This window comes from Arachis ipaensis, chromosome B4 (assembly GCF_059453495.1).
Source record: "Arachis ipaensis isolate K30076 ecotype BB chromosome B4, ASM5945349v1, whole genome shotgun sequence".
NCBI classification, from domain to species: domain Eukaryota; kingdom Viridiplantae; phylum Streptophyta; class Magnoliopsida; order Fabales; family Fabaceae; genus Arachis; species Arachis ipaensis.
In genome coordinates, this window is record NC_142439.1 from 654,971 (window position 1) to 794,671 (window position 139,701).

Genomic DNA, 139,701 nt, shown 5'->3' on the forward strand with positions numbered 1-139,701 from the left:
ATTGAAGGATTCACAAGTGTTGTTGCAAATGTTGTCCACCTTTGGCCCTTCACTGAAATGGGCTTTGCTCCAAGCTTCCTTCGGCCACTTGGCTAAGTACTCCCAAGCTTTTTGATTGATCCTTTTGACTCTATTCATATTCCTCTCGAACTCAACCGGGGTCCTCGATCTTGCACACTCCCAGACCAAGTCCTTAAGTTCGACGCTGCCCCACTGTTTCGAGAAGTTCCTCCACAAATGCCACACACAAAATCTGTGTGGAATAGCTGGGACGAGTTCCTTGACTGCTGGTATTAACCCCTGGAAAAAAAATTCAAGCCCGACAAGATATACAGTCATAACAGTCCTCAAAGAAGCATCATTAAATCAAAAGAGTCCTTAAAAATCAAATCGTGATTCAAATTAGTCCTCACCTTCTGCATGTCTGATATGAAACACAAGTTTTTGGCCTCATATTCTCCCAGGTCTGATAGGAGCAGCTCCAAGAACCATTTCCAGTTCTCTTTGTTCTCAACATCAACAATTGCGTACGCAATCACAAAAATGTGATTGTTTGCATCATGTCCGCATGCAGTGAGAAGCTGTCCTCCGTGTAAAGTTTTCAGGAATGCACCATCTAGACCTATCAATGGCCTACAGCCTGCTTTGAAACCCTTCTTACAAGCATCTAGACAGACATAAAATCTCTCGAACTGTGGTGGATTATCAGTTATGGGAATCACACCCACCTGTACTGTGGATCCTGGGTTGGCAGTGAGCAATTCATGTGCATAATCCCATATCAACCCGTACTGAGCAATCTCATCCCCTTCAACTATCTTCCTAGATGCCTTAAGGGCTCGGGTTATGCATGAACTATTCAGCTTCACATTGCACTTCCTAACAAACCACTCATACACCTCCCTATGCTTCATCTTAGGGTGCTTCCTAAGTTTTGGGTATAACTTGTTCACAGTCCATTCTAATGTTGCAGCTCTGTTTTTTCGCTTTCTTGCGCAAGTGTGATTGTCAACTAGTGTTTTTATCTGCCAGGAACCATCACTGGGGTTGTGTCTACAATATACTACCCATGGACAGTCTTCACACTTACAAACCGCCCTCACTCTAACCTTGTCATTCTTACAAAACCTAATATTCCTACCCCATTGTATAGTGTAATCTCTAGTGGCAGCCATAAAATGTTGCTTGGATTTGAAAACCATACTTACCTCAAACTTCAGATCACCAAATTTGGCCTTGTCATTATAATGTGGATACACAGCTGGCCCTTCATCTTCAGAGTCTAACTCATGGGCAGAATCTTCTGACTTCCACTCATCTCCATCTGATGAATCTTCCCAACCAAATTCGTCATCTGAATCTGAAATTACATGAAAATACCATCAGATTTGTGTAGAAAAACTACATTAGTGGAATCAGATCTGTTAAATAAGTAAATTCAATAACAGACACACAATTAATCACTATATACCTCCATCAGAGCATTCATCAGATTCGATGTCCTCATAGCTCGAGTCATCAGTGTCAATAGCTTTCTCCCTTCTTCTGTCAGCAGCAGGCCTATGTTTCTCTCTGTGATCTACTTTCCTGGCCCAAGAAGACTCTACTCCATCAACTCCACTATCACTCTCACTGCTGTCTATGGAATCTCCTGCACCTTTTGCAGGCTTGTACAAACTGTCTTCAGCACTATCATATGAATCTGAATCATCAGATTGACTATCAACTGCAACTGGAGTTGCCTTAACCTGCCTTCCAGATCTTGTAGTGGTTGTGGCTTTCACCTTCTTGCTGATCTTCTCGGCTGCTGTAGCCTTGCTACTCCCTTTAGCAGCCTGGGGTTTAGTCCAAGGTTTGGGTTGCTGGACGGGCTTTTGCATGGGCTTGGGTTTGGGCTTTGGAGTGGGCTTAGGTGTGGGCGTACATGTGGGTTGGGGGTTAGGCTTAGGTGTGGGCTCAAGAGTGGGCTGAGGTGTGGGCTCAGGTGTGGCTTTAGGTGTGGGCTTATTTGTGGGCTGAGGAGTGGGCTTAGGTGTGGGCTGAGGAGTTACCTTAGGTGTGGGCTGAGGAGTAGCCTTAGGAGTGGGCTGAGTTTTGGCTCTTTTTGGCTGAGGTGATTTTTTTGTTGTCTTACAGTAATCTTGGAACATTGCATCACTGTGGTCCTTCTTCGGTTTCTCTGCTTCTTCAGGGATGGTTGGCAAACAAAGTGTTTCATCATCATCCTCACTCATGCAGTCAACTACGTGTGGCTTAGACACAACATGCTCAAAATAGATGTTGATAAGGTGATGATTCCTCCTGCAATCCTTAACCAATTTCAACAGATCCGTGTCATTTTCTAGCTTCCTCAACCCATTTTCCAGCAGCGTTCCAGGAACTTTCCACAGGCAGTTGTTCATCTCAGCATATCCCAGCTCCTTGTAGTATCCTTTCACAAAGAAAACGTCTAGAGTGTCTGCATCTACACCCATTAATACTTCAGTATTATCTGGTTCATAACACAGATAGCCTGACTCATCTGTTTGGAACTTCCCGCCATGGTGAAATACAAAGGTCATTGGGGGACCTTCCATCTGAAACCAAAACAGCAACAACTCATGCAAATTTATTTCATGGAGATGCAAAGCATATTCAACATCAACTCCCAAAATGTATCTAACACACACACATGCAAATACACATAGCACAAACAACGTTATCAACAATCTAAAAACAGGGTCATATCATGGCTAATCACCAAAGCCCTAAGCCTGAACACATTCTCCTAAACCCTAACATTGCAAACAGTAAAAATGGAAGTCCAACAATAACACAACCACATTGATCAGGAGATAAAACCAGAATCACTCTCACAAAATAAGAAAAGCTAGCTAACCTCTCACGCAAGGCGATGGAGTGCCCTTTTCGGTTGACCAACGTCGTCGCAAACTGCTCACCAACAACTCCAGCACACTGTCGTCGTCGGTCAAGCCTGGTCGTCGCCGTTCAATGCTTCGTCTTCCTGGAGGAAACAACTTGAGAGATGAAGGGACTGCAGGGGTTCTTTCTTTTCGGGAGAAGGATGCAACTTCAGAGAGAATACGAAACAGGGATGAAAACCAAGCGTTGTAAAGGAGCCCCTAAGAAAACGACGCCGTTTCACCCTTAGCCTACGTGTCACACTAACGGCCAGGTCAGCATATCTTCACGCCGTTACTGAAACATTTGACGGAAGGACTAACGTTACCAATTTTAAAACTTTCGGGGACAAATTTTATTATCTTTTTCTTACGGGGACTCGTTTGCAGAATGGGCTATCTTTCGGGGACCAATTTGGCTATTTACTCACTAAAGATAAGATAAGATAAAATAATAAAGACTAAAATTGTTGAGTTGAATTTGTGGACCATATAGACTAAGATGTAAGAGTAGTTTAATACATGTGAACAAAAAAGATTTTTTATTAAAATTCATTTTTGATACAATGACATTACATTATTTTTAATAAAAAAAACTTTATTTAACTATCCTTATGTTAATTATAATACAATATTACCTTTCAAAAAACATTAATGAATGTAGTATCTCTTGGTTAAAGAAATTGGCTCCTTAACGACATTTAAAAAGAAAACGAAAAACCTAATATATCTATCAGATCTTCATCGTAATTTAAGTCAAATAATGCTAGTCAAATAATGCTAGAAGACCATCAGTGAAGTATATTGTTAGATTATTATACTAAAAAAATTAAATTAAAAACATTGAATTAATAATTAAATGATAATAAAAAATAATAAATTTTGATAGTTATTAACATTTCTCGTTTAAGCCAGCTATGAGCTACCTGATAAGTTAAAACTGAAATGATTGAAAATTAATCAATATTTATCCGTCTACTATTTCTTTAACTGATTTATAGTTTAAAAAAATATCAATTCCCTGCTAAAACCGATCGATTTATGGGCGGGGCAAATACAGGTGGCGAAAGTTATACGCAACACGAAAGAGTAGATTGGTCATTGGTATATATGAAAGACGCAGCTAAAGGCGAAAAAAAGTCACACCGATTGCCTACAAAATCTGCTTCAATAATAATAATTACTTGATTAGTTCCAAGTCCTAAACTTTCTATCATAACAAGACAACCAACATCATCTCATCCAAGGCAAAACCGCAAAAGGTTCCACACTTGATTCATAACCATACTTCAGTACACGCCAGGAATGATTCTGTATGGGACCTTGTCGCAATATAGTTTCCAGTACTTGCCATACCTGCGCACAACATGAAATTCATCAACTTTACACCCAGATTTACAGATTTTTCCTAAATCTTTGGTAGTGAAAGTTTCCTCCAGCCATGCTTTTGTGTTAACATAAAATAAATAAATAAATAAAAATAAAAGTTTCTTTCTAGTTATGATGCAGTTATTTTTTATCCCAACACGTAAACATCAGATGTTCTCAAATCTATTTGCTTTTCTCAATTTATGTTTATATGAAGTAAATATGGTATACGTGTGTGGGTAAAAGAAAAATTTAGAGACAACACTAACAAATAGATCTTAATGCTTACTTGGATCTGCATCGATCATCATCCCTTTTTGCTCGGTCAAAGAGAAGGATGGTAAGAAATATCACATAGAAGTAGGGCAGAAACTGCATGGAAAAGAAAAAGAAGCCAAGTTCAACAATCTTCCAATTTTTAACATGTATACGAAAAAAGACACCCTTACATGATGGAATAGAGCCGGCACTGTCCAGAAGAAAGCAGATAGTATTTCCGGGACATAATGAAAATGACGAGCTAATCCCCACCTGCAGGTTCCACAAAAAAAGGTGTATTGTTTTAATTTAAGGATAGAAGACATGTACTCGAAGAAATTAATTCTGTGGCACATGCCAAATATCAGAAACAAGTCCTACCATAAGATTAAAACGAAAAATAACAACATTCGTATCTGGAAGAAAGCAAAAGTATTAATGTATCATCTTGTGGGATGATAATATATTTTATATCAACTGTCTGGGACCCCAATGGTAACAACAAAATGACGAACATAAACTACTCAATAATGGCGGGAAAGTAAAGTTTCAGCTCTCCAATACCTTGTTACTCCAGCAATCATTATCACAACTGTGTTTACATAATTTTAAGTTAAAACTTACCATCCAGACGTTAAAAGAAGGCTTCTTTTAGTTTCCCCGCTGGAAGTAGTATATGTGGCTTCTATCTGCAAAAACACAGTCATTATGACCAGATTATGAAAGTCTACTGGCAAGTAATTATACAAGTATTTAAAACATAAATACATTATATATCAAATAAAAATCCAACTGAAAATTACAAGATACATGAAAATTATCTATTACACCTTTGATGGAGCTCTTCCCCAGACCAAGCATTTTCCGTTTGTCCTACGAAATTCTTGCCTTTGCCTGTCACAATCATAGTTGATGTATATGCAAAGAATGCCGGCCACTAAAATAAACAGTGCTAGCTGGAAGATAAGGAGGGAAATTTTCAGAAACAAAGAGGAAAGCGAGAGGAAAATTAAATATAAGAATAAGGAAATCTAGTTGACAACACCACTTGAACAACTCAGAAAGATACAGGATGAGGATAATACCTGTGTGCCAAGAGTTACCGGATGGTTGACAAGATACATTCCGGGAGATGTATAGACAGATGGAACCCAAACTAAGCATCCCCAACAAATATAAAATCCAGCTGGCAGATTTAAGTGTTATAAGATTTAGTGAGACAATAAGTTTAAATACAATGGATACAAGAAATTTAGCAATAATAAGATTTCAAAAGACCATTATGGTAGAACAAAGTGAAACAAGGAGGATGTCTAACAAAAACAAGATTAGAGTGTATGTTAACCTCGATCATGAGCAATATCCATTGTGTTCCAGTATCCAGCTTCCCACCAGAAAAACTTGGTAACATAAACCAGCATTAACGTAGTATTTACAAGCATTGAGTCAGCTACTTTCCCATTTTCCTCATACTAGTTACACAAGAAATAAATACAAAAAAATTAGAAAATTATCCAACGAAGGAAATATCACAAGATGAAATTATCAATCAGTTGTTTCAGATTTATTGAGTACATGATCCCATCATATCCCACTCATGCTCCTGATAAGTCAGTAACAGTTGGGTCCATGGCAACCAAGTTTTACCAAATAAAGATAAAATTTATTCAAATCCATATCATAAATTAAATCCTATTACAAGACAAAGCAATCCAAAAGCTTCATCATAGCTTTTTATAAATCAGCTAACTTCCAACACCCCCAGGCTCAACTCGAGCTGCTGCTATGATGACGTATTAACAGCTAGAAATAAATACATAATCCAAAGGATCACTCCTGTGTATGTCAACTAAATTTTGGACAGTTAAACTTGCAGCTGATATTAGCAAGCACTCATTGGTTTAGTTGGCTTTATTCATATGATTGAAATATGAGACTCAACCTGCTTTATGCAATAGGTCAATGCAAGCACAGCCCATGACATCATTCCAAATCTGCAGTTTGTGAAAACTTTTATGTCAAAATGTTTTCCAATGCGCGGATAGAGCTCCATACCCTGCCACAATTGCATGACATTAGATTAGCATTATTTCAAAACTGTGAAATTAAAATCCATGTCTTGAGGTATTTTTCACATAGAAGCATTAAATCCAAAGTGGTTTCTTCTTATGTTGTGAAACCATGAAAGTGGAAAGTCAATTCTCATTGTACCATTAAAGATGCAACTTTTTTGAAACTAGAGGGGGGGGGGGGGGGGGAATAAAGGGACATTTGGTTTGCTTTTTCATTTTCTGTTTCCAGTCTTTCATAAAGGAAAAAGAAAAAACAAAGGAAACAACAAAATCTTGTTTTCACTTTTTACTTCACAAAATCCTAAAAACTGATAACACTAAAAATGAAAACAGAAAATGAAAACAAAGCAAACACACTCTAATAATTTCAAGTCTTTTATATTCACAACTAATGTCTTATTCAATAAGAATAATACAGCAAGTAATTTTTAACATTGATTCTTTGCACCTGACCCTCAGAAGGCAACATGAAACCAAGTGACAAAGAACAGAATAAGGAGTAAGGACACCTCTCATGCTACTCACTTTTGTTTTTTATTTATCTTTACATATAATTTTTTCCCCCACATTCACTTTCTCTTTCTGCAGCCCTTGCATTTCAACGCAAAAGGTAGATATCTAATAAGTTAATCTTTTTTAAACTCTTAATTCAAAATCAAAGCAGAGACTAATTTACCCAGTAAAAATCAATGATTATGTTCCCTGATGAGCCAGAATCAGTAGATGATGGTGCCAAATGACCCTGGCCAATATAACAATTCAGTCAGAAATTTCTATGTAGTGAACTTTTTATTAAACAAATAACATTTTTCAGCTATTCAGTCTCACTTTTATGTATAAGAAAATACAAAAGACAAAGCTCCCAAAGATGAGTGCTGAATATATCTCTCCCAAATGATCGTAAACAATTGTTGGGTTGAATATCCCAAACCTGAAAATTAAATGCAAAAAATTAAGTGTCAATTGTCCCTGGAAAAAGCATAAAAAGCAAAACATCTTGCTTCGCAGGAAAAGAGTTATAGACAATTTTCTTATAGAACACTTAGTAACTTCAACTCATTAGCTTATAGTATTTATGACCCTAAATAACACGAAAACGTACATCCGTTTGACATATCCCACAGAACTAAATTTCTATGTGATGTGAGCTCATATCTTGATAATTCCTGTCCTCTCAATTGAACAAATAAAACTAAAAGAAGTTTGCAACTTTCCAAAGCCTTGCACAGAATGGATGCAAACATAAAGAATCAAGTTAAATAAGCAGAAACGGTATATCATGGAGATGCAAAGAAAGGATAGTCATTCTGAGCGAAGAAGTAATTAAAGAAGGAAACGAATTCCAAGTTGTGGATCTTAAATGAGGCAGCAAGTGGATGAAGAAGAAAGGCTCACCACCAGAGAGCAAGATAAGTAAGCAATGTGACTAGATATGCGGCGACGCCATTGGCCTGTAGAATGAGCAAGGAAGGCGAAATCAGGTGACGTAATAATGAGAGGCATGTTATGTTATGATAATGTTGGTAACCTTGTAGAGAGGTCGGTTGCCAGCTGGAGAAATTGGGCCCTGAACGGACTTGCCGGGTAGAAGAAGCTGCAGGGCGGCCTCGAAGGCGGCATAGACGGCAATGATTTTGCATGCGGTGGCAGAGGGTTTAGGCCATATACTTATGAAGCCTTGGAGACCATGGTGTTTGAGATAAGAAAAAGCCTGTAAAATGGATCCATCGGCATGAGTCATTGTGTACCATCTGCATCGTCAGTAAGTAGATCGAATCTGAGATGAGATGCGGAAAGAGTGAAAGAGAAAGTGCGCAATGAATAATAACTCACAGGAGAATGACGAAGGGAGGACAGAGTGTGAGAAGGGAGATCATGGAGAAATAGGTGAGCAGAGGTGAGTGTACGGTCTCCATGGTCTTCGTCTTCGTCTTCGTCTTCGTCTTCGACTGCTCCGCCATCTTGGAGAAGTGGTGACTGCTGAGGCGTTTGGAAAGGAAAGTGAAGACCACGACTCAGTCCGGGATGACCTGCAACTGACCCAAGCCTTGTGCTGCCTGATGCTTTCCTTCCCAGCCCACCACCCAATAACTACACCTTCTTTCTACTCTTACTCCTTATTTAACACTCTTAATTACTATTTTATTTTAGAGTATTTATTCATTTTGGTCTCAACAAATTTTAGATCAGACATTCTAATCTCTAATTAAAATTAATTACTCAGATCTTAACAAATCGGGTCTTAAAAATTGAACTTACGGTCTAGATTCATGAAATCTATCAAAGACGACAAATAGTTAAAAGATATAGTCATTAGCTTTTGAGTATAAATTGATTAAAAATAAGTTGAGAAATTTTTTTCTTCTGAATATTAAAATTTCAGAGTGTGCATTGTATAATTTGAAATTGCAGTATTACATTGTTAATATTAGAGTTATACGAGATATGATGGAAATTGAGGGAGAATGGTGTTATTTTTAAATAGAGGAAGTCAAGGACTATTTTATCCCTGTTTTTAGAGACCATTTTATCGTCGGTTAGAATTGACAGAGTAAAAAATCTAAGTGACTGACGAAATTAATTATTAAAAATCAATCGAATAATTAATTTTAGTTAGAGATTAAAATGTCTAATTCAAACTTTTTTAAGACTAAAATAGGTGAATACTCTTTTATTTTATTTCAATTTACCTAGCATATCAACTAAAGTAAATATTCAAATTATTAATTCAAAAAGCTTTCATAAAAAATATAAAATTTAATTTCTAATACATTTTATTGACTAAACCCATTTTATTGACGAAAAATCAATCAATTATTTATATAAAATTTATATTAAAAATAAATTAAATAATATATATTTATATACAAATATTATTTTATGTGCAAATGTCAATTTTGATCACTCAAATAAATCAATAGTGCAACCAAATTTCTCATATTCTTCTGTTTACCTTTTAATGATTATTCAAATATTTAAATTTCATTTGCTAACAATTTAAAATAACTATACACCTTACTAATTTGAGTCTAAATTCTATATATTTCATATTATATATTGAATACAAGATAGTTACTTTCACGTGATAAAATATAAAACCAAAAAAAATGACATAAGCATTTATATTATTGCATATTTTATACTTTAAATTAAGGGTGCCCTTAAATTAACTAATATTTATTTAAATATAAAAAATGTTAATCACCTAGTGATTGAGAAAACAAATTTTGTTAACGGGAAATATAAAAAAAATTGGAGAGATTTAGAGAAGATCCTTTGAGAACCCCCAAGTACCCAAATCTGAACTATATATTTTATAATACGACTATGTTACGTATACACAAAAATTAATTATTAAAATTAATTATTAATTTAAAATATATATTAAAAAATTTTATTATATGACTATGTTATATATACACAAAAATTAATTATTAAAATTAATTATCAATTTAAAATATATATTAAAAAATTTTACTATCATATATTCTGAAAACATAAACTAAACATATCATAAAAAATATTTTAAAATTATTTATTAAAAAATAAAATTTTTTATATTTTTAATACATAATAATAATAAATAATATTAAAACATTTTTTTGTAATATACTTAACATATATCTTTAAAACATAGAAAATAAATTTTATATTAAAATATAAATATATATTAAAACTAAATTAATTCACATCAGTTAATCAAAATTTAAATATTAGTAATTAATTTTAATAGTTAATTTTAATTTACAAATAATATTTTTATTTATAATATTATATTAATATCTACAGATCACATCTTGGGCCACAGAAAAAGAGGGGTGAAACTACAGAGTACAGAACTACAGATCACGTGTGAGAGGGTTCAGTGGTCCACGAGACCACAGCACAATACACTTATACACACTTATCTGGGATGGACGTGAAAGTGAAATGACAAAAATAGACATGAAGGTGGAGCTCTTTCTAATATTCTGTTTGACTATTATTTGTGCTTTGCCTCCATTCCATGATCGCTAGTGACTAATGAGGAGCCGGTTTTCTTTTTTATGTTTCCAAAAGGAATCTTCCAGCACACTGCCGTTACATTAATATTGTGCATGAATAATTTTCGTCGAAGAAGAATCAGAGCTCGTTCCTTTTATGATCTTGATCATCAGTATCTAAAGCGGAGAAGGTACTCTTGACCTTTTCTGCAGCTGACTTGGCAGCATCTTCCACTGCGTCTTTGCTGCTTCCTAAGCTCTTTGCCACCGCTTCTTTCACCTTCTCACCTGCTCCCTCTCCCTCCTTATCTCCCACTCCTCCTCCGCTTCTAAAACTGTATTTTTTTTCATCAATCCATCATCATCATCACTTTCCATACATCACATCATTAGTCCACAATAAATATTCTTAATAATTACGCATACATGAGAGCAACAAAGAAACATGCAGGACGTTACAAAATAATATTATTTTAAGAGGAGTATTATTTTTAAAAAAAATGTTAGAAGACGAACAAATTTTATAATTTATAGTCATTAATTAATTATTATTAATATTTTTAATAATATAAAATTAAATTTAATGATGTAAAATTATATATTTTTTACTAATTAAATACTGAACAAATTTTAATAATAATATTTGCCCTAGACTTTCTCTTATTTCATTTCTCCTCTAGGCCTCTAGTGTAGCTTTTTTTTTTTTGGTTTCTCATGGTATCCCTAAGGACTAATCCGTCGCAGATCTGAGCTCCATTTAAGAGTCTGTCACTGGTCAATAAATTGCTGTATGTACAATGCAGAATTCAAACCCCGACACTTGCTTAAGCGGACGAGTGAACTGACCACTCGACCAACCCAAGTTGGTTAGGTGTCTAGTGTAGCTAGTTGATTGATAATCTAATGTGAAGAGAACCAGCTATACAATATCCCATCCTAACCTTTGTTAAAATAAAATATGTGGCTGATACTTTGAAATAAATGAAGAAAATGTTACTTACTCAATGTTGGGAGGAAATAAACGCGTATATGCATCGTTAGCAAGGGCCTTGAAGAAGCCCCAATACTGGGTAACGCTTGTAGTGAAGAATGCAGAATAGATATTGTAGGCGTCTCTAGGTCTCTGCCACTTCCACAAACATTGTTTTTGCTTCTTATTATGCTCTTCGTTATTGGCCAAACAAGTAGAGCACAAAAATACCAAGATGCACACTAACCGCACTTTAATTTTAATATCCATAGTGATCCAATTCGCTGCAAACAGAAATTAAAGGCCATTGCCATTTAAATTTAGTAAAACAGAAAGTAAGTGCTTCACGTACTTACTTCCTTTCCTTGACACGTTTGTGATTTGCACCAACACGACGCCGTTCGGTGCCTAAACGTGGCTTTTCCGCGTTGTTGACGCTTCTATGCACCAACACGTTTCACTCTTCTTTATATTAATAGTGTACACTTCATTATGCACCAACATGTTATATTTATCTGATTTTTTCTAAAATAATATATAGTTTATTATCTATGATGTGTTAATTTTAGTGGAATAATAATTTAATTAATTATCTAATTAAAAATTAACATGTCATATAAAATAAATTACATATTATTTTAAAAAGAATTGGATAAAATTCACCATATACATTTTCAGCGACTTGTCACGGCCTTGGACACACTCCAACGCTACCGTGCCGGCACTCGGACTTACTCAACCTCTTGAGCTAAGACCAAGTCAGCCTAACCCTCAATACTTAGCAAGAAAGCTAAGAACACAAGAGAAAGGAAGCTTTGGTGGAAAGAACACTTTATTACTCAAGTGTTGGTTACAAATGATTCACACCCAAACTCTAACTCTCATCCCTATTTATAGCCATCCACCTCCTCAATGGATGGTTAGGATTAAATCTAATCAACGGTCCAGATTAATCATCCAGAACCTTCTTTACAAATATCTATCCTACCACAACTCTCTAAATGTTTCTAGATTATTCCATATCACTCTTTATACTTCTATATACATCTACACTCTTCTAGAATACTCTATGACCTTCCAGAGTCTTCTAGAACCTTCTAGGGTATTCCGGGACCTTCTAGGACATTCTAGAACGTTCCGGAACCATCTAGAGTATTCTCAAACACTCCAGAAAACTATTCAAACACTGTTAAATCTAACCTTCTAAAATTTTCCGTGACATTCTCCCCCACCTAATGCGCAGACGTCCTCGTCGCGTTCTGTTCATGATAGCGCTCTAGGTGTTCTTGAAATTGCCACAGATCTTCGCGAGTTTCCCAGCTAGCTTCAGTTATCGGGAGCCCTTTCCACTTGATCAAGTATTGGATACTTGGTGGTACTCCTCTTCGTCGCACGATGCGATTAGCTAGGATCTCTTCGATTTCTTTGTCAAAAGATCTAATCACCACAGGCGGAGCACGACTCGAGTTGCCTCTACTCGGTTCGTCTTGGTCCTCATGATATGGTTTAAGCATACTCACATGGAAGACCGGGTGGATCTTCATAGAGGGAGGGAGTTGTACTTTATAAGCAACCTCCCCAACACGTCCAATGATCTCAAATGGTCCTTCGTATTTGCGGATTAAACCCTTATGAACCTTGCGAAAGGCTTTGAATTGTTGTGGAAGAAGTTTGATCATTACCTTGTCTCCCACTTGATAACTTGCATGCCTCCTCTTCTTATCTGCCCATTTCTTCATCCTCTTGGCAGCTTTGTCGAGGTAAGAACGAGTGACATCTACTTGTTCTTCCCATGACTTAATCATATGATAAGCTCCAGGGCTCTTCTCTGAGTAAGAGGAAGAAAGAGAGTGAGGCGTAAGCGGCTGTTGTCCAGTCACAATCTCGAACGGACTCTTCCCTGTAGACTCACTCCTTTGCAAATTGTATGAGAACTGAACAATGTCGAGGAGTTTTGTCCAATCCTTCTGATTAGCGCTCACAAAATGCCTTAAGTAACACTCGAGTAAGGCATTCACTCTCTCAGTCTGCCCATCGGTTTGAGGATGGAAGCTTGTTGAGAAATGAAGCTCCGACCCAAGGAGTTTGAACAACTCTGTCCATAGTCGTCCTGTGAAGCGTGGATCTCGATCACTAATGATGCTCTTAGGCAATCCCCAGTACTTCACCACATTCTTGAAGAATAGTCGTGCTGCTTCCTCTGCAGTGCAGTCAGTAGGGGTAGGTATAAAGGTAGCATACTTCGAAAATCGATCCACTACCACGAGAATAGATCCAAACCCCTCGGACTTTGGTAAGGCAGAGATGAAATCTAGAGAGACACTTTCCCACGGTCGCTCCGAAGGAGGCAGAGGTTCCAACAACCCACTTGGTGTCTTATTTTCAATCTTATCTTGTTGGCACACAAGACAAGTCTTCACATAGCTCTCCACTTCATCTCTCATTTGGGGCCAATAATAAGAAGATTCAATGAGTGCCAAGGTCCTTCGCTGACCTTGGTGACCAGCCCACTTGGTGTCGTGGCATTCTCTCACTAATTTTCTTCTTAGATTTTCCCATTTAGGGACGTATAGTCTTCTCCCTTTTGTGTAGAGAATGTCGTTTTCTAACCAAAATCTTTTGGTCTTACCTTCTCTAGCCAACTCCACCAACTTCTTGGCTAGTGGGTCGTGATGCAACCCTTCCTTGATGGTATGCACAATATCTCCTTCAACCATAGAAATGGCCGACATCCTGTATGGTTTTGAGATAGGCGGTTTCGCTCCTAACTCCAATTCAATGTTGTCATCCCTCTTTCTTCTAGGTGGTAACTGCTTTGACAACTCGAGAGGTATCACATCCTTATTTTCTTCAAGGACTTCTTTGATTTTAGGGGGAACATCTTCTCCTTTGGCTGTTGACTCCTCTTGTAGTAAAGCCAAAGACATCATCTCCTCCTTCTTGAAACCTTTCTTGAGTTGCATGGTCGAGAGCATCGGAATTCCTCCAGCCTTTGAGATTGTAGGGACCATGCATGGAGACCCTTTCTCCATGACGCATACTATATTGTAGTATGGCATAGGTATTATATTTGCCTTCCTTTGCAAATCGAGCCCGATGACTATTTTAAAATCGTCCATGGGTGCTACTGAGAAATCCACAAGGCCCTTCCAAGAACCAAGAGTCATCTCAACCCCTTTTGCTACTCCCTTAAGGGGTTCACCCTTGGTATTCACGGGTTTGAACCAGCCATTCTTTTTGGTGATCTTCAACCCAAGCCTCCTTGCTTCATCAGGCGTGATGAAGTTGTGTGTAGCACCAGTGTCGATCATAGCCATGACAGGTTTTTCATTGATAAAGGCTTTGACATACATCAAGCCTTTCTTTTCTGCAGTACTTGCCTCTTTGGTCTTCACAGCATTTATGTGTTGGATAGATCCAACACACTCAGTTACTTGAGTTTGAGCTTCTCGTTCCTCAGCGATAGATGCCAAAGTCCCTAGCTTGGGACAATCCTTCATTTGGTGCGGTCCCTTGCACACGAAGCATCCTCCTTTGGGCACGAAAGCCTTCTTCTTTTCTTCGTACTCTTTCTTTGAAGAGTATTTTCCTTCCTTCTTGGTTGAGAAGCTCTTCCCCTTGTCTCCCCCACCTTTAGCAGAACTAGGCTTGGAGGAAGACTTGGGTTTAGAGTCTCCCCTATGATACTCAGTGAGTGATTCGGCCACCACGATGGCCTCATCGACATCCTTAACATTCCTTCTTTGTAGTTCTTGCTTTGCCCAAGGTTGGAGTCCATCAATGAAGAAGAACAATGCATCCTCTGATGCTAAGTTGGGGATTTGAAGCGTAAGAGTAGTAAAGTCCTTTACGTAGTCGCTAACCGTACTCTTGTGCTTCAACTCCCTTAACTTCTTCCTTGCTTCATAAACCACATTCTCAGGGAAGAATTGTCTTTTCAATTCCCTTTTGAAATCTTCCCATGTGGCTATGTTGCAAGTACCCTTTTCCATATCTACGCACTTTCTTCTCCACCACAAAGTAGCATTATCAGAAAGGTAGAGAGCTGCAGTGCGTACCTTTATTGCTTCTTCGACCACCCCTTGGCCTTCGAAGTACCTCTCCATTTGCCATAGGAAGTTCTCCACCTCGCGAGCGTCCCTTACGCCCTTGAACTCCTTTGGCTTGGGGAGATCAATCTTTGTCGTCTCCCTTATAATGGTTGGTCGAGATTTCGCCTCCTCGAACTAAACTCGAACTTCCTCAAATAGCTTTAAGGAATTCTCAAGCTTCTCTTCAATTTGGAGCATGCTTTCTTTGAAAGCATCTAGTTCTCCTAATACGTGAGCCTCGAGGGTCTCCTTGTCATGTTCTATCCTTTGGAAGCGCTCATCCATAGAGGATAGAACATTTTCCAACATAGAAACTCTTTCTTCTAAGAAGTTAGAGTCCTTACCTCTAGGCTCACTTGAAGAACGGACCTTCTTGCCTCCCCATTGAGAAAGAATAGTATCCCTTCCCCTTTGAGACTCAACATGCTCCATGGTGATACTAGAAGCCATTCCCACAAGCGACTTGTGCTCCCTCTCGAACCTTGCTCGGATACCAAATTGTCACGGCCTTGGACACACTCCAACGCTACCGTGCCGGCACTCGGACTTACTCAACCTCTTGAGCTAAGACCAAGTCAGCCTAACCCTCAATACTTAGCAAGAAAGCTAAGAACACAAGAGAAAGGAAGCTTTGGTGGAAAGAACACTTTATTACTCAAGTGTTGGTTACAAATGATTCACACCCAAACTCTAACTCTCATCCCTATTTATAGCCATCCACCTCCTCAATGGATGGTTAGGATTAAATCTAATCAACGGTCCAGATTAATCATCCAGAACCTTCTTTACAAATATCTATCCTACCACAACTCTCTAAATGTTTCTAGATTATTCCATATCACTCTTTATACTTCTATATACATCTACACTCTTCTAGAATACTCTATGACCTTCCAGAGTCTTCTAGAACCTTCTAGGGTATTCCGGGACCTTCTAGGACATTCTAGAACGTTCCGGAACCATCTAGAGTATTCTCAAACACTCCAGAAAACTATTCAAACACTGTTAAATCTAACCTTCTAAAATTTTCCGTGACAGACTTCATTCTAACAAATTCATTTGAAAAGAAAAATACAAAGGATAGATAGCAAAACCATAGATTTTTTTTCAATGAGACAATGACTTCTCTGACATCTGTCCTGATAAACTCGTTTGGAAAAAGAACAAAAACAAAATTGCAAAATACAAAGGATAGCTAGCATTGGGTGGCGGAAAATAAAGCCGGTTGGTTATACTCATTCTTTCATCATTCAGTTCATCACCTACCTACTTGACAAATAGAGCCTTCAATGTTTAAGACAGCAAAGTCCATCTGAATACAACCTCTCACTATATAAAGCAACATCCATTAAAAGGGTATAGAATCCCTTAAGGAAAAATAAACGAATAAGAATTTTCCATTAGCTATACAGCAAACTAAAGAAAAGTTTTGCGGGTGGATCAAAAGGGGTAAAAGATCATCACACTTAACCAACAACACTGCTTACAAAAATACAAACAACATCAATCACCACCACCACCTTCAATTTCCTGACATGGGAAGAAATGTTTTCTTTAGAGAAGAATACCTATAAGGTTACTGGAGAGGATAAGATAGACATAACTACACTGGAATAACATCAATCTTGGAGGTATCTTCACATCTCAAAACAATACCCTCAAGGCTTGCCGGAAATATACATTTCGCCCATTGGCACCCGGTCGTCAAAGGCTCAGGCGGTGGCACAATCATAAGCACATTGTCGTTTCTTTGAACTACGCCCATTACACTAACTGTGCTACCTTCTTTGATGTACCTGTAAAAAAGATCAATGACAGTTTCATCAGAAAATGAAAATCCATCCCCATCTCGGGATATCCCAGCTTCAACATCTTAATGCGTTTTGCTGCCATACAATGATTATTATCATGAGCATATAATGCTTAACATGAATGGTATTTTCAAAATCAGATGATTATTGGCCAACTCACGGCATTACTAGCAACAATTAATGGTATCACTAGAAAAAAGAATGCCTAGCTTCCATTCTCAACAACAAATGCAGCAGGATTAAGTGTTTCATTTTACACCAATTTTACCCGGAAAATATCAACTCTTCAATAAGATAAAGTACATTACCCTTCTTTTAACTGCATTATACGATCATCACTAGAAAGCTTTCTCTCCCCTAACCATCGAAGAAACTCAGGGGACATGTCTTTATTGGCTGGATTGACATCAATTACAATAGAATCATCGACATAAGGCGTCACCCTAGCACCATAGCCTGTTTTAACCAAAGCTCTCAATCCAGATTGGAAATCAGATATGTAAAAGTCCACCACATGCCTCTGCATTGAATAAAAGGCAAGGTAATAATATTAATGGCTTTATCACAATCATTGAATATTAGATGGGAAAAAAGTTGAAAAGAAATAACCATTTAATATGTATAATGAACCAAAGATCTTCACTGAAGATTATAAGGAAACAGAAGACATTATAAAACTGTTCACAGGCAAAGTATTTTCTGTCAGAAAGCATAGTATCTAATTCACTTCCATGGCCAATGCACATCAATAAGTGCTCAATAGTTATCAAACTTAGAATTTAGCAATCTGAAGAAAATGTTACACACACCAAAATAAAGACAATTACCTCTGCCGATCTGAGTCCCCATGTAAAACGGCGATGTTTTGGATTAGCCGCTTTTGAATCCCATCCTCGATATTCATATAAACTTGTAGATGTATATACACATCTGGGAACTTTTTGGAAAGAAGACTCCAGTGGCACATTACCGCAAGTAACCACCTTCAAAAGGCTCAATATATCATTGGTCTATTCCGTCAGTAATGCACATTTAACAACATAAACAAGAACCGGAAAGATAGATTTCTCGATATTCTTTACATGTATATCACTTATCAGGCAACCCCAATGGGAAATGAAGAAATGGATATTAGAACATGCGCTTAATGTGTGTGTGTATGCGTGCCTGTTTTCTCGAGTCTATATATATGCTGCATTAATTGTATTATATATGCATATTTAAATACTGTAATACATACCCCGGAGACCTTCACAAATTGCCCATTCTTGGCAGTTCTAAGCTCTGCATCTGGATAGCGAGAAATGAAACCAACAATGGCTTTCCTCCCGCAACAACTGTTCCAAGTAAACAATGCAGCGACAGCAGCAAAAAGAACAACTACAACAATGAGGAGAATGGCATTGTGAACAGCTCCAAGAATGAAACCTCCGGCTATGAATCCCATGACAAAAATCAGAATCACAGACCACAATATCGGCTTGGGGAAGTTCCTCCTGAAAGAATACTCATCATCAAGGCTGAGAGTGGTCACAGCTGGATTGTGAGCTATAGAGGAAGTATGTGACTTCATAGATCCTGTAGACTCTAATGGACCAGACACCTTCCTTGGAGCCCCAGATGAATTCAGTGGACCAGATGTAATTAGACCAGTTGTAGGAAGAACAGGTGGAATTGGACCAGAGTTTTGGCGTGTAACTCCACCAGATTGAGGGCCAGATGACTTCTTAACCGGTTCCCCATGTTTGTTCAGTGGACCAGAATTGGTCTTCTTCATTGATGCTGAAGCAGACATGCCTCCAGCAGATAAGTTGCCTGATGTAACATAAGCAGAACGAGCTGCTGCATTTTGCATGATAGGTCCAGAATGTGAAGCGGCACCTCCAAATGATCCAGTTCTTGAAGGAGCACTATTTAGCGGACCGGATTTTCGAGATTTAGAACCATCCATGGGGATATCAAACATTTTCCCCAATTCTCCGGACTTCTTGATGTCACCACCAGTATAAGGCATGGCAACTGAGCTCATCGTTGGAGTCCTTTCTTTCGGCTGCTCAGGCCGGCCCGATACATATAAGCCATTGCTGAGCTGATGAGATGGGAATCTGGAACCCATCGATCTCTCTTAAAAGCAGCCCAAAAGAGGCAACTATCTAAAGAACCGAACCGTTATGCTGATAGGATGTTTAAAGTAATACTGCAAAACAGTCAAGACAATCAAAAGTGATCCTTAGCAATAATTCCAGACTTCAAAGTATCCTATTATTCTTCAGGTGTTCCCAAAACCTATGAAATAAGCCATATTTTTCCTAAAATGATAATTGTCATATTCAGTTTCAGAAACCAGAATTAAAACTCGGAATAAAAGGCAGTAGAATCACAATGCTGGGTATACTAGTACAAGTTGGCCGTATTAGTTCCATTTTCGAAAGTTATTTAATTTCGATGTAATAATAGAGTTTGCTAAAACGATTACTAAGAAGAATTACTGAAGACAAAATGAGTCAAGGAAACAGGAAAAACAAGATTGAAGTCGTTTGCTTGAATCCCAGGAGTTAAACCTACACAATAGAACACGCGATAACTCTATATATATGAGCAATCAAATAAAATCCACTCATCGAAGCTCACTTCTAGGTTCTGTCTAATCCGTCCAAATAAATAAGGAAAAACGAATGTAGAAACTTGTTCATCAGCTCAAATTAAAATATTTCAATTCAAAGCAATCTATATGCAAAGGAAGAAAAAATAACTAAAAAATGATGGCTTAAATAAAATAAAGAAAATATTTGAAGAGAATTAAAGGGTAATGTTAGTGGATCTGAAGAAAAGGGGAATGTGGATCTCTGGATCTGGGAAGGAATGGCGAAATGGATAAGCCTCATTCGAATAAGATCTATACGATTTGTAGCAGCTGGCTTACCTAAAGAGTAAGATTGCACAAGAACAAGAATCAGCGAAGATGAGATCCCATCTTCTTCACTGGAGTCGCCATATCTCTCTCTCTCTCTATCTCTCTGTGTTTCTCTCTCTAAGCAGCAGGCATTGGCAATGGCAAACCAACAACTTAACTCAGCTCACTAATTAAATTAAATCAAATATCAAAAACACAAAGGGAGGTTAAAACTTAAAAGTGTTGAGTGAATACAGTCTCTCTCTCTCTCTCTTGAAACAGCCGCAACAACTGGTAGGTTGTCTCGTCCCGCAAAAACCACCAAACCAAGCAACATAATATAATTTCCTTTTATTATTTATTTATTTACTTTCCATGTTTCATTATTATTAAATAAATATTTACTCAACCAAACACATACACACAACACAAGACACAACCAACCAACTTCTTTTTCTTTTCATACATTAATAAATAATAGGAAAAGTCTAGGGCCAGCAATTTTATTGAATTTTAGTCGCATGTAACCAACAGAAAAAAGTGAATCATTAGATGAAATTTCACACTAATCTCACACCATTAAATCATTATTGATGACTATTGGATAGCTACCAATCACAAAAGTTGTTGGTGCTCTAGTATTGCTCTAAATAATAACCATCTCAATTCTCAACCAATAATTTCATCCTTCAAAACTAGTATTTTTATTTTTTGGTTTCACTAGCTTCAAACAGCTAAAATGATACTCATAGAGTCATAGTTTCTTTGCATTGTTTTAATTTGCTTACGATTTTGAACAGAAGCAAAAACAGAAGCTTCTACGTCTATCACAACCATTAGTTTAACACTAACTATTTTTATATTATAGCACGCACAATCTTCTGTATCAATCTATACAAATTAACATAATTCTCTGAAATATAGGAGTTTAACGCACCAGATTATACTAAAATTTAGTCACAAATGCGCTAAACTTTCGTAGAACTCGTCACGTTTTTTTTATTAAAATTGTCTGATTACAAAATATTGTAAGAATAGTTAACAAATTAGAAATAGCTTTTTTTTTTTTAATTGAAAAGGGAGATTTTATAATTAGAAGTATCCTAATTCAAATTTTTTCAAAAGTTAGAAGGAAAAGAAAGGATTTTTATGTTTTACTTTGTTAAAATAGAGAAAGAGATAATTAATAAGGAATAGTGTAGTTGTAGCTAACGATTTTAAAATAGCAAGTAAATCCGCTCATAGTTCCATTCTCATATAACCGAAAGGGCAACTTTAAATGGAAAAATGAAGAGATGATGTTAACCGGTTAACCCACAAACAAATCAATTTTCCCAGCGTAATGTGCTTCCAATAATGCAATATGCATGGGGTACACTTCCATGTTTGATTTACTTTACATCTTTTCTCTTTTTGATATATAGATTTACTTCGCATATTTATTTCATATTTGCTAGAGCAATATGCATTTTTGGCTATTCCAAGTCGTTTAATTACTCATGTGATGTACGTTTATGGGTTTTTTTATTTAAATTAAAAAAATATAATATTTATCGATTTAAATAAATGTATAAGTATTTACTATTTACTAAAATATATTTAGAGTCATATCTTGGATGCAATGGAGAAAACCGAAAATCAAATGTATCTCGGATGCAATGACCCCGTTATGTGTAACAGGACTCGCTGGTCCCGAGATATGCTTATATTCTGACATGGGGCACTACGTCCAAGATACGTGTAAGGAAGCAAAACAGGGACACTGCATCCGAGATATAGTCAAGATTATAATTAGGGTCTGAGCACCCAAGATATGTTGTACAATAAGTCTATTTATAAAAACCATCCCAATATCTCTCCTCACACAATTCACAAACCATTCTTTTCTTTGTCTTTTTTCAATTTTGCTCTGATGGAGAACAATCAATATTTTTTTGTGGTGGTTTATCCGAATGGGATAGTCAGACACGGTAATGGAGTGATATTTGAGTCTGACAATACTGTGATGCTGCGCACTTACCAGGTTGATACCCTGGATGCCCTAAAGACGATCATGTTGCGTAATATGGGAGGAGTAGGAACAAAGGACGTTGGGAGGATTGCATATAAATTTCTATATACGCTTCCGAACGGCGGATTTACGAACCGGTTATTCTAGATAGGTGGGGATCAGCATGTGAGGGTCATGTTCGACGTACATGCACGACTGATGCCCCAGCATGTGATGGAGTTGTATGCTGTGGTCCGAGATGTAGTTGCTGGGGATGGGCTGTCTCCTCCGAGTCCTGAAGTCGTGCCACTCGAGGCGACACCAATCCACTATGCACAGCCTCATGATAGTGCCGATGATTCCGACAGTGAGGGTGATTCCACCTATGTTGCCGGGTCTGAGTCGTCGAGTGATACAGTGTCAGAGGATGAGTTCGTGCGTAGAGGACACGAAGCACATGCTCAGTTATAGGGTGGACAGATCCACTCGCAGCGGCTGTTGGCAGCTATAGATAAGAACAGAGAGAGTTTGTCGATGTTGCGAGTCACCCATTGTTATCGTAGGGCATCCATTTTTAGCGTGGAAGAGATGGAGCCAGTAGATGGTTGGTCACAGACATCATATCGGGTTCTTTCCAAGCGTACATGTGATTGTGGCTTGTTTCAATCATTGCATTACCCATGTCGACACGCCCTGGCGGCATGTGCAGCTGCGAGTATTGAGTGGGGTCATTTGTGGATCCTGTGTATACGATGACCTTTGTATTCAAGGTATACGAGAAGGAGTTTCTGCCGATACCAGATGAAAAGATGTGGCCTCTACGGTGCACGTCTGAAGCCCGACCCAGCCATGAGGAGGAAGGCATCGGGTAGGCCGGTATCCACTCGGATTCGGAATGAGATAGATGCCATTGAGCGTGCGGAGAAAAGATGTAGGTTCTGCCACGGAGAGGGCCACACCAGACGTGGGTGTCCCAATGCGCCCCACTCGGATCCATGACGACACATGTAGTTTAGGGTTTAGGTCTTTTTGTTCCAATTTTGTCACTTTGATGTACTGATTGTTATTAAATGTGTTTAATGTGTAATGAAACATAATTTCTATATAACTAGTTACCTTCGATTGTTATGGGACCATTTTTCATCTATAACATTACAATATTTTCATCAAAAAAGCATACAATATATTTATGACATCAGATTTTGACTATATCTCAGATGCAGTGTCCCATGTCAAAATATGAGCATATCTCAGATGCAATGTATTCGAAATGCTCTTTTGTTCATATCTCGGGTGCACCCGAAATATGACTAGCGCGTCCCGTATCACAAATCAAGGTTACTGCATCTAAGATACGCGTGTTTTTCGGTTTCTCCCACTGTATCCGAGATATGACTCCAAATGTAATTTGGTAAATACTTATACGTTTATTTAAATCGGTAAATATTATTTTTTTAATTTAAATAAAAAAAATCCACGTTTATGATGTATATTTATATGTTTTTTTTTTTCTTTTTATACAGCTAGAAAATAAGGATTTTTCTTTTGCATAAAAGATATCAAACGTTACTTAACTAAAATATATTGGATTTAGATTTAATACAGAAGTTTTATATTTTCTATATTAAACTAAAGATTGAGGGTGAGTAATTTTTTTTTATTAAAACAATTTAAACAAAAAAAGAGAGATGTAAGCCTCTTTAGTTTATAAATCCTCACAGAAAATATTACAAAACATCAATGTTAGAAAACTAATACCATTCGGTCAATAATTTAGCTAATAAATATTAGGCTACCTACTAAGAAATCCAATAAAATATAAAAAAAAAATCATTCATTAATAACTATTTTTTAAATTATTTTTTATTTTTTTCCACATCTTTTCCTTCTCCCCACCATTATAATTTCATCCACCACCATCACCTATCACGCTTGCTATCATCGACCACCCTAAATCTTAAATTATAAACTTCTTAAATCTTAAATTCTTTAAAACTTTAAAGTCCTGTTTTTTCTTAATCGTTTTTATGTTATCTTCCAAGAAACGTTTTATTGATTCATTTTTAAAAAAAGTTGTGTTATTTTCTCAGAATTTTTATGTTAGTTTTAAGAAATTTTGTATTGGGTAAATATTAAAAATATGAAAAAAGAAAAACAATAACCATTTTTTGGAGATTTTATTAGGAACTTTATTACAAAAACACTAATATTGATAATTATTTGAAAACAATGTAAATTAAATGGGGCGAAACCCAGAAGAGAGAGATTGCGGAGAGAAACACCTCTCACACATGGGACTTTTTTTGAGTATAGTGAGAAGTGAGAAGTGAAGCAATTCTTCTAGTGATATTAAAATATAGAAGAATAATATTATTGCCACTTCCTTCATTCAATACCAACTGTAATGTAAGTATATATGATCTGGACGACATTACACGTGGGAGCAAATAGTCAATTTTGGTGAATATAATACATATGTACAAATACAATCTACTTGTATTGGCTTATCTCAGTCTCAGGTCAAGCCATGTAAATAAACAAATAAATAAACAAGAGAATAATATACTAGTTGCTTGCAATGCAACAAGAGAAGCAGGGTATGTAAGTGGTTGATGTAATTATTGATGGGCATAAGAAAGAAAATAAGAGGGATGAGATATGTAGTATGTGTAATTTGTATATGAATGAATGAGTAGAGGCAAGTTTGCGTATCTCCGGGGGAAGGTAATTACCGTCGGGGAAGCTAAGTATCGAAGACAGTTTTAGATGGGTGGCACAGTGCGGAAGGAAATAACAAGTCCCAATGGCGGTGAAGCAGTGGATTCTTATCAGGGGAATGGGGTGGCTGCGGCCAAAGCTATGAAGGAACAGCCAGTGCGAGACCATAAGAATGCCACAGAGGGGAATGGACCTGTGAAAAGAATTGATGTGCCGGTAGTCGAAGCAAATATGGAATGGTTGGCGAGGAGTTTAGTGGGGCACACGTTACACCCAGTGGACCTCAGATCAGTGAAGACGGTGGTGTCTAAAAATCTGCCCAACATTGTGGATGTTAGGGAGATCGGGCCGTGCAAAGTGCTGGTAATATTTGATACTGTGCAGCATGCGGAGGGAGTGTTTACATTCAAGATGGATAATTTGTTGCAAGTATTCCATAGGATCTCGTGTTGGGAGGAATCGGAACGGTGTATTACTCGACGAGCGTGGCTGGAGTGCTACGGAATTCCTTTACATGCATGGGCGCCGGAAACGTTCAAGAGAATAGGAGGGCAGTGGGGCAACGTGGTCCAGTGTGATGTAATGACGGGGGAAGGAGCATCGTTTGAAGCAGGGAGGATTCAAGTTGAGACGGGGGTATTCGATGTAATCCGAGAATGGATGCAAATTGTTGTTGGGAAGACGGTGTTTGAGATCTTTGTGAAGGAGGTAGAACCACAGGAGGGCGGTGCGGTCAGCATGGGGAGAAGCAGAAGTGTCTATGCGAAGAATGAAGTTTCTGGCACCGCTGGCACGGCCATGAAGAAGGGGGAGGGTAGTTGGGACCCGGCGGCGGAACTGGTTACTGGTAGGCCTACGGAGGCTGAGCACGGTGAGGACAGAATAGTAATCTCTGATGTGTTATTGAATGATGTGGACGTTGCCTTTTTGAAATTCAAAAAGGATACGGTTGTACCGGATTCAGCTAGTACCAAGGACGGTGAAGTAGCGGGTTTGAAGGGATGTGAGATAGTTCATGAGGGGGAGTCGGAGAATACAGTCACGCAAGTATGGGGAGGGGAAGCTGGGACACGGTTGAAGTATTGTAACAGTATGGGCTCGCATTCAATTGGCCCAACACCAACTAAGAATGGAGGGGGGAGGCTGACCGTAAGGGACATGAGTATTGAGAAGGAGCCTGTTGTTGGGCTGGGCCAGGATGGCCTCCTAACTGAAACTGCGTATGGTTTTCTTTCCATTGGAGGCCACGACGGGTCGGGCGGCCTGAGGATCCGGAGGGATCCACGGGAGCTGTTTGAAGCGGCGCCGATGGAAGGTTTGCGAGGGCTGGGGTGCTCACCAGCGGAGAAGGATCCTGAGGCGAGAGGGTTGCCGCTTAAACTCGGGGATCCGTCGGTGGATAAGAACCCGGAACTAGAGGAGATGGTGGGGGGCGGAGGACCGATCGATGGGGTGGGAGTTGAGCTTGATGGGGGAAGGGTTGCGCAGGAGGGGACGGGAATCAGGGCGGCAGTCCACCGGCAGGAGCAAGGGGCGCAGGATGGGATAAGTGAGGCCGGCTTGCACGATGAGGGATCCCAAGCGGGATTGAGCTGCCTAATGGGGAAGGATGGTACCTCGGGAGCACAGGGAAACGCAGTGAGGGACGTCCCGGAGGTGGCTGCCTGTGGCAATGCCCGGGGGGCAGGAGCAGGGGCTAGGCTGGGCACAGTTAGCCATTTAGAAGGCGAGGGGACACAGGAAGAGCAGCGCCAGGAGAATCAAGCAACCTGGGCATTGGCTGTGGAATCAGGAGCGGTTTTATGCGATGAGGAAGAAGATATTATGGCGATTTTGCAAGCACAAAATGAAGAAATAGCAGCTAAGAGAAAACTGGCGAAGCAAAAGGAAAAGGCGAGAAGGAGTCGACCAAAAAATAAAAATAAGGTGAGCAAATCTTTATTTAAATGATTGTGAGCTGTTGGAATATTAGGGGGGTGGAGGGGGGACGGTAAATTAAGCATGCTGAAATCTTTGAAAAATAAATATAATTTGAACATGTTGGGATTGCTTGAAACAAAAAAAGAAGTGATTACTAAATATGAGGTCGCAAGGCTTTGGGGATCTAGTACTGCTGGTTGGGATTTTGTGGAATCTGCAGGAATGGCGGGGGGTCTGCTATTAATTTGGGATGAAGGAGTGTTTCAAGTAGATCAAAGGTATAAAGGTGAGAGGTGGCTGTGTGTTGAAGGCGTTTTAACAAAGACCAACTTCCGATGTGCTTTCTGTTTGGTGTACGGGGCGCATGGGAGGGAGGCAAAGAGGAGGGTGTGGGAGGAACTGAGCTATGTGGCGGGGTTGTGTCAGATTCCTTTCTGTTTTCTCGGAGACTTTAATGAAATTTTACAAGTAGAGGATCGTAAAGGAGCTACTAGCTTGATGGCGTCATCGGAGGAATTTAAGGAATGGGTGCGAGACATGCAGTTGATAGATTTGCCTCTTACTGATAGGAAGTATACATGGTTTAGGGGGCGTTCCTGTAGTCGGATTGATAGGGTGATGGTTAATGTTGAATGGACTGAGGTGTTTCCGGATATTAGGATTAAGGGTGGCCCAAGGGGATTGTCTGATCACTGCCCAGTGATCATGGAACTAACAAGAGTAACGGGGCCCCCTAGACCATTCAGAAGTTTAGACGCCTGGTTTACGCATGAGGGATTTCTGAGAATGGTGAAGGATGAGTGGCGAAGCCTCGGAGAAACGCAGTTCCCGTGCAAGCTGAGGGCTCTAGCAATACAACTGCGGCAATGGCACAAGGATAACTTCCGGGACATGGATAAGAGACTCATGAGGTTTGAGGAGGAGCTCACCAAGCTGGACAATTCAGTCAGTGATGGAGTTTATGATGGTACAACGGAGGCTAGAAGGAAGGCGCTTGTGAGCTTTTGTTCAAAATGGTATATTAGAAAGGAAATGCACTGGAAACAGATGTCTCGGTCTAAGCATGCTGCAAACATGGATAGGAATACCAGATACTTTCATAACATTGCTTCGGCCAGAAGACGGAATAACAGGATTGATGCTCTGATGTTACATGGAAGACTTGTGCGGAATCAGGCGAGAATAAAAGGTGCGATTAGAGGGTTCTACAAGGATTTATATCGACAGGAATATGTTCCGAGGATTGGAATCAGAGATGGGTTAGTAAAGTGTATCCATAGGGATGAGGCTGAAGCTTTAGAAGTGATGCCGACGGATGAGGAAATTAAGGAGGCTGTGTGGGACTGCGAATCTTCCAAGGCCCCAGGGAGTGATGGGTTTAACATGAACTTCATAAAGAAATGCTGGGATGACATTGGGCCGGAATTCACTGCTGCGGTAATGGGGTTCTTTCAAAGTGCGAAATTGCCAAAGGATGTCAATGTAACGTGGGTGACACTAGCTCCAAAGTTTGAAGGTGCAAAGGAGGTGAAGGATTTTAGGCCGATTAGTATGGTGGGGTGTGTGTACAAAGTGATTTCGAAAGTGTTGGTGCACAGGATGCGATCTGTGATGTCGGGACTGGTTGGAGAGACTCAGACTGCATTTGTAAAGGGAAGAAAAATTCATGATAGTGCACTCATAGCCTGCGAGACGGTTCATTGGCTGAAGACTCGGAAAAAGTCAGCAGTCATTATCAAACTGGATTTTCAGAAGGCCTATGACAGAGTGAGATGGGATTTTGTTGACATTGTGCTACAGAAAATGGGCTTCGGCCAAAAATGGAGGAGCTGGGTGAAGGAGTGTGTTACTACGGCCACCATGGCAGTCTTGGTAAACGGGGCACCTTCCAAGCCATTCAAGATGGAGAGGGGACTAAGACAAGGGGACCCACTTTCTCCATTGCTATTCGTATTAGTTGTAGATGTGTTGCATAGGATGTTGGGGGAGGCTGTGAGGAATGGCCGCATTGCTCCACTGCTGGTAGGGGGAGATCTTATTGAACTGTCACACCTACAATTTGCAGATGACACTATTTTATTCTGCCCGCCGGAGACTGAAACAATTGTAAACTATAAGAGACTGTTACGGTGCTTTGAGTTGATGTCTGGGCTGAGCATTAACTTTGATAAATCGAATCTGATATCGGTGAACTGTAAGCAAGGATGGATTGATCAGGCATGTGGACTGCTGGGATGCCAACAAGCTTCTCTACCGGTTAGATACTTGGGAGTTTCTCTAGGTGCGAATCCGCGCTTGGTGAAGACTTGGAAACCAATCATTGATAAGGTGGAACAGAAGCTGAGTTTGTGGAAAGCCAAGGTTTTGAATAAATCAGGTAAGCTGGTCCTTATCAAATCGGTGCTGAATAGTCTCCCCATCTACTACCTTAGTCTATACAAGATGCCGAAGGCGGTAGCGGACAAGCTGATTGCTTTACAACGGAACTTTATGTGGTGCAGGGAGAACGGGAACTATGGTATACCTATGGTAAAGTGGGAGATAGTTCAGGCTCCAAAAAAGGTTGGGGGATTGGGGGTTGGTGATGCAGTGCTGAGAAACACAGCGCTTCTGTTTAAGTGGTGGTGGAGGTTTTCAAAGGAGGATTGCCCGCTGTGGAAGAAGATTGTGTGTTCGTGTAATAAGTTGAACCCGGATGTCATGTTAGCAACTCAGCCTTTACCAGTAAAGGGTGGCCCTTGGAAGGACATATGTCAGCTGAATATAAAAGAACCGCGGATTCGTGATAAAGTGGTAAGTGGACTGGCAATGGAAGTAGGCAATGGTATGCAGACTCGATTTTGGGAAGATAACTGGGTTCAAGGTGGTACTCTGAAAGGAAGTCATCCGAGACTCTACTCTATTTCCAGTCAGCAAGGACTTGTCATCGGGGAGTGTGGTTTTTGGGATGGGCTTGATTGGATTTGGAATTTTCAATGGAGGAGGGCACTGTTCCAATGGGAGCTGGAGCTTGTCAATCAACTGCATGAGAGGTTAAGGCCAGTGAGGTTGTCATCAGGTAGGGAGGACAATGTGGTGTGGAAGTTTGAAAATAAAGGTATTTTCTCTACTAGTTCTGTGATCCAGGCTATACAAGCGGAGACATTATCAGCTGAGATAACGAGTTATAGCTTCACGAGTTCCATTTGGAAAGGTTTCGTTCCTCCGAGAATTGAGCTCTTTGGGTGGTTTGTGCTAGTGGGTAGAGTTAACACCAAGGAGCGGCTGACTAAACTAGGAGTCAACATTCTGGGGGATAGTATGTGTGTACTGTGTACCAAGGAATTAGAATCTGTTGAGCATTTATTCCTTAGGTGTGAGGTAACATGGCAGGTGTGGTGCAAGTGGCTGAGGTTACTAGGAAGGGAGTGGGTGATTCCCAGAACTGTTAAAGAAATGTTTGAGAGTTGGCATGGAATGCATAATAGACAACAGGGGAAGAAGATGTGGATGTCAGTGTTCTTTGCAGTGATTTGGAACATCTGGTTGGAACGGAATGCACGAATCTTCAAGAATGCAAGAGCAAGCCTGGAGGTCATACACACAAGGACGTTGATGAGCTACACGGAATGGAGTGGTGGTGATCCTGGGGGAGGATGAGAGTACTGGGGATAGTAGGGGTTGGTTTATTTGTTGGTAGCTAGTTATGTGTCTTCTTTTTTCTTTTATTTGCTCCACTTTAATGTGTTGATCTTCCTTTGTTTCAAAAAAAAAAAGTTTGCGTATCTCTAAAGACATATAATTGCTGTATGTGTAGTTGTTTTTACTGTCGGAGTAGTCATACTATTGTGGGTGTGTTTGGGAAACTGTTGGAAGGGAAGAAGCACGTTTAAATTTCTTGAAAGTTTCAACTTTTGGTTTGGCAAATTTTTTTCTTATGAACGCAGAAGTGATTCTGCTGCCAAAACCAGCGTTTACAAGAAGCAACTATTTTTAGCTTATGCGTTTTCTTAACGGGCTTTTAGCCATAGATAGTAACATTTTATTTACTTTTTACCAACTTTATCCTTTGTATATGTTATTGTATTATTTATAAAATTCTTGTTATTTCTATTTATATGAGCTCTAATTTTCTATTATTTATTTTTTTTATTTTTTTTAACTATTTGTTTGACATTATACACTTTTATAATCGTGATTTTTGTGTATTATGTTTGTTATTATCTTTTTATAATATGATTTATTAATTCTATTAAGTAAAGTAAATTAAATAAAAAAATTAACTGTAAATAATAATAATAGTAAAAAATTATAACATACTAAAAAAAGAGTACTAAAAATACTAAAAATATATTATATAAAAAGATCATTAAGAACTTTTAGATTTGTTTCAATCACTGTAAAGTAAATATTTAATTTTTTTTTATTATTTTCAGTACTATCTTTTATAATTGTAATTCTCCTATACTATATTTTAGTGTAATTTTTTATAATATAGATTATGATTCCATTAAAAAAGATATATTAAATAAAAAATTAATCATATATAATAATAAAATCATAAATGTTGGATTTCAAATTAATATTAAGAATAAAATTATTGAGAGTACTAGAATAAGAGTACGATGTAAAAAAATACTAAAGTAACATTTAATACTTAAAAAATGTAACATATTTGATTAAATATTCTTATATATATATATATATATATATATATATATATATATAAATCTAAAATATATAATTTTTATTTTTATTTAAAAAAATATTTTGTCTATTTTTATATGTTATTTTTATTTTAGTAAGTAAATATTAATTTTATTATAAAATAAACTAATAAAATCTATTTAAATATCTAAATTAAAATAATAGGATAATATAAAAAAAATCTAAGTTGATGTCTATTTTAGTAATTTTTTATTTAAAAGTGATTTTGAATGGTATAAGCCAAACAACATTTATTTTACTATAATCCATTTTGATACAAAAATTACCAAACATAAATCACTTTAACACAAACCTACTTTTGACCAAAATCAAGTTTGCAAAATCAATTTTATACAAACTCCCGTTTACAAACTGTAATCCAAACACACACTGTATTGTGTGCTTCAATTTCATTTATGTCCCACTTGCCAATAAAAACATGAAAAATGAATAAATCAATCTTGACTTTTTGATAAGCAGACATTTAAATTCTTGAAGACTTGATACATTTAAGTTTATGATGCTTTTAAAATTTGAACATATCGATCCTTAAGTCTAATTTGTCCAATTTTAAAAACTTTTTCACGTGTATATCCGTATCAATTAAGTTTGAACATGAGGGATTGATAAGTCTAGATTTTGAAAAAATTAGAAACTTAAATTTATTTTTAAATTTTTGAGAATTTAAATATCTGTGAATTAAATAATCAAAGACCTATTTATCATTTTCTCTACAAACATTATTGCTTATTTTATTTTAATCTATTTACCAATTTGAAGAAAACAACCAATAATTACTAACATATAGTCCGCTGCATATCTGCATATGGACATGGTATAAAACTATAAATAATGAAAGTGTGAGGCACGCTGTCTATATCCTTTCTCGAAAGTTTTTTTGTTTTTTATTTTTATCAAAACTGAAAATGAATTAATAATTTTATCTCATATATTGTCACAAACTGGATTTATATATGTATTGTCTTTATTTATTTATTTATTTATGCAAATAACTATAGGCGTTGGAATTATAAAATTTGCTCATAAAATTAAAAATGTATTTTTGTACTAAAAAAAATGCATGTAATGTAAATGGGTTCGGCCCAATACCTGAACATTTATTTATGTAAAAAAAAATCCGTAATTATTTTATTGTGTTGTCCTATCCCGCATCAGCGCGTTACACTTCAGTTGTCTCCTAATTGTTCAATTTGTCTCCCTGCTTATGTTGGAGGAGAGGAGAGGCAGTGAATTGTTTAAATAGACCAAAACTAGAACTAATGATACACAAATTAATTTTCGAATGGAAAAATTTGTTATATCTCAATTCTCAATTATACAAGAAAGGAGGAAGATATATTTGTCTAGTTGTGGGAATGCGGAGGAAAATATATTTGTCTAGTTACAGTTTACATGCAACCTGATTATATATATCTCAAGGTAATCACTAATCAGCCAAAAAATAAAAAATGATATTATACTAGATAGTTAGTTAGATAAGATTAACTAGAAGCTGTTGTTATGGAGTTAGCTAGAGGACATTATCAGATTAGTTGGGGATGTAACACCATAATTGAATTTGAATCATTGCGAGAGATCTTGCGGAGTTTGTTCTGGGTTTGAATAAGAAAAACGCATAATAACTAGAATCCATTATATATATATATATATATATATATATCCATCCTGCTTGATATATCATAAGCAAGATTGAGCTGGACTACTATTAAAGGATACCTCCATTAAGATTGCAATAACTCTAGCTAACCCAAAATATACAATCTGATAATAAAACATGGTGACCTAATTAACAAGACAACTACCCAACTTCACCCATTTGAAAATTGAAACTTAGATTGTTGCATATAGATATCAAACTTCAACATTAACATATAGTAGAACAAACATGGTTATTCTTTATTAATAATAGTAAGGATATTGTGGTTGATGATCTTTTGCTTACTTTTCCCTCCTACTATGAAATAAAATTAATGGACTGGTATTAAATAAGAGTTTCATTTTGATGTATTAACAGTGTGAAACATTTTATATAGTTGTCCAATCGCATCCGTTCTTTTTTATTACCATTCACATGGTCAAAGCAATTGTGACAAAGGTAATTGCTTAATTTCTAAACTAATTCTAACACATTCAGTTTTTAAGGATGAAAATAGAGGCAACAAGTGCTATAGCATAGCTATAACAAACCAACCCTTCACATATGCTCATAGCTAAAATTGCTCAGGATTTTCACTTTGTTATGCTTGCCCTGCATTAACAATCATGTTCTTCGTTTTATTCAATACTTTATAGATCAAGGAAATATATTATATGTCAAAAGTACATTAAGTATTGGAGTATTAATAAATTGTAAAATTGTTATGGATTGGGTCATTAGCCTTATATCATGTTATTAACAAGTTTTATCCAAGTGAAGCTTTGCACGAGCACATAAATGGATTGACTTGACACATAGTCTTTGTCTCTGTGATCAAATAGCAAATATGTGTTAGCTAATTTTCTTTTTTCCATTTCTTTTGTTCTTGGTGATCTGAGAGGCAGTTCCATACTAAATATAGAAGCATGAAGCTCATTTCCTAAGTATTGCAAAAGGAGAAATAAACCAAGAAGAATGTGGGAACTGGCAAACATAATCACTTGACTTCAAAATCAAGTTTAAGTAAACCAACTGTCTACAACAGTAGCAAATGGCATAACAGAACAAAATACCTGAACCCTGTATCTATGTAGCAAGCGAGTGGGACTTCCATACACATACTTGCACCATCAACAGAATCATCTAAGCGACGGCGGTGTTGAGAATGGAGCCGAGGGTGCCCAAGACGGCGAAGGCGAGGAGGGGGCTGACGTCGAGGGTGTCGAAAACAGGGGGAATGATGTTGCGGAACAGGTTCAGGTACGGGTCGCACAGGTCTCTGATGGCGGACAGTGGCTGCTTTTCCCACGGGATGTTCGGGAACCAACTCAGTAGAACCCTAACCATCAGAACTCCGCTGTATATGTCCAGCCACTTCCCCAGCCCCGCCGCCACCACTGTCAGCGGCGTGTTCAGGGACCCGCTAGGTCTGTCCCGCAGCGACGCGAAGAACAGAGGCCCTACCGAAGACATGGACATGGACATCGGAAGAAGCTGATGGCAGAAGGTTCTGAGGGCGAGTAGGGCCATCCCGAAGACTGTGGTGAGGGTGCGGGTGGAACCTTCCAGAAGGTCGCTTTGCGTGGATGTGGCGGCGACAATTTGGGGATTGAAGTTGCGGCGGAGAGGAGTGAGAGAGAGTGAGGGTTGTGTGTATCTGTGTCGGTATTGACGCAGGGGTGGGTGCGTGAGGCAGACCATGTGAGTCTTGGAAGCCATTGTTGCTGGGGAGAACGCCATCGTCATCGTCATCGCCATCGCCATCTGCGAATTAGGGATTAGGGGATTGCCACCAAAAACCCAAACGCTACCTTCTTCCTCTTCCTCCAATTACTAAACTTTTTTTTATCTCTTGCAGCCGCCGCGCTACTTCGAGTTTTATTAAGGTCAGCTATCAACTTCTCATAGCCATCTAACATTTTTGGGTGACAATAATTTTTATTTAGAAAAAGACATTAAAAGATATAAATTAGATAAAATTATTAGAAAGAACTAAATAGATAAATATCAAAAGAAAATACCACATAATTTTCATTTGTTCAATATTACTCAATGTTACAGTTTCCTCTCTTCCAATTAAACCCATAGGTCTTATCAATATTCTGAAGAATTTTACTACTTTTTAAAAATCCACAAGTAGAAAAACTTTTAAAGGTTGATACATTTGATGGATTGCTTAATTTTCTATGCAAAACATTCCACTCTTAACTACTTAAAAGCCAATCGCTAGCAAAATCTTTAATTTAAATACCAGAATTTATACATGAGATATGGATTTTTCGGTTTCAAAACTAAATTCAACTCCAACCACCTGAACATCTTGTTATTGTTATTAGGGATACTATACCAAAAATTAATAGGTAATGGCAATGGATAGTGAAACTAGAGAAATTAAAAATAGAAGAAAACTGGAAACACCTTGAGCAGAGTTGATCCCCATGCATGTAAAACTAGTGTTGCTTAAAAAATTGATAGTACCAAACTACCAATACCAATAAAATAAACTTACAATTAGACGGACCTTTGCTAATTCCTCAGGTGCTGTCATACACAAATATAAAATGAATAGTAATAGTCTAATTTTCTTAGCGATGTTTTGTCATCCCAAATCCAATTCCAGTTCAAAATCCAAACCCTACCCAAGTAAATTTCCCCAGAAAAGCACATTAAGTTTTTTCTAGAAAGGGAGACCCAAAAAAATAATTAAAAGAGCGAGCCCGAACAAAACTAGGAGTCAACGTAAGTTAGTAATTTAATCCTCAAAATCTCCAGCATTCTCCAATAAGTAATTCGCTGCCAATTGTTCATCCCGGTCACATGCCAAAAACGCCTCTATGACCGAGGCTCTATCAAATCCCAATGCCTCAAGCTGCAAACCATAGGTTAAAGAAACCAATCATTAATCAATACATACTAAGTGTGAACACAAGCGATACAAAAATCTTTTTAGACCTGTTTCTGCATCCTCAGTTTCAAAATATGGATAATTTTCAAATGGATTAAATACCTTGGAAACATAAAAAACACTCGGTATATTCTTTGCTTAGAAATTAGGAAGATGTTTAACGAGTATACATCATTTCTTATATCATAATACAGTAAGGAGAAAGACATACCCTTGCAATTGCCTCCTGCTCAGCTGGAGTCACATTGATGGCATGAGGCATGTCCTGCTCAGGCTGGTCAAATATATCACTGATGGAGAGAAAGACGGTTAAATTCTAAATTCAAATATTGTGTGTAATCAAGGAAAGGGAATAAACTCTTGGATAACATTCTACACTATCAGATATCAAGTTGACAAATAGAACCTTACTTTCTTGTTAGATACGTGGGCAAAAATAACCAACAATTGAAATAATATATCAAGAACAACGATGATGATGATATGAAGTAATGATAGTTGTAAGATGTAAAATAATGCAACAAGTTGATATGCTCACCCTTCAGAGCCCTCAACAGGTTCGTTTATCAACTGTAGAAACTCAGCATGATGTTCTTGAATGAGTCTTAAAAGATTGGGATTCTGCTTTCCAAGTTCTTGAAGTACAGGCTGCAATAGAAAGTTGATTGATCTTTTAGACACCAATCAACGAATTAACAGAAGTGAGGAAGGCAACGGAGAAAGTAAATACCTGTAAAATTTGTGGATTTGATTGCACCATTGAACGCAATGCTTGAAACTGAAAAAAATAAATAAGAAAGTTGCTTGAGAGTGATCAAAATAAAGCTTGAAGCTAGATGCAGATTAACAAGCAACTTATTTGCTAAGTCCACTCAGCAACATGGAAAAACTTGAAACTATATATGAACAACAAAAGTTTTGAAGAGCATTGTCTGGGCAATGCTTGTCAATCAAGACATATTTGAAATCATGCTGCATCCTGAGTAGCTATAATGATGTGCAAATAACAAAATAATTGCAACTGCTAAAAGAAAGCTTCACAAATACAGTAAGATAAAAGAGTATAATTAAAACGAAATTCAAAACATTAATTATTTGAGTAAATGCATGCAATGACCAAAAGGTTCAATGTGTAGACATGGCACAGCACACAAGTCAAGTTACATCAATACATCAAATTAAATATTGTACTTTAAGTTAGTGCAACTTGGGTATGTGGAACAACTATGCCTTCTAACATCAAGAACAAAAAATTGATGGAACAGCAAGCTCACCTGGGGATTGTTTCTGAGGAAGTCAAGAGATCCTAGTCCAGGACCAGCACCAGAAATTGTCTCCTGAAAATTTCAGATTGAAGTAAGGTATGGAGTAACAGAAAATTACTTTTGATGATCTGTTACTGCAAAATAACTTTTACCTGTGGAAACATATTTAAGGGAGATGAGTTAGGTAGTCCAGGAACTGCTCCAGCAGTGACCCCAGCTGTTTCAGTTGTCTGACTACCTGGAAATTGAGGAACTGGTACAGCAACTTCTGCTGCTTCGGGGATACCCTGCCCAGAGAAGCAAGGAAAGAAAGGTTGCTAAATCCAACAATGTGAACATAAATTTTAGCAGTCAAGATATCCAACAATGTGGACATACAGAGTACAAATAGTCTATAGCACGCTCTGGATTATTGTAAGCTGCCCGAAGAGCACGAGTAACTGTATCTCTGTCCCAGTTGCCACCTCCCATGTCCATAATTTGTTGAATAGTCTGCTCAAGATTACTACCACCAACTAAATTTGAAGCAGCCTGACCATAAGTATCTGCAGACACGCTGCAAAAAATGACATAGGAAAGCTTGTGAGTAGGCTTTATAAACAAGAAAGTGGAAAATGACAAATGTCCGAATTCCACAATGTTCAGCATCCAAAAATGCAGCATTATGCTTACTATATGCAGCCACAATAAACCGAACAACAAAACTATGATCAGCCAACGTAAATGTCTCGTTAGATGAATTGAAAATAACACTATAGATCTTCCTCAGAAAGACATTTAATAAAAGTATTTGAATTAAAACCTGTGCTGCTTTCAGTATTATAACATCAACTTCATAACCAAATTCGTAAGAATTATAATTATCATGAAACTCACAAGGTAAAGACAACCAACACAGTGAACATTAAAATTCAAATTAGAACAAAGACATTTTTACTTGAATGTAATATGTTACTAAATTACTAAAGATTGAAAAAGGATAGTTCTTGTCATCAATGCTCAGTCAACAACTATTTTGTGGTACATTGGAATTAACTAATAGTATCTTTGAAAAATTCTAGAAAGGAGAAACCATACTTTGTATTTGTAGTTGTGACAGCTGGGCCAGATGTACTGTTATTTGCAGCCCTACAATACCAAATAAAATACTATAGGAAGAGAGACTGACGTTATTAAAACGGACAAATTATCAATTTATTTTTTTAAAGACTCACTGAGTTTGTGCAGGAGGTTCAGGAGCAGGCGTGGAATTTGAGGTTGATACAGCTGCAGGTGGATTGCTGGCAGGCTGTCACACGCATGCACAACCACTAGCTAATACAAAGAGGCAAGGGCAGAAAAGAAAGGGAAAAAACCTCCGAAAAGCAATAAGATTGAGAAAGTAATATACCTGGGCAGATGAAGTCCCTGCTGAACCCAATGTTTTACTCTGTAGAGAAGTAAAATGCCACATGAAGGTTAATGGAGGTAACAGATGCCTAAATAAACAAAACATGAAGGTATAACAATAAAATTGAAAGAAATATTTCTAGCTGACTTCATCAAATTGAAACAGACGGCATTATGGAATATGACAAGATCTAATACTTGGCATAGCATCTAGATAATTTTTTGGACCGCGATAGAACTTCAGTAAAAGCTTCCTATCCTTTTCTTTATAAAAAAAAAAGGTAAAAAGAACCGAAGCATAAAAATAGATCTCGATATTTAAAAGAATAAAAATATGAGAGCTGAAATCACAGTCTCAGATAACTTGTGAGGAAGGAAGGGTGTTATAATTTGAAAAAGTTTTCATGAAGGAATAAACTACCTTGCTAAGCATAACAACAAGAAAACCATCCTCAGAGACCTTGTTCTCTGCTAATGTTGTTTCATCTTTCAAAACCTTGCCATTGTGAATAAGCAACTGTTGTCCACATGGGTAATTATCTTTGCCTTGCACATCTTCTATATTCTTCTTGACAGCCATAATCTAAGGCAAAAATAGCAAGGAAATTATAGCTACTAAAATTCAAAAATTAACCCTCTTATAATCTACCAAACACCACATAAAGCCTGATAAGAAATCCAATTTCTAATGATATTAGAATCAACAGGCATATCCTCGGTGTCATGAAAAGATGGGAATAAAACATCTCAAAGCCATTCAATAATAAATAAATAACGTCAGCACCTGAGTATCACATCAAATCTGAAACAAAATCCTCAACAACAACAACAACAATAGTGTTGGCGAAAACATTAAAATGAAGGCATGCAATGCAAACAGAAACAAAAATGAAGTAAATTTACCTGAATTTTGAATAAAAACTATTTCGACAACGACAGTGATTTGAATTAAAAATTAAATAAAACAAAATAAAGGAGTAGACTTAGAAAATCTGAAAACAAAATAATTCAATCAACAAATCAAACACACATTTTCGTAACTGACAATGGAAGATTGGGAAATGAAAAGGGAAATATTGATAGCGAATATTGTAACCAAAAAAGCATAGAGATAAAGAGAGAGCTGACAGTGTCGGATGGCTGAACCCTAATTTCGAAATGGCTGCCTTTCAAAGTCTTAACAGTGAGTTTCATGGCGGCGACTTATGGGAATGACGCCGGCGACCGGCAACGATCCGGCTCAAGTACGGTGGTGAGAGAGTGAGTGAAACCCTAGAGAGAGAAAACACCTTCGTCCGTTGCTGTTGCTGCTGCTGTTGCACGGAATGAACGTGTCAACGGCACATGTAACACGCTCTTTTTCTATTTTCTTACTTTTTTTTTAAACTGTTTTCCTTTTTCAGTTTAAATTCGCAAGGTGGCATCTCAATGCACGTGAATTAAAAACGGAGATAAGTATGTGTTAATTTGTAAAGTACTTTTTTTTTTTTTTTAAAATTAATTTGTACAGTATTATGCATGTGTTATCATATTACCGTATGAATAAAAGTAACTGTGTTTTACAAATTTAATTTACATAGTTATAGTTATCATATTACCGTATGAATCAAATGAACATCACCTATACCAGAATAACCATCCGGATACCAGGGATAATAAACATCTCATGTTATAAAAAGCTAATTTTAAATTCACCAAGGTTCTAACCCTTAACCTTCCGGATCTGGAATTCTTATACCATGTCCTGAAACCACTCATCCCAAAAGCGTAACTTGACAAGACAATGTAACACTAATAATAATATCTCTAATACTTTCCAAACCTTCATTGTACACATTATACGCTTAGGTCATTAGCTCCCTATACTTTCTCATAATTATAATATTATTGCATTAAAATTATTCTTAACATTGATAGCAAAGCAGAGATCAGGGAATCACCCTTTTGTCATGTGAATTTTCTATCATCATTACGGACATATGCCATATTTTTCAACAACAAAGCTAGCTCTATAAACAATTGAATTGGACAATTATACTTCACCTTATAACTCGATTTTTATTGTGCATTATAAGTTATAACTCTACCTTAATTATCATTCATTCTATAATGAACACGTTTATTACCGACTTAATGACCATTATTCTAACTTAATAATCAACGGTCATACCATCAATTCTATTCATCAACTCTATGCCTATAAAAGACACTAATTTCTATATACACGGGAGATTCTAGATATATTCTATATACATTCTATATTCATAGAATTATTATAATATACAACACATGATAACTTCCTTAGGTTCATAAAATTTGATTTACATTCAAATTTTTGGACCAATCTCAACAATCTTATTTAAGATTTTATTTAATACCTCTTATCAAATTTTAATCTATCGTAACTTTTTATAAAGTATATACTTATACATTCAAATTGCTTCATTTTTACGTATCATAATATTTCACATCTCATAATCGATCAATGAACCAATCCAAAAACAAACTTGGCTTTCAATCAATCCGAGAACAAACTCGGTTTCAATCAATCCGAGCACAAACTCACTTATCAATTTTGCTTACTTTTTCAAAGTTCTCTATTTATACAAGTAAAATTATATATTTTATTCAACATACTTTTGCATTTATATTTTGTGTAACTAATATTTACTGATTTATTAGTTATATTCAAATCTCAATATATGTTCTATATAATAATGACATATAACAACCATGTCAATTGCATTTTTATTTCATTATGTATTATATTCTTATTGCTTAATGATTTCATTTATACAATTAAATGACGGTAATGATGAGTTCAAATCTTAAAATTGGATTTCATCAAAAATTAATTGTATATCAATTATATATAACTGTTACATTATTCATTTTATGTAATTAACTTTTATGTTATTATTTGTTTAATACAAAAAGTTAAGCAAAAACACATGCAAACATTCAAAATTTACTATTATTGCATGAGGAATTAGGATGCTTGAGAAAAATAATAAAAAAAGATGGACATAATCGCATTAACATTAATATAGACAAAATTATAATCAATTTGTATTGGTCGAGTGGTCGACTCATTTGTCTCTTTAAAATTTAAATAAGTATTGAGATTCGAATTTTTGTATATGTAACAATTCATTAACTAATGACAGATTCTTAAATAAAGTTTAAATTCACAATAAATTAGTTTTTGATGTCGAGGAAGACCAAACCAAAAAGCATCGACGAAATTGCTTTCTGATTTTAGTCAACCACATCCTCCAAATGATGACAATGAAAGTTGTTAAAGGAAGAACAACGCTCTCCTTCAAGACTAGTCTCTTTAGTTTTGAGTGAAAAATTCATTAGCTAATATTTTCAATATATTTACAAATTTCCACAGTGCTACTGAATGGAGACAAGCTGCTAGCTACGTAGTATATATTACTGTCTGGAAGGCTTTTGAATATCAATCTCACTGGAAAAAAGTGTTAGATTTTTTAATCCTATAAATTGGTGTTCCTTGGTGATTGTGAGATTGCAAATGTATTTATTTTTGGGTGGAAATTCAGGTGTAGTCGACTTCAGGTGAAATTGATACCTGAGAGCCGTTAGATAAAAATTCAGTCAAATCAGTCAAATCATCTAATGGCTCTCGGTATCAACTTCACGTGAAGTCGACTTTACTTTAGTTTTCACTTTTTTTTTTTTTTTTTTTTGCCATTTTTGCGACTTCTACATAGCCTTTAGTTTGCTTGCGGAACTTTGGGGGCATTTTGCCATTTTCTATGGCCTCCCAACTGTTTCTTTAATAAGGCTTTATGAATGTCATGGTAGAATCAGATTCCCCAGGCAGCCATTCATCTTTGCCAAGAGCTTAGGGAGTTGGCTCATGTTGCTTACCCATTTGTTGCAAACTAATTTTAATTATAAAAGAACAATTCCATTCAGTTTTTTAAAAATACATAGTATATTTTTTTATGTTTTTGAGTTTATAGATGTGAAAAAGAACAATTAAAATTATCTTTTGGTCAAGCTTTTCAACTTACAACAAGAAGGTACAAGAACAAAAATGGATTAATTTGGAACAAGATAGAATCATGTAGAAATTAGTTACAACTTGAACTTGATAAAAAGTTGATGTTGTGCAAACTGTACGCGTAGAACCTAACAATGATGTTGATAAACATATTGTGGCTAAGTGATATTATCATGTGCTAAAATGTTTGAAGAAACCTTAACTAGTTAAATTGATCAACACAAGTTCAAAGTGAAGCTTGCCAACTTTCCCATTGCCCCCTTGAAAATATAAATATGGGGTTTGGCTTCGTCATACACTCATACTCATATATCTTAGTTTTTTACTCCATTAGTAAGTGAACTAAAAAGAAAAAAAATTAATAAATTTTGTTTATATGAGTATAATTTTATTTTAGTTATATTTTTATATTATTATCCAAATTATTTAGTTTGATTTTGTTCATTTATTGTCCATAAATTTTAATTATATTATTCTGTCTCGTTAATTCTTATACCAAACAATCGACACATGGTTAAAATCTCAATTATGTCCACTTTCTCTATTTATACATCTCACTGTATCTAATTACCAATTTTTTAAATAGTAATATTTGAAAAATAATAAAAAATTAATTCAAACTTGCTAAAATTATTTAATTTAATATTCATTAATTATCGTTGGAATAATCATGTAATTTTCGAAGTAAGATATTATTTTTAGCATGATCTTTTTTTAAATTAATTCTTAAGTTACAATAAATTAAAACTCTAGATTAAATTATAGCAGGTGTTAAATTTAGAATATATTGATTGATTGATTCCTTTTTAAACCAGAGCAAATAATTAAACATTTTAGGAAAAGTCTAGGGGGCCACCAATTTTATCAAATTATGGCCAGTATGTAACCATTAAAGAAGAGTGAGCCATTGGATAAAATTTCACATTAATCTCATATCATTAAAAGCTTCATTGATGACTATTTGATGGCTATAAAGCCCCTAGCATTCCTCAACATTTTATTATAAGATTTTAATTTGTTTGCATGGTTTTTTTTGTTTAAAGAGTGAGAAAACAAGGGAGCGAAAGAAAAGGGCGAAAGGGGTGAAAGAGAAGCAAGAGGAGCGAGCACGTGGGAATCACGTGAGAGTTAGTTGCGAAACAGAAAATAGAAACAAGAGGTGGCGGGAGAGAAGAGTTTTAGCTGAGCTGGGATCTTCTTTCTTTCCATAATCCACATACACACACTCTCTCTCTCTCTCTCTCTCTGCGGCCATACCAATGAATGAATATAGATAGGGTCCGAACAATTCGAAAATGAAACGAAAGCCCCAACCCAGCCCATTCCCCATTAGTTTCACGAGAAAGCTGCGCAACCTAACGCGACCTCTCTCTATCTCTCCGTCTAACTGACTAGTATTCTCATCTTCACTCTTGTTCATTTTCATCATACTCAATTTTAAATTCAAATTCGAAAGCATAGGATTCTTCAACCGGAGAATAGAATGAAGGACAAGGACAAGGACAAGGAAAAAGAGGCGGAGAAGAAGAAGTACCCTATCGGCGCCGAGCATTACGATCTCTACGAGGAGATTGGACACGGCGTCAGTGCCGCCGTCCACCGCGCGCTTTGCATCCCCTTAAACGAGATCGTCGCCATCAAGATCCTCGACTTCGAACGCGACAACTGCGATCTGGTTCGCCCTTTACCTTTAATTAATTTCGATCCGTTTCAATTTGATCGTCATCGCCTAAGCTATATACGATATATGTATGTATTATATGATGTGTGATTATTGCGCGCGGCAGAACAATGTTTCACGCGAAGCACAGACGATGGTGCTGGTGGACCACCCTAACGTGCTGAAATCGCACTGCTCCTTCGTGAACGAGCACAGCCTGTGGGTTGTGATGCCGTACATGGCGGGCGGATCGTGCCTCCATATCCTCAAGGCCGCGCACCCCGACGGATTCGAGGAGGTTGTGATTGCTACCATCCTTCGCGAGGTCCTCAAGGGTTTAGAGTACCTTCACCACCACGGACACATCCACAGGGACGTCAAGTCCGGCAACATTCTCATCGATTCCCGCGGCGCCATCAAGCTCGGCGACTTCGGTGTCTCCGCCTGTCTCTTTGATTCCGGTGATAGGCAGCGCACCAGGAATACTTTTGTTGGAACACCTTGTTGGTATAACAATTATTATCTCTCTCTACCTTATTCCATACTATGAATGAATAATTGAATATCCAACTAAGCACAAAACACTTTTTATATATGTGCTTGTGAAAATGTCTTCTGAAACTACACACTGCATGCTAACAGGATGGGACAGATATCACTTATGATCGTATTTCATGATCATTCAATAGACAATTGTGTGTTCAATAACGTCATTAAGGGTCCGAGATTCAGTTGACCTTTGGCTTCTTTTTTTTCTTTTTACGTTTGTAGGATGGCACCCGAAGTAATGGAGCAGTTACATGGTTATAATTTCAAGTATGTCTATCGTTTTACCACAATTTTGTGTTGTCCATTTTCTTTCTAGTCATCATTGCGTTAGTATTCATTTCTAAGTGTTCCTTTCTTTCTTCCAGAGCTGACATTTGGTCATTTGGCATAACTGCACTGGAGCTTGCCCACGGTCATGCTCCTTTCTCAAAGTTTCCCCCAATGAAGGTGCGCTTATTAGTTTTAGATACACAAAATATTATTTATTTCAACCAACCATCTTCCACCTCATTTTAATGATTTAACTCTTCTACATGGCCAGGTACTGCTTATGACTTTGCAAAATGCACCCCCCGGCCTTGACTACGAGAGGGATCGAAAGTTCTCTAAGGTCAGCTCATGGTGAATACACTTTCAACATTAATTCATTGTTTCTTTAGTTCCTTTATTCTTACAATATTATTTTTCCTTTTTCAGTCATTTAAGCAGATGATTGCTAGTTGCTTAGTGAAAGATCCTTCAAAACGACCCTCTGCAAGCAAGTTGTTGAAGCATTCCTTCTTCAAGCAGGCTCGCTCCAATGATTATATTGCACGAACACTTTTGGAGGGGCTGCCTGCTTTAGGTGACCGCATGGAGGCCCTAAAGGTTCCATATTATTACCACTAATTTCCCCACTCCTGTTTTGTTATGAAATATATTTACAGTGCGATCTTTTCTGTTGCAGAGAAAAGATGAAGATATGCTTGCACAAAAGAAAATGCCCGATGGCGAGATGGAGGAATTATCACAGGTAGGAAATACAATTACTAACTGTTTACAGAAACTGTTACCATTTGCGCCAGAAATTTAGGCCACTTGTTCTGCAAAATCTTATTCTTTTCTCACAATATGTACTGATAAATCCAACTTGTGCTCCTTGTTGATATTATTACATCAATAAAACAGATATCTGTTCTCATTCCCATGAAAATAAACTAGTATCCACTTTCCTCTGCACATAGATGACAAGCACCTCAGTATGTTCCTTATGAATTCTTTTAGAATTATACCCAATTGTTGGTCAACATCAGGAAAACAGAAGCTGAGTAAGAAAATCTTGCTGTTCGTATATTTCATTTTGTCAAAATATGCTGTATTGCCTAACTGAAGAATGATGTGATAGATATTCTTTTATTTTATTTGCTCATAGAATGATTTATGGTTTTTTTAGTTGTTTGAGATAGTGGTTTCACAGTGTAACAAGCTTATAACATTAAGGGTGTTAATCTTCTTTAGAACGAATACAAACGGGGAATTAGTGGCTGGAACTTCAATCTTGATGATATGAAGGCTCAGGCTTCATTGGTAAACATGATGCCCGATCTTTTCTTCTTCCAATGAAGACAAGACTCTTGAAGTTAAGAAATTACTGATTAGATTTCTCATTTCTTCTAGATCCATGATTTTGATGATGCTATATCAGATATCAATCATGTAGCAAGTTCAGCTTCTTTATCTTCCCTTGATGTACAAGATAAGCCGAGTGCAAGTCATAATCCCTCTCGAAGTGTTGATCTGGTAACTATAGACATATTTTTTCTGTCTCATGATGATATTTGCAGTCTATTAGTAATATCTGCTATTTTCTCCATTCTCCCTGTTAACAAATTTCTTTTAATTGGTAGTTCTAATGGGTAATACTTCACAGGAAGATATTGATGAGCTACAAAATCAATCAGCTTCTGTTCCAGCAATTGATTACACAGTAAATGATGCCAAGTACGTTTCTGTCATTTATCTGATGTCAGACAAGTAAAACCATTTTTCTTGACATATTCAAACTGTTAAAGTTGGGATTAAAATCTTATAAAATTGTGGACCAATAGTTTTATCTAAATGGCTTGAGAAATATTTTAAATAAAGGATAGCTGTCCCTAAAATCCATAAAGGTAGTATCAAGTTAATTAAATTTACTATCATGTTTTTCCATTCTAGGATCAAGTTTGAAAAATCTGACGATGACTCTAGCATTACCAGTTCAAGCCATGAACAAAGCATTTCACTAGCTTCTCCGTCCTGTCTTGATGATCGTGTGGACCATAATGTGGGAGAAAAATCTGATGTGGAAAATGGTATGGCTATCCATTCTTTTCATAGAAGAGGATCTTCATCAAGCATTTTACCTGAAGTAACTCTTCCACAAATTCGACCAGAAAGGTGAACGCTAAACAATGCAGCGAGTTTAATTATTTTTTTTTTTGTGGTGATTTCATTATGAATATTCCATGTTATAGTATTGTATTTATTTTCCAGTTCATTTAGTTAAATTGTTTGGAAAAACAAAATGTTCGCTTGACCATTTTTCTTTTTAAATCTGGGTGAAATACTTTTGTGTTTGATGATTGTAAATAATATGCATATTATGATGGATATTCACTGTGAAACAAGTTAATTCCAACTTTCTCCGAGGAAGCACAGAAATCATAATTATATTCACTCATCCTTCATATTTTATTCAGGAGTCTTATAAATATGCAATTTTTTTTAAATGAAATGTCCTGAAATTCTGAAGGGAGAAGGATAACATAGGTAGTGCACCTTTCTGTGTTTTACTATACCATTTCTTCTCCTCTTCAATTACCAGAACTTATATATAGATTTAAAAAAACGGTTATTTATCCTATCTAGATGTACTCTGCTATAATGCCCTTATTTCCTTCATTCAACCACTTCATTATCTCATTCCATGTCCAATCAGCATTTATATTTACTTATTTAGCAATATGAGTGACAGTGAGAAGCCACCCAATCTGCCCCAGAGCACCTCAAGTGGCAACGCAAATTCACAGACAGGAGAGGACGTGCTTACTGAACTTCCTTCTAAAATCTCAAAATCATCAGGTACTTGTCTATACACATGTTCAAGGGAGCAGCAAATATTTTTGTGCTAAAACAGAAAACAAATGATATAGAGTTGCCAATATCTTGAAGCATGCAATGGTTACTTCTGCATTTCATAATAGTTGTCATTGTTCTTGCAGCTAATGCTGAAGAGACTGATGAGAAAGCAAAGATACCAGTTGTTCAGCAGAGAGGACGTTTTAAGGTTACATCTGAGAATGTTGACCCAGAAAAGGTGAGTAATAACTCTCTTATTTATCATTTTGGAAAATTTTCAAGTGTACTGGTATACCGGTGTTTCAGTGATTTTTAACCGTTGATTTTAATTATAAAAAATATATATAATATATATAACGGTTAAAAATTACTGAAACACCGATATACCGGTATACTTGAAAACTTTCCTATCATTTTATGTTCACAAAGACTGAATACTAAGTGAAGTCCTCTTATTCAGGTGGCCCCTACTCCTGTACTGCAAAAGAGTCACAGTATGCAGGTTGGTGGGTTTTTTATAATTTTTTTCTCCCGGTAGATAGGTTGGTGGCTTTGAGGTTTCGTAAATAAGTGCATAACCCTCCCGTTTTCATTCCTCAGGTGGGGAAGATCCCCAAAGGATATTATGTTCTGGGCTAGTCCTTTTCTCCAAACAAATATGTTTTTCCTCTTTTACATTGATTCTGAATTTATTTGAATGTATGCAAACTAAGCAAATTTCACTAGGTAGGGTGGAATAGATAGATCAAAAAACGTAATGACATGCTGACATAAATTACGATTAATAATTAAGTCTTGTATAATACTTTCATCTATAGTTTTTCTTAGATCAAACAGTGTTCAAGTGTATACTACAATTTTCAAAATAATTGGCCTCCATCCAAATTGACATTTTATTTCTCTTCCACTTTATAGAGGAGACACCAGAGTCTGGATTTGCATTTAGTTTGTGAAATAATGGTGTTTGATTTGCAACTATATTTATCCAAAAGTGTTACTACCATTTTGTTATAGAAAAATGTGGCTTTAGATTTTGTAGTATTAACTTTGTTAATTAGATTAGTACTAAGTGTTGTTCTACCATATAAATCTGCTACTATATCATATGCCCTTAACATGCAAATATAATTCTTAATTTGGCATCATCTTTTTCTAAACCGTGGGTTATGTAGATTATTAGCCAGCATAGTGCTCCTGCTCCTCTGCCTTCACCATTACCGTTACTGTCAGCATCTGATGCTACTATATCATCAAATCTTTCTGGCTGTTCACTTTTCCCTTTGTTGCACTCTGTGCTGCAGACAAATATTCTTCAAAGGGTATGTTCAGCCTTATGGTGATGTCTCCTTCAGTTAATATCCAAGTGTAACCGGTTTTTTCTTTTTTCTTTTTTTTCATGATCTTTTAACAGGAGAGCATTTTAAGTTTAATGAAGCAAATCAGTGCAAATGACACCACAGGTTAACCATCAAAGCTTTATGTTTTGTTTTAAACCCATTTCCGCTGTTTTCTTTACTCCTCCTTTTGCACATTTTTAAATTCTTATTTGTCAACCATGCAGCTGATGCCACGTGTATCCCAGCACAAATAGCAGCTACTGAGAAATCTTTGGTATGTAAATACGGCTCACTTTTTTTGTTGTTGCAACTCAATAATAATCTATTTGCAGATTTGTCCATCTGAGAACTTGTGTATTTGCTGCATTGCACGAAAATTGGCCTCAATAATGGATAAAAAATAATGCTAAAGTGGGGTGTTTTCAAATTTAATTTTGTAACTATGAAAAAGTTCACAAAGCTTAGGAGGTTAGCTTAATTACAAATTATAACTGCAGCAAATTTCCTATATAGATGTTTGACAAAGTTCTTAGGGTGCTAATCTAGTCCCATCTGGTCGGAAAAAAGAATAATTAAAACATAAAGTAGAGCCAATATTAAGGTCAATTACCTATATGTGACAATGGTAATCTAGAGGTCATTTGCTGCAAATCCTGTACGCTTGTAAGATACATGGAACCTCTTTTTTTTTTTTTCCTTCCTCCTATAAAGGGTCTTTTTGTGAGTTGGGGTCTTGAAAAGGAAGAGAGAGAATGGCAGAGTGTAAAGAGTAAAATGAATTCGATCTTATTCTTTAAGTCCTCCTGTTTTCTTTATTCCCCTCCAAACACTAACTCATAAACACTTCCTGGCAAGATATACCCCAGTAGTTAGATAGGAAATAATCTGAATTGCTGAGTTTTCTTGCTGTCTTACCTTTGTATTTCTTGCTTTTGTATTTACCCCAAGATTATTTTTTTTTAAAAAAAATATTTCTTACATGAATGCCTGTATAGAAGCTTTCCCTTTTTCTTTTATTGCTTAAGGAAAACATTGTTTATGCATTAATGCAGCTTGAAGCAGCTCACGATAGGGAGAAAGAGTTACTCCATGAGATAACCGAGTTGCAGTGGAGGTATTATATTTATTTATTTATATAATATAGTTGTTGCATTATCGCATGCATTATATGGTTAATTATCGGCGTGTTAAACCTTGCTTTGTGACATGTAGGCTGATATGCACCCAAGAGGAGCTTCAAAAATTGAAGACAGATAACGCTCAGGTTAGCAACATATGTTGTTCACCATATTTAAACTATGTTTTAGATTATGTATTTGACATTTTCTAACTTTCTTGTATGTCTTAGGTATGAATTCCTTCTCGAAATGCATACTTGGATTTGGAATCCAGTAGTGATTCCGTTGTTTGAGTGGATGCTTGGATTTATAAGCTATTCTTGGACACTTAAAACAAAGGTGCCAGAAGGCACTGGAATTATGACGAATACGAACTGTGTAGACGATATATCGACTGATCTATTAACTTCTAGGTCTTTTTAATTATGTAGGTGATATAACCTTTTATCGTAGTTCTCTTTTTAGTGCAGATCGTTGTTTATAATTGTTTCTGTAAATGATTTTAGCGTTATTTCCTGCTTGTAAATTATGATCCACACGGAAATGTCGGAACCCCCAACTAATATCTCAAAGGAAAACATAGGTTAATGCAACATCCAACTCCACTCTTCAGAATATGCTTTAAAACTTCTCAGTCTTCAATGTGTACTAATCTACGCTATAGCAAAACACAAAGAGGAATGCTAGGGGGCCAGCAACATTTAGGATTTATAGCCATCAAATAGCCATCAATGAGGTTTTTAATGGTGTGAGATTTCATCCAATGGCTCACTCTTCTTTGATGGTTACATGCTGGCCAGAATTTGATAAAATTGCTGGCCCCCTAGACTTTTCCAAACAGAAATATGACACAATCAAATTCTACTTTAATGACGGGGTCTTTTTTTTTTTTTTTGAATAAAAAAACAAATATTACATACACATCACATCACATATTATATGTACTATTATCTAGTTACAACTAATACCACTGAATACTCTCTTTCCAATATATAGATCTCACATCGTAATAGATGAGATCATGTGCTTGGTACCAGTGAGCTTGGACGATCGTGATGATTTATTTGTATTGGTTTCTTTATATCATGGACTCATGGTGACAACTGACAAGTTCATGTGAATAGCAGTATAGCACCATCAAATATACACTAAATCATTCTTTATACATGCTAGATATATAAGAAATAAAGTTTTAATCTCGTAAAAAAAAAAGCAGAGAATTAACTTTTAATTAAATCGTATCATATATCAAAGCATGCCTTTTTTTTATTAATTGTATTGGGACAATGTCACACACATACGCCATCTATATTGAACTAAAAAAGGATCCAATGATGGTCAAATTTAACGCGGAAACAATTGTAAACTGGAAAGCAAAGAAACAGCGGACACCCTAAAATAAAGGCAAGTTAGGCAACTTCATTTTCAAATTCCAAGATTGCTTCATGCACTTGCTCATCCGTTTTTTACTTTCCCGGATTTTCCTATTTAATTATAAATTAATAATTCAGCTACGCATATAATGTGGTATTCACGTCAATATAACGTATTCCAAAACTTGAAGTTAACATGTCGAATAGGTCTGTGTGTGAGGAACTGAGGATCAACAAATTAGTAGCAATAATTCATTACAGGATCCGTGGCTTTTGAGGACTATGTCGCCTTTTACTTTCAGGATCTGAGTCTGTGTCGCTATGCGTGGCCTTGTTATCATCATATAAAAAACATTATTATTTTGAACTTTGTATTCTATCTATTATTATTGGATAAAATATAAACTTCATTTAAATATTTATATCTTATTTAGTAAAAGTATAAATTTGTATAGTGTTTCATATCATGTATTGTATGCATACGTAATAAAATTATATCCTACATCCTATACCCTACGGGGAATGCTAGGGGAACAATGGCTATTTTGAACAACATGAACAATCATCAATCAAATAAAAACACACTACATCTCTAAATTAATCATCTAAATTTTAATATTAAAATAACCATCCGTACACTAGTAAAATGAACATCCGATATATCTATTATTTACATTGTTTAATATTTTCATTGTCTACATATACTTTTCCATACCCTATAGTCAAAATTTTCAATTTTGTAGATTTTGATGCCTTCTTTCCTGTTGTTGCTTCCGTTCGCCGTTATCATATGTAGTATATGATTTATTTGACAGCTGCAAATGATGTGCTATAGCACTTTGATCTGAACTTAGCTAGCTCATTTCTCGATCGATAATGAGACATTGTGATTAAGAAGTGATGTTTCCTTCTTTAAATGGTGATAAAGACAGTTCTATGATTCTACACAATTTGGAAGAAATCTAATATGAATTTTGGACTGTCCGGACTCATGAATGAATCTCATCATCAAGATGTAATTAAAAAGCTTATATATATTTTAATTAATTAGGAAAATATATGTGACTTATCCGATGATCCTCTTATATTTTGAGAATCCTGCTGACGATCGAGTACCTCAAAAATTCATATTTTGATCAAACAAATGCTGAAATTAAAATAAAGGTAGCTGCAGATTTTTCTGGTGACAAAGTAGTGCATGCGTGTTTGGCATCTATTGTAAGGTAATATGCGGGGTTAGTTATTGGTGTTGTCTTATCTTGTTGCCAACTTCACAATCCACATTACATTAATCTTGCAACTTTATTATTTAGAAAATCTACTCCGATCCAACAAAATACACTCGGATTAGAAAAATAGCAGCTCAATTTATTTAATTAAAATTTTTCATTGACGGAACATCTTTTCCTTCACCTTTCCTTTTAACTATTTTATTTGATAAAATGATATGGGAAAAACGGGAAAGGTGTATCTCCCTTAGCTTAGCTTGTTTCATAATTTGACTTACCTATGTCTCCTTTTTTTTTTTTTTTTTCCTTTCTTAAAGGGGGAAAAATATATATTTTTAACATAACATAGATGTCTTTTTTTTTGTTACCGAAGATATGGAGACTCAAACCCACAACCTCTTAATTAAGTATGGAGAGACTATGCCATTTGAACTATTGCTTCTTGGCACATAACATAGATGTCTTGCCCTTTGCACTAAGAGTGATTTTATGATTATAAGAACTGAAAGTGGAATTTTAATTAAATTAGTTGAACAATGTTATCAAGTGTACAGACAAATGAGTAATAAAGTAAGACAAAAATTGCACGAAAGAAGAATGCAACATATGTATGTTAGGGAAAAGAGAAGAGAATGGCGGATTTTATTAATGATCTGTAATGTGTAATTTGTTTTTCTTTTACCAAATATATGAAGACTCGAACCCGCAACCTCTTAAATGAGTACGGGAAGATTATGCCGCCATTTGAGCTATTACTTGGCGTGTAATTTGTTTATTATAATTGAAGGTTTTATACGATATATACATGTCCGCTGAAAAAATGATAATATTATATAATATATAGTAAGAGAGAGTGTGTGTGTGATTGTTTGAAGAGGTAGCTATATATATAAAGCTGAGGAAGCTGCATTGTGCGGTGACCCCATTCATCGGAGATTATTGTTAGTTCTTCCTGAATCTGAGAGAGAAGGAAAGAAAGAAAGAAAGAAAGATGTCACAGTCACGGCCAAAAGAAACGGTGTACGTGGAGCAGTGTATGGGCGTTAATGGCCTCGAGAAGATCGTTCTCAGAGAAGTTCGTGGCTTCTCCGCGGAGGTCATCATTCATTCATTCATTCATTCAATTCATTCTCATCAATACAATCCATTCTCACATGCATTGTGTGTGTTTTTCTTAATATAATACAATATGGATCTTGATGATGATGCAGGTATATTTGTACGGAGGTCAGGTTACATCTTGGAAGAATGAACTTGGGGAAGAATTGCTCTTTGTCAGTAGTAAGGTGCGTCAATTCTCCATATTATTTTATTATTATTGCTTGCAAACAATTATTTGCATTTCCTTTTCTGTGATATTCAACAAATCATTATTATCATATTATTATTAGAAATTCAAAATGCATGCTGGACATTTTCGGTGCTTGTATGCAATTTTTCATGCTAGATCTTGCTAGACATGGCTGTTGTGGTTCATAAGTTCTGTTAATAATTCAAGTTGAGTTCAAATTGTTACTTAAACCCTGCATTATCTTTCTTCTTAACATGAATCGTTGCAGGCTACTTTTACGCCTCCAAAATCTATCCGTGGAGGTATTCCGTTATGCTTTCCTCAAGTACGTGTATCTTCTTCAGCTTCAACATTTCAATTCCTCTTGCTTTTGTTTCGTCAAGTTTATCTTCTCCATATGCAGGTTTCAAATCATGGCCCTCTTGAACTACATGGATTTGCAAGGAACAGGTTTTGGACCTTAGATCCTAATCCCCCTCCATTTCCAACAAACAGCACAACCAGAGCTTTTATTGATTTGATTCTTAAGAACTCTGAAGAGGATATAAGGACTTGGCCTCACAGGTATGTGGCTTAACTTTAATAATCACTCCATGTAACTTTCAAAAATGGCCCTTAATATTGTCATACCCTTGTAGTATTTCTTGAACTTCCTTTTTCTTCACTTTCATCTTTTGGTTCAGTAAATTGGATTAAGGGACTATCTTTATAATAATTGCTTGCAGATATGAGTTTCGCCTGAGGGTAGCTTTGGCACCTACGGGAGATTTGATGATGACATCCCGCATTCGAAACACAAATACGGATGGAAAATCCTTTACTTTCACATTTGCCTATCAGACATACCTCTATGTTACTGACATCAGGTTTTACCATGGCATTGGATACTTTTTTGGTTTAATCTAATATTTCCCTCCTAGTTTATGACATCTAGCTGTTGACCCTTCTCAATTCCATTTGTGTTTCTGCAATAGCTGCAGAGTATGCACTCATGTACAAAATCACATCACATATTCTAGTCATTTGAATTGTGCATAATATGGCTCATTGTTTATAGACTTACTGCAGACATGATACTTGTAGGGTGTCTAAGATCAATATTAACATTTTATTTTGAAGCTAAATGTGCTTATATATGTTATCTTTTATGAAGCTTTTGGGACTAGTAGTCTTACTTGAGGATTGACTACAAATACAAGATGCTTAACCTGTTCTTACTTTATGCTTATTTTTAGCTTTGTAAATTTTTGGCCTTGTCTGATGTGGGAACAGAATTACATTGTTCTCTGGTATTTGTGACTTGCGCTATTTGCTAGCTAACTGTCATCATGCTGATGTACAGTGAAGTACGAATAGAAGGATTAGAAACACTGGATTACCTGGACAACTTGAAGGAAAAAGTGCGATTTACTGAACAAGGGGATGCCATAACATTTGAATCCGAGGTTCTGTGATCACCAGAGTAGTTCTTGAGTTGTTAATATTTCATCAGTTCAAATATTTAACTGTTGCGTTTTGGTGTATATGATGCTAAAGGTACACAAAGTATACCTAAGTACCCCCACAAAAATTGCCATCATTGACCATGAAAGGAAAAGAACTTTTGTATTGCGGAAAGATGGGCTTCCTGATGCTGGTATGTCTAGCAGTGTTAATATCCTTCCTTATTGGGAAGAATGATGAAATTTGACACAAGATGGTAAATGTTTGAAGTAGAAGAGCAATAAATATGAATAGGTTGCTTGCGTGTATACTATATTACTATTCAATCATTCACTTGATGCATGCATGGTCCCCTAGTCTAAAATAAACAAAATGCTTTAGCAAATCTAATTTCATTGAAGTTGTAATTTGGGATAGATTTTCATGAAGTTACATGCTTGCTTGCTTTGTTTGTATTTTGTACTAAGATAGTGAAAACATATATAAGCAAAGTGGAGTTATTTGAAACTTTGAGATAAGAAGCTGATTCTGTCTTGTATCTGCAATATGGCATTCAAAAGTTGTTTATCCGGTGGCTGATAGCAACATCATGTCTGGTTGCAGTGGTATGGAATCCATGGGACAAAAAAGCAAAGACCATAGCAGATTTAGGGGATGATGAATATAAAAATATGCTGTGTGTCCAGTCTGCTTGTGTAGAAAAAGCAATTACTCTCAAACCTGGTGAAGAGTGGAAAGGAAGGCAGGAATTATGTGCGGTGCCTTCCAGTTATTGCAGTGGCCAACTTGATCCAAAGAGAGTACTTTTGAGCTATTAGATCAATGGGATTGCCTTCGTCTTTGTACAGGTTTTTCACCAATTTTTTTATGGAATACAAAAGTTTTCAGTTTTGTATTGATTTTATCAGGCGTGATATGTGGCATAAAGCTGGAAATTTTGTTCCAGATTTTATGTGAAGCTTATCTTTATGGAATCTAATAAGTGGTGTAATTTCTCTCTTGGTTTACATCTATGTAAATCAAACCTGGATACATTCTATCCAAAAACCAAACACCAACAACAACAACAACAACACACGCACACACACACACACACGAGTTTCCCCTGCATTCTCAGAGGTAGTGGTTCATGAAACTTTTCAGTGTGTTGCAATCTGCTTCCTATCACCTAATCCATTTTTTACTGAATTAGGTATGATGCAGTTAGGTGTATTTCCTGAAGGAACTTTTGTTGTGTTAGCGGTGCTGCCAGAAAATTGTTGCTTGGATTCACTACTACCGAAATTGTGTATATGGTTTTAGCCTTGAGTGTCTTCTGCAGCTTGAGCCGGAGATGAACTAAGTTGGTGGAAAGAATTTAGTATACTTGTAGATCTACGCAGCATTTTCCATTGGAAGATTAGAACAACGCACTTGATGCATGTCTTCTTTTCTAAACATCCCTCTCCTTAATAGATAATAATAGATTTATTGCACTATTTCTTCTCTGTCTTGGTTTCATCTGCCTCGAATGCAACTAGTTTACTATTTAATCGTGCTTGCTTTCTCTGCCCTACAATTAATTCCTCATAAGGTTCCATGATAAGTGTTTTGTATTTTCTATTTTGGTCCAACCAGCATCAGCACCAATTCGACTGCCTTTGGCAAATAACTAACCAAAGGGCTGCTATATTTTCTGATGCTGCAATCCCAATTCAAGACTTACAGTAACAGCCGCGATTGATGGAAGAGACTGGGTAGGCAGCTATGAGAGTTCACATTTAATCACTTGTTATGTTGGAGAAAGAGAAGCACAAAACAACAACTTGTTATTTGCTTAATTGCTATGAAAAAAGTGAGATTTGAGACAAGATTGGTATATTTACAATAATGAGTACATTTTGAGTTACGGCTTACAAGAGACGGTTTTGTGATCCTGTAATTGTAAGATGCAGAACTCAGGAAGAAGAGTCTTATTATGATTAGTTAAAGCATGAAAGATTGTAAAAGAAGTGGAGTTGGGTTAATTGTGAAGAAGGTTCAATACGGTTTGAGGACCCTCCAGAAAGGCTGTTGCTGTTGCTGTTGCTTGCGCTTGTGTATACTCACATCACTCTCTGTTCTTCTTAGCATTTCCCACATCACTTGTATGTCCTCATACTCACATGTCTGTACATCATCCTCCAGCTTCAACAGCCCTGCCCCTGCACCAAACTTGCTTGATTAATTCAATTTCTTTGGTGTTTGTGTTGCAATTTCGATAGCATAAAGAGAAAGATAGAGAGAAGAACGAACCGTTTTTGGTGGAGTTGAGGCGTGCATAGAGTGCTCGCCATACTCGCCTCACAGGAAGAATAATCATCTTCCTCCAAATATCCATGCTCTGCTTTCTAGAAAACCACACTCTCACACACACACCAACTACAACTTCATCTCTTCTTTCACACATGAACCACCACCTTAATTAGCTCTCTGAGCACTCTTGAGATGACTTCTCAATGCTGATGCTTCTCTCTCTCTCTCTCTCTCCCTCTCTCCCTCGTTTCTGTTATAAAACCACACACATCACCGACGCCTTTTATCATATTATTATTATATTGTTGCTCCACAAATTATTTAAATATATACATGTATGATGTATGTCATTTCACTCATTCACCCTCCGATAATACATGTATTCATGGGAATAAATTCTACCACTCAACCATATGTATACTATTCATTCATGCTTTATTCGCATAGTGGAACCCTTTCCCTTTGACCTCTCTTAATCCCCAAATTTATTATTATAAAAAATCCATGGCCAAAACTTTGTGGTCCTCCTCGATATCCTTTTCGGATTTTAGCGACTAAATCTTGCTGCCCAAAACTTATCACTTTCGCACTTGTCTCACCACCATAAAAACATTTTTATCTAAATCTATGTAACACAACATAAATTTTCAAGTTGAAAAAAACACTAACAAATATTTTATGTTATAGCTATGAATTAGTAATTAAGGGGGCATGGTGTCGGCCAAACTGCCAAGTGCCAAAGTTGGTTGGCGTGGAAAGCAGACATGCAATCTTGAATCATATGATTTGATGTGATTTAAATGTTAAACAGGAATTGGTGCATTCCTCAATGTTCTTCTCTATCTCAAATACACAAACCGGAGAAGCTTCTGCTCTAACATTGTCAAACCCAACGCACCATAAACACTTTCACCTAATCTTGTAACATCATCGCCACGTATATGTTCATTTCTTTATATATTAAATTTGATATTCTTCTTCTTACTTTATTTCATTCTTTAAATATTCTCTGTTGTTATCTTATTCTTTAAATAAATATTCTTCTTCTTCTTCTTTTCTTTTTCTATAAAAAAATTTATTCTTCTTACTAGCTAATCCAAAAATGGATGATATCCATTATTTTGAGATATAAATACAAATAGAACGGAATTTCAATTTTGAAATTAGGTTTCTTTAATTTGTTGGTTAAATACTTAAATTTAGGAATGCTGAATGAATTGAATTGGTTTCCACACGTCAAATTCTGGTTCATTCTTTCCTTGGTGATGACAACTTGACAAGGCACCAAACTAGAGTACACTACTATAGCAAACGATGTACGCAATTTGAAAACTGCACCAACACAAGAGTCTTTATATAATAACACATACATCATTACATCGTATTGGATTGGACCTAAACTATGCAATTTTCAGCCAATAATTATGTGGAATAGTGATGGATTTTTCTAAACATCTTAATTATATTATTGGAGAAAGTATAGGTAACCCGGGCTGATAATGCGCGGGTAGAGATGAATTTTGGGTTAATACTCAAATTCGTCCTAAAAGATTATTTATTCTTTAAAATTAGTTTTTAAAAGATTTTTTTAGTTATATTAGTTCTTGAAAGATAAAATAAAAGTTAAATTGATCTTTTTGTTAGTTAGATAATGACGTATCACGTGGCATAATGACGTAGTAGGTTAATGCCACGTGTCACAAAATGATTGGTTGACGTGTCACTTAACATTTAAAAAAGTTATTTATAATCAAAATAGTCCCTAAAACTCCAAACGTAAGTCATTTTCATCCCTAAAATTTTTAAAATTAATCAAATTAGTCCTTATATAAATTTTTTTTTCATAATATTAAATTTAAAGTATTTTTTTATAGTACTAATTTTAATATTATTTTTTAGACCTTAATAAACAAAAATTTTTTTTATATAAAATAATAAAAATAATTAAATTATTATAAAATTATTTTGTCATTTGTAGTTTAAAATTTTATATTTTCAAATTATAATTTTTATAGTAAATTTTTTTTATTTAAACGAATTTATTAAATTATTATTGTTTATATATTTAAAAATTTAATATTTTAAATCTTACTACATAATATAATAGTTATTTTAAAATTTAAATATTTTAAAATTATTATTTTTATTATTGTTTAATATATATAGTAAAATTCAATAATTGAAAAACCAATTTGTGGAATCACTTGCTGAATCTTAATATTTTAATATATTTTTTAAAAATAACTACTATATTTATTTAGTGAGATCTAAAAGATTAAAATATTTAAAATAACTACTATATTTATTTAGTGAAATCCAAAATATTAAAACTAGTTATATACTAAAAGTTTTAATATTTTAGATTTCACTAAATAAATATAATAGTTATTTTGAATGTTTTAATATTTTAGATCTCACTAAATAAATATAGTAGTTATTTTAAAAATTATAAATTTAAAATATTAAATTTTTAAATATATAATCAACAATAAGTTGATAAATTCGTTTAAATAAAAAAATTATAATTTATAATATAGAATTTTAAAATACAAATGATAAAATAACTTTATAATAATTTAATTATTTTTATTATTTTATGTAAAGAAAATTTTATTTATTAAGGTCTAAAAATAATATTAAAATTAGTACTATAAAAAAATATTTTAAATTTAATATTATGAAAAAATAAAAAAATTATATAATGACTAATTTGATTAATTTTTAAAATTTTAGAGATAAAAATGACTTATGTCTGGACTTCCAAGGACTATTTTAATTATAAATAATTTTTTTACATGTCAAGTGACACGTGGCATGCTAGGTGTTACTGATCTGACACGTTAATCAATCATCTTGTGACACATGGCATTAACTTACTACGTCATCATGCCATGTGGTACTTAACGTAACACATCATCATTTAACTAACGGAAGGACCAATTTGACTTATATATGTTTTATCTTTTAAAGACTAATATGACTAAAAAAAATTTTTAAAGACTAATTTAAAAAATTAATAATCTTTCAAAGACGAATTTAGCTATTAATTCGACGAATTTTTGTCCTATCCAACATTGTTCTGTAAAAAAAATTTTATGAAGATTATTTAGAAGGATATATCATATAATAAGATAAACAAAAAGCGTTAATCTGCACATAGCTAGGCTTAATTACTTAGCTTGATTACAAAGAGCCACTTGAGTTTTTTAATTGGTCAACTTCCAAATGTGACAAACACATAGATGGTGGTGGTTGGGCAATGGTGGGTGAGTCACTTTGGTCATGCTTTTCAAGTCTCGAAGTCTCTTTGCACCTAATAAATCCTAACAAAATCGTCGGTTTTGCAGAGTCAATATTCAATAGAATGAATTATAGTCTATAGACCTGTGGAATGTAGATAATAACTTACATATATATACACACGACCGTATGCTTTTTAACTTATAGATGTTGTTGTCTTATTGTTCAGTCCAACGTGGGCCACTTACTTATATATCATCATGCATATCCTTGTTTTATCATCTGTTGTTGAAAAATTACTCTATTTTTTCATCTGAAGATGAGTTCGACCTTTTGGATAAAAATAGGTAGATATCTATAATGAATATTCTAACATTTAATAAGTCAGGATAAAAAGAATATTAGAATAGTAAAATAATTCAGAATTTTAAAAAAGAAAAAAATATTTATATATAGACATTAGGTAAATGATATTAATATCATACGTATTTGTATTAGTCATTAAGCCGATAATAATAATAATTATTAATTTGATGAATTATATATAAGACTGGCAATTCATATCCTATCCGCGAGTATTCAATTCGACTACTCGATCTATTCGGGTAGGTAGACTATCCGATCTATTGCGGGTAAGATAGAGATCGATTTTAATATGCTTGAGGGTAGGATAAGATACGGATTTAGAGTGTACCCTACCCTACTCTGACTTATCCTACCTTACCTGCATCTCATATATAACACATATTTTATAAAAATTAGATATATAATAAACGAGGTGAGAGTTAAACTCATAAGCTCCCTCGTGTAATGACTTATAATAAATAAGCAACTATTAAACTAGTTAGTTAATTTAGTAAATTAGAACATTAGTTTTTTATTTTTTATTTTATTAATATGTATGAAATTTAAAATGATTGAATTTTATATTTATTTTAAAAAATTTGATATTTCTGCAAGTAGGGTAGAGTAAGGTAGGGTTTAGAACTTTAAGGTGCGGGTAAGATTAGAATTGAGAGATTCTCAACTCGCGAGTAGGATAAAATAGAATTTTAATAAAATTTTCAACCCATGAAGATTAGGATAAGGTCCAAAACCCTACCCTACTCTACCTATTGACAACTCTAATTACATATTCAAAAATAAGATAAAATAAAATTAAATTATGATTTATAATATACAATAAAAATCGAACTATAAGTTAATAGAACATTAGAACATTATCGAATTTGAATTTTATATAATATAGTAATATGTACGCTTTCTAAACTGATTTTATTTCCAAGTTTATTATAGTGTATTTTTAAACAGTTAAGTAAGAAACTTACCAGGAAAATAACTCTCATTATGTAGTTTTTAACATATATACAAAGGATGAGAAAGGAACCGTAAGTATATATATATATATATATTAATATATATATATATATATATATATATATATATATATATATATATATATATATATATATATCGAAATTTTAGGCCAATGTCTCCTTTCTAATAATTAAAGTGATAAACAATTACTATGCATGGATTTGGTGTGCGTGGGTTCACATACATAATCATTGGGATGAAGAAGATTCATAGGAATGTCAGAGCACTATGGAAGATTGGCATCAGCCCCTCACCTTCCATCATTAAGCACTCAAACAAGTAGTAGGTGTTGTCTAAGCTAAGAAACTTGGAATAATCTCGCTTATTATTTTTTTTTCCTTCAAAAATATATATATAATAATCTCGCTTATTAATTTACCAATTGTACACATATACATAAAGGTTTGAATTGTCAACTTAATTATTGTTTTCTTTTCCGAAATATTCTTCTAAAGAAAATGAATTATTGGCCACTTCTTGGGCAATAACTTTTCCTTCACTGTTAAGATATAAATCGTTGGTACATGAATTGATAATATAGCAACAAAGAAGCAAAAAGATGACGACACTAACACATCATAGCAAACATTAAATTCTTCATCAGCAACTAATTTGAGTTGGTCGAATGATCAGCGCTTTCGTCCACTTAAGCAAGTATTAGAAATTCGAATCTATGACGGATTAGTCGTTGACCTATCAGATTGAAGAATATTCGTAGGCAACCAAAAAAAAAATTCTTTCTTCTTTTTTTTTCCTTATAAAAGTCATAAGAATATAAAGAATATATTAAAATGCATTGACAAAAAAAAAAATATATTAGACCCTCAACTATTTTTTATCCAGGATCTTCACATTCTTGATGATAGTAAGAGTGTATATGTGAACCTATTATATGAAAGAATCCAGAAATTAATTCCTTAATATATATAGCAGTAAGCTTAGAAGCATCAAATGAAATTCAAACCATCTAGATCAGATCTGTGTGACGATATGACCAAATAAGTCATCAATGCCCATTATATATATATTTAATTACATTAATCACGTGTTGTGTGGCTGATTTACCTTTCATTGACGTGTGAAGCTAAAGTACCATGAGCTAAGTTACTTCAACTACTAAAGAATTTTAGAGTTGGTGGCCATCAATAGCTAACTTCATCATCCTACTACTTCAATTATCTCACTTGCATCACACTTTAAATTTTGATTAAGTTTGTTTTATTCCATAATAAGCAAAAGCAGGTATGCAATTATCTCTTCTTTAGTTCTTTTCCTTTTTTTTTTTTTTGGAACTTGCAATTATCTCATTTGATTGTAACTGCTTCAACAGAATCAAATCGAAAGAATTGAAGATGGCTAAGTGGGCTCCAACACGAAAGAGAAACAAGTTACAGTCCAGTAAAGGCCTAGTAAGGAAATGATTCATGAGAAGCTTAGTGGGTAAGAGTGATTTGTGGGCCTGTTTAATGTTGAATGGGCTGAAGTTCATAAAGCCTTCTTTGTTTTTGGTGCAATACATTCAAAACCATGTTAAATAATTGATGATATCGTCATAGTGAGGTAGCTTCCACATGGCCAATAATGTTGGGGTGCGGTAGGTTCATATGCCAAAAAGAAATAAAAAAAAAATAAAGAAACAAAAAATGATGGGTGTGGTAGGTGAATGGGAGTTGACAATTGACAGTCTAAAGTGGGAGAAATTGGGACTCCAATCCATTTTATGGTCATCCTAGCAAATCATGTTGTATGAGAACTGAGAAGAGAAAATGTGGTATAAGGACATCCTATCTTAAATTTGGTCCAAAAAAGAAATAAATGATGCTCGTTCAATTAAAAAGGTAGCACAGACCAAAATGAGGCATTAATTCAAGACTCAAGTGTAAGAGAAAACACTGGCCATAGATTTCATTAAAAATGAAAACAATTGTGGTAATAAAATAGTAAGAAAAGATATGAAGAGGAGTGTAGGGCAAAGAGAAAAGGACTAATCTCACCAACCCCTCGTTTACTTGCACACAGCACAGCGCAACAACCAAACGGTAGGAATTATTTGTCGTTTCAATTTTATTTTGTTTTTCCCCCCTTAATCTCCATTTTATCCCTTCACCAACCCCCGCCCTTTAACCAATCCATCATCATCATTATTTTTAATTAATCACTGTCATGTTTGGTGCATCTTATTACAAATAAATACACTCATCAGCCTCCCCATTCTGCTCAGCCTCAGGGCACACAACACCATTCCTATCTTTCTCTGCCTTTAATAATCAAATCTTATTATTATGGCTATTGGCAAAGAAACGATGCAACAACAACACAAGAAAGAAGAGGAGGAATTCATCTTCAAGTCCAGCCTTCCAGACATCTACATCCCCAACCACCTTCCCCTCCATTCCTACATCTTCCAGAACCTTCCGGAGTTCGCCACGCATCCCTGCCTCATCAACGCCCCAACCGGACAAGTTTTCACCTACTCCGACGTCGAGCTCAAGGCCAGAAGAGTGGCCTCAGGCCTCCACAAACACGGAATCCGCCAAGGTGACGTCATCATGATCCTGCTCCCAAACTGCCCTCAATTCGTGTTCTCCTTCCTGGGCGCATCGTTCCGCGGCGCCATCGCCACCGCCGCCAACCCGTTCTTCACGGGCGCCGAGATAGCCAAGCAGGCCAAGGCCTCCAACGCCAGGCTGCTGGTGACGCAGTCCAGTTACTACGAGAAGGTGAAGGACCTCCATGGCCAGCTCATCCTGGTGTTCGTGGACACACCCCCGGAGGGGCACCTACATTTCTCGGAGCTGGAAGAGGCCGAGGAGGGAGACATCCCGGAGGTGAAGATCAGCCCGGAGGACGTGGTGGCGCTGCCGTACTCGTCGGGAACAACGGGACTGCCGAAAGGTGTGATGCTGAGTCACAGGGGGTTGGTGACGAGCGTGGGGCAGCAAGTGGACGGAGAGAACCCAAACCTTTACTATCACAGCGAGGATGTGATCATGTGCGTGCTCCCCATGTTCCACATATACTCCCTCAACTCCGTGCTGCTCTGCGGCCTCAGGGCCAAGGCGGCCATCGTCTTGATGCCCAAATTCGAGATCACTGCCTTCCTCGCCTTGGTGCAGAAGCATCGGGTCACCATATGCCCCGTCGTGCCCCCCATCATTCTCGCCATTGCAAAGTGCCCGGATCTCCACAACTACGATCTTTCTTCCATCCGAGTCCTTAAATCCGGCGGCGCTCCCCTCGCCAAGGACCTTGAAGACACCGTCCGCCTCAAATTCCCCAATGCCAAGCTTGGACAGGTATTCTTTTTATTTTCATTAAAAATATATTTCATTTGTTTTTTTTTTTTTTTTACCAATTTGTAAAGATATGTGACTCGAACCCGCGACTTCTTAATTGAGTATGGGGAATTTATGCTATTTGAGCTATAACTCATTAGCATATTTTATTTGTTATTATGGAGCATGGACACAAAGCAATCACGCAATTTTATACCATTAGAAATATCATTGATGAATAAAAATTACAAAATCTGACCCTAAACTTTCTTTTCTTAATCTCCATATATTATTCAGATCTGACCCTCAATTGCCCCACTACAACAAATACTTCTTTAACCTTATATTTGGGAAGGGATATTCCTTCCATAACTCGTAATAATTTTTCTATTTACTGGACCCGGCTCCTGGACACACAAATATATATTACGCACATAATATTGTATTTTCTGTTTTCTTAAATTTTTTTTAATGTATAAATAACTTTGATTTCAAATATATCTGCTAAATAATGTCATTCCTATTTATTTTTAAATCAATTAGAAAATGTTAGTTCAAAACGAAAAAGGTCATTAAATTTGCCATAAATAAATATGAATGGTACTAAATTATGTGGCTAGGAAAAATCAAACATATATTCTGTCTTGTTTCGGAAACACTGGTTCAGGTTGGGTGTTGTCTGTTTTACTCTCACTGCATCCCCATTTAGCTAAACCGTACGGTTGACATGTGTCACTTAATTTAAAGCATTAAAGAAAACGTGTTTGTTCGAATTCGAAAATGAAACAGGGATATGGGATGACAGAGGCTGGTCCAGTATTAACAATGTGCTTAACATTCGCGAAAGAAGCCATAGATGGAAAACCAGGTGCATGTGGCACCGTCGTCAGAAACGCTGAGTTGAAGATTGTTGATCCTGAAACCGAAAAATCTCTCCCGAGAAATCAACCGGGTGAAATTTGTATTAGGGGCCACCAGATCATGAAAGGTACTTGCTACCTAATTGATGCTTTTCTATATACCACACTTTCTTCGTGGTATCAATACATTTTTGGAATAATGTTAGTACAAAGAAAAAGAAAACAATAAAATATGCAATACGTGGTGGTGGTTGGTGGGTTGACATTTGAGTGAGAGATGTGAATTTGTGTATGTGTAGGTTATCTAAACGATCCAGAGGCAACAGAGAGAACAATAGACAAGGATGGGTGGTTGCACACGGGTGACATCGGTTACATCGACGATGATGATGAGCTGTTCATCGTTGATAGGCTCAAAGAATTGATCAAATACAAAGGTTTCCAAGTTGCTCCTGCTGAACTGGAAGCCCTCCTTCTCTCCCATCCTAAAATTTCTGATGTTGCTGTAGTCCCGTAAGTAGTCACTCATGTTTCTATTTTTTCAACTTGGAATTCTCATCGGAAAAGTCTAGGAGACCAGCAATTTTATTAAATTCTGGTCAGCATGTAACCAACAAAGAAAAGTGAGTCATTTCATGAAATTTCATACTAATCTCACACCATTGAAATCATCATTGATGGCTATTTGATGGCTACAATTCACAAAAATTAATGTCCCCTAGCACTCATCATTTTCATTTTCAATAACATAATGTATGTTGCGGCGCATTGCAGGATGAAAGATGAAGCGGCCGGTGAGGTGCCAGTTGCATTTGTAGTGAGAGCAAATGGTCACAGTGACACAACTGAGGATGAGATTAAGCAATTCGTTTCCAAACAGGTCAAATATCTATCAATCATTTTCATTTACATTTAGGACACAGAAATTGCAATCCCTCTTAATTAGTGTCACTTATCGCACCGACCCTTGACAAAATTAGATGTAAACCATATATTTATATATGTACATAATCTCAAGATATTGATTTTGGTGGCAGGTGGTGTTTTACAAGAGAATTAACCGAGTATTCTTCGTTGATGCCATTCCCAAGTCACCATCCGGCAAAATATTACGAAAGGATCTAAGGGCAAGGCTCGCACTACCTCTTCCCAATTGAATTCGTTAATATTACCATTTCCATAATACAATAAATATTACAAAAATTTGTATTATATTCCATATTTACATACCATGGCTCCCCGCTTAAGCTTCAATTATCTTCTAACTGAAGAAAACAGCAGACGCCAGGCTTCAGCCTTTAGACCAAACATTAGGATACGTGTGGTATCATATCAGCCATCTATAACTAATTAGTGTGCGGTGAGATGTGTTTTTTTATGTCCAATACTTTTTAGAACAATCAAGCGCAATGTTTTTATTCAATCAAAGGCTTTCTCTTCCATTTTTTTTTAAAAAAAAAATATAAAACCTGGCTTTACATATTATATCTTAATGGTATCAACTATGATAGCTTTAAAAAAAACACGCACGAAACAAAAAACAAAACTAAGAGTTGTCTCTGCATTTCGTTGTTGAACATTTTGTTTCTACTGAGTACTGATATCTTTAAGAATGTTGATGTCTTCAGAAAAATAACCCGTCAAGAACTTCGTTTAACAATTGCATACATTCCGACCAAAAACCAGTTGTATGTGAAGCCTTATGTTCAATTGGATCTTGTCATTAGGGGAATCCAGTGGGCATTTGTTATTTGAAATTTTGTCAACGCTAATCACCTAAAAGATTTCAATAGTGAGCCAACGAATCGTTGAAACCCACAAGGACAAAGGCCGAAGAGCCTGTGTAAAATAAAAAGTTAAAAACACAAGATCTGGAAAAGGGTCTTGACAAAAAAAAACTAAAATAAACCAAGACGAATGCCAAGACAAGACACTGATAATAAGACACAAAAGATAGAGATATAAAATTTTATGTTTTTGTATTCTATTTGGCATAGTTATCAGACCCGGCTCGACCCGGCCGGTTCGACCGGAAACCCGGTCACCCGGTCACCTGCCCGGGCCGAGCCATACGTTGAACCGGACTTGCAATTAACCCGGTGGAACCCGGTTCAACCCGGCGGGTTTTGATGAAAACCGGTGACCCGGCCGGGTGACGTGACCCGGTCCGGGTTGGGAATTTTTTTTTTTTTTTTTTATTCCTAAGCAAAACGGCGTCGTTCTAATGCATATTTCCCCCCTCCCCAAACTGAACTGAAACCTCAAACCCTAATGGCTATCCCCCCCTTCCCCCATTGCCTCGCCCTCACGCCCTCACCTCACATCTCCTGATCTCTCTAATGGCGTCTGAGAAGAGTTCTCACTTCTCACTTCTCTGACTCTCTGAGACTTTGAGAGTCTAACTTCATCAACCTCGTCGTCACTCTCAGTCTCGCGTCGTCCTCGTCGTCACCCCCCTGCCAACCTCGTCGTCGTCACTCTCAGTCTCGCGTGGTCCTCGTCGGCTCTGTTCATCAAGTCGCGGCCTCACCTCTCGTCGGCGCTGTTCATCAAGTCGCGGCCTCACCTCTCGTCGGCGCTGTTCATCAAGTCGCGGCCTCACCTCTCGTCGTCACTCTCAGTCTCGGGTGGTCCTCATCAGCGCTGTTCATCAACTAGCTCAGAAAGCTCAGAACGCTTCTGCGGCCTCACCTCTCCGTCACTCACAGTCTCTGCCTCAGTTCCTCTGCTCCCTCAGGTCAGTGCCTCTGCTATTGACCTATTGTTATGGAATCTGTTGATAAATTTGATTTTTTAGAGTAGTTCTTGAATTGTATTGTTGCTGGATTCTGGTGGGTAATTTGGTATCTGTTGAATTGAATTATATTGTTGCTGGTTGGTAATTTGGTCTCTGCTTCGGATCCTTGGCATTTGTCAAAAAATTTCTTCATTTTGCTCTCTAGTCCTTTGATTCTTGTCTTGAATCTGCCTTTCCGATCTTTCTCAGTTGAGAGGCACTTCAATTCTGTTGCATTGTTCTTGTCTTCTTGAATTGTATTTTCCCTGTTTGTTGCTGGTTGCTGCTGTTGCTAGTTGCTGTGTTGGTAATTTGGTATATAGTTTTTTAGTTGCTGGTTGTTTAGAGTTGCTGTTAGTTGAATCAGAAAACTTTGGTGTTGTTGTTTACTGCTGGTTTGTTTAGACTTTAGACTTTGGAGTTGTTGTTAGTTGAATCAGGATTCAGGAAACTTTGGTGAAATGGTGGTGGTGGTTGTTGGGTTGCTTAAAAACTGATTTAAGCAAATCCTGTTGCTGAAAATATTTTTGGTTTTTTTGCTAGAATTTTAAAAATGGCTTCATCTCAAACACCATCAGAAACGCCACCATCTCAAGAACAAGCATCATCAGCAACTCCTACCCCTGATCTTACCACTAAAAGAGTTTATAACAATAGAGGAAAGACTGATCCAGCTTGGGGTCATTGTAAACAAATTGTGGAAAAAACAGGGAAAATTACTATGATGTGCATATATTGTGACAAACCTGTTAGGGGAGGTGGGATTAATCGATTTAAGTATCACTTGGCTGGAAAAGGAGGAGATGTTGAGAAGTGCAAAAAGGTTCCACCTGCTGTTGCTCATCAATTTGGGCAAAGTATTGAAGAATTTATGAATAAGAAAAGGAAAACTCAAGAAAATTATGCAGAAAGTTATGGAGCATGTGATGATGTTGAAAGAGAATTTGATAGAATGGAAGAGGTTGAAGCACGACAGCAACAACTCCAACATTCAAGGACAAGGTTGCCACCACCTGCAGCTAGGAAAGGGAAAAAGACTACTGGAATAGAGACTTTTTTCCCATCTTCAACAACACCTGGAGCCCAACCAACGATAAAAAGTGTATTGCAAAGTAAAGAAATTGTGGAAAAATGTGACATTGCCATTGCAAAGTGGATGGTTGATGCTTCTGTGCCATTTAATGCAGTTAATTCAGCATATTACCAACCAATGATTGATGCTATTGCAAACATGGGTGCAGGATATAAAGGTCCAAACTTTGGTAGAGTTCGTGGGTATTTGTTGAGTAAGTTGGTGGAGGATGTGAAAAAGATGATTGAACAGTATCGTGAAATTTGGAAGCGAACTGGATGTACTATAATGGCTGATGGATGGACTGATCGTTGTAGGCGCACTTTAATTAACTTCTTGGTTTATTGTCCTAAAGGAACTATCTTCCTAAAGTCTGTTGATGCTTCTCATGCCTCCAAGACTGCTGAATTATTGTTTAGGCTTTTTAAGGATGTTGTCAACTTTGTCGGTCCTGAAAATGTTGTTCATATAGTGACGGATAATGCTGCAAATTATGTTGCTGCTGGAAGGTTGTTGGAAGCTGAATTCCCTAAGTTGTATTGGTCTCCTTGTGCTGCGCATTGTATTAATTTGATGTTGCAAGATATTGGAAAGTTGAATGAAGTCAGTGAGACAGTTTCACATGCTTCAAAGATTACTAAATACATATATAATCATTGTCATCCACTGTATCTTATGAGGAAGTTTACCGGTGGACGAGAAATACTTCGTCCAGCTCCAACTCGCTTTGCTACCAATTTCATAGCTTTGCAGAGTATTCTGGCTCAAAAAGATGCATTAAGAGCTATGGTAACTTCTAAAGAATGGACAATCTCAGCCTACTCCAAAGAAGCTAAAGCTAAAACATTTGTGGATCAAGTTTTAGACTCTAAGTTTTGGAATCAATGTACAGATGTTGTCAAGCTTACTGAGCCACTTGTTCGTGTGCTTCGTATTGTGGATAGTGAAGATAAAGCTGCAATGGGTTTTCTTTATCAAGCTTTTAATATGGCTAGAGAAGAGATGGTGAAGAGGTTTCGACGAAGAAAGAAGATTGTGGAGCCTTACTTGAAGATTTTGGATACTCGTTGGGATTCACAACTTAAAAGAAATCTTCATGCTGCTGGCTATTGGTTAAACCCTGCTTTTCGATTCAATGCTGCTGAATTTGAAAAACATATGCAAACCACTTCTGGCCTACTAGATGTAATTGAGAAATATTCATATGATGATCCAGAATTGAATACTAAGTTGACAAGTGAGAAGAGAATATATTCTAATGCTGAAGATGATTTTGGAAGACAATCTGCACTGCGTGAACGAAGTACAGTGATGCCAGGTAAATATTTTATTTAGTTTTATCTTTCTTTATTCGTTAATTTATTTAGAAAAGCTATTTGTAATGCATTGCCTCTTTTGATTTTAAGACCAATGGTGGGAATCTTATGGAACTGGAGCACCAAATTTACAAAAGTTAGCCATTCGTGTTTTAAGTCAAACTTGTAGTTCTTCTGGTTGTGAGCGAAATTGGAGTATTTTTGAACACATCCACACAAAGAAGAGGAATCGGTTAGAACACCAAAAGCTTAATGATCTTGTTTTCGTTCATTATAACTTGAGGCTACAACAAAGGTATCTTCTATAATTATTTATCTAATTTTAAAAAGTATTGTTCATTAAAATTTAATCTTTAGTTTAGTAATTACATAACTTGATAACATAGGAATCTAATGAGAAAGCAAAGCTATGATCCAATTTGTCTTGATACATTTAATGAGCATTCGGATTGGATATTGGAAGATTCACCGCCGTTTTTAACTCCTGAAGAGGTTGATGCTCTACGAAATGATTTGGCAAATATGTCCATTCAACCAACTTTGGATGATCTAGGTAAATTCTTCAATTGCTTGAATATTTTAATCGTCAGTTGCTATTATGAATTATTCTTGATATTGATTTGTCAAAAATACACAAATGTAGATCAATTAAATTTGGAAGATGACCAAGATAATGATGGACCAAGTAACAATGCTATGGAAGATATGGATACAAATCAAAATGAGGGAAATGTTGATCAAGCTCCTAATTTGCCCTATGAAGATGTTGATGCCGACTTTGAGCTCACCCCTTGGACTTGATTTAATGATTGTGTTATCTTTAACTTGCTCTAGTTGATTTAAACTGAGAACATATTTTGTACTAAAAACTAGTTTATTAACTCTTCCTTTAGATTATTAGTTATGTTTAAGACTTGATATTTGATTATTAATGTTTGTAAGACTCGCATTTTAAGTTTTAAGACATTATTTCAATTTTATTAATATAATTTTATATTTTTTTAGTTATGACCGGGTTAACCGGGTGAATTAGTGACCCACCGGTTGAACCAGTAACCCGATGACCCGGTCATATGACCGGGTTGATTACCGGTTCGGTTCTGATAACTATGCTATTTGGTAATAAATTAAAACAAATTATAAAAATCTAATTTATTCTCATTTTTTTCATTTAAAAAACTTGAGATAAAAAATACAATTAAAAAAATTTTATTATGAAAAATTAACAAGAGTAATGAAAGAAAAAATAAAAAATAAGTTGTATTCTTTGTTAGTATCTCAGTGTCCTTCCTGTCAAATCTGTCAAATACGATTTTGTGTCTCTGTATCCATGTCTTTATATCTCTATAAACAAACACATCCTAACTGTTCTGGGGCTTACCTAGAACCGAATGATTGGGTTTCGAAGGGAAGGCCCAAACGTTAAAGGAGGGTGGTCTCCGACTTGTTCGAGTCTGGGAGCCGCCGTCCAAGTTGTGTGTTGTGAAGAATGGGGGTGGTACCTGCAAAGACACTCTGATGCCTAAGTCAGCAAAGGGATAAGCAGATTTTGAATGAATTGGAACTCTATTTTACCTGAGTCTGTCAGTGTATTTATAGGTGATGATCCAATAACCACCATTGAAGTAGTTCCACTTCCGAAGGTGTATAACTGTCCCTTTATCTTAGGGTTGTTGGGATATCTCTTCTAGAAGTGGTTGAAAGATTTTTAGATAAGTGTTGGCTGCCTTCCGGCGTTGACTCTGACCTCTTTAAGGAGTTCGGACAAACAATGAAGGTTAACCTTTTGGATTGGGCCTCTTAGCTTAGTTTGGGCTTGGCTTATTACTTGGTCAGGGTATGAACACTAACCATCCAAAACTAAAAACAAAAAGCAATTCAAGTATTCAGCACTAAGGGTTGGACTGTGGTTTGAGCTATCCCATAGACCCATCCCCCCCTACACCCCAACAAACAAAAACCCAAAAAAATAAACAAAATTAAAACCTAAATAGTAAATAGTTCACTTTGTGTTGAGTAGCAAATAGACTGCCTCTAATAACCAGACTGTTAGAGCGTTTCTGGCAAATTTAGGTCCAGAATGTTGGGTGTATGTCTATGGCTAAAGTGTTGAGCGCATTTTAACTCATATACCTTCACACTTTTCTTTCAGCTTTGAGAAGTAAGGTGTGATGCTTAAGTCACCTTTTGCTATCTCAAAAAGGGCACATATCTCTGGTAATTGATAGAATCAAGTATCTATGCTCTAAAGTCTATTTCATTTCATTACGCATTCAAAATTTGGTGTAACAAATGGAAAGTACATGTGTGTTGGCAAATGTAGGATTCCCTCTTCTCTATTCTGGGAAAGGATCCATAAATGAGTTGCAACTTATTCTTGGATTTAAGGAGAGCCACAATTCGATTGAGAGTTACACAAAATAAGTGTATCCATACAATAACTTTTTTAAAAATGGTGAAAGCATATAACACTATTAACACTTCAAACTCTATTAACAATTCACAATTTAGCAACTCAATAATTCGTTCTTTCGTTTAGGAGCTAAAATTCTTTAACAGCATTCATCAATTAATAAAGAGCTGAAAACAACATCTACTTAATGGGCAAATTTCTTGAACACCAGATCCTATTTATTAAGTAGCTCTTCCTAGCGACACCCTGCATAAATTTCTGCAACATTTTTTGAGTAAATTTAGCTAGTTATATATCTTCCCATGCATGATACCGATACACCATCGTTATAATTGATGATTAGCGAAAAATCAAAAGCATATGCACGTACAAACATTTTTCAGCAATATCAGCTACTTACACATAGAATATAGTTAACTGTCTGGCAAAATTGTCAAAGCACCTTATGCTCTCTACAGACCACAGCTACAAGATAAATGTAATTCTTTTGTACTAACAGAAAAGGATCTGGATTCTCTAAAGTTGTATTGCCACTTTAAAAAAAATATATATACTATTAATCACCATTGAATTAAGATAGTGGAGCTCACAGATAATAAATATTACAAATTTAAATATGATTAAAACATCACTTTATTACTTTACTAACATTGTCACTTTAGAGGATTTTTTTTCCGCTGGAAAAAATGCTAATTTATTCTTTGCATCTATCTGGGTATAGTTAATTGGTTGGCAAAATAGTAAAAGCACCTCATGCTGCCTACATGCCCTCATTAATAACCACAATATCTCAAATTTATGTCACTGCAAAGTGACTTCTCCAGAGTCCTGATATTCAACTCACTGACCTAGTGTGATAATTTGAATGAGATTCGAATAATACTTTATGAGGCAACCGAGTGTAATTTTGGGGGTTGGGTGTTGTGCTGACTTACGAGGTTGACCGTAAAAAAGTTTATCCTTTTGGTGGGTGAAGTTCTCACCTTATTAACAAGACAGGTTTGACCGCTTTGGGACAATATGAAGCAGGGTGATGGTCGTATGATACGGGGCCATGAAAGTCACTTTGGTTCAAATGTCATATGAAAGAAAGATATAACGTTATATTTTTCCCCTTTTATAGAGGTTGAATAATGGAAATGAAGCCCCTGCCTTCCACGGTTCCACCCACCCACTCCTCACCCGCAAACGGTTCCTCCATTTTGAGCAATTACCGGATATAGATAATACTGTAATCGCCATCCTTTAGAATTACAATACCCATAATTGAATGCAAATGGCGAGTCTCATACTCCTACAACTTAATATTCCAGTCACCAAACCTTTCACCTTTTAACCCACTAATCATATATTCCATGAGAGTAATGAATACCAAGTACTCTAATGAGTAAATGAAATTTTGTTCCTTCTCTAGTTCGATAACAGGACCAGAATGAGAATAGTACTACCACAAATTTCCAATATCAGAATTCCACCTTTCCACCACACAAAAATGAGTGCAGGTAATGTGTTTGAGACTGAGACCAAGATAGACATCCAAAAAATGCATGAAAGGGAGCAATCAAAATGGTGCATCTCCAACTCCACAAGAAGCATAAACAAAATCAAAGTCGAAAACGAAGGAAATGCAAATAGTGTAGCTAAGCGTGCTAAGTGCTAACACAGAAAAGACGATGAGAATTGAATATATGGATTCTTCGATTAATGCGAAGGCATTCCCATATTGTCATCCAAAAAATACAGAAAAGAAAAGTCATTGATTGATATGATATGACAGAAAGAGAAATACAAAAGAGAAAAGGGGGAAGGGGATTAAGATTACTAGGAAGGGAGGGGTCTGGGGGGAGGAGGGAGCAGCTGATGGAGATTGTGAGAAATCTGAGTCTGCTGAGGGACGCCATGCGTAATGAAGGGGTGTGAGAGCAGCCTCGAAGCAGTCCACCTTCTAGAAGGATCCCTCTGCAGACACCGCGACACGAAATCCCTAAAATCAGGCGACGCCGTGTGCGGCGCCTCCGGTGGCTGAGACATACAAATCGCGCACATCAAGCTGGCCCAGTCCCCCTGCCTCCCAACCGCGAAGGGGAACCTCCCCATGTAGAACTCCAAAATGCTCACCCCCAGGCTCCATATGTCTCCGGCGTAGGCGTCGTACTGTCCGTCATTGATGTCCGTGTTGATCCTCTCCGGTGACATGTACGCGATCGTCCCCACCGACGAGTTGCAGGGATCCATCGTCTGGTTCAGGATCCTCCCAACGCCAAAGTCAGCGATCTTCACCTGCCTCCGTGAGTTGACCAGCAGGTTCGACGGCTTGATGTCGCGGTGCACGATGTGGCGGCGGTGCAGGTAGGCCAGACCCCTCAAGATCTGGCGAGCCAGATCCGCCAGGTGATTCTCCTGAGGGATGTGTTTCCCTTCCAAGGAGCCTTCGTCCATGAACTCCAGAAGCACCTGGATCTCACCGTTGTGGTCGTACATGTCGTGGCACTTCACCACGTTCTGATCGTCCACATCCCGCAGGATCTGGATCTCGCGGTGGATCTGCCGACGCACCGAATCCTCGTGGTGACCGTAGATCACCTTCAGGGCATAAACGCGGTTCGTCGTGCGGTGGAGGACCTTGTAGACGGTGCCGCCGCTGCCGCTCCCGATGCGATTCAGGCGCTCCAGCTCGGAGAAGGGGATGATCTGGTGGCCGCTAGGTCCGGAGCTGGGGGCGGAGGTAGGAGGGAGTGGGAGGGGCACGGCGAGGTTGGTGTCCCGCTGCGGAAGCGGCAGGGTGAGGTCCTTGCGGCGGCGGCGGTCCCTGCTGTTGTTGTTGTTGATTTGGTGGTGGTGATGGTTGTTGATGGCGTTGGGCGGTGGAGATTGACTGGGCCTCATCTCAGATATCATATATGAATCAATTGATTTTTTTCCTTTTGTTCTGCGTATTTATCTCTTCGGGCTACCAACAAGATCACAAGTTATCATAGCGTCTTCATGTTGTTGTCAAATCCATCCCATGAACACAACTCCTCGAAGACTATTATTAGAGGAGAAGCTTCTAGGAACTGGATGAACAAGGGGATTTGATTTGCAATTGTTTGCTGGAAAGAAAGAAATAAAGTAAACTATTAAAATATAAGAAAAATTAAAAGGGCGGAAGAAAATAGGATTTTATTTTTTGTTTGTGTGGAAAATTATATAGACGACGACGAAGAGGGGAAAAAAAAAAAAAGGAAAAGGGAATGTGTATTGGGGTCGAGAGAAAGAGAAATGAGATTGATATGAAGGAGAGAAAAGGGGGAATAGGGTGAGGTTGGTATCGAAAGAGAGGAGAGAATCGAGAATTTAAAAGAGAATGGGGTCCACGCGCCACCAGGGCCCGTGTGTAACGTGGACCAATCAGCACTCAGCACCATTCTCGTGGGCCTCAATGCGCGTACAAATGGGAGAGAGAAATATAGAGTTATAGACACTACATTTAACCTGGCTGCTCTCAAGTCTCAACATTTCATTAAAACTTCTCTCTTTCTTCATTTATTTATGTTTTCTATTTTAAGATAAACTATCAAATTCTATCCAATTTTTTAAAATAAAAATAACTTTTATTTAAAAAAGTATTTATACATTTAATTAAAAATTTTATAAAAATATTTAAATAAATATTTCAAAAATACATACAAAATATCAAATTAAAATTTAATGTCTACAATTTTTAATTATTTTTTAAATGTATTTTTATCTATTGACAATAAAAATTTTAAAAGAATCTATTTCGTATAAAATTATTAAAATTTAAAAGTAAAATTATTTTATTTTCTAATTATACTTAAAAAGAATCCTATTAAATTTTATTTTTAAAATATATATTTAATATTAATATTTTTACTATATTTTAAAATATTTTGTAAATATTTTTGTCTTTAAAAAAAGTATAATATATTTTTGTGAGCGTATAAAATAATTCGGAGATAGTTTTTTTAATTTATCTATTATTTTATTTTATATGCTTTGATAACCCCGAATATGTCATTTTCTCTTTTGTATTAAATTAATTATCACATCAAAATTCAAACCACCAAACACAATTCTCTTCTCTCTCTACACCACCTCCAAGGCTAATCCTAGGGTTCATGATGTGTCTACTTCAACTGCATGCCTTCTTCCGCCCCAATCCATGTATATGCAGCAATGAGAAAATATATGTAGGTTATTATTTATATTTGCATCTAAGTGTCTAATCTAAATATATTACTATTTTATAATGGATCTAAAACAATAAAAGTAATAAATATTAGAAAAAATAATACTTATATCATTTTTAAGGGGCCCATTTTTAGTATAACTTTCGGTATAAAACTATTTTAAGATAATATACATTCTTTTTTTTTAATTTTCATTGTATTTATTTATATTTAAGAATAAAAGGTGTATTAAAAAAAGCAGTATAAATAACATAACTCCAAACAAACAGGATTTGGATTCTCTAAAGTTTGAATTTTACTTTAGAGAGTAAAGTGTGATCTTCTACCCTTGAATAGTTTCTCTTTCATATTTATTATTAGTCCCACCTATGAAATCAATAGTAAGAGATCACACTTTACTCTCTAAAGTGAAATTCAAACTTTAGAAAATCCAAATCCAAACATTATACGATCACTTAAAAACAAAGTAGATGGTTGGCGTAAATATCAATAACGTGAGGACATAATAATACAGATTAATCTTTTCTTTGGTAATGGACAATGATTGAATGAAGACAGGCTCCAAAAAAAAAAATGGAAAGAAGAAAATAATAGGCAAGTAATTAAGTGAGGTAACCTATGAATAAGTAATTTTTTATTAAGATAATAATTCATGAATTTAGATATCCTCTTAAAATTTTGTTACAATTTGAAATAATAGCAATTAATTAACTTCTCTTAAATGATATTAGATTTTAATAGTTATTATTTCATTCCCTTCATTTTCAAATAATCATTCATAATTTTAAAAATCATATATAAACAAAAAAAAACCAGTTATTCATATAAAATATATGTTAAAATTTAAAATATAAAATTTATATTAAAAAATTAAATAATATATGTATTTCTATATATAAATATATAATAGATCATTTTTTATGTGCACATATAAAATTCTTTTTAAGTTTAAATATGAACTTTGGTACTTGTTTAAAAGATCTTTAAAAAAATTTATTAAAATTAAAAATGATCGTCTGCATAAATGTAAAGAATCTATGGAAAACATTATCATGAGTAATAATACATTCTCCTAATCTACTCTATTAATAATTCTCCTAATATTTGACAAAATACAATTGAATGAAAATGTCAATTCATTAAATCCGATATCTTGGAAAAATAAAATTCATTCACAATTTTCTATAGTGATTAAGACCAATATTAGAAAGATATGTATGAAGGATTTATATTATTTTATACATTTATGTATTTAATTTTTTATACATTTTTAATATATTATATTTTAACATATAATTTATTTAGGTGATTAATTTTTTTTCACATCTAACATAATTATTTTTTAATGGTTAAAAGATGATCCATTAACTTTAATAGAATTTGATATGTATCTTATATTTCGGTCAGGAAATTAAACAGTAACAAATTGTACAACTCGAAAGAATTAAAATAAACTCGGTTACAAGATACAGTTAGTCAAATATTATCATAAAAACGTTATTATAAAAAATAGTATTTATGACCTAACTTAAAATATCGAAACAAACTCCAACAACCAATAAGCCAATCATTTATAAAAAACGAGAGTCTAAATTCGGCGAAGACAGGTTTCATAACCTTTATTCTTGATATTCTTTATCTTACTTAAAAGACTTCCTCTTACTTGAGCGTCGGAATATCTTTAGCAGGTATTTCCGTCGCAGAGTTCGAGCCAAGCCGTCATATAGCTCTCCTTCACAAGTTGCACATTGCTCGGAGGGACCGCTATAGCTCGGTGATTCTCAGACGGACGAATCATTTGGCGCCCACCGCGGGGCCAAACATAGAAACCCCACTGAATTTAAATCTCTTTTTTTAGCTTCACACTTTGTTTTTGCAGGTTTACTAATCCTCAAGTATGGCTGATAACGGGATCCATCAACCCACGCAAGCCGAACTCCTAGCTCAGATTGCCAAACTTCAAGCGGAAGTTCGAAAGATAGCCGAACTATCATCTAAAAGCCAAAACAAAAAAATATGGCGAGGGAGACCCCAAGACCTCAAACACGGGCAATGCGCAATCACGAGAAGCCGAACCACAAAAGACCATATCACCAAAAGAAAAGCTGACAATAGACAATCCTTTCTCAAAGGATATTGTCAAATTTCAAATGTCGAAGAACTTTGTTCTACCAACCGCTATCAAGTCAGACGAGGGATTCAGTGACCCCCATGTCCACATCAAAAATTTCAATCTATGATGTTTTTTAGTGGTGCCTCTGAACCTATTCTTTGCCAAGCTTTTCTTACTTTTCTAGATGGTGCTGCATTACTTTTAGTTTTCTAAGTTACCTGCAGGTTCAATTTCTTCTTTTGAAGAACTGGCGAGATCTTTCATTGATTCTTTTGTCGCGTCAAGAATATATGTACATAGGTCAGGCTACCTAAGCACCATCAAACAGGGGCAGCATGAGAGTTTAAAGGACTATATGACGCGATTTGCCAACGCAACCATGGAAATCCCCGATTTAAGCCCAAAGGTCCACTTGCATGCCCTCAAAAGCGGCCTCCAACCTGGCAAGTTCCAAGAGACGATTGCAGTCACAAAACCGAAGATATTGGCTGAGTTCCAAGAAAAAAACTGCCAGACAAATGGAAATCGAAGAGCTCTGTGAAGCTCGAAGGTCGGACGAGCAACAACCCAGAAGGGAGGAAGAAAAAACCTTTAGACCACCAAACAACAAAGAGCCAAAGAAATCATTTAAGCTCACCCCGAAGTTCGACACTTACACAAGGTTCAACACCAAGAGAGAGAACGTAATAAAAGAAATCCTCCACGCAAAAATAATAAAGCCACCTAACCGAGCAGGAAACTACCAAGATCAGAGGTTTGTTGACAAATCAAAACATTGTGCCTTCCACCAGAAGTTTGGTCACATCACAGACGAATGTATGATAGCCAAAGACCTACTCGAGAGATTAGCACGACAAGGTCTTCTGGACAAGTATGTTGAGGGAAGGAAGAACAGGGAAAGCAACCAAGAACGAGAAGAGCGCCAACAAAGCCCAGAAGAAAAGGACAAGGGCAAGTGGACTAACCCCAATCCGCCAAGAGGAGTTATAAACTGTATATCCGGGGGGATTCGCAGGAGGGGGTGAAACGAACACGGCCCGTAAGCGGAGTTATCGGGTGATGTTAGCAATCGAGGGAACAACACCCCCAAGTAAGGGGGACACAACAGATATGGAGATAACTTTCACTCAGTTCGATCTCGCTTCATCAAGTCCAAACCTCGATGATCTAGTGGTAATTTCTATCCAAACAGAAGAATTATTGGTAATAAAAGTCTTATTAGACCCAGGTAGTAGTGCAGATGTATTATTTTATTCAACTTTTCAAAAAATGAAACTATCTGAAAAGGCTATACAACCTTCATCTGGAGAACTGGTCGGGTTCTCCGGGAAGAGAGTCCCAATACAGGGCCACATATGGTTAAAAACAACAATGAGCAAGAGCCCATTATCAAAGACGATTGACGTTCAGTACCTCATAGTTGACTGCCTCAGTCTTTATAATATTATTCTCGGAAGACCTGCTCTGAATGCCTTCAAAGTAGTAGTATCTACTTTACATTTGTGTGTTAAATTTCAGGTACAGAAAAACAAGATAGCAACGGTACACGCCGACTACCAAGAAGCTCGGCAATGCTGCAATACGAGTGATGAAGGCCAAACGTGGGTTTGGAATTTCACAAAATATAGTTTCGTTGAAAGTATAGTTCCAAACCAACAATTGACTCTCAATCAAAGTTTAAATAAAGATAAGTCACAATTCAAATCAAATTGACCAGGAGTTTTAAGTCTCGGGTCATTCTCTCTAAGAATTGCAATGAAGTGCTCAATTATTGGCTATGAAGTAATGGGGTTTTTTGGATCACAATTGACAAGAAATGTAAATGATAATAAAATAAAGATGCACGCAAGGAATTGCTCATCTTTAGGAAAACGACAAACATCATTGATCATTTTGACATCTTCAGGAAAACGACACATCTCATCGGCAAGAGTCATATACGGGAACAATTTAGACCACAAAGTCTTTATGTGATCATCGTCATGGTATCCATGAAGCCTCTTATGAGATTCGGAAGCCGATTCCACTAGTTGCAGATCAACAGAATCTTCACCCTTGGCCTCAACAACCTCAGTAGTCTTACCCCCTAGGCTGTCCCCTTCTCCATTTTCGAGCTGGATTCACCTCGGATTGCACAGCAACAGCACCACCATCCTTATCAACATTAGTAGTTGACCCTTCCTTCTCATTTTTTCTTCTCTGACTAAAGAACGATTTCAACCCAGCAGTCATTATCGTAGGAACCTTCTCAGTTACACAAAAACAACAAACCAAACCATCATAAGCAACCAAATGGGTATACGAAAAGCACATTACCAAGCCAAATTACCTATGTAATCCAACACAGCTTCTTTATCTGACTCCCACTTCAATAATTCTGCAACAGATAATAATTCTTTTGACTCCAACATTTCTAATAAAAACCCCATGACAACGTTATCGTCAGGAAACCTATCGTCGACATCCAAAACCTGAACAGGTTTCGAGGACCATGAAACAGGAAACCTCTCCGCTAGAAATTCATTCACATAGAACGGAAACTCCTCCTCTACACTTCTAACCTTTACAAACATAGTTTTAAAATCCTTAAAGGACGATTTGTACAGGGCAAATATGGACCGACTTGGGTGACTACTTAAGTTCACCCACAAACCACGCCTAACCCCCTTGGCCTGAAAGAGAGAAAAGAAAAGCTTGAGTGACGGAGGATGCTCTAATATCTCCATCAGGATTTCAAATGCCCGAATGAACCCCAAGGAGTTAGGTTACAAGTGAGAAGGAGCACAATTCAACCAATACAATACCCCACGCTCAAAATCTGTAAAAGGGAACCTAACACCTAATTTTGTAAACAAACAGCTATACAAATAAAAATACGACCAGTCGTTTACCCTCTCACACACACGATCGTCTTCCCCGCAAGGCAACACTTCTATTCCCACCTGACTACCATGCCTAACCTATACATTAGATCCCAGTACCTTAACCGACTCGACATCATTAAACCGAGACACACAACTTTTCACTTTTTCATTAACCCAACTACAAGGGTCATCCTCCTGAATAGCAACTTCAGTTTTTTCCATTTCTCAAAATAAAGAAACAAAACAGAAGCAAAAGACACTAGAATAATTTTTTCAACACCAACCTTTGCTACTCATCCTCTGAAAAAAGAAGAAACAATGTACTCTTTCTATCCAATAGCCAAACGAAACAGGGCACTAACTTAGCATATCCAAGGTAATAAAGTATGCAGAAACGAAACGGTTTTTTTTCTCTTGATAACGGTTTCCAGATCTCAACCATTCAATCAACCACCCCCCATCCAATAGCCAGGGGCACATCGAAACTCGTGCCATATTTTCCATCATATTCATACACCTGGCGCAGAAAACTAAGCGTGCATTAATTACAAAACCATTTCTATTATGGGAGAAACTAAGGCAAGTTCGGGGGCTACATGCACACGACATAATATCCACAGCCGAAGTATATGAGTAATCTAAAAGCTCGCATTTGTTTTACCCGAAATACAAGGCAAGCTTGGGGGCTATGATAGGTACTCCATACCTCAGTCAGGGAATCAAATAGTAACAATTCGTACAACTCAAAAGAATAAAAACAAACTCGGTTACAAGACACAACTAGTCAAACATTATCATCAAAACATTACCATAAGAAACGACATTTACGACCCAATCTAAAATATCGAAACAAACTCCAACAACCAGTAAGCCAATCATCTATAAAAAAACGAGAACCCAAACCCGGGGAAGACAAGTTCCACAAGCTTCACTCTTGATATTCTTTATCTTACTTAAAAGACTTCCTCTTACTTGAATGTCAGAGTATCTTTTGCAGATATTTCCGTCGCGGTGTTTGAGCCTGATTGACGTATAACTCTCCTTCGCAAGTTGCACATTGCTCGGAGGAACCGTTATAGCTCGGCGATTCTCAAACGGACAAATCAATGTTTGGCTCTTTAATTGAAATAGATTTTTAGATTAGGTTAGACTTCTAAAAAGGTTATTAGGCAAGTTTATATAATGTAAAAAACCTAGACAGAGAAATAAGCCAAAACTAGGGTTCTCGAAAGATAAAAATAAAAAGAGGAAGTATAGGGAGCCAATGGAGTATCTGTACAATGTGTACAATAGCCTATATTGTGTTCGATTCAGTAGGATATCAGATGTTTATTATCCCTGATACCCGGATGGTTATTCTATATAGTATGAGTGTATTCTGTTTGATAAATTAATAGTATTTTACCCTGAATGTTCATTTTTAATTCATATTGGGGCAAATAAACAGCCAATTGTACATATTGTACAAATACTCCATTGGCTCCTTAGCGGAATTCAAATAAAAAAATATATAATAAAAAATTAATTGATATTAATTACTTAAAAGTTGGTCTCTATATTTTCTTTTAAAAATGGCATCATTCAATTATTTTACTAACTTATTTATATTTAATATTAACTGGCTTCTGATATAGTAGTCCTCCTATTTCTTGATAGTAACAGTTACTTTCACTCGTAGGTACATTAAAAAAATAGTAATTGTATCTTGACATATTTATAGTTGTTTTTGTAAAGAATATACTAATTATTATTGATAAGACAAAAGGTGGCGGGGTTGACTAATAACATACAGTCAACTTAATTACATATATAATAGCATATATAGTCGGATTGTGGTGCTGAAATCCGAAGCAATATTAGTTTTGTTGTAAACGCTTTTCATATAATCATAATTGTCATCAGTTTCTCATTATATATAAAACAATACTAAAATTTATTGTTTAGTATGAGCTCGTGTGTATTTTCCTCTTTAATTTTTGGTTGAAAACTTGAACTTAATAATAATAATATAAATGCACATTCTTAACGAGTGTAACTTAACTAATCCATTTTACTATTTCCTCTCATTTTATCAAATCCACAAGAGTTTTTAAGAATAAAAAAGGAGTTGTGACGTTGAAATTTAGAGACAGAGTTGGGTGTTTTTTTATGAAGTCAACGGAAGCAATAAGGTTTGAAGCAGCATGTGTTTGTCTTGCGTGGCACAAAACGAACCTTTAATTAATTTCTTCTTGTTATGCCTATCATATTCATATGAAGTAGTAGCCTAGTATAAATGGTGTGTTTGCTGGTATCTTGGGAAATAGATTCTCTCAATTTTTTTTAATAATTGAGGGAATAAAGTGACAAAAAATAAATATGAGAGAGAACAATAAAGAATTAAAGATCATATTTTATACTCAATTTCTTTTAACAATTGAGAGGATCCACTCCTCACTTTGGACATATAACAATAAGACACATGAATGGATGATCAAACATTGCCCCGTCTTAGAAGCAAGCCTTGCTGAATGCTCAGAGTTAACTTCCTTTTTGGACATGTATATGCATCAATCAAAATTCTTGTTGCTACCTATCTTGTTACCCAGTATACCGTGAAGAAGGGAAAATAAGTGGATGACTCCAATTAATAGTGAAATATTTAGGAGGACCCGATCACCCTTATTAATTAGTTATCTACACTTCTTGAAAATGTAATTGACCTCTTCCGGTCACCCAAAAGAGAAAATAATTAGTCAAAACTTGAATATTTCAACGGCAACCAAGGTCCAAGGGACAATTTAGAACTTGTAATAACTAGACACTAAAATAACCATTTCGGAAACACTTTCCGTAGTGTCTGAATGATCTAGATGAGTAGCTGAAGATAATTTTGTTAAACTATAGACATATGAGAGATTATAAATATATTATCAAATTTGAGAATTTTTGGAGGTTAAACTAGTCATGTTTTTAAGGCCTGTGAGAGTGCAATTTAACCAAAATTCATAACTAGTGATTGGGTGGCACAAAGAGAAAATTCAATCTAGCCTGGAAGTCTGGAACATGTTTCATGTGAGAAGAAGTCTCCTTGCAATTGAGTTGCCTCTTTCCATGGAAATTGGAAAAAAAATTCTAGACCTACATACGGAAAAGTCTACTTATGAGTTGTGACCCAAAACTTGTTTTGACTATTGGGTCGAAACAATTCAATTCACGTAAAAGCCCAACAGGTCCAACCCATGCAGTAGAATGAATATAAGGAGATACGGTGCGTTTTATAAGTGCTTAGTTGGCGCGTTAAGGCGGGAAAAAAAAGAGATAGACTTAGTTGGCGTTTTGTGTCTTGTTTGGCCAGTGACTCACTCGCTTCTCTCTACTCCAAGAAGCTAAGCAAGAACGTCTCCGAGAAAATGAGGGAAACCATCTTCGTCATCTTCATGTTATGCTTCTTTCTCATCGTTTCTGCTGCTGATCCTTCATCTTCATCTCACTCTCATCATGACCACCAACAACAAGGTACTACGCATCTCATCAAATTCATGCACTCTTTCCTTCACCTTTTCATTCATTTCTGATCTTCTTTCTTCATTATTCAATTATTCAGAACCAACTTACACCAAGTTCGTCGTAAACGCCACCGACCTTCCCTTGGAAGACTACTACGACTACATCATCGTCGGAGGAGGCACCGCCGGCTGCCCCCTCGCAGCCACAATTTCACACTCCGCCCGCGTCCTCCTCCTCGAGCGGGGCGGCCTCCCCCACCGCCACCCCAACCTCATGTCCCAAGAAGGCTTCTTGGCCACTATCCTCGCCGCCAATGCGCACGACCCCTACTCACCAGCACAGTCCTTCACCTCCGACGACGGCGTCCCCAACGCCCGCGGCCGCGTCCTCGGCGGCAGCAGCGCCATCAACGCTGGATTCTACAGCCGCGCCGACCCAGACTTCTTCACCCGCTCCGGCCTCCAATGGGACCTCAACCTCGTCAACGAGTCCTACGAGTGGGTCGAACGCGAAATCGTCTTCCGGCCACACCTCCGCACCTGGCAATCCGCCGTTCGCGACGGTTTGCTGGAGGCCGGAGTCGCACCGTACAACGGTTTCACTCTGGAGCACGCTAAGGGAACCAAGATCGGAGGATCCACCTTCGACGAGCGCGGCACGAGGCACAGCTCCGCCGATCTCCTCCGGTACGCAAGAACGTCGAACATAAAGGTGGGAATCTACGCGAGCGTGGAGCGCGTGCTGCTGGCTTCTTCTTCGCCAAAGTCATCATCAAGGGTTTCCGCCATTGGCGTTCTGTACCGTGACCTGACGGGAAGGTACCACCACGCGATGGTACACAAGGAGGGAGAGGTTATCCTGTCAGCGGGAGCAATCGGAAGCCCTCAGCTGCTTCTACTGAGTGGAATGGGTCCTCGACCGTATCTTTCTTCGTGGGGGATTCCGGTGGCGCATCACCTTCCGTATGTGGGGCATTTCTTGTATGATAACCCTCGCAATGGGATCACCATTGTTCCGTCAGTTCCTCTGGAGCATTCCCTCATACAGGTGGTGGGCATCACCGACTCTGGTGCTTACGTGGAGGCTGCCTCCAATGTGATCCCATTCGCGTCTCCTCCTTACAGCGTCTTCATTCGTACTCCTTCTTCCCCTCTGTACCTCACAGTGGCCACCCTCATCGCCAAGATCTCTGGTCCCCTCTCCAGCGGCTTCCTCAGGCTAGGCTCAACGGACGTGCGGTTCAACCCAGTGGTTCGGTTCAACTACTTCAACAACCCCGTGGATGTGGAGAGGTGCGTGAATGGCAGCAGGAAGATAGGAGCTGTTCTTAAGAGCAGGGCGCTGAATGATTTCAAGTTCAGGAACTGGCTTGGAGCCCAAGACTTCAGGTTTGTGGGCCCTGCCCTGCCTCCTGACCAGGACGACTTCCTCCAGATGGCTGACTTCTGCCGCCGCACTGTCAGCACCATATGGCACTACCATGGCGGCTGCGTCGTCGGCCGGGTTGTGGACCCCGATCTCAAGGTCATCGGTGTAGACTCCCTCCGCATTGTGGATGGCTCTGTGTTCAGTGTCTCCCCTGGGACCAACCCTCAGGCCACCCTCATGATGCTTGGACGGTAAGTTACCTTTGCTTTCAACTCCTCTTGTCTTCATTATTATACATACACTTGCGCTCATTATTATTCATATTCATTTATGTCTGCCTACAGGTATATTGGACTCAAGATAATTAGAGATAGGGAGAAAAACAAATAAGATTTTGTGTGTATTCATTGATTCTTTATGTTCATATGTTAGGACTTGCAACTGTATTATAGTCATTTAGATTCTTTTTGGTGAATAAATAATGTTTGAATCAAGCCTTATTTTTCTTCTCTCTCTCGTTGAATTGTTGTATTCAAGCTGTGATAGTGCATTTGAGCACAAACTTGTTGATATCATTGCGCTCTATACTATTTAGAGGTTAAGCTGGAAATTATTACTATGTATAAACGGCTGGGGTAGGAATTTACCATAAAAGAGAAATTGTAAGAGAATTCACATGGTAGAGGCGTGTTCATGAAAAAGTTGCTACTTGCCACTTTGCCAGTGAGAAGCATTACAGCAAGCTTCTGCATACTGGTGGTAAAAAATGTAAACGCCAATACCATGCTGTTTGCATCTTCTGAGTGCCAGTTTCGACCTAAGGACCTTATGTTAAGAGCAATGCTAATACCCCTTAAGTTACATGGGAAACTAGTAATATAGATCTAAATATCTAATACCATGCTGTTAGCCTGCCACTGTTTTTTATTTTCTTTTGGTCGTTGTCATGGGCTAGGCCCCTGCCACTGTTTATTAAGTATTAACATATCAATTGGGCCCAAACCCTATTACCAAGTAATAGAGGCCGTGAAAAATATTGACAAATAACTTGAAGCCCATAAAAAAAACTATACAAACAAGAAACCACTGCCCCAACCAAACGGGAAAAAAAAAAAGAATACTAGCAAAGTAGCAATATCAAGATTTTTTTTTGTCATTTTTATACATCTGAAATATCCTAACAAGTAAGACTCCATCAAAGATGAGTTTCCAGGTACACTAATAGTTTAATATTCAGTATTAGTTTGTCCGAATGAATTTTCAATTAAGATGGGAGATAGTAATAAAATTTGAATTCTCCACATGTCCCTCAACACTAAACAGCTGAATGAAATATATGATTCACTTGAAGCCAAGTTCTAAGTTTCTATCTGCTTTCACCTACCACCACCACGGATATCATTATGGATGGAAAGTCCAATTAGGAGGCTTGTCAATTTTGTGATTTCTGTCCCACCATTTTTGGATCCTTTCTATTCACTCTCAAATAACTTTCATTGAATCAGCAACTCTCTACTCTCTCTCTCTCTCATAGTCTAATAGTAAATACAAAATCGGAATTTTGCTCCCTCTCGGTTAACACTGTTGTTTTGTTACCATCGTTCTCATTCAAAGTTCACTGTATCTAATATCAATAGTCAGATGTCATTACTGACTTTAATGTGAGTTTAATATGATGTAGCACTCGTATGCCTCTTCCTCGTGCTTTCCTCTGTAACATACTTGGGACCATTCATTCTCTTTCTAACCCAAAATCCCTTCTACATACATTTTCAGACATAATAATAACAATGGAAAGTTCTTTGGTGGCTTTAGTCTTGGTGAGTAAAGATCACATGAATTTGATTTATAAGTAAAATATTGACACATGACAAAAAAAATCAAATCTAACTAGTTCTCTCTTTCTCTTATAATTTCTTATAATTATTTTTATTAAAATAATTTTAAAAAAATAACACCAAAATAATTTTTTAACTATATTTATAATTATTATTTTATTTTTAAAAATAATTTCTTATAATTATTTTTACCAAAATAATATTTTCTCTCTCTTATCACTTTTTATAATTATTTTTTATAAAATAATTTAAAAAAACTAACACCAAAATTATTTTCTCTCTCATAATTATTTTTATGCTTTTCATTTGTCTAATATTAACGATGGGTGTAATTTTATAAATTTGTCTCCATGATTTGTCATTTTGAGTATAAGATTGGAAATGTTTAGACAAATTTGTGAAATCCTAACCTTCGTCAAAATTGGACAAGTGAGAAACATAAAAATTATTTTGATATAAATAATTATAAAAAATTAAGAGAGAGAGAATCATTTTGGCGTTAGTTTCTTAAAATTATTTTATAAAAATAATTATAAGAAATTATTTTAATAAAAATAATCATAAGAAATTATAAGAGAGAAAGAATCATTTTGGTGTTAGTTTTTCGAAATTGCAAAAAAATCATTATAAAAAAAATCATTTTGATAAAAATAATAATAAAAATACTTATAAAAACTTATTTTTTTAAAATAAAAATAATTAAAAAATAATTTTTATTTTATTTTTAGAAATTATTTAAAATAATAATAATAAAAAATAATTATAAAAAATTATTTTAATAAAAATAATCATAAAAATAATTATAAGATTTTTTTAAATAAAAATAATAATAAAATAATAATTATAAATAGGTTTAATTATTCTGTTGGTCCCTATAGTTTTGCGAAATTTTTAATTAGGTTTTTATACTTTTTTTTCTTTTAATTGGTCCCTGCACTAAATTTTTTTTCAATTAGGTCCCTCTTGATAGTAATTGACTTAATTTTATAAAGAGCCAACAAAAAAAAAATTGGAGCAGAGACCCAAATAAAAGGAAAAAAAAGTGTAGGGACTAATTAAAAAAAATTTAGTGCAAGGACTCAATTAAAAGAAAAAAAAAAAGTACAGAGACCTAATTAAAAATTTTGTAAAACTATAGGGACCAATAGAATAATTAAACATTATAAATATGATTAAAAAATTATAAAAGAAGGAAAGAATCATTTTGGTATTAGATTTGATTTTCTTGCCATGTATCAATATTTTACTTGTAAATCAAATTCATGCTATCATTAGTCACCAAAACTAAAACCACCAAAAAACACTTTACTAATAACAACAACAACAACATCTTAAACTCTTTCTAAAATTAAAATGATAATATAAAGTTACACAGTATGAATACTGATTATTAACTGAAAGTATTTGATTCTTTCTTCATTTAATTTGTACAATTTATATATTAAGTGATTTCTGTCTGGAAAACCATCTTTATTACTTTAATAGAGTCTTGCAAAATTCACTGAAAGTATTTGACTTATGGCATTAACATTGATTATATGAAGAGAAAAGAGTTATTATGTTGCCCTTTTTAACTTATACATACCGTCTAATGAGTCTTTTTGCACTCACCAAAAGTACAAACGACATGACATGACTATTTGAAGAATCATGTATTTCATATGAATTTAATTTTAATAAATGCATATGGTAACATGGGCTTAACTCCAAACATACAGCACTAGTCTTGTTTTGATTAATTATTTGGGACCTCTGTGGTTTAGCGCAGCCGCCAGCCTGATATATGATATCTATGATCGACAAAGAGGTAGACAAAGACAAACATGGATCATGATATAGTTAGTATAAATATAAAACAAGATGGAGTATCAATGTATCATGCAATAAGAGCACAATGCACGCACTCACTCACCATTTCATGTGGTGGAGCTGGACCCTCTCGCCACCAACCTCGTCCTTTTTTAATTATTAAAATTAATTAAAGGACACCTTCTTATTTGTAGCTACTAGTGCTAAGATTCGTATATGCTGTTACTTTTCACTCTAGTCCAACATCAGTTTACCAGATTTTGTTTTTGATATTGGACGGTGTTTTTTCAAAATGTGGGTTGATAGGGTATTATTCTCAAATGTGAAATTGTTTAATTAGATAAACAAAAATTGAATTGTCCGATTTGTAAGAAGTATAAAAATCGAACCGTCGAATTTGTGAGAATACAGAAATCGGACTGAGAGATTTGTAAAATCAGACGGAGAGATTTGTGAGAGAACAGAAATCGAACTGAAAGATTTCAATTAAAAAAATTAAAAAATTTGAAGTATAGAAATCGGACCTTCCGATCTGTTAAGATATATCACCACTTTTACTTCCATATATAAAAAAAAAAGCCTCCGTTTACAACTTGTCAAAAAATAAATCAGACTATCAAACTATTTTTTGTATATAGTTGGATACATTTAACATCATTGATTTTAGTCATTTTATTATATCATCATTATAATCTCGTCAAAGTATTGTGACAATTGCATCAAGAAAATGAACCCAAGCGCACATGTGCGAAACTATAAATAATGAATTACGACCCTACCAAACAAAAAATGTAAGAAAACCAATCAAGATATTTTGATAAGTTCATGGCCCCCGTGAAAAGATAAAAAATATTCGCATAGTTTTTTTTTTTTTTTTTTTCCATGTGCTTTTCTTTGTGCTCACTGATTACCGTATTTATCAATAATTTATTCTTCTCACCAAAACAATCAATAATTTAGCAATAAACAAATAAAAAAAAGGTATCCGATCCAATAACCATGTATAATAGTAGTGATTAGATTATTAGATAATTATATACTTCTGGTTCATGCTTAATGACTTAAAGAAGGTTCGATTTTGAAATCAATTCAATAGTTAGGAATGGCAACAAATCTTCATAAGATGGTTCTTCATTTTTATTTAGTAAAATATTTTTGGTTTTTGTTTCCGTTTTATTTTTGTCATGGACCTTAGTTTATTATTCTCACTTGATGAAAGAAGCGGTATGTCACGGTAAATTTTATAAGGTTAGATTTAACAGTGTTTGTATAGTTTTTTGGAGTGTTTGAGAATACTCTAGATGGTTCCGGAACGTTCTAGAATGTCCTAGAAGGTCCCGAAATACCCTAGAAGGTTCTAGAAGACTCTGGAAGGTCATAGAGTATTCTAGAAGAGTGTAGATGTATATAGAAGTATAAAGAGTGGTATGGAATAATCTAGAAACATTTAGAGAGTTGTGGTAGGATAGATATTTGTAAAGAAGGTTCTGGATGATTAATCTGGACCGTTGATTAGATTTAATCATAACCATCCATTGAGGAGGTGGATGGCTATAAATAGGGGTGAGAGTTAGAGTTTGGGTGTGTGTGAATCATTTGTAACCACACTTGAGCAATAAAGTGTTCTTCCACCAAAGCTTCCTTTCTCTTGTGTTCTCTTGTATTCTTAGCTTTCTTGTTAAGTATTGAGGGTTAGGCTGACTTGGTCTTAACTCAAGAGGTTGAGTAAGTTCGAGTGCTAGCACGGTAGCGTTAGAGTGTGTCAAAGGCCGTGACAATTTGGTATCAGAGCAAGGTTCGAGAGGGAGCACAAGTCGCTTGTGGGTATGGCTTCTAGTATCACCATGGAGCATGTTGAGTCTCAAAGGGGAAGGAATGCTATTCCTTCTCAATGGGGAGGCAAGAAGATCCGTTCTTTAGGTGAGCCTAGAGGTAAGGACTCTAACTTCTTAGAAGAAAGAGTTTCTGTGTTGGAGAATGTTCTATCCTCTATGGATGAGCGTTTCCAAATGATAGAACATGATAAGAAGACCCTCGAGACTCACGTGTTAGGAGAACTAGATGCTTTCAAAGAAAGCATGCTCCAAATCGAAGAGAAGCTTGAGAATTCCTTAAAGCTATTTGAGGAAGTTCGAGTTTGGTTCGAGGAGGCAAAATCTCGACCAACCATTATAAGGGAGACGACAAAGATTGATCTCCCCAAGCCAAAGGAGTTCAAGGGCGTAAGGGACGCTCGCGAGGTGGAGAACTTCCTATGGCAAATGGAGAGGTACTTTGAAGGCCAAGGGGTGGTCGAAGAAGCAATAAAGGAACGCACTGCAGCTCTCTACCTTTCTGATAATGCTACTTTGTGGTGGAGGAGAAAGTGCGTAGATATGGAAAAGGGTACTTGCAACATAGCCACATGGGAAGATTTCAAAAGGGAGTTGAAAAGACAATTCTTCCCTGAGAATGTGGTTTATGAAGCAAGGAAGAAGTTGAGGGAGTTGAAGCACAAGAGTACGATTAGCGACTACGTAAAGGAGTTCACTACTCTCACGCTTCAAATCCCCAACTTAGCATCAGAGGATGCATTGTTCTTCTTCATTGATGGACTCCAACCTTGGGCAAGAACTACAAAGAAAGAATGTTAAGGATGTCGATGAGGCCATTTTGGTGGCCGAATCACTCACTGAGTATCATAGGGGAGACTCTAAACCCAAGTCTTCCTCCAAGCCTAGTTCTGCTAAAGGTGGGGGAGACAAGGGGAAGATTTTCTCAACCAAGAAAGAAGGAAAATACTCTTCAAAAAAGGAGTACGAAGAAAAGAAAAAGGTTTTCGTGCCCAAAGGAGGATGCTTCGTGTACAAGGGACCACACCAAATGAAGGATTGTCCCATGCTAGGGACTTTGGCATCTATCGTTGAGGAACAAGAAGCTCAAACTCAAGTAACTGAGTGTGTTGGATCTATCCAACACATAAATGCTGTGAAGGGCAAAGAGACAACCACTGCAGAAAAGAAAAGCTTGATGTATGTCAAAGCCTTTATCAATGAAAAACCTGTCATGGCTATGATTGACACTGGTGCTACACACAACTTCATCACGCCTGATGAAGCAATGAGGCTTGGGTTGAAGATCACAGAAAAGAATGGTTGGTTCAAACCCGTGAATACCAAGGGTGAACCCCTTAAGGGGGTGGCAAAAGGGGTTGAGATGACTCTTGGTTCTTGGAAGGGCCTTGTGGATTTCTCAGTAGCACCCATGGACGATTTTAAAATAGTCATCGGGCTCGATTTGCAAAGGAAGGCAAATATAATACATATGCCATACTACGACGTAATATGCGTCATGGAGAAAGGGTCTCCATGCATGGTCCCTACAGTCTCTAAAGTTGGTAGACCACCGATACTTTCTGCTATGCAACTCAAGAAAGGGTTCAAGAAGAGAGAGATTACATACTTGACTCTATTATAAGAAGAGTCAACATCCAAAAGAGAAGACGTCCCTCCCAAAATCAAGGAAGTCCTTGAAGAAAATAAGGATGTGATGCCTCCCGAGTTTCCAAAACAACTACCACCTAGGAGGAAGGTGGACCACAAGATTGAATTGGAGTCAGGAGCAAAGCTGCCCTCCTTAACACCTTATAGGATGGTACCGCCAGAACTCGAGGAGTTGAAGAAGCAACTCAAAGATTTGCTAGATGCTGGGTTCATCCGTCCATTGAAGGCACCTTATGGCGCACCACTCTTGCTCCAAAAGAAGCATGATGGTTCATTGAGACTATGCATCGACTATCGAGCACTTAACAAGGTAACCATCAAGAACAAATACCCTGTTCCTTTGATAGCCGATTTGTTTGATCAACTTGGTAGAGCCAAGTGGTTCTCAAAGCTAGATTTGAGGTCAGGATATCACCAAGTGAGAATTGCCGATGGTGATGAGCCTAAGACCACGTGTGTCACGAGGTATGGATCGTATGAGTGGTTGGTGATGCCTTTTGGCTTGACCAATGCTCTTGCAACCTTCTGTACCCTGATGAATGAGATCTTTCAACCTTACCTTGATCGGTTTGTAGTGGTCTACTTGGATGACATTGTTGTCTATAGCAATACTTTGGAGGAACATGTAGAACACTTACGAACCGTGTTCAAGATCTTGCGAGAGAATAACCTATATGTGAAGAAGGAAAAGTGTTCCTTTGCAAGGGACGAAGTCCACTTCTTGGGACACATCATTAAAGGTGGAACTCTCTGCATGGATCAAGGAAATGTGAAGGCTATCAAAGAGTCGGAGCCGCCAAACAAGGTATCTGAATTGAGGTCATTCCTTGGGTTGGCTAATTACTATCGGAGGTTTATCAAGGGATACATCGCCAAGGCTGCACCATTAACTGATCTTCTCAAGAAGAATCACCCTTGGGAATGGTCAAAGGAGTGTCAAAAGGCCTTTGATGAGTTGAAGGCTGCTATCACAGAAGGACCAGTACTAGCACTACCCGACTACTCAAAGGTATTTGAAGTTTACACTGATGCTTCTGACTATGCTATTGGAGGAGTTCTGATGCAAGAAGGACATCCGATTGCCTTTGAGAGTCGCAAGTTGAATGATATAGAGAGGCGATACACCGTCCAAGAGAAGGAGATGACCGCGGTGGTGCATTGTCTGAGAACTTGGCGTCACTACTTGCTTGGTTCACACTTCATCGTCAAGATAGACAATGTGGCTACAAGCTACTTCCAAACTCAGAAGAAGTTAAGCCCTAAACAAGCTAGGTGGCAAGATTTCTTAGCTGAGTTTGATTTCGAATTTGAATACAAGTCAGGCAAGACTAATGTGGTAGCAGATGCGCTGAGTCGCAAGGCTGAGTTGGTGGCCATTTCTATGGTAAAAGGAGATATTATGCATATCATCAAGGAAGGGTTGCATCACGATCCATTAGCCAAAAAGTTGGTGGAGTTGGCTAGAGAAGGTAAGACCAAAAGATTTTGGTTAGAAAACGACCTTCTCTACACTAAAGGGAGAAGACTATACGTCCCTAAATGGGAAAATCTAAGAAGAAAATTAGTGAGGGAATGCCACGACACCAAGTGGGCTGGTCACCAAGGTCAGCGAAGGACCTTGGCACTCATTGAATCTTCTTATTATTGGCCTCAAATGAGAGATGAAGTGGAGAGCTATGTGAAGACTTGTCTTGTGTGCCAACAAGATAAGATTGAAAACAAGACACCAAGCGGGTTGTTGGAACCTCTGCCTCCATCAGAGCAACCGTGGGAAAGTATCTCTCTAGATTTCATCTCTGCCTTACCGAAGTCCGAGGGGTTTGGATCTATTCTTGTGGTAGTGGATCGATTTTTGAAGTATGCTACCTTTATACCTGCCCCTACTGACTGCACTGCAGAGGAAGCAGCACGACTATTCTTCAAGAATGTGGTGAAGTACTGGGGATTGCCTAAGAGCATCATTAGTGATCGAGATCCACGCTTCACAAGACGACTATGGACAGAGCTGTTCAAACTCCTTGGGTTGGAGCTTCATTTCTCAACAAGCTTCCATCCTCAAACCGATGGACAGATTGAGAGAGTGAATGCCTTACTTGAGTGTTACTTGAGGCATTTTGTAAGCGCTAATCAGAAGGATTGGACAAAACTCCTAGACATTGCTCAATTCTCATACAATCTGCAAAGGAGTGAGTCTACAGGGAAGAGCCCATTCGAGATTGTGACTGGACAATAGCCGCTTACACCTCACTCTCTTTCTTCCTCTTACTCAGGGAAGAGCCCTGGAGCTTATCATATGATTAAGTCATGGGAAGAACAAGCAGATGTCACTCGTTCTTACCTCGACAAAGCTGTCAAGAGGATGAAGAAATGGGCAGATAAGAAGAGGAGGCATGCAAGCTATCAAGTGGGAGACAAGGTAATGATCAAACTTCTTCCACAGCAATTCAAAGCCTTTCGCAAGGTTCATAAGGGCTTAATCTGCAAATACGAAGGGCCATTTGAGATCATTGGACGTGTTGGAGAGGTTGCTTACAAAGTACAACTCCCTCCCTCTATGAAGATCCACCCGGTCTTCTATGTGAGTATGCTTAAACCATATCATGGAGACCAAGACGAACTGAGTAGAGGTGACTTAAGTCGCGCTCCGCCCATGGTAATTAGATCCTTTGATAAGGAAATCGAAGAGATCTTAGCTAATCGCATCGTGCGACGAAGAGGGGTTCCACCAAGTATCCAATACTTGATCAAGTGGAAAGGGCTCCCGATAACCGAACCTAGCTGGGAAACTCGCGAAGATCTGTGGCAATTCCAAGAACACCTAGAGTGCTATCATGAACAGAACGCGACGAGGACGTCTGCGCATTAGGTGGGGGAGAATGTCACGGTAAATTTTAGAAGGTTAGATTTAACAGTGTTTGTATAGTTTTCTGGAGTGTTTGAGAATACTCTAGATGGTTTCGGAACGTTCTAGAATGTCCTAGAAGGTCTCGGAATACCCTAGAAGGTTCTAGAAGACTCTGGAAGGTCATAGAGTATTCTAGAAGAGTGTATATGTATATAGAAGTATAAAGAGTGGTATGGAATAATCTAAAAACATTTAGAGAGTTGTGGTAGGATAGATATTTGTAAAGAAGGTTCTGGATGATTAATCTGGACCGTTGATTAGATTTAATCCTAACAATCCATTGAGGAGGTGGATGACTATAAATAGGGGTGAGAGTTAGACTTTGGGTGTGTGTGAATCATTTGTAACCACACTTGAACAATAAAGTATTCTTCCACCAAAGCTTCCTTTCTCTTGTGTTCTCTTGTATTCTTAGCTTTCTTACTAAGTATTGAGGGTTAGGCTGACTTGGTCTTAGCTCAAGAGGTTGAGTAAGTTCGAGTGCCGGCACGGTAGCGTTGGAGGTGTCCAAGACCGTGACAGGTAGATACCCAATAATATATATGGATATTAAGTTTTAACAAATTAAAAAAATATCACAATGATAATAAAATCTAATACAATTCATCTAAATATATCAAATTAAATACAAATTCAAAATAATAACATATACAAAAAATTTTTATTTTATAAATTAAAATAGAATAAATTAAAATTACTTACATAATATATATATAAAAGAGCATTTAAGTTTTTTTTTTCCGCAATAATTTTACAGGTCCTGTGAGATAAATACCTCCATTTCCATTTATTTGTGGGAGAGAATCATCATTTCTATTAGAATTTTGCAAATTGTTGTTAATCTTTTCGTTACGAGTAAACTTTGTAGATATCTGCGGATGCAGATTTTTTTTGTCATCCTTAGCAATAATAAAAGATAAACTGAGTTAGCTTTAGTCTTGGGGCTTAGTAAATTGGTTAATGGAATGTTTTAGTGTTATATATAACTATTTATCTATTTTTAAATAATATTAAAATTTTTTGAAAAAAATTATTATAACATAATATTATTATTTTATAACTTAAAAGTTAACTTTCATTATTGAATTTAATTTTTAAATAAATTATTCTTCATCTATTAATAAGGTGACAAGAAATGCTAAGTGACATATTATTATTAATAAATTGGTAAAAAATTATGAGTTATTATTTTTAGAATAAATGATTATTTATATGCATAAAAGACTGACATATGTACTTATATTAGATCGAAACTAAATTTGTATTCATATAAGATGTCTTTCGTGTGGCAAAAATACTCTAGGTAGCACTCCAACCCTCCAAAGACAGCGTACTTTTGTCACACAGAAGGTATCTTGCGTGAATACAACCGTACAAGTTTAGTTTTGATTTAGTGTGAGTACATATGTAGGGGTGGCAATGGTAGGGTAGGGTTTGAACCCAACTCTAATCTTACCGGCGGGTTGAGTTTTTAACCAACACTCAACTCTATTCTACCCGCGGGTTGAGAAATACCCAACCCTAATCCTACCTGCACTCAATCCGCGGGTATCCGACCTTATCCGCGGTTTGATAAAAATGGAGGCCACTAGATTGTTAAAAGTTGTATTTATATTTCATTAAATGAAAAATATGTTTTATAAAAATAAATGAGTAATGTTTACAAATTTATAAATTTGGTTTAGTGGTCAAAAAATTTTTACATGCTTAAGGTCCTTGGTTCATCCTTGGTTTAATTCCCATGTATAACATTTTTAATCATATATAACACATGCTGTTAGGTGTCAGTGTTTTTATCTCTCATGAATACAAATAGTCATTTATTTTTATTTTTATACAAAATTAATAGTTAAAAATTATTAGATAATTTGATATATTTAATTAAATTATTATTTAATAAATTTTAATTATTAGTTTCATATAAAAACAAGAGCACATGAATCTTGACTTAATAACTTTCATATTTTTTATATAGATAAACTTTAATAACTAATAAAAATAAATTACTTTTGTCCGATGATAAGATAATTGATCTAAACATTGCCTCAGAGTTTAATTAACTTTCATGTGTAAAGGCGGCCTACAATTTAAAAGTAGACCATCTTATTTTATTAAATTAAATGAATTGACGATATTGGCCTTTCATCCCCCACCAACCCCAATTGTTTTCTACGTAAAGAAATTTATATTGATTCATTTAAGAATTATAACAGATATTTTCCCACAATATAACCTTCCAAAAGCACAGTTGAAGAAAACGAAAATGTTTGGGAAATTCAAATTTTCAGCTTAAAACTATTCCAAAATTTTATATTTTTTACTTTATTTATATGATTTCAGTTCATTCCGAACATTTTAACAAGAAGTAATGAAGGTGTTTTATACTATGTATAGCGAGTCAATACATATCTTGTTATCATTATTATACGTGATGCAAAATTCTCATATATATAAATATATTAATAATTAATTATGAGCAATGCTAGGGCCAGCAACATTTGTGATTGGTAGCCATCAACTAGTCATCAATGATAATTTGATGGTGTAAAATTGGTGTGAGATATCATCCAATGGCTCACATTTTTTGCTGGTTACATGCTGGCCAAAATGTAATAAAATTGCTGGCCCCTAGACTTTTCCATTAATTATAATGTACGAATAATATTTTTAAATTCTCATACATGTCATCAAAGAATGAAGTAGCTAGTGATGAATATGGCACAGAAATTATTTGTAGAACCCAAAATAATAAGATTAGCAGATGCCACCAACCACCGTTACAAAATATATATGTACTCTTGTGCCCTGTAAATTGCAGAGTTACATGCACAATTAAATCCACAAAGCAAAGTTGCAGTCAATTTAAATTAAGACTTGGAACAAGCAGACATACACACACACACACACACAACCGAGTGAGTGACACAAAAGCATCCATGGCCATGGCATCTTCTTCTGCTTCATCTGCATGTACCAAACACATTTTCCCCTCCACCCTCACTTCCTCTTCGTCCTCCTCCACCACCTCTCTTCTCTCATTCCGCGACACCACCATCTCCATACCCAAGCTACTTTCCCACTCCAAGCACCACCAACGCTTCTACTTTGCGGTCAACAACGCCGTCAAAACCACCGTTGACACCACACTACCCTCCTCTGTATCCACCACCACCAACCCCAATGACTCTGTCGTGGCCGCAAAACCCACCATCCTGGTGTCCGAGAAGCTGGGAAGCGCGGGAATCGAGGTGCTCCGCGCATTCGGACACGTGGAATGCGCCTACGACCTCTCTCCGGAGGATCTGTGCAAGAAGATCTCAAGCTGCGACGCTCTCATCGTGAGGAGCGGCACCAAGGTGACGCGGCAAGTGTTGGAGGCCGCAAAGGGAAGGTTGAAGGTTGTTGGAAGAGCCGGCGTGGGCATTGACAACGTGGATCTGCAAGCTGCCACCGAGTTCGGTTGCCTGGTTGTGAATGCTCCGACTGCCAACACGATCGCCGCCGCGGAGCATGGCATCGCTCTCCTGGCCGGCATGGCCAGAAACGTTGCTCAGGCGGATGCCTCGATGAAAGCCGGAAAATGGGAAAGAAGCAAGTATGTGGGAGTGTCACTGGTGGGGAAGACATTGGCGGTGATGGGATTCGGAAAAGTTGGATCTGAGGTGGCAAGGCGGGCAAAGGGGTTGGGAATGAACGTGATTGCACACGACCCCTACGCTCCTGCAGACAGAGCCCGTGCTGTTGGTGTGGAACTTGTGTCCTTCGATCAGGCAATTTCCACCGCTGATTTCATCTCCCTTCACATGCCCCTCACTCCCGCCACCAACAAGATCTTCGACGACCACACCTTCTCTCGGATGAAGAAGGGCGTCCGTATAGTCAACGTCGCCAGAGGAGGTGTTATTGACGAGGACGCACTCGTTAAGGCCCTTGATGACGGAATTGTGGCTCAGGCAGCCCTTGATGTGTTCACGGAGGAGCCCCCGGCAAAAGACAGCAAGCTGGTTCAACACCGCAACGTGACTGTGACCCCTCATCTTGGAGCTAGCACTAAAGAGGCTCAGGAGGGTGTTGCTATTGAGATTGCGGAGGCTGTGGTTGGTGCCTTGAAGGGCGAGCTGTCGTCAACCGCTGTGAATGCTCCCATGGTACCCCCTGAGATAGTCTCAGAACTGGCTCCCTATGTGGTGCTAGCGGAGAAGCTGGGGAGGCTAGCCGTACAATTGGTTTCGGGGGGGAAAGGAATCCAGTCCGTGAAGGTGGTGTACACAACAGGCAGGGACCCTGATGACCTGGACACCAGGCTCCTCCGAGCCATGATCACTAAGGGAATCATCGAGCCAATCTCAGATGCCATTGTAAACCTTGTGAATGCCGATTTCACGGCCAAGCAGAAAGGGCTTCGCCTCAGCGAGGAGAGAGTGGTGGTGGACTCATCCCCTGATCTGCCCGTTCACTCCATCCAGGTGCAGGTGTCCAACGTGGAGTCCAAATTCGCCAGCGCTGTGCTGGATGGTGGCCAGATCAGCATCGAAGGGAAGGTCAAGTACGGTGTGCCGCACCTCACCACCGTTGGATCCTTTGCCGTCGATGTCAGCCTTGAAGGGAACCTCATCTTGTGCAGGCAGGTGGACCAGCCCGGGATGATCGGCCGCGTCGGCAACATATTGGGGGACGAGAATGTGAATGTCAGCTTCATGAGTGTGGGAAGGACTTCCAGGAGGAGGAAGGCCATCATGGCCATTGGTGTCGATGAGGAGCCTAACAAGGACACTCTTCACAAGATTGGTGCTGTTCCTGCTATTGAAGAGTTTGTCTTCCTCAACCTCTAGCAATGCAATTTCCTCAACTATTTTTCTTCGTTCACAAAATTATATTCGTCAATATAATGTATTGGATATGATTGAGAATAAAACTAGCACATACACCTAGCTAGTAGCTTGCAATTTTATCATGCTCTGCCTCTCTCCACAAGTGTTTTTTACTTGTCTTTATAGCTTTACATTTATGTCTTATGTTGATTATGGAGGCAGCAGCTTGTTGATACTCCAAGCATTGCTATAAATCTGTACACAAGTTTAACGTTCAACCATAAATGTTAGGTGAGATTCATAATATATTCGTACATGTCAGATTATGTATTAAATTTAGATTTGTGTGAAAATTTTTCATTATAAAATGGTTCATATTTTGATTTTTTGTGCTAATAATGTGCTTCCTTTGTCCATTCTCAAGTGTCATTTTTAGGGGTTAAGAGGTAATATACTATCTACCAATGTTTGTATCTACAATAAGGTCCAAATAAATAATGCCGAAACAGATTACACATACAATGTTTATACGCGGCGATGGGTTGTGATTGTGAAGTCCCTTCTCAGTTCCTAATCCTATCCTATGCAGAAAATTTAAAGCTATTATAAGTTATAACATAACAATCCAAGAAACATAATAGTACTAAGGTTCAGTCCTATCAATTCCTAATTACAAATTTCACGCAATAACGATTCTCGAAAATTTTCTATAGTAGCCTGTTATCCCAATAGTAATATAAACTGTATTCGAGCCAGTAGCAGACAAACTCTATAGATGCTCACGTAAACATAATCAGTACACAAAGATGTTGGATTTTGGGGAATGCGAATCGATGCAATGTTGCACATTTTCAACTTATCCCAAGTTAGTTATGTTCCATGTGTAAACAAAGCAGAAATATTCAATCAGCTGAGGAAATTGCTCAGTCACTAACTCACTCTGGACGGACCTAATTTCAAGATTCTACTCCATTTTTAATTTGAGTAGTGCACCAAAGAGGCTCTCGTAAAAAAAATACTAAAAATACATAGCATTTTACAATAGAAAGTGTATCTTCCTTTCGAATTTGATGCTAGTTATGATGATGTTGATAAAGCAACGTTGCACATTGTTGTTATTTGGTTGGATAAAAAATTCAACGTCAACTTTTAAGTAAGAGAATGGATAATCGCCTGTTTTAGACTTTTCTTTTCATATACTAAAAATGCATAATATCCCTCCTCCCTTTTGTTTCTCTTTCACATTGCAAAATATATACAAACTAAATTTGTTTGAGTTCTGAGAATATTTAAATATAAAAATATTTCATGAAAAATACATTTTATTTGCTTTAAAAAACACCTAGTCGGGAAAAGGGAAGTGCATAGAGTAGCAATTAAAGAGAGAGGCAAGGTGGTTTACTTCGTTTCTTGGTTTCTTTTTTCTTTGCTTAGAATTTGGTAGAATACATAATAACTAGATTAGATTAGGTTAGGGTTTCTCTCTCTCTCCTTTCTCTCTCTCTCTCTCTCTGAATCTCATCGTAGCCATGGCTGGCACCGGCATCCACCCCTATCACCAGCAATGGCCCCCCGCGGCTGCCGCTCCTCCCCCTCCGCCACCTCCTGCCGCCGCACCTGCTCCCCCTGCTCCTCCCCACCCCGCCGAAGAGGTAGCTCTCCTTTTCACCTTCTTACAACTTTCTTGCTTGAAAAATGGGAAAGTGATTTGTGCGTTGGGTTAGGTTCGAACGATATTCATCACAGGGCTTCCGGAGGACGTGAAGGAGAGGGAGCTACTGAATCTGATGCGGTGGCTTCCCGGATTCGAAGCGTCTCAGCTGAATTTCAAGGCCGAAAAGCCCATGGGCTTCGCACTCTTCTCCACCGCCCACCAAGCAATTGCCGCCAAGGACATCCTTCAGGACATGCTCTTCGATCCCGACACCAAGTCCGTCCTCCACACCGAGATGGCCAAGAAGAACCTCTTCGTCAAGAGAGGTCCTCTCTTTTTCTTTCACTTTCTAGCTGCATTTATGAAATGTGTTATCTTGACTGAAACTGATTGCTGCTACAAGCAAGAATCCTGAAATTTTAACTGTTTGATGTGTTGTTCTTGCTATGGTATGTGATGAAAATGAGTGGTGTGTGGAAATTTGTGAATGTGTTAGGACTGAGCAGGGACCAGGGCATTTTTACCTACTAGTGCTTGCTATGCTGCTACTGTTATTCTCTTTTTTCAGCCTACTTATCTTGATTTCTTTGTAAGGAATAGGGGCTGATGCGGGTGCGTTTGACCAGAGTAAGCGATTGCGGACAGCTGGGGATTATACGCACACTGGTTATACAAGTCCTTCCCCTTTCCATCCTCCACCACCACCCGTTTGGGGACCACATGGGTAAACACTATGTTTTTCCAAAAACGTTTTTTTATTTTTCTGTAAAATACTAAAAAGTCCAGAGTCAAAGCTGTAATAAGAAGATAGGGATTTTCTTTTGCATGCCTCTTCCTATAACTCACTAAATCCAGTATGGTTGGTCTTAGTTTGCAAGTCGTGACAGTTTATCTGTATTTCCTGATTAGGTACATGGCTCCACCGCCGCCTCCTCCATATGATCCATATGGAGGCTACCCCGTTGCGCCAGTGCCAATGCCTGCTCCTGCTCCAATAGCAGCGCCTAGCAGTTATGTTCCAGTTCAGGTAATAAATTGTGTGTTGCTTTCACCTGATTTCACCATATATGATTATGTCCTTACTCCTTATCTTGTGATACTAACAACGTAAGGGAAGATATTTGAAATATTCTGCAAACCATGCTCTTTAAATGCCTTCGCATGAAATTTCTTTACCTTGCTTTATTATTTGGTCCATAGATTTAAGATAGTGTCACAGAGGTTATTGTTTTGATTAGAACAATGCTGCGTTATACTACATGGATCAGATAGCTCTGCATTGTTCTATGGTAAACAATGCTTACAGACAAACCATTATAATTTAATTCTTATAAGCTCGCTAACGAAAACATGTTTTGTTCATATTCATTTTTTTAAAATGAAATTCTCATTTTTCAAAGGCTCACACATAAAGCTTTTGATGGTAAGCTATTCTATTTTGAACACAAGATAAATCTTGTCATGATCTTGTTTTATTGTATGCTTGCCAATAGACACGGTGTTTTTGGTGTTTATTTTGTCAGTTGCGTTGATCTTTCCCCTCAGTAATTAAGTTTCTTAATATCTCCTTTAATGTTGTCTATAGATGATTAATAAATGTATTGTGTCGGGCTTTTGTTCTTCTGTACAGAACACAAAAGATAACCCTCCTTGCAACACCCTGTTTATTGGGAACTTGGGAGAGAACATTAATGAGGAAGAAGTGAGGGGCCTTTTCAGTGCGTAAGTAGATCTTATCTGTTGGTACTGGCTAGTTTAAATGCTGCTTTCTATGCTCTCTCAAATACAGAAATGGTGTTTCAACATGAATTTGTGATGCAGACAACCTGGTTTTAAGCAAATGAAGATTTTAAGACAGGAGAGGCATACTGTTTGCTTCATTGAGTTTGAAGTCAGTAACCTTTTGATCTTCTTTGTAGCTTCTATAGTTGAATAAATATAAACTTATAATTGTTAGTTCACTATCTGTGTTATTTTCATTGAAATGATTTATCCTCGGCTTATATCCAATAACCGAAATGTTGCAGGATGTGAATAGTGCTACCAATGTACACCATAATTTGCAGGGAGCTGTTATCCCAAGTTCTGGTTCAGTTGGCATGCGAATACAATATCCTTTTTTATGTTCTCAAGGGGCTGAATTTTTTTTAATCTGTCAAGATATTTATTTCGGGCATGTTGAACTCTTCAAAATTGATCAAACATTTGGGGTTGGGAATTTCGGTATTGCTATAAAAATTGGTTAAAGTTGCTGCAATTTTTTCAATGTACCAGGCATGGCTTTATTTGGTCTGAAACCATGCATCAACGATGGTCCTCAACTATGGGTTCTTTTAATTTTTTTGTTCTCATGGAAGTTTCCTGTAATTATCTCTTAACATTAGAAAAATATGTCAGCATTTGCATCCGATTTGGTATAAATTACTTGGACCTTTTCATTCTGTGCTTTAGGTGTGGAGTTCTTTGTAGATTCCTTGACTTCTTAGAAGATATTCAAAGAATCCATTTGGAAAGAGAAAAGATGGCAATGTACCACTTGCTGTTCCTGGTGCCAACGGAACTCCACCAACAAATATGACTTATCAATAGCTTGAAGGGGATGTACTCTGTTCTTTATGATCCAAGACATGTTTCTACATGATAGGATGCATCTTGCAGCTGTTACATGCATCCATTGATTATCAAGTCATCACCATTAGCATCCCTGCTCATGTGAATGAATGCACTGTGGCATCATATACATACATTTGGCTGTTATACTCATCAGACATGCATCTCTTTACAGCATGTGTTGGTTCTATATTACTTTTCTAGTTGTTTAGATGACATTGTCATTTGTAGAGCTGATGCATGTGTCTTAATTTTGTTTGAACTGTGTGCTTTGCTGTCATATATATTCTATGTTCATTGATGCTAGGAATGCTTATCCAAAAAGCATGAAGCTAACAACTTTCCAATTATAGGATCATTTGTTGCTTATTTGACATCATATCTTACACTGATGCTTTAATTTCATGGCACAAATTCTCTAGGATACGGAGAAATAAGGTCACACCAATAGTCATGCTTCCCCCCCTTAAGCTATCACATTGTCATTACACCACATTTTTAGCCTCTTTAGTTTCATCTGAAACTGAATCCATCATGGCTAATCATGCTTCCTCTTCTGCCATCATTACTATTGTCATCAAACCTCATTCATGGCCTTTTTTAGCAACTGAATACGTCATCACTCCATTTGATCAGAGCATTGATATTGATGCTTTGAAATTCAAGCTATTGAGAGCTATTCAAGAAATTTGGGGAGTTATATGTTGTCTGATTTATACAGGACTTCAATAGGACAAGCTTTTATTTGATAATGGGAGGTTCGGTACTGCTGCTGCCATATTGTTGCAGGTAAATTTTTTGTTTTCTTGGGAAGACTACCATCTAGCTTCGAAATTCTTTTGATTATCAAGTGAAGCAGCCATTGAATTATAGGGAACCCAAGTTTCTCATTAAGCAATTGAATATATTGTCAAAATATAGTATGGTTCCAGATTTAAATTCCTGAGAACTAATAGGTTTAAGAATAAATCTAGAGGATAATTTACTGGTTGTTCTGACCCTACTTACTATGAACGAGCTTCAAGTTTTTGCATGGAAATGGAAAATTTCAAATCCATTTTAATGAGGGATCATACCAGAAGTGCTGATTAAGTTTTACCATTTAATTCCTACTCAGTGAGACACAGTTTACTTAACGAGTATCTTCATGATTCAACTAACAATTTAGGTTATTGGACATTTGCCACTGACAACGTTTCCAGTGCTTTTCAGAACAGAATGGACCTACCTGGTTTATATTTTCTGCAGTCATACTACAATATATTTGATGAGGTTGCTTAGGAAGTTGGTTTACAAATGACCTAATTCATATTTCATTTATTTCCGCGTAATCTGTCAACCTACTTTTCATGGGGATGAGGTATTCTCCACTAAGGATGTGATACATCACCTGCTGAAAATGATAGGAGTTACGATGTAAATTTGGAGTACTTTCCCCATATTATAGCACATTTAACTATTTATAATTGTGGTGAAGTCCACATTATTTTACATCTTAGACAAGGTATATCACTTAGCCATTTTTATGGGTTGCCCGATTGTTGAATTATGTGAATATCTTTTAATAATTGATTAAATTAACATGAAATGATGAAACATAACCATCGTCTTTGTTAGTTAACCTATTTGGAATGGATTAGTTGGGCAAGAAATTATTTAATGTATGTTATGGAGTGTAAAGTACTTGGCATTTTTATTCTTTTTGATAAACTAACTGTTTATGGTTACTGCGGTATATGTATGCACCTATATGCCTAGTTTTTCATTAATTCAATATGATATTAATGTAGCTATGACCTAATGTCAATAATAAATAAAATTACCCATATAAATGAAGCAGCAATAAAACAACCGTTGAATCTGAAAAGAAAAATGAAATGAAAAGATGAAGAAACTTCCTTGTAAGAGATTTTATAATTTGTATCTTAGTAACCAGAAAGAGAAATTGAGTTCCCGTGAGTATATTTTTCAAAGAAAACAAATGAAATGGTCAATGCAGGTCTACATACTGTGTCATCCAAGCAAATCGAACTTAGAAATTTGGAGAAAGCTTGCTTGAAAAGAATAATATATGAGAATAAGAAACAAATAATCAAATCAACATTTACAAATCAAAGGACAACCTGAATTTTTAGGAATACCTGACTATTAAAAACTTAAATCTACAGAAATGCAGGGTTACATCCCCATCTCCCACGAAATTAAGACATGAACGACGGGAAAACTTACTAAAAGAAAAAGGGAAAGCATCAGAAGAGCAAAGAGAAAAATCTTATGGGAGTACAGAAATATGGCAGAAATTCCTTAATGAAAAAAAGGAGTGTGTGTCGTAATATACAAGGGACAAGGATGAATGAAACTATTCATTACGAGCTACTATGGGATCTGACAGATGAAATGGATTGAGCCGAGACTGAAGCGGTTGGACTGTTAAGATCTCTCTCACCGTTTATTTCTTTTGGTTTTCCACTTAGCCTCTCCATAGCATCTTGACATATTTCGTTAAACCATTCGTCTTCAGGCAATTCGCTGCCAACAAAGGAGATATGTATGAATCGAAAATAAGAAGCAGAGCCAATGCCTTAAACGGCACAACTATCAATGGGAGGGAAAATAGAAAACAAAACATTCAAATGACCCGTAGGAGTAGCCTACCTATATGGATCCATCCCTGTTGCCGAAAATGCTGCCATTGCTTTGGTTATAATCTCATTGACAGTTCGTTGCAGATTCCTTGACAAATACCGACCTTGGGAGGCAAAACATACCACAAACTTCATATCCAAATAGAACTGCACAAAGCACCCAAAATGTAATATTATTCGATGTCAATAAACCATTACATCATATTGCAAGCATACACTTCCAAGGATTCTAAGAACAACAATGTCAGAAATAAATGCACAGCTCAATGTACATTCTTTACGACAACAAAATAGCTTTGAAACAGAAGCAGCATATAATCAGCAGTAATGAATCGTGCTCATTCTGTTGCAGCTAATTTTCAGCCATTGAATTTGGTTAGTTTTGATATATTCCATAGTTGCTATTGGCTTACTGTAGTTTAGTTCAATGAAAGAATATGGTAGTCAAAAATATTTTTCTCATGATAGCAATGGTTTAGAACAGAAGGCAAGAACTTTATCATTAGGTGATACAACTATACAAGAATTGCCATAAAAAACTCAACCGACCATATTTTTATATAAAGCATCAATTCCTGTCCAGTTTGCAATATGTATTTTTAATGATTAGTTAATCACTTCATCAATGAATATTCATCCACAAAATAAGCAACCAATCCTGATTCCATACCTGTTGGAGACCAAGAGGACCCAAAGGCCTTGGCCCATCTTCAATATCATCCCAAAAGCTTTGGTCTTCTGAAAGCCACAAAATAACAGTTTCTGTAAGTCTCATCAAGAGCAATGTCGCGAATCTTTCCCTCCCTACAAACATATCTGCTGCGAAATTGGACATTCTGTTCAGTTTTATGAAAAGTTCCTGGACAATAACAAAAGAGCCTGATCAGATCTTCAATCATATATGCAGAAGTTAAAAAGTTTGTAAAGAATATCATTCATAGAAAAAGATAAAAGAAATCTAGTAACAAATAAATATGTCATAACAGTTTCAAAGAATAATAGCTCTTTCAAATCCAATGTCCAACTCATAGGTATAGAAGATGGCTGTCTATGAGATTCGAAAGTAAGAACTAGTGAGTAATCAGTTTGAAAATCAAAATAAAAATCAAGTTGAAGTTAGCAATTTAGCATCTATGGAAATGAATTGGGAAAGATTTTAAATTACATGAGCCATTCGGATAAAAAAATGATCATAACCACCTAAGAAAACGGAAGAAGCTTAGATACTAAACAATTTCAAGCAGGATACAGCCATGAGGCCACTGAATCAGAATCTAAGACATTACAAATACATCTCATGCAGAACAAAGCCAACAAAGAAAAGCAACATTCCACTCTAAGAACCATATGAGGCAGAAAACTTTTCAAAATATAATCTCATGAAGGTAGTATCAGATTCAAATATTGTATTTTCAAAATACCTGAAAAATCAAAGATGGAAGCCATTCAATTTCATCTGCATTTCCATCCATATTTATATACATATTGGCTGTGAGATGACTATCACCATCCTCTGCAAAAATGAGGTCCAAAGCATGTTGACGACAGAATGTATCTTTTAATCTGTCAACGGAACTAACAAGTCGTCTCCTCCATTCTCTTTGTTCAGGATGACGATTTTGCCTGTCAGAGATTCTTCTCCTATTATCATCCTTGTAAGCAGACTGATTTATGGGAGATAGTTTCATGGCTGCACGCGGAAGTAGTTCATCTGCTAGTAATGAAGCATTAGCAAGCAACGCAATCTGCTGGGCTTCAGTCTCAGCAATTCGAACAAGTTTGTTTCCAGATTCTTCAAAGCTTACTTCTTCCTCCATTGATATAGGTAATGCTTTTATGAGCATGCTGATATAAGAGTTAAACACTTGAAACAACCCTTCCAAAGCTTGACCTCCCAACTGCATACTAAGCAGTGGTCCTACATCCTCAAAGAAGTCCTGTATAAGCATAAACATCCAGCATGAAGTGATTGATACACAAGAAAACATGCAGGGAGTTCTTTCAAAAAAGGAAAAGAAAGAGAAACAAGGAGAGAAGAGAACATAAAGAGAGTTAAAATGAATTAAAATATGCCGGGGATGTGTGTATTCCAGTAAAAAGACAATTATTTACTCGATCTCGTCAAAGAGAAGGTTCAGCATGCCGTTGAGACAGAACTGAGAGAATCATGAAAAGATTCAATTTTCAAGAAAAGATTCAGATTGAGAATCATATAAACAAATATCTGCGTTTAGCTTAGAACATCAATTTACACAGTTCCAACCAATGCTACATCCTTATTTTGAATTAACATTCATTCCATGTAAAAAACATTACCTAGTCAAAGCTAGATTCTCACCTGGACCATCAAATTGAAGCGATGAGCACTACTTGTAAGTTTATGTTGAAATGTTGTTATATTATTCATTGATATGCTTGAAGGTCTTCCAGTCTGACGATTAGATGGAGGGTTTGTGAGTACCCAATCATCAGCGGCTGCCAAAGCAGCAGTGCTCTCCTGAATTCGTTTCAGATTAGCATCTAATGCTTGTTCCACACTAGGCCTAAAAAGTTTCAAAAGCACAGGACAAAGAGCCAGGCCACGTGCCTCCAACAATGAGCAATGACCCAATGCTATTTGAACACACTCCGCAGCAGCTCTTAAACCACCAGCAGCTGCTGACGAAGCTAATGCATGCCTTTTCACCAGAAGAGCAAATGCCTCTGTTTGCTTCGTAGCCCACATCACAAGTTCAGAAGTATAAGCCGGCTCCTCACCAAAAATGGCCAATGAATCACTTGCAGCTTGTGCTATTGCAGAAAATACCAGTTGTGCAAGAGCAGCAGTATATGCTCCTCCATATGAGGTGCTTGATGGGCGAAGACTTTGCATGTTATACTGATATCGTTGCAGATGGGCATTAAGCAACAAGCTGTGAGCATTGGGACCATCTCCAAGCCTTTTAAGGGCTGAAATTGATGCACGAAGTTCAGCCCCACGAGTGGAAGGCTGACAAGCAGCTTCAGCAAGCTGATCAGCTAATTTCTGCCTACGTTTGTTAATGGAATTCTGTAGAGACAAAAGTAAAGATGGACTGAGAGATTTCATCTTTTTTGCCTCAGAATATATACGATCTCCTTCATCAAGGGCAGCCAAAGCTTCATCAACACGCTTTTCAGCCAATAGAACATCCAAAAGATCAGGAAACTCAACTAGCCATTTGTCCAGGTCTGATGTCTCCCTATCTTCAGAATTTGATAAAGCATTTTCAGAAAAACCATTAGAATTGGAGATAGACAATGAGTCAATGTTAACTCCCTCAGCTAAACCATGTATCAAGGCAGCTTGTGTAGACAGCAGGTTTCTGATAGATGAAAGCTCCCCCTCTAAATCTGATATCTCCTTAGATGTTCTGTAATGTATTACACATTGCAAAAATTTAAACAAGACCAGTGATAAATCAGTTAAATAACACGAAAATGTTTTCTTCCTTCCTTTTTAATATCACGACCTAATTTTATTTATATAAAAAAATGATTTTATTACAGCTCTATTTTAATTTTTTTTAATATTTGTGTATTTGGTTGAATGTTTATGAATTATAACTAACCGTATGAAGGCTGCATAGTTAGCATAGACACTTCGACGCATCTCCTCGGCAGAAGCTCTTTTCAAATCCACTAGATATGTGCATAATTGTTTTATTTCCTGAATAACAAAGATGACATTATCATAATTGATTAGGAAAATTAAATGAAAGAACATACAAACTCTCTAAGATGTTGGAAACAAGTTACAGCCAATAAGGCAACAAATGGTTACACTGCAATATCACTAAATGGAAGCAAAAAAGAGCCCAACAAACTGAGTGATCATCACTGGGGGCACTACTTCTGTTCTTCGACAAATTTAATATGCTATGATCCAACAAAACTATTTTGCAACTACAAGAGACCTATATAGACCCTCAATAGTGTAAAGAAGACACATCTCTGATTGAATAAACCATAATAAAGGTAGGAAAACTGATATAACGTCTCCCTTTTCGTTCATTATAAGGACTTAATAACCAATAGAAAACAATTGACACTTTTGTGTTTGGTCTAGACAACCACTATCTAGAGTTTATTCGACTATAACTAATTTGACTTTATCCGTGTTGATTTATGTTAAAATTCACGAATTTAAACTCGATCTCTTACATTCTTGCTTAAGAGAAAGTGAGGAACAAGTGTCAAACAAGATTGGCTAACTGTGAGTCCCATATCAGCTGGTGCCTAACTGCCTAGACGTTATTAGTGCCATCTTGTCTTAGGCTCATAGCTGCCAAACTTTCAGGATGAGCTCTCATATAGATTTAAAAAACCGCAATCTAAAAATGGGGTTGCCAAAATCGTGGGGAAAAAATTTAGAAAAATGAGATGCTAGACTTTGTGTCTAACCAGTTGAAATATTGCTACAAGTATTATCACATAATGCGATAGTAGTGACATGAGACCAACACCTCGAGCCAGGAAAGATGAATTATTTGCAAAGTTTCCAGGGCACTTCATCCTATTTGTTTTAAACTTTTTCCAAAAGTATATAAGAAATAGGATAATTGAATATATTTATTTATAACATGAATTAGTGTAAGGAGAAGTTGGCGGATAGTTTACTCCCTTGTCCAAGAAACCGAATGAAACCGAGGCAAGGGATTTCAGGAAAAATAAAAATAAATTATTCATTAGCATTATGGAAGAAATCAACTGTCCCTCCATTTGGGGAGAAAATGGAGAGTTGGCTACAAGCATGCTAACATTATTGTTTGCCACCTTTATCCTAACAAATACTGAAGCCTATATAAGAACACGTGTGCTGCTTCTATTAACACTATCAATAAATCTAGTTTTCTTTCATTTCTTCAAATGTTTTTGGCATTCAAACGATGAAAGAATCATATTGTTACCATTTAACTACCTCCTAGTTTGATAAATTCCGATCACGGCTCGGAAAATTGAATTACATCTTCCCACATTTACTCCTACATCATCATCCCAGCAATTCGTCCCCAGTACCAAAAATCGCAAAGGCGTTATAACAAATGGTCAAAATTACAGCTATAATCGGTCAACCACAGGTACAACTAGAATCTGAGTGCCGAATTGGCAAAACACAATCCCAACTAAGATAAAATCTACTACAGCTTCCAAAGCCAAGACTAAATAGCATCGAAACGAATCATAGAAATTCTAATTTCCGATTTACCGATAACAAAAAATGATAAAAAAGCGAAGAAAATTGAAGCACGATAATGAAAGTTTACCTTGTCGCTGAGGGAACACTTAGACTGGACATAGCCCTCTGCATCGAACTTGTCAGACTTGAAAGGATGGAGACCTTCCTCGAGCTTAGGTCCGTTCTCCTTGACAGTGGCGTTGATGCTTCTTGACCGTGACGTCTTGCCCGTCGCCATAAGCAGCGAGCTCGGAGACACGAGATCAGCAAAATTAGGGTTCAGAAATTGGCAGAACAAAAAAACTATTAGATCCACGCGCAAATCTTAGAGACAGTGATTGTTACGGGGGCAGAATGCAGCATGCAAGCTCAAGTGTGAGCGCGTGAGTTGCGTGAAGAACAGTAGAGATAGAAAAGAAGAAGAAGAAGAAGAAGAAGAAAAGATCCCAAGGAAAGCGGTGTTGCTTGGAGAGAGAAAGTGAATGCAGAGCCAGCCAGCAACGCCAACAATACTACGCCTCCTTCCTTCTCTCTCTCTCCAATCTTAACTGTTTTTTTTTTTTACTTCTACTACTTTTCTTTTCTTTTTTTTAATAAAAATATTATATTATTTTTTTCCTCCAACTAATTCAACTATGAACTTGCTTGTAGGAGCAGTTTTTCTCATATTTGTTTTACCTGTAAATGATGCATCCTTTGCAACGAGAGTTGGTGGGAAACAAATGTTTTGGTAAATGAGATATTGGATAACAAATCATGCAAAATTTTAACGTGGTGGTAAATAATATGGTCCATATTGTATAGTGGCTGGTTTCTTGCCTAAAATGTAGAGATGGGTATTTAGAAATGTCAAAATAATTGACATGAGATTTTCATTCATGTCTTATAGATTTACCATTGATCTGAGATATCTTGAAGTTTAATACGAAGAAAAAGAACAATGGATTTGCACTTTTTCTGTTTCATTTCTTTGCGTTTTGCCTAGCTGGATTTGACCATATAGACTTCAGACAATGCTTACCATATCAACATGTGTGCGTCAAATTCTGTATATTCTTTTTTTTTTTTTACCAAAAATATGAGACTCAAATCCCGCAACCTCTTAATTGAGTATGGAGAGACTATACCATTTGAGATATTACTCGTTGGCAATTCTGTATATTTTTAAGGGAAGAGAAAAAGATTAATTTTAATATACTCTTCACTTGATTAAAAAAAATAAATCCCTTCAAAATAGTAGTAAAAAACTTGGATTACCAAAAAGAGGAGACGAGTTATAAAATTAGTTCATAGAAGAATTTTTTTGGGGGAATACCTCGTTCTCTAATTCTTTTAGAAAAATAACGCAAACTTTTCATTGCACATGGTAGGTAATTTGATATGAATTATTCTTAGTGTGAGGTGACAAGAAGGCATGGCTAAGAATTAAGAAACACCACTTCCACTGTTAAGGCCAGTGCCTTGTTGGATATTCTCATTACTGTATACCTTTGGTTTGCAGTTGTAAACTTACTAAATTTACTCACATTGTTTGTATCTGAATGTTTTTCCCCCCTATGAGGATATTATTATCGCTAAGCTGAATATATAAATGGCAATTGCAGAGCAAAACAAATAATAATAATTTCTCTTATAGTCAGTAAGTGACACAACATAATCAATATTAGTCCACTTCATCATTGGACATAACCTAGCTGGCTTTTCCTTCAACTCTTCTATTTTCTACGTATATTTCCTTATCTGTTGTCCCCAAACTGATTAGAAACCTCATGATTCTCTTATTTCTTTCAATTTAAAAAGAAAATTAAATAAATCTATTTTGTGTTAACTAATGATGATGGACCTGCGTTCTATTATTGTAGTTATTACCAACAATTTTTTATCTTTGTTTCCATGGGGGACATATTTTATTTTTTCTTGGTTTAGAATTATATTGTTATTTTCTACCACAAAATAATGAAGCATTTGGCAGGTGTTTACCACAACCTTCGCCCAATGACCCGTTCAACAATCAACATAGTCAGGTTGTTCTAGTAACCCCGATTTGGCAGCCAACAATGCTTCCATTTTAGGCGCTTCTCAAGGACAAAGTCAACCACAGACATCCTCACTAGGATTTAGACCCTCTTATCTCTTAATCACCTTTGCCATTTTACCAAATGTAAACTTTCGTATACTTTCTTTATGACAAAACATAGATTCCCATATCCATCATCAACAAATGAATGAACTATTGGAATTGGATAAATTACAATTACCTCACTTATGATTAAACAAAATCATCAATAGCACCACCAGTTTATAAAAAAATATACTAATATTTCCTTCAATTAAAATTACATGACACTCCATAAAATTATTAGCATCTCTTGCAAACAAGGGACGATTCAAGAGACGTGTATAATTTACCCTATAAATAGTTACTTGTTTGCACGATTTCTAGCGTAGCCTTATAAGTTGCTGCATCCTCAGAAATCATTCATGGGATAAATGGCACGCTTACAAACATGGATTTACAAAGGAGAAGTAATATTATTTCAGATAAAAACTCAACTTAAATTTAGTTGAAAAGTATTTTCATATCATGACCGCTGAAACAGAAGATGAAAGTAAAATGGATCCAAATCAGAAGTTCAAACTCGAATTATTACAAGATCAAGCATGCAAATAAAACAAAACAGCTAGGTTCAAAATGACATATAATTGCAGCTACAAAGCTTTCCAATAGCTACGGATCAATGCTCTGTAGGATCTGAACGAACAGCTGATTGAAAAAAAAGAAAGAAACAACAACATAACACTTTGATCAAAATCCAACCCATACGAAACAAATCGGCTTAATAATACCAACAGACAGTATAATTGTGAAGAAACAAAAGTTAGGACATGATAGTTAGGGTTGGGGAGTGAATTAGGGCTAACATACTTACAATGGGAGATTGGATGGCAGAAATTGATTATAAGCAGATCTAATTAATAAGAAGAAGGAGGAGAATGAGAGCTTACTCGGCTTTTCGGGCTTGCCATCAACCCACTTGGAGAGGGAGAAATGAACCCTCTCGCGGGAGATGGCTTCGGCCTTGAAGGGTTCCTTGAGGCAGTTCCTCACCAGATTTGCGCATATGTTTGAGTACGTTATGTAAGTCATCCCAGCCGCCCTCCAAAACGGTGCCGCTCCACCTGCACTTGCCATTCTCCGATTGTTATTGCGATACCTAATACTTTGTTTCTTCTGCAGTTACTCTTCTGCGTTGTTCTCTTAGAAATCTCTCCTCTCCTCTACTCTTGATTGTTTCTTACGGGCCTCTTTGGGCCTCTAATTAGGCCATTAAGCCCATTCAAATCTATGACTAAAAATACCCAAAAGGCTAAAGGCTTGCACTATTGTGTATCCACAACTATCAACATATATTTCAGCTACTTATTTTTATGCACTGTTTAATTGGTCATGGATTTAATTTTTAAGTTCTGTTATCACTATGGAAATGTTTTGTACAAGCATATAGTTATATATATTTACATTACTGAAACTATGTCACTCAATTACCTATTATTTATAAGGTTTTGTAAATATAAATATTTTGTTATTGAATCGCAGTTTGAAATATTTATTGATAACCTTAATTTTAGCTAATATAAATAATAGTATATTAGCAATGAGATGCTTTATTATATATTAATACTAGGGTAGAGTTCGCACTTTGTGCGAGACATGTACATAATTTACTTTATCGTATTTATAAATTATTTGTTTACAAAAAAGATTACTACATATTTGGGAGAAAAATTAATTTATTTAGTATATAGATAAATTAATTAGTTAATTTTTTTATTATTTTTTTATCAAAAATAGAGAGATTCGAACCCGTAATTTCTTAATTTTTTTATTATATTAATGTTTAATTTGATTATTTAATAGTTTTTTTAGTGACTTCTAATTGAAAGTAAATAATATCTGCTTAATTAATAATCTTTTAACGAAAGAGCAATATATTTTAACAAATATTATTATTTAAATTTAAATTGTCCTTTTTTACAAAACAATTACCTAAAATGCTTCACAATTTTCATATAAAAAATTTACAAATTTAATAGATATCAATGTTTATATATAAAGATATATTAATTAAAACCATAAAATAGCAATAAAATATTTTCAAAAAATTTGAGACCATTTTACTGTTAATTTTTTATCACACGCTATTTTTTTTTTTATTAAAGATAGGAGACTCGAACCCGCAACCTCTTAATTGAGTATGGAGAGATTATGCTATTTGAGCTATTACTCATTGGCTATCACACGCTATTTAAGTTAATTCACTTCATACATATATATCAAAATATATAATACACTGAGTGATTTTTTGTATAATCATAAGAAGTTGAAAATTATAAATGTTCCGTTTTTATAACAAAAAATCATGAAAATTAATGTCCCACACTAAATTCAAAATTCATGCTATTCTCAATAACCAATTCATTATATATATTTGATACAAAATGAATGAAGCTTCAAAAAAAAAAAGACTTAAAAAGATTTGAGTTTAAACACAAATCATTACAATTGCATTTCATTGGTTGGCCATACAAAGATAATTAATTACTAATATAATATATTTTAACTTGTTTCATTATTTCTTCTATTACATAAAAGACAACACTATAAACATAATAATTAACTTGAGTTGAATCTAAATAAAAAATATAACACTTAGCTATTTATGTAAGAACAGACCTCTTTTATGATATAAATGATGCAGTATTAAGGTTATCTACAAAGTGAAGGCAACAAACATCACACTAAGTACAACTTTTGAAGTTAAATTCAAACTAAATATAACAATATAGTCATAATAAATTTTTTTTGACAGAAAGAAACATTTTTTAATTATAGAAAAGTCAAACGACACTTACAAATTATTGAGTTTGAAAAACTGAAATGATGAACAAACATTATTAAAATATAATTTAAAAAATTATTAAAATATTGTTAAGTGTTTAAATTATTTTCAATAGTTTGTTTGATGTTTTTGTTAGTGTGCAAAAAGGAAAATTAATTTTCTATTGGGCCAGTCAATACAAGTCCAATTTGATCATTCAGTCTTGTGCAAAATTAATTAAATCAAGTGGCTGATGTTAAAGAAAGAAAGAAATCCAAAGAGGCCCAAATCTTTTTAAAGCCCATGATCTAATAAAATAAGGAACAAGTGGCCCAAAGATTTGACGGAAGTTATTCGGTGATCACAAAGCAATCTCTTCAAGTGACCAAAAGTTTCACACGTGACTCCATGCCTTGGTTACTGAACCCAAATCTCAACTCAATTAAATTCATTCCTTAGAATCACATTACTTTATTGTATATGTATCATTTTTCCCCACAAGTTTATATACTAGTCATTCTACAAATATTTTATGATGAGTAAACATTTTTAAAAGTAAAATTATAAAAAAATAAATTTCTTTAGGATAAAATTAATGTGATTAAGTGTAATTTACTTAGATGTGATTAAAAAATAATTGAATAACTATGTACCGTAAAAAATTGATATTATTTAAGAATAAAATTAAAATTTATTTGTATGTATCGTTTTTGTCCACAACGTGTTCGTCCTATTTAAGTTCCTAACGTTTCAAAATTGTCTTAATTTTGTCTCGCCGTCAATTTCGTTAACAGATTCCTAATGGCAGGATTACTTTGAGTCAATTTTAAAACGTTAGGGACTTAAATAGAACGATTTAAATGTTAGGGACAACTTTAAGACTTACCCCAAATATTAAGGATAAAAACGATACTTTATTCTAAAAAATAAAAACCAAAAAAAAAGTTTTAATTAACTATCTACCATGGAGCAGTAGAACTTGTAGCACTCATTCACCAAAAAAATAAAATACAGATCCAAAATAAAATTCATTGTTAGAAAAGAAAAAAAACATTAAATACCAGACTTTTCTATCACCACAGTTATTGCAAAATGCAAAAATGTTTATAGCTTAATTCAATTATGATGACATCTTATGCACCCTATAGACATCCTCAAATTTGATCGGATCTGTGGGCACTATTCAAAAAGCAAGGAGGAGATCATAGCTCATGGAATATGTACTAAATAATTCACACCAATCATAATATATACCAAATAGACCTCGTTCTACATTATATTGCAGGTATATCCTTATCTTGACTGTAGAACTATATATATGGGCAATATAATGCAGAACTAACAATATCTCCTTACCTATGCAACAATTATTATCAGCTTATGTGCATGCATTTTTCTTTATGAGTGTCATTTCTTCTTTTTTGTTATTTTTTATTGGAACACAGTAAATAAACAATTATAATTAAACTAACATATGAACTCTGCAAAACTTTTTGATAAGGAAGTGACTGAAATTGTTCATAAATAATATACCTACACCAAAAATATTGATCTTGGGGGTTTTCATATAGTGTCCAAACTTGAAATCACTAAAAAACGAAACGACTTGAGATGCTTTATTATATATTAATATTCGAGCTAACATAATGTGCTTTGTGTTAAATTATAGATGATAGGGAGAGTAAAGTGTTATTTGACTTATTTCATAAAACTTAAATCCTCCCTCCCCCTAAAAATAAATCGAAATGTTTGGTAACCAAAGAAAATCAACCAAAAAATAGTCATAAATTGTCTTATTTAGTATTCATTAATTGTTGCGACAATTAATGAATGTTAAATAAGACAAGTTATGGTTGTTTTTTTTTTTTTCTTAGCATTACTCAAAATAAATAAATAAAACCACTTAAAAGGCCAAGGTAGAGTATTTTCTACTTATTACTATAAAAACAACTGTTCAGTCATCAGTAACAATGTAGGAGGTAATTGAACGCGTTAATGCAAATAGTAATGGTCGTGAGTTGAATTGAATGTATTGAGGCTGAGAGTTGTGTTAGTTGAATATACGAGTAATTAATTTACTTAGATTTGGACAACTTACAAGACTACAGAATTTTGATTTTATTCATTTGTAGAATTTATCTCTCATCATCATCATTTACATATCCTATGTACAATACCAGTATCTTTTTGTGTGTACAAATAAAGTTTCCCTTAACTTGATGACATAATGTAAACTTGTTAACAGTGGCTTATTGTAGAGTGTGGACACTATTCCTAATTAATTAGGTGGCCACAATTTCAATGGAGTACTAGCAGCCAAAACCAAGTCTACTGTCAATTTCAATTACTTGTCCAATATTAATTTGACTAGATTATATTAGTTCTGAATTTAATGGTAATTAAATATAATTGGATTACCGATCAAATTCGATCTTAATTGGTTTGGATATTGATTCTGAAATTATTGAATCCGAACCAAATCGATTATCCCATTAGTTTAATATTAATTAAAAAATAAATAAATATAATAATATATAAATACATTTATTTCTTAATCTTAAAGTCTTTTAAATTATAATTGTTATTTAAGCTTGAATCGACTATGTATTGTTTTTATTATTATTATTACATATTTATATTTATAGTATTTAGATAATTTTTAATTTTTTTACAAATTTTATTTTTTATTAAATACTAAATTATTCGAATTGATCCAATTCGAATTTAATTGATTCGAATTGGTTCGGATGTACTCACTAAAAATTATAAATCCGAACCAACTAAAATTTATTCGGTTCAATTCTCTTTTCTTTTTTTCGAAATCTGAACCAATTTGGCGTGGAAACACCTCCTAACTTCAAGGGTATGTTTCAAGGGCCATCCTCACATGGCCTGCTATCTTCTATTGATACTTATAGTTGATACTGATGGAGAGGATTAATTAAGGTCTAATCATGCTTACTTTCTTTTCGACTTCAAAACAAAAAGTTTAATATTTTATTGCCTTTTCATTAATGAGCACACACTAGAGAATTTGTTGTATCCAATCCAATCCATGCTACTACTAGAACGTTAAAAATAAACGAGATTTTGTTTGTTTCTTTCTTTGTTTATTTATATTCTAGCTTGTAGTAGCTACTTCACTAATCAATCATGCCCACATGGATTAGGTCTTCCACTTTCAAGATCCTTGCATTGGTAATTTCAACAATAAAAGAAATATTTCTTGGATAATCCGCAATCGTTTTTCACATCGTAGCCAATATATATTCTTTACCAACAATTAATAATTAGATATATTTTGTTACTTCATTATTAGCTAAAAAAAGTATGAATATATTAAATATATACTAAAATCAATTATTAATATAAAATATATATTAGAATATAAATACACGTTAAAAATAAATTAACCACATGTATATTTAAACACAAATATATTGACGATTAATTTTAGTATACAAATAATATTTTTGAATAAATAACTAATAAATTTAAAGTAAGTACAGAAAAAATACAAGTACATATGGTAATTCCTTTTACCTAAATATTTTAGGATTGAAATATAAAAATCATGTAAGATATATAAAATTTGAAGAGATAATACTCAATTTGATTCCTAAACTTGCATGTAAGCTTCAATTTAGTTCTTAGAGTTTCAATTGTCTTTATTGAGTCCCTAAACTTTGTGAATATAACTCATGTTAGTCCTTGAAACAATTTTCAACGTACAAACGTTAACGGAACACTGTCGTGAACAGTCGAATGCTACACTAAATTTTGTAAAATGATTTCGTTTTAGTTTTGACACTCAAATAATCCAAAAAATTGTAAATAGTGTTTATTAAAATTTTATCTAACAAAATAAGTGATACAGCGCCGTTTTTGAGCTATTTAAATGTCAAAACCAAAATTGCATCATTATATAAGTTTTAATGTGACATCTGATAGTTTATAGCAGCGCTCCATTAACGTTTTCATACTCAAAATCGTCTCAGGGACTAATATGAAGCATGTTTATAAACTTTTGGGACTAAATAGAGACAATTGAAACCTCAAGGACTAAATTGACGCTCGCATTTAAGTTCAGTCACCAAATTGAGTATTAATTCAAATTTGAATTTATAAGTATATATGATATATGTATATAAGATTCGTGGGTTTGTGTACTGGTTATATGAACCCCACACTAATTGTATGTTTGAGTGAGTGAGTGTGAGAAATACTTTACACTTGCACGTTGTGTGCTCCTCTCTGTTTCTTGCTAGTAATTCATTCATTCATTCATACGAGAAATGCCGGACTCTTTTTCATTTTCTTTTCTTTTCTCTTAATCAATAATGCCTCCAACCGTCCCTGTTGTGGTCACCATGGAAATTCATGGCAAGGAGAGAGCCAAAAATGCCAAGCAATTCCGATGGCTTCTTCTTCTCAGAGCTCACAGAGCCTTCGCTTCTGCTGCCTGCTTTCGAAACACGCTCTCTTCATTGCTTCCTTCTCTCAAGAAGAAACTCCTTCATCGTTCCATGGACAAGTCCTCCAAGGGCACGATTCTCTTCAGAGTCATCCTCACCTTCTTGCTCATGGCCTTGGCATTCTTGTCTTTTGAGCTCCTTGCTCACTTCAAAGGCTGGCGCTACTTCCAGGGACACAACAGTAATTTGCACATCCCTCGAACCTCCGAAATCAAAGGCTTCTTCCATAACGCTTACGTCAGCTGGTTGGAGTTCAGGGCTGCTTATATTGCACCTCCAATTCAGTCTCTATCGACATTCTGTGTCGTTCTCTTTTTGATTCAGTCTCTCGATAGAATGCTGCTCTGTTTCGGATGCTTCTGGATCAAGCTCAAGAAGATTAGGCCCAATCTTCAAGGTGATTTGGATTTGGATTTGGAGTTGGAAGGATCTAACTCTGAATACCCTATGGTACTGGTTCAAATTCCCATGTGTAATGAGAGAGAGGTAACTAAAATGTCTTCTCCTCTTTTTCCTGTGCACTTTTTATTTTACTTTCTGAAAAAGAAAAAACTGTCGGTGGTTATTTTAAACGTAGGTGTATGAGCAATCGATTTCGGCAGTGTGTGAATTGGATTGGCCGAAAGATCGGTTGCTGATTCAGGTTCTGGATGACTCAGACGATGAGGGGATACAGTGGCTGATCAAAGGAGAAGTATCAAAGTGGAGTCAGAGAGGTGTGAACATCATCTACCGCCATAGATTGTTTAGAACTGGATACAAAGCTGGAAATCTAAAGTCTGCAATGAAGTGTGATTACGTGAAGGATTATGAGTTTGTTGCAATCTTTGATGCTGATTTCCAACCAAATCGAGATTTCCTGAAGCAGACAGTGCCATACTTTAAGGGGAATCCTGAGGTGGGACTGGTTCAGGCAAGGTGGGCATTTGTGAACAAGGAGGAGAACTTACTCACAAGACTCCAAAACATTAATTTATGCTTTCACTTTGAGGTAGAACAGCAGGTCAATGGGGTCTTCCTTAACTTCTTTGGCTTTAATGGAACCGCTGGTGTTTGGAGAATAAGAGCTCTTGAAGACTCTGGTGGCTGGCTTGAGAGGACTACTGTTGAAGACATGGATATTGCTGTCAGGGCCCATCTCAATGGCTGGAAATTTATCTATCTCAATCATGTCAAGGTATATAAAACAGAAAAGTTGTGTTTGTTTCTCTCTTCATTTTCATTTTTTGTCTCCTTTTAAAATATACTTAACATTTCTATGTTTAATTTTTAGGTTCTTTGTGAGCTTCCTGAATCTTATGAAGCCTACAAGAAACAACAGCATCGATGGCATTCTGGTCCTATGCAGCTCTTTCGTTTGTGCCTTCCAGCCATTATAACCTCTAAGGTAGTTTCACTATCTTGAACTAGTATGAAGGATAGTGTTAGAAACAAGAGACTGAGAGAGTAATCTGAAACGTGTATTATTGAGTGTGATTCAAGTTGTATAGAATGATACAATATAGAAAAGTATTTATAGGTACTAAGAGAATCGTAATAATAAATACGTAATCTTCTATAATAAATATTCAGATATACTAAATAATACTAATTGATCCTAATTATATTCTAACAGATAGCATGCTGCAATTCTAACATGTTTGTTTTGATCTGATATTGTTGTTGCAGATTGCATTTTGGAAGAAAGCAAACCTAATATTTCTATTCTTTCTGCTCAGAAAGCTAATCCTGCCATTCTATTCCTTCACATTATTCTGCATTATTCTTCCTTTGACAATGTTTGTCCCAGAGGCAGAGCTTCCAATCTGGGTTATATGCTACATTCCTGTATTCATGTCCTTCTTGAACATCCTTCCGGCGCCTAAATCCTTTCCCTTCATCGTCCCTTATCTGCTCTTTGAGAATACAATGTCTGTAACGAAATTCAATGCCATGGTATCCGGTTTGTTCCAGTTAGGAAGTTCATATGAATGGATTGTTACCAAAAAGGCTGGCCGGTCGTCCGAGCCGGACTTGTTAGCGGCCCAAGAAAGGGAATCCAAGGCCATTAGTCTCCAACAACTGCACAGAGGAGCTTCTGATAGTGGACTTTCTGATCTTAACAAAATAAAGGAATGCCAAGAAAGTGTTGCTATAAAACCTGTAAAGAAAATGAACAAGATATACAAGAAAGAGCTTGCACTTGCATTCTTATTGCTCACTGCTGCATTTAGGAGCTTGTTATCAGCACAAGGGATGCACTTCTACTACTTATTGTTCCAAGGAGTGTCATTCCTCCTTGTAGGTTTCGATTTAATTGGAGAACAAATGAGCTAGAGGATCATAAGAATTTGTTGTTGTTACTATTATTAGAAAGATAAACAATTCAAGAGGCCAACCAATTGTGGAATTGCTGCTATACAAAGATGTTGGTTTTGGCAGTTATATCATATGCAAGGTTCCTGGATAATGTGGCTCATCAGGTAAAAATGCTGAAAGCTCTACCATTGAGTCAAATCATATAAATAAGTTTGTTATTCTTCTTCTTCATCAAGTGCTTTTATAGAGTTTTTTTCTGCTTTTTTGTTTCATTTTTTTTTAATTGTTCCTGGGGTAGGTTTACTTGTCCATTGATTGTTTTTCATTTTCTTTTTTGTTTTTTCAATTTTCTGTAATGTATAAGCCCATTCGTTTTTCTCTCAGTTCAGTATCAAATTGTTGCTCAATTCACTCTTGGTTCATATGTAATTAATTACTGAAATGAATGACATTGATATGTTACAAGTGCATTTGAATATTTATACCTTTGTTGTTCCAAATTTCATTTACATGATATATATGCAACATAAGTGTCATAAATTTCTAATTATATATTGCCATAAGTGTCATGATAATTAATCTCATGTCAAAAACAGTTAATGGTAAATATAACAAGTGTCGGCAGGAAGTGGAGATTGAGAGAGAAAAAGAGAAGAATTAGATTTTATATTGCATCAAAGGAACACATAAATGTGGGTTTTAGGCCATGGATTTTGCAAAGGGACCAAAATCATGTAAGTGCCCCCATTTGGACCCCATTTGTTTTTAATTCAACAATTAAACTTACAAGTAAAGATTATTTTAGAGTATATGGTAGGCATATACCAGTTGCTGTTCCATTAATGGCAGAGCACATGAATTGCATACCCTCAACCAAGTCTTGTGGGTGGACCCTTTGCTTCCTCAACAAATAGTTCTCTTTTTCTGCTTTTCAAGGACTTTGACTCCTAAATCCATCATAACAAAGATACTCTTTTTATAATCAACATTAGTAAGAGATCATGACAAAATCTCCACATCAATTATAATGAACAAATAGATTATGACAAAATCTCCACATCAATTATAATGAATAAATCTTTGTTTTCTCTTAATTTTAAATTGCCATGTGGGTTTACATAACCACCTCATTTTTTGTTCAAGTAAAACATACATCCTTGTCCACAGTTTGAAGCTGTTGAAAATTTGCAAGAGTTTAAGGATTTCTCACTATTTTACAACAACTACATCTAGACACTTGTTAAGTTGATATCTATGTACTTTTACATCATTTTTGAAGGTGGAAATGTAAGTATGAATATCAAGTGAAGGTGTAAACCTGAAATTAAAGTGAGAAAAGGATTCAGCTGTCAGATAAAGCCTTTATTATCTTCTGATGAATGTACTTTATTACTTTTGAACTTACTGAACCTTAGAGAATGATACTACTTGACACGACATTCATCTATAACTGCACTGCTTTTATCTTTCTACTACTCTCTATTGTTCATTTCCCTCACCTTTTATTCTTGAAATCATACACTTATTTTGAGATAGAGAGAAAGCTAGAAGAGTAGAAGGCTTAACACTCGTGTGCTTTTAATCTTTTTTTCTTATTATTATTATTTGTCATGCAATTTTTTCTTATTAAATGGAATATGAACATAGGATAATCAAAATTCGCATTACATAGAATAATTGAACGTAGAACTGTAGAAGTCAACACAATGTCTTACACTTTACACGTAATATATTTTTTTTTCTTTTTTTTTTAATATATTTTTCTCTTAAGAATTGCTCATAATATTTTCAGCAAAGTGATATTAGTTAAAGTCGTGAATTATTCAACTAATTATTTGTATATTGCAAGGCTGAAGCTCTGGTAAATGCACAAGTTAAGGAGATACCATATAAAATAAAGTAGAATCATAAAAACGATAATCTAACACATTGTTCGTCTCTAACACAAACTAAACATGTTATATCATGAATCATTCTTAAATTATTTTTACTACATATAAACAGGAATACACGCCTAATTGTATATTAACCTGTATAATACTTTATCGGTAATATTAAGGAAACAAAAGAAATTATCAAAACTAATTAACAGTCGCAAAATTTTGACAACCGTGCAATCCTTTGGACCCTATTGCCATCCCCAACTCAAATATCCAAATCTGATTGAAAATGCAAAGACCCTTTTCTCACCGACAAATATTAGTATATATAAATAAAAGCAATAAATCAACGACAACAAACGGAAAAAGACATCTCACCCATACCCAATGTATCTGTGACACATTCATGTGGATCACGTATCACACTAATAAAAGCCTCCCTTGTTATTATTGTTACTAATTTGTAAAAGCGCACTCATTAATTATAATGAACACGTGCTTATTTCAATTATATATATCTTGATGATAAATAGTTGTAACTAGAGGATTTCTGTTTATTGCATGCTGATGTAAATATTTAAGTACATTTTTAATAAAATAATAATTGATAATATTAAGGAGGTAAAAAGAAAAAGTTAAAATTTATCTTATTTAATATTTATTACTTATTGCAATAATTAATAATTACTATGAAGGTAAGTTCTGGTTTTTTTTTTCTTTTAACTAATTTAAATATCGTATTTTTTTTGGGCAATGCTACATATATACCAAAATCAGCTACAGTATAAAATACATATTAGAATATAAATACACATTGAAAATAAATTAAACTACGTACACATGTATTTATACACAAATACATTGGTGGCTGATTTTAGTGACTAATTTTAGTATACAAATAACATTTTTACATTTTTTCTTTGCGTTTTTCTTTTTTCTCCTCATTTTTCTTCATTATCATCATCATAGTATCTTTTTCTTCCTTCTCTTCTTTTTTCTGTATTTTTTTCTCTTTTCTTTTTTCTTTTTCATTATTTTTTCTTTTTTTCTCTTTCTAAAAAACAAAAATAGAACAAAGAAAAGAAAATACATGACAAAAAAGAAAAATAACAAAAAAAAAGAAAGAAAAAAAATAAGAAGTAAAACAAATTATAGCATTCTATTTTATGTGTCATGATTAACAAAATTTTAGTGTAAAAATTAAAAAATTTCTGTTGCAAAAGAAATTTCGATGCTATTTTTTTGTTTTGTATTTTTTTCAAATTCTTCTTCCTCCTCTCCCACCTTCTTCTTGGTATTATAATTCTTTTTGTTTCATACTTATAATTTTTTTTATTTCACCTTTTAAAAAGAATAAAAAAAATAAAAAAAATATCAAACAAAAAAAATAAATAAAAAGAAGTAATTATATAACTTTTTATTTTATTTTTTAGTTTACAATAAAAACACTGAAATTATGTACGAAGAAGACTGAAGAAGAATAAAAAATATTAAAAAAACTGCAACATCAAGTCCAAAAATTTTAAAAAATTTTGGTGTTAAAGTTAAAATATTCGTGTCTCTCAGTTAAAAAAATTTTTGTACTATTTTTCATGAGAAGAAGAAGCAAGAAATTCATGACTATGGTTTATAAGTTGTAACTACAGTAACTGTTTATTGCATGCTGATATGAATAAAGGTGAATATGTAAGTACACTCCTAATAAAATTATTACATTTTGAATTTGAAATAAACGACTAATGCAACTACTAGTATTCATTTTTCAACCAGAATAATCAATGTCTACAAAGCTATGATCGAAACACTGTGGCAGTCACTTCTCAATAAAGTAATCTCTAACAGCATGCTATTCTCTTGATAAGCTATACACTCTGTTCCATCTCTAACCAAAACAGCAAACATTGGATGCAATGCAATTATATTTCCCTCATGCATGCCTTTGAGACAATCACACGTTATTATCACTTGGCAGATACACAAACTGTATAACAAATCATTCATTCAATGAATTTGTTTCTTCAATAACATCAGCATATTTAAAGGAAGTCCAACATTTGAAACCTATTCAATTTCCAATTATAATTCTATGGTCGAAACATTAAAGAAATCACAATCTAAAAAAGTGAAGAATGATACTATATACAAAGTTAGCATCATTATGGAGAGATTTCAAATATTGTAATTAGAAATTTTAGATGTTTCTTATCTTCTTTTGATTTTTTCTTGTGTATGAGAATATCATTTGTTAATCTATTCTAATAATAACTATTTTATTTTATCAATATGAACAATCGACACACCAGATTAATCATAATAGTTCCTCAGATGTATGGACTGACTAGAGATCGCAGACTTAACTTACAAATTAGAGATATATATAAAAAAAAATTGGTACGTAAATTCATCGCCATATGTCACTTGAATCAGAAACTAAGCAAAAGCATCCATGTATTTCTCAGCCAAAAAGTAATAAACTTACCAATCAGTCGTCTATAGATTTACGGAGAAGGATCAATAAGATTAAAGTAATTTTTTTAGTGTGGATAAATAATTAAATATGTTTTTATTTTATTTTTTAAATTATTTAAAATTTAAAATTATAGATTAAAATTAGTTAAATTTTAAAATTTGATTAATTTAAAAGGGTGATTTTTGTCCAACATAAAAAAAATATTTAAGTCTTTTTATAAAATTTAATAATTTTTTAAAAAAATATAAGAATATTTTAGTAAAAATATTGATACGATATATTTAAAAAAATAATTAATTACTAACATAGAAAATATAATCCACATGTCGTATTTTAATTTGTTCATGTGTTTTTATTCTATTGGTACGCATGAATTTATAATTACATTAACTTTTTATATTATATGATTTATATAGGTGATCTCATTTATTGTTATAAATGCTAAATGAAATAAGTTATTATTATTTTTTATTAAATTTAAATGAGAATAAAATCAAATATTTTGTTTTACTTTGGCCTTTAGAATTTAATGAGAACCAATAACCTAATATAAATATAACTCTAGGATTTTAGTTTTTCAATACACCAAAAGTACTATGCAATCCTTGTTTTATCAAAAAAATAATATTCAGTCTAAAATAAGGATTTAATAGAGTTTGGTTGAAGAAGATTAAAAAATTGCATATTAGAATTATGAACTTTATCAACAAGTTACTATTCAGCCTAAAATAAGAATGTGATAGATTTTGGTTGAGAAATATCAAAGAATCACACATTAAAATTACGAACAATAAATTAAGATGGTGATCACGAATTTAGATATATTTTTATATTTTCAATTTTTTTTTAATAATTTAACATAAATGATCTTAGAATTAAAGAATTTAAAAAATTTAACATAATAAACTAATCACTAGACTAAATCAAATTGTTTAAATCAAGTTGTTGGTCACTAACGCAGACAAAACATGCTATATCATGAATCATTCTTAAATTATTTTTAATACTTATAAAATAGAAAATTACACTAACATCTTAGGATTAAACAGGAAAAAAATTCCCTTTCAAAATCACAAGCTGATCTGGATAATACTTTGTTGGCATGTATTAGTACACGTTTTTATAATCTATTTTATTATATAAAAATTAAATTTTTATACTTAATGATGAAATTAATGTGACATATTTCTAAAAGTGTTTTTTAATTTATTCACTTTAACTCATTAAATCAATTAATTATAACTAAATAAATATATCAATAAATTAATTTAATTTATCCAAATCTCACAATTTAATAGATCTATTTTATATATGATTAATTTTTTGTGGCTTTTATAAGTGTGACCTAATTAAATATTCAAAATTGTTCATATTAAGTCATTCAATTAAGTAGGTGTCATGTAACCATATACGCTTCTCTCGCTCAAGGTGGACTAACTCTCACCACAAATAAAACTTGTTTTGCTAGAGGGATCAAGGACGAAGATGATGGTGACGCATGAGTTCTGTTAGGACATTTTTAATTGCTAAATTTGGGAATAATACCTCAGAAATTAAGACAACTAATATTCTTTGGATTTTTTTTAATTTTTAAATTAGTTATTTTTTATTTAAGAGTCCAGTTTGTCATGTTAATAGCTGCATAGACAGTAAATTTAATAGAAACGAAATTTCACTAACGATATGTCACTTTTCTTAACTGTTATTAATTTTGTGTGTACATTAGATATTTCGAATGATTGAAATATATATTTGTTTACCTAAAAATTTTTTGTGTATTTTTTTGTTTATTTACTCTAAAAATAACTCATAATTAGAATTTGTCAAATTCAATGCTTTTGAAGAATCTTCAGTGTTTTCCGTTTCTCTTTACAACATTAAGAACATCTTTTGTTTTCCTTCTCTCGCCTCTTTTAAGGATACCCTAAAACACAAAATTATCATAAATTAGTTAGTTTTTTTTATGAGAATAAAAAGATTATAATATATTAAATTTAATTAATCAAACATACAATTGTCTTTTTGGACTCTAGTTTAACCTTTTCAGTAATTAAATAGTTGGTCCAACAAGCAATGCAAGGTGCTCTTGGTGCTGTTGGCCTTGAATTTTCGCCAAACATAATTTCTAAGAGAGTAGAATTATAGGAATGAATACTCTCAATTTTTTTAATTATTTAGTAAAATATAATTTTTTTATTTTATATTTTTTAAATAAATTTAAAAATATATAAAAAAAATTAAATAATAAAAAATTACACTTTATCAAATAATTAAAAAAATTGAAAAAATTCACTTCCGTAAATTATCATTAGTTCGTAGAGACATCAATCTTCTGACATTTTTTTTTTTAAATAATATCACTCCTTTATAGTAGTCCTTAGCCTATTAGAATAAGAGATATTGTGAGAAAAAAAATATATGAAAAACTCGTACGAGATGCATAACAAAAGAAAATAACAAAAAAAATCGAAGAAATTAAGTCACCTTATACCTAGTGCATTTAAGCCAAGTGTATCCTTAATTCTTATTATAGCGACACTAATTCACCTACTGGAAATGTTAATTTCTGCTCATCCATATCATAACATCTTACCAGCTCCATCACAAGTTTGTTTTTTTTTTTTTTTTTTGTGATTAATCGGGGCCAAAACCCAAAAGAAGACTAAATACAAACTAAACGGGGCATAGAAACTCCTTGTTTATCATTAGCTAAGATGCTAATAACTTCTCTAGGAGGCAGGTCCCAAAAATAAAAGCCTGGGTCTAAGTTTAGACTTTTTCGAGCTAGGCAATCAGCACATCTGTTGCTCTCCCTATAAATATTTACAAAAAAAATTTTCCAAGACTTTTTTTTTCACTGGTTAATGTTTCTGATCAAGGTATTAGAGTGTTTGCTAAGATCTTTTTGACCATTAATCATGGATATAGCAGCTTAGGAGTCACACTGTATAACTAATTTCCTTATTCCCAAAGCACAGGCCAGATCAAGTCCTTTCAAAATGCCCCACAACTTAGCCTTGTAAACTGAGCAACGACCGATGGGGAAGAAGAATCCGCCAATCCACTTCCTGTCGCTGCCTCTGAGGAGTCCTCCACAACCCGCCTTCATCGTCGTGCCCTCCATAGCGCCATCTGTGTTCAGCGCGATCCAATTTGATGGTGGCCGATTCCATCTCACACGGATGGTTTCCTTCCGAGTTCCCAAAGGTGAGATTTTCTTTCTGTCAAAAGCTTCACAGATTTTTCGCACCCTTTTTAAAATCTCCCTGCTTGCATTGGGAGGTCTTTGATAGCTGTTCTCATGAAGTTCTCTGTTTCGCTAATTCCACAGGTTCCAGCATGTGATGATGAAAGTGTCCTTCCATTCTGTATCTGGTAAGGTTCCTAGTTGATTGTTGAGGTTTAGAGTGATCCAATCCTTCAAATTGGTTCAGAAGAAAGCTTGCACAGCAACCAGTTTTATCAGGTTCATCCAGGTGCTTAAGGCAATCAGGCAATTTCTGAAAGCATGTAAAGTGTCCTCTGGATAAGTTCTGCAACTATGGCATGTGTCATCACCACCAAAGGTGTGGGCTTTTCTCTGGTTAGTTAGTAATCTGTCGTATAAAAGTCTCCACATTAGCGTTTTAGCCTTCTGAGGCCCTTGCCATTTCCATATCTTGGTCCAATCATTTTGTTGGGGTTTTGTCCATTTCTCTAGGGCTTTGTATGTAGCTCCAATGGAAAAATCACCATTCTCCGTGTGCTTCCCGCCTATCGTGTTCTCATCTTGGTCCAGGGATGGAGGTGGAGATGCTGTGATCTTGGCCACAATGTCTTCCGGTAAGTATTCCTTTAATTTGCCAATGTCCCATTCCCCTTTGTTGTTGGTCCATTCCCAAACAGCAGATTCAGTGTCTGAAATGCTTTGTGTTGCGAATTCCAGCAGGCTATTTATGTCTTCTACCCAGGGATCTCGCTAAAAGTTCATTGAGAGTCCATCCCCAATCTGGAAAACGTGTTCCTCTTGTATTCTAGCCAAACTTTGACTAATTCTTTCCATAAAGGTGAGTCCATTCTTCTTGCTCTTGGTTGTATGATTTGTCTGTTGCCATTACAGTATTTGTGTCTAATGACTTCTGCCCAGAGAGAATCTGGTTCTTTATTAAGTTGCCAGATTATCTTCATAAGAAATGCGTTATTCATAATGCTTAGTTTTCTTAGGCCCAATCCCCCTTCATGCTTGGGGGAGCAGAGAGTTTTCCATCCTATTGCATGAAATTTTCTTTGAGTTTCGGTGTCTCCCCAAATAAATCATCTTTGCAGCTTCTCAATTTCTTCGCATATTCCTTTAGGCACCCTTCCGTTTTGCATCTCGAAGTTTACACTGGGACTGATGGCTGATTGGGCTAAGGTGATCCTTCTTGCAAGGGATAAGCACTTGCTCTTTCAACCTTTCAACTTACTATGGACTCTATCGATAACGGTTTTAAAATTCTCATTTCCTTTCCTGTTGTTGTTGTTTATCATAGCCCCCAGATATCTTTCCAAAGCATTATTTTCCTTGAAATCAGTTCTACTAGTAATTTCCTGTCTGATGTGGGTTACTGTGTTCTTGGAGAATACTATGGTGAATTTGTCCTTGTTGACTTTTATCCTTGTAATGGCATGAAAGTTCTCCAATACTTCTTTAATTATAGTAATCTAGCTGACAGAAGCTTCCGAGAATAGCAAGAGGTCGTCCGCGAACATGAGGTGCGAAGTTTTGGGGCCATTCCTCCCCACCCTTATAGGACTCCAGTTTTTCTCCTCCACTTCTTGTTCAATGTACTGTGATAGATAGTCCATGCAAATCACAAAGAGATAGGGGGATATTGGATCTCCCTGCCTCACTCCCCTACCGGGTTTGAAATCTTTGGTTTTGTTACCATTCCACAGGATATTAAAGTTGACCGATTGTACCCCTTGCATTATGATGTTGCTGATATTGGTAGGGAGCTTGAAGTCGCTCAGCCTTCTCTTAATAAATTTTTAATTAATCTTGTCGTAGGCTTTTTCAAAGTCAATCTTTATTGCCATGTATCCTCTCTTCCCTTTAATCCTTTTCATGGAATGCAAAATTTCTTTGGCTATAAGGATGTTATTCTGGATGTTCCTGCTAGGTATGAAGCTGGATTGGTGCGGAGATATCCTTTCATTAAGAAGGAGCTTCAATCTCTTTACAAGGATCTTTGTCAAGATTTTGTATCTCACATTGCAAAGGGCTATGGGCCTGAATTGGGCGACAAACTCCGGGTATTAAGTCTTAGGGATAAGAGCCAAGAGGGTGGTGTTGGAGTCTTTGATATGTTCTGGATTGTTCCAGCAGTCTTTTATATGGTCACTTGTCTTTCTGCTCAACAGCTCCCAGTTGTTTTTATAAAAAACAGCAGGGAACCCATTCCCTCCTGGGACTTTGAGTGAGCCTATGCTGTAAAGGACTTTTTTGATCTCCTCATCTGTTGTAGTTGCTTCTAAGTTTCTGCAAGTAGAGATATCTAGATTAGGATAAGAAGTTATTAGAGAATATATAGGAGTTGTATTTACCTCTTCTCTCTAGAGATTGTGAAATAATCAATAATGTAGTTTTCCAGTTACTGCTCCTCTTCTATCCATTTGCCTTGCCGATCTCTAAGTTTCAGAATTTTGTTTTTCCTTCTTCTGATGATGGTCTTTGTATGATAGAACCTCGTATTTCTGTCCCCTTCCATAATCCATTGTTCTCTGGATTTCTATAGCCAAAAAATTTCTTCTTTGTCCAACATATCATTCAGCTCCTTTTGGAGGGATGTTTCAAGTTGTTCTAAGAAGGCTTGTTCCCATAGGAGTGATGTCTTTGGATGCCTGCTAATCTGTTCATGATCCTTCTTTTCGTTTTAATGATGTTACCAAAAGTTTCCTTATTCCAAGTGTTGAGTTCTGAAGAAGCCCAAGGTTTTGCAGGAGGAATCTGGATTTGTTGGAATGATAGCGAGTACAATATTACCTCGTTAGGAACACCGTTAGGAACGTGGGATTCAGCTACTACATTATTGAAGAAGCCCATGATTTTGTAGGAGGAATCTGGATTTGTTGGAATGATAGCGAGTACAATATTACCCCCATAGAACAACACCCACAATTTATACACACCATTGTTAAGAGACCCAGGAGAGAAGACTGGTGCCTTACCGCGGTCTACGCCAACCCCCAAAGCCATAATAGAAGAACCCTTTGGCCTCCCCTCCAAAATATTGCGAATGCAATGATTAAGGCTTGGCTGGTCATAGGAGACTTCAATGAAATCAAAGATAGTTCAGAAAAGAAAGGTGGCGCTAACACGGACACTAGAGCATGATGAAACTTTGCGGGGACTTTCTTCGGAGACATGGTAGGTGGAGTGTGGGTAATGGGCTAGGGTTAACGCATGGGATGATAATTGGGTGTTTGGTGTGGGGTAAAATTCAAAGGCAAGAGAGAATTGAGTTGGAGTGGGTTAGCAAGTTGTTGAAGGAGGGAGAAGGTTGGGATATAAAGAAGATTGAAGGGATTTTTCTGATATAGTCAAAGATAAAATTTTAAGAACCCTTGTTAGCATTTTTGGAAAAGAAGATAGACTTGTCTGGCCGTATAGGAAGGATAGATGCTATACTGTTAGAACTGGATATATGGCAGCTAAAAATGAAAGCCAGGGTAGCAGATTAGAAGTAGTTTCATCGAGTATGAATATGAAACAATTATGGAAAGTGGTTTAGATCATCCAAACTCCACAAAAAATTAAAAGTTTCATTTGGAGAGCAGCGCAGAATATACTACCAGTAAACAAGAGGTCGTGTAAAAGGAAATTAGTTAAATCCCATATGTGTTAAGTATGCTTTAAGGAATGCGAGACTGTTGAACATACTTTATTATTTTATCCATGGATTAGAGCAGCTTGATTTGGTAGCCAATGTCAATACTGCCCTTCTCAAAAACATGTTACAAGTTTTGGAGAATGATTATTGAAAAAAATTAGGAGAATTAAGGAAGAAGGTGAATATGATAAAGAGAAAAGGATAGGTAAGATGGTTTTTCTAATATGGGAGATTTGAAAATAAAAAAACTAGGCTATTTTCAATAGTAAAGAGATCAATCCTAAAAAGACTATTATCAAGGCCAAATTACTAAAGAAGCAGTATAGAGCAGCAATTGATCAACCAATCTATTCTTGAACCTCTTTTTTCTTCACATCTGTCATATTTTGAAAGACTAGAAGCATCACAAAGCAAAATGGGACAGTCTATAATTGAGCCCAAACCTCAACAAAAAGAGGACCAAAGAGAATCAGTAGAGCAACATCGAAAAGCCCAACACAGTATAGGACAACACATGGAAATCATCAGGAATAATGCCCAACCCAAAGTGAATACAAGCAGTCCAGGGGAGATCTCGACAAGGAAGGCTTTAAATAAATAAAAATTCTAAAAATATAATTTCTAAAATTCTTTTGAAAATAATATATTTTTATTACGTCTCAAACTAATTTTTGTTATTAACAAATTTGGAGAATGATTTATTTTCTCCGGTAGTTTAGAACTTTAGGCGAGTTAATCGCATTTAAGCCACAATGTTGTACAACGGCGTCACCTAACTAAACTGCCTGGATTTGTGGACTGGTGCAAACTATAACCTAAAACATTACCGATGAGTTTCTGTGTTTTCAAAGTCCGATTTATGCACTAATCCAAAGGACACATTTGTTCTATCTCAGGTAACCTACCTCTGCCAAACACGCCATAATCACAATTAAAAATACAAGAGACATAACCTTAAGCAACCGCATACAGACAACTTCCATTTCTTCTCAAATTGAACATTCTCTTTCCTCCATAAAAATAATCAAGCTCAGTTAATTATTCCCACAGAATCACAAAATGGCATTATGCTTGAAGCCACCAAGGCTACACCACAGCAACAATAACGAAGATGACTCTGCAGTCTTCTTGGCGCCACCACCACTAATAAATCAATTCAAAACTGCTTACAAACTTCACGTCAGAAACCTCTCCTATACTCTGCACCAAAACAACACCACTTCCTTCTCATTATGTCAAAAGCCTAAGCCTGTGACAA

At 35.9% G+C, this 139,701-nt stretch overlaps 19 protein-coding genes across 28 annotated transcripts in view; 10 read left to right on the plus strand and 9 right to left on the minus strand.

The window, feature by feature from the left end:
* Positions 1–3,976: 3,976 nt before the first annotated feature.
* DWF5 (Ergosterol biosynthesis ERG4/ERG24 family) lies at positions 3,977–8,729 on the minus strand. The gene is made up of 13 exons (XM_016341613.3): positions 8,432–8,729; positions 8,127–8,349; positions 7,994–8,049; positions 7,427–7,529; positions 7,275–7,340; positions 6,469–6,582; positions 5,872–5,998; positions 5,612–5,712; positions 5,357–5,482; positions 5,151–5,215; positions 4,718–4,799; positions 4,558–4,640; positions 3,977–4,256 (listed from the first exon to the last, which is right to left on the minus strand). The coding sequence occupies exons 1-13, from the start codon at positions 8,557–8,559 to the stop codon at positions 4,190–4,192; spliced, it is 1,341 nt and encodes a 446-aa protein (XP_016197099.1). The 5' UTR covers positions 8,560–8,729; the 3' UTR covers positions 3,977–4,189.
* A 1,612-nt stretch (positions 8,730–10,341) lies between these two features.
* Positions 10,342–11,869, minus strand: LOC107638379 (uncharacterized). The gene is made up of 2 exons (XM_016341614.3): positions 11,583–11,869; positions 10,342–10,916 (listed from the first exon to the last, which is right to left on the minus strand). The coding sequence occupies exons 1-2, from the start codon at positions 11,819–11,821 to the stop codon at positions 10,721–10,723; spliced, it is 435 nt and encodes a 144-aa protein (XP_016197100.1). The 5' UTR covers positions 11,822–11,869; the 3' UTR covers positions 10,342–10,720.
* A 5,065-nt stretch (positions 11,870–16,934) lies between these two features.
* On the minus strand, positions 16,935–20,710 carry LOC107638377 (protein SHOU4). Its single transcript, XM_016341612.3, has 5 exons — positions 20,377–20,710; positions 18,694–19,650; positions 18,281–18,436; positions 17,762–17,973; positions 16,935–17,438 (listed from the first exon to the last, which is right to left on the minus strand). The coding sequence occupies exons 2-5, from the start codon at positions 19,567–19,569 to the stop codon at positions 17,246–17,248; spliced, it is 1,437 nt and encodes a 478-aa protein (XP_016197098.1). The 5' UTR covers positions 19,570–19,650; positions 20,377–20,710; the 3' UTR covers positions 16,935–17,245.
* Positions 20,711–32,688: 11,978 nt separating this feature from the next.
* On the minus strand, positions 32,689–35,222 carry LOC107638374 (ylmG homolog protein 1-1, chloroplastic). 3 transcript variants are annotated; one of them, XM_088485899.1, is made up of 2 exons: positions 34,391–35,222; positions 32,689–32,879 (listed from the first exon to the last, which is right to left on the minus strand). In XM_088485899.1, the coding sequence occupies exon 1, from the start codon at positions 35,079–35,081 to the stop codon at positions 34,461–34,463; it is 621 nt and encodes a 206-aa protein (XP_088342025.1). In that variant the 5' UTR covers positions 35,082–35,222; the 3' UTR covers positions 32,689–32,879; positions 34,391–34,460. The 3 variants fall into 3 exon arrangements, with proteins under 3 accessions (XP_088342025.1, XP_088342026.1, XP_088342024.1); XM_088485900.1 differs by lacking the exon at positions 32,689–32,879 and adding an exon at positions 33,715–33,929; XM_088485898.1 differs by lacking the exon at positions 32,689–32,879 and adding an exon at positions 33,934–34,145.
* Positions 35,223–35,760: 538 nt separating this feature from the next.
* LOC107638373 (ubiquitin receptor RAD23b) lies at positions 35,761–40,303 on the minus strand. Its single transcript, XM_016341610.3, has 12 exons — positions 40,005–40,303; positions 39,298–39,459; positions 38,878–38,916; positions 38,702–38,775; positions 38,565–38,615; positions 37,866–38,043; positions 37,640–37,774; positions 37,497–37,559; positions 36,953–37,000; positions 36,761–36,870; positions 36,434–36,512; positions 35,761–36,186 (listed from the first exon to the last, which is right to left on the minus strand). Exons 1-12 carry the CDS (start codon positions 40,068–40,070, stop codon positions 36,070–36,072), a joined length of 1,122 nt encoding a protein of 373 aa, XP_016197096.2. The 5' UTR covers positions 40,071–40,303; the 3' UTR covers positions 35,761–36,069.
* A 3,672-nt stretch (positions 40,304–43,975) lies between these two features.
* LOC107635833 (Protein kinase superfamily protein) lies at positions 43,976–51,156 on the plus strand. 2 transcript variants are annotated; one of them, XM_088485897.1, is made up of 20 exons: positions 43,976–44,584; positions 44,697–45,076; positions 45,341–45,385; positions 45,484–45,565; positions 45,660–45,728; positions 45,815–45,985; positions 46,065–46,130; positions 46,616–46,684; positions 46,775–46,897; positions 47,028–47,098; positions 47,315–47,536; positions 48,114–48,220; positions 48,361–48,455; positions 48,678–48,719; positions 49,390–49,536; positions 49,629–49,677; positions 49,779–49,828; positions 50,607–50,668; positions 50,767–50,818; positions 50,903–51,156. In XM_088485897.1, the coding sequence occupies exons 1-20, from the start codon at positions 44,393–44,395 to the stop codon at positions 50,906–50,908; spliced, it is 2,100 nt and encodes a 699-aa protein (XP_088342023.1). In that variant the 5' UTR covers positions 43,976–44,392; the 3' UTR covers positions 50,909–51,156. The 2 variants fall into 2 exon arrangements, with proteins under 2 accessions (XP_088342023.1, XP_088342022.1); XM_088485896.1 differs by having other exon boundaries at positions 44,090–44,584; positions 48,108–48,220.
* Positions 51,157–53,110: 1,954 nt separating this feature from the next.
* Positions 53,111–58,055, plus strand: LOC107638371 (putative glucose-6-phosphate 1-epimerase). 6 transcript variants are annotated; one of them, XM_088484608.1, is made up of 10 exons: positions 53,111–53,943; positions 54,062–54,370; positions 54,486–54,560; positions 54,834–54,890; positions 54,969–55,129; positions 55,291–55,431; positions 55,908–56,010; positions 56,102–56,201; positions 56,612–56,856; positions 57,201–58,055. In XM_088484608.1, exons 2-9 carry the CDS (start codon positions 54,266–54,268, stop codon positions 56,824–56,826), a joined length of 957 nt encoding a protein of 318 aa, XP_088340734.1. In that variant the 5' UTR covers positions 53,111–53,943; positions 54,062–54,265; the 3' UTR covers positions 56,827–56,856; positions 57,201–58,055. The 6 variants fall into 6 exon arrangements, 5 of the variants coding, with proteins under 5 accessions (XP_088340734.1, XP_088340737.1, XP_088340739.1 ...); XM_088484609.1 differs by having other exon boundaries at positions 53,112–53,268; positions 54,119–54,370; XR_015880991.1 differs by having other exon boundaries at positions 53,111–54,370; positions 56,612–57,127.
* Positions 57,849–58,679, minus strand: LOC107638372 (uncharacterized). Its single transcript, XM_088484614.1, has 2 exons — positions 58,283–58,679; positions 57,849–58,191 (listed from the first exon to the last, which is right to left on the minus strand). The coding sequence occupies exons 1-2, from the start codon at positions 58,434–58,436 to the stop codon at positions 58,028–58,030; spliced, it is 318 nt and encodes a 105-aa protein (XP_088340740.1). The 5' UTR covers positions 58,437–58,679; the 3' UTR covers positions 57,849–58,027.
* Positions 58,680–64,767: 6,088 nt separating this feature from the next.
* Positions 64,768–68,457, plus strand: 4CL1 (4-coumarate:CoA ligase 1). The gene is made up of 5 exons (XM_016341608.3): positions 64,768–66,195; positions 66,964–67,162; positions 67,334–67,547; positions 67,809–67,914; positions 68,072–68,457. The coding sequence occupies exons 1-5, from the start codon at positions 65,182–65,184 to the stop codon at positions 68,189–68,191; spliced, it is 1,653 nt and encodes a 550-aa protein (XP_016197094.2). The 5' UTR covers positions 64,768–65,181; the 3' UTR covers positions 68,192–68,457.
* A 979-nt stretch (positions 68,458–69,436) lies between these two features.
* On the plus strand, positions 69,437–73,145 carry LOC148566429 (uncharacterized). Its single transcript, XM_088483764.1, has 5 exons — positions 69,437–69,771; positions 70,354–72,200; positions 72,289–72,493; positions 72,585–72,751; positions 72,842–73,145. Exons 2-5 carry the CDS (start codon positions 70,364–70,366, stop codon positions 72,997–72,999), a joined length of 2,367 nt encoding a protein of 788 aa, XP_088339890.1. The 5' UTR covers positions 69,437–69,771; positions 70,354–70,363; the 3' UTR covers positions 73,000–73,145.
* A 3,129-nt stretch (positions 73,146–76,274) lies between these two features.
* Positions 76,275–77,918, minus strand: LOC107638369 (mitogen-activated protein kinase kinase 4). Its single transcript, XM_016341607.3, has one exon. It carries the CDS (start codon positions 77,507–77,509, stop codon positions 76,433–76,435), a length of 1,077 nt encoding a protein of 358 aa, XP_016197093.1. The 5' UTR covers positions 77,510–77,918; the 3' UTR covers positions 76,275–76,432.
* Positions 77,919–87,125: 9,207 nt separating this feature from the next.
* On the plus strand, positions 87,126–89,339 carry LOC107635832 (Glucose-methanol-choline (GMC) oxidoreductase family protein). The gene is made up of 3 exons (XM_088485464.1): positions 87,126–87,279; positions 87,368–88,889; positions 88,983–89,339. Exons 1-3 carry the CDS (start codon positions 87,174–87,176, stop codon positions 89,026–89,028), a joined length of 1,674 nt encoding a protein of 557 aa, XP_088341590.1. The 5' UTR covers positions 87,126–87,173; the 3' UTR covers positions 89,029–89,339.
* An 8,847-nt stretch (positions 89,340–98,186) lies between these two features.
* LOC148566430 (uncharacterized) lies at positions 98,187–98,633 on the plus strand. The gene has a single exon (XM_088483602.1). It carries the CDS (start codon positions 98,187–98,189, stop codon positions 98,631–98,633), a length of 447 nt encoding a protein of 148 aa, XP_088339728.1.
* Positions 98,634–101,338: 2,705 nt separating this feature from the next.
* LOC107638367 (D-3-phosphoglycerate dehydrogenase 2, chloroplastic) lies at positions 101,339–103,879 on the plus strand. Its single transcript, XM_016341606.3, has one exon. It carries the CDS (start codon positions 101,354–101,356, stop codon positions 103,502–103,504), a length of 2,151 nt encoding a protein of 716 aa, XP_016197092.2. The 5' UTR covers positions 101,339–101,353; the 3' UTR covers positions 103,505–103,879.
* Positions 103,880–104,831: 952 nt separating this feature from the next.
* On the plus strand, positions 104,832–109,278 carry LOC107638366 (RNA-binding (RRM/RBD/RNP motifs) family protein). 2 transcript variants are annotated; one of them, XM_021120309.2, is made up of 9 exons: positions 104,832–105,135; positions 105,208–105,463; positions 105,738–105,861; positions 106,047–106,164; positions 106,768–106,859; positions 106,959–107,028; positions 107,165–107,247; positions 107,627–108,536; positions 108,916–109,278. In XM_021120309.2, the coding sequence occupies exons 1-8, from the start codon at positions 105,013–105,015 to the stop codon at positions 107,724–107,726; spliced, it is 966 nt and encodes a 321-aa protein (XP_020975968.1). In that variant the 5' UTR covers positions 104,832–105,012; the 3' UTR covers positions 107,727–108,536; positions 108,916–109,278. The 2 variants fall into 2 exon arrangements, with proteins under 2 accessions (XP_020975968.1, XP_020975967.2); XM_021120308.2 differs by lacking the exons at positions 107,627–108,536; positions 108,916–109,278 and having other exon boundaries at positions 107,165–107,516.
* A 520-nt stretch (positions 109,279–109,798) lies between these two features.
* Positions 109,799–116,482, minus strand: EXO84B (exocyst complex component 84B). The gene is made up of 7 exons (XM_016341604.3): positions 115,678–116,482; positions 113,983–114,080; positions 112,731–113,784; positions 111,814–112,329; positions 111,063–111,251; positions 110,403–110,539; positions 109,799–110,276 (listed from the first exon to the last, which is right to left on the minus strand). Exons 1-7 carry the CDS (start codon positions 115,825–115,827, stop codon positions 110,114–110,116), a joined length of 2,307 nt encoding a protein of 768 aa, XP_016197090.1. The 5' UTR covers positions 115,828–116,482; the 3' UTR covers positions 109,799–110,113.
* A 1,619-nt stretch (positions 116,483–118,101) lies between these two features.
* LOC107638364 (ATP synthase epsilon chain) lies at positions 118,102–118,859 on the minus strand. Its single transcript, XM_016341603.3, has 2 exons — positions 118,596–118,859; positions 118,102–118,353 (listed from the first exon to the last, which is right to left on the minus strand). The coding sequence occupies exons 1-2, from the start codon at positions 118,780–118,782 to the stop codon at positions 118,325–118,327; spliced, it is 216 nt and encodes a 71-aa protein (XP_016197089.1). The 5' UTR covers positions 118,783–118,859; the 3' UTR covers positions 118,102–118,324.
* A 5,759-nt stretch (positions 118,860–124,618) lies between these two features.
* On the plus strand, positions 124,619–127,720 carry LOC107638363 (putative xyloglucan glycosyltransferase 5). Its single transcript, XM_016341602.3, has 4 exons — positions 124,619–125,430; positions 125,522–126,121; positions 126,218–126,331; positions 126,613–127,720. Exons 1-4 carry the CDS (start codon positions 124,810–124,812, stop codon positions 127,258–127,260), a joined length of 1,983 nt encoding a protein of 660 aa, XP_016197088.1. The 5' UTR covers positions 124,619–124,809; the 3' UTR covers positions 127,261–127,720.
* Positions 127,721–139,190: 11,470 nt separating this feature from the next.
* ABCG23 (ABC-2 type transporter family protein) overlaps positions 139,191–139,701 on the plus strand; it is a 2,849-nt gene continuing 2,338 nt past the window's right edge. The window contains exon 1 of the mRNA XM_016341596.3: positions 139,191–139,701. This exon is cut by the window's right edge and continues 375 nt beyond it. Within this exon, the coding sequence (XP_016197082.1) occupies positions 139,503–139,701 (199 nt within the window). The 5' untranslated portion in view covers positions 139,191–139,502.

What these genes read in the sequence shown, in the direction of transcription:
- LOC107638371 (XM_088484611.1), top strand. Translation starts at nt 54,266, where the DNA reads ATGTCACAGTCACGGCCAAAAGAAACGGTGTACGTGGAGCAGTGTATG. An exon ending in TTCGTGGCTTCTCCGCGGAG is followed by an intron (nt 54,371 to 54,485) that starts GTCATCATTCAT and finishes ATGATGATGCAG; the next exon opens with GTATATTTGTACGGAGGTCA. An exon ending in TTCCGTTATGCTTTCCTCAA is followed by an intron (nt 54,891 to 54,968) that starts GTACGTGTATCT and finishes CTCCATATGCAG; the next exon opens with GTTTCAAATCATGGCCCTCT.
- LOC107638379 (XM_016341614.3), bottom strand. Translation starts at nt 11,821, where the DNA reads ATGGATATTAAAATTAAAGTGCGGTTAGTGTGCATCTTGGTATTTTTG. An exon ending in TTATTTCCTCCCAACATTGA is followed by an intron (nt 10,917 to 11,582) that starts GTAAGTAACATT and finishes AAAAAAATACAG; the next exon opens with TTTTAGAAGCGGAGGAGGAG.
- DWF5 (XM_016341613.3), bottom strand. Translation starts at nt 8,559, where the DNA reads ATGGCGGAGCAGTCGAAGACGAAGACGAAGACGAAGACGAAGACCATG. An exon ending in GTATTTTCTTATACATAAAA is followed by an intron (nt 7,341 to 7,426) that starts GTGAGACTGAAT and finishes TATATTGGCCAG; the next exon opens with GGTCATTTGGCACCATCATC. An exon ending in CGGTAACTCTTGGCACACAG is followed by an intron (nt 5,483 to 5,611) that starts GTATTATCCTCA and finishes CTTATCTTCCAG; the next exon opens with CTAGCACTGTTTATTTTAGT.
- LOC107635832 (XM_088485464.1), top strand. Translation starts at nt 87,174, where the DNA reads ATGAGGGAAACCATCTTCGTCATCTTCATGTTATGCTTCTTTCTCATC. An exon ending in TCATGACCACCAACAACAAG is followed by an intron (nt 87,280 to 87,367) that starts GTACTACGCATC and finishes TCAATTATTCAG; the next exon opens with AACCAACTTACACCAAGTTC. An exon ending in ACCCTCATGATGCTTGGACG is followed by an intron (nt 88,890 to 88,982) that starts GTAAGTTACCTT and finishes GTCTGCCTACAG; the next exon opens with GTATATTGGACTCAAGATAA.
- LOC148566430 (XM_088483602.1), top strand. Translation starts at nt 98,187, where the DNA reads ATGATCAAACTTCTTCCACAGCAATTCAAAGCCTTTCGCAAGGTTCAT.
- LOC107638372 (XM_088484614.1), bottom strand. Translation starts at nt 58,436, where the DNA reads ATGTGTGAAAGAAGAGATGAAGTTGTAGTTGGTGTGTGTGTGAGAGTG. An exon ending in CCTCAACTCCACCAAAAACG is followed by an intron (nt 58,192 to 58,282) that starts GTTCGTTCTTCT and finishes AGTTTGGTGCAG; the next exon opens with GGGCAGGGCTGTTGAAGCTG.
- LOC107638369 (XM_016341607.3), bottom strand. Translation starts at nt 77,509, where the DNA reads ATGATATCTGAGATGAGGCCCAGTCAATCTCCACCGCCCAACGCCATC.
- LOC107638377 (XM_016341612.3), bottom strand. Translation starts at nt 19,569, where the DNA reads ATGGGTTCCAGATTCCCATCTCATCAGCTCAGCAATGGCTTATATGTA. An exon ending in AATTTGTGAAGGTCTCCGGG is followed by an intron (nt 18,437 to 18,693) that starts GTATGTATTACA and finishes AGCCTTTTGAAG; the next exon opens with GTGGTTACTTGCGGTAATGT. An exon ending in ATAATGCAGTTAAAAGAAGG is followed by an intron (nt 17,439 to 17,761) that starts GTAATGTACTTT and finishes TCTTTTTTACAG; the next exon opens with GTACATCAAAGAAGGTAGCA.
- LOC107638364 (XM_016341603.3), bottom strand. Translation starts at nt 118,782, where the DNA reads ATGGCAAGTGCAGGTGGAGCGGCACCGTTTTGGAGGGCGGCTGGGATG. An exon ending in TGGCAAGCCCGAAAAGCCGA is followed by an intron (nt 118,354 to 118,595) that starts GTAAGCTCTCAT and finishes TTTTTCAATCAG; the next exon opens with CTGTTCGTTCAGATCCTACA.
- EXO84B (XM_016341604.3), bottom strand. Translation starts at nt 115,827, where the DNA reads ATGGCGACGGGCAAGACGTCACGGTCAAGAAGCATCAACGCCACTGTC. An exon ending in AACTATGCAGCCTTCATACG is followed by an intron (nt 113,785 to 113,982) that starts GTTAGTTATAAT and finishes AATACATTACAG; the next exon opens with AACATCTAAGGAGATATCAG. An exon ending in GCTTCAATTTGATGGTCCAG is followed by an intron (nt 112,330 to 112,730) that starts GTGAGAATCTAG and finishes ATGCTTATACAG; the next exon opens with GACTTCTTTGAGGATGTAGG.
- LOC107638367 (XM_016341606.3), top strand. Translation starts at nt 101,354, where the DNA reads ATGTCATCAAAGAATGAAGTAGCTAGTGATGAATATGGCACAGAAATT.
- LOC107638373 (XM_016341610.3), bottom strand. Translation starts at nt 40,070, where the DNA reads ATGAAACTCACTGTTAAGACTTTGAAAGGCAGCCATTTCGAAATTAGG. An exon ending in TCCTCAGAAACAATCCCCAG is followed by an intron (nt 37,001 to 37,496) that starts GTGAGCTTGCTG and finishes TATTTTTTTCAG; the next exon opens with TTTCAAGCATTGCGTTCAAT. An exon ending in CCTGTTGAGGGCTCTGAAGG is followed by an intron (nt 36,513 to 36,760) that starts GTGAGCATATCA and finishes TCTCTCCATCAG; the next exon opens with TGATATATTTGACCAGCCTG.
- LOC107635833 (XM_088485896.1), top strand. Translation starts at nt 44,393, where the DNA reads ATGAAGGACAAGGACAAGGACAAGGAAAAAGAGGCGGAGAAGAAGAAG. An exon ending in CCTCTCGAAGTGTTGATCTG is followed by an intron (nt 46,898 to 47,027) that starts GTAACTATAGAC and finishes AATACTTCACAG; the next exon opens with GAAGATATTGATGAGCTACA. An exon ending in AGAATGTTGACCCAGAAAAG is followed by an intron (nt 48,456 to 48,677) that starts GTGAGTAATAAC and finishes CCTCTTATTCAG; the next exon opens with GTGGCCCCTACTCCTGTACT.
- LOC107638374 (XM_088485899.1), bottom strand. Translation starts at nt 35,081, where the DNA reads ATGGCGATGGCGATGACGATGACGATGGCGTTCTCCCCAGCAACAATG.
- LOC107638366 (XM_021120308.2), top strand. Translation starts at nt 105,013, where the DNA reads ATGGCTGGCACCGGCATCCACCCCTATCACCAGCAATGGCCCCCCGCG. An exon ending in CTCCCCACCCCGCCGAAGAG is followed by an intron (nt 105,136 to 105,207) that starts GTAGCTCTCCTT and finishes GCGTTGGGTTAG; the next exon opens with GTTCGAACGATATTCATCAC. An exon ending in GTGAGGGGCCTTTTCAGTGC is followed by an intron (nt 106,860 to 106,958) that starts GTAAGTAGATCT and finishes TTTGTGATGCAG; the next exon opens with ACAACCTGGTTTTAAGCAAA.
- 4CL1 (XM_016341608.3), top strand. Translation starts at nt 65,182, where the DNA reads ATGGCTATTGGCAAAGAAACGATGCAACAACAACACAAGAAAGAAGAG. An exon ending in CCAATGCCAAGCTTGGACAG is followed by an intron (nt 66,196 to 66,963) that starts GTATTCTTTTTA and finishes AAAATGAAACAG; the next exon opens with GGATATGGGATGACAGAGGC. An exon ending in AGCAATTCGTTTCCAAACAG is followed by an intron (nt 67,915 to 68,071) that starts GTCAAATATCTA and finishes TTTTGGTGGCAG; the next exon opens with GTGGTGTTTTACAAGAGAAT.
- LOC148566429 (XM_088483764.1), top strand. Translation starts at nt 70,364, where the DNA reads ATGGCTTCATCTCAAACACCATCAGAAACGCCACCATCTCAAGAACAA. An exon ending in AACTTGAGGCTACAACAAAG is followed by an intron (nt 72,494 to 72,584) that starts GTATCTTCTATA and finishes TTGATAACATAG; the next exon opens with GAATCTAATGAGAAAGCAAA. An exon ending in ACCAACTTTGGATGATCTAG is followed by an intron (nt 72,752 to 72,841) that starts GTAAATTCTTCA and finishes ACACAAATGTAG; the next exon opens with ATCAATTAAATTTGGAAGAT.
- LOC107638363 (XM_016341602.3), top strand. Translation starts at nt 124,810, where the DNA reads ATGCCTCCAACCGTCCCTGTTGTGGTCACCATGGAAATTCATGGCAAG. An exon ending in TCTATCTCAATCATGTCAAG is followed by an intron (nt 126,122 to 126,217) that starts GTATATAAAACA and finishes TTTAATTTTTAG; the next exon opens with GTTCTTTGTGAGCTTCCTGA. An exon ending in CAGCCATTATAACCTCTAAG is followed by an intron (nt 126,332 to 126,612) that starts GTAGTTTCACTA and finishes TTGTTGTTGCAG; the next exon opens with ATTGCATTTTGGAAGAAAGC.